Source organism: Anser brachyrhynchus (genome assembly GCF_964034855.1).
Source record: "Anser brachyrhynchus genome assembly, chromosome: 3".
In the NCBI taxonomy this organism is placed as follows: Eukaryota; Metazoa; Chordata; class Aves; order Anseriformes; family Anatidae; genus Anser; species Anser brachyrhynchus.
This window is the reverse complement of record NC_137696.1, coordinates 41,249,325-41,393,503: the sequence shown is the minus strand read 5'-3', so window position 1 is coordinate 41,393,503 and position 144,179 is coordinate 41,249,325. Positions and strand designations below refer to the sequence as shown.

The window sequence follows — 144,179 nt, the reverse complement described above, 5'->3', positions numbered from 1 at the left end:
ATTTAAAGTGTTTTAACAGGTGAGGGAGGGTAAGATTGTCATAGAGATATGATAGTATCTTCAGTCCATCTTGTCAGAATGTGTACAGTTAATCAGGGCAGTGTTTAATCTCTTCGTTAATATATTCATGAGATCTTTCTGCTTTTGGCTGTGACCCAAAAAATGCAAACAAGCGTTTTCTGGAGGTAGGAATTTGTTGTTTGGAGTTATTACTATTACTGTAACAGTAGTCCTACTGTAGCATTGTCTTAACTTAGTTTTTATTAAAGTTATGGAAGAAAAAGAGAGTTTCTGTTATAGTTAGCTTGCTTTGGTATTCTAATGCTGAATACTCCTTTTCTCTCTTCATAAGCCTTAAGGGCAAGATCTGGCTTTGAGCTTCTCATAATGGTTAATGTCTCGTAATTTTATTGGCAATTTAGGCTAACTGTCTACTCTTTCATTAGCAGATCATGTCAATGGTAGGTGAATTCACAAACTACATAGTATTCCTCTCAGCTCTCTCTGAAATTTCAGATCAGAAAAATCCATTTCTATTTGTATTGCAAATATGAATACAGAAATAAAACTAATCCAGTTGCATTTTTAATATGTAAACTAACTTTCAATTCCAAAAAGTAAATTGTTATGCAGTATGCTGTGTAAAATACCATAATTGGATTTTTAATTTACCGTTAACTAAAGGAGCTAGTTACCCACTTAAAAGAATTTAATTTAAAATGTATTAAATTAGTATAATTTCAGTTCTTTTAAAGCAAATACAGAGATCTTGTGCGATAGATACACCAGCATCAAAATACAGGGTTTTTTTAATTGTTAAGTGCATGTGTCTGTACTTCAGGCCTCCATAATGTGCAGCCATATAAAATATGCTTTAGAAGGAATGTAGCTGTTCAGAAAGACACTTAAATACATATTTTGCTTGAAGCATGGGAGTAAGTCTGTTTCTCTTCAGGAGGGCACAGTATCATGTGCTTAGCCTGCAAGAATGTGTGTAAACACTGTGTTAAATCAGGAGTCAGCTTTTCAGACTACTTGAGACTAACAAAGCTTTCATTCTGCCTGGAGCATAAGTACTTCCCGATATGGGAGCACGTTTTAAAGCATTAGCTTCCAATGTTATCAAATGATAATATATTCTCTCTCTCCTCTGCTGGTGCTTTAAATCATTTAAAAACACTGGAACTGTTTTCCTGTTGCGCGTAGGTACTGAAACTTGTCCTGGCATTGGACCAAAGAAAGAAGATAAACAGCTGAGCTCTCGTCCTCCAGGTGAAAACAAAACTGAGAGACAGACCGAGACAGCAAGCCTTTCGGTAGCAGCAGGAAAGGACCACATGGAGGAGCAGCACTGCAGTGCTGAATCAACATTGGAGCCACACACCCAGTCCACAGGGACAGTGGGCAGGCCTTCTTCGGGCTGTTTATCATCAGGGGATGCCGGTAAAGATAACAGTTTGCAGCTGAGAGAAAGGCAGCTCTCTAAGGATGCAGAAAAAATAAAAGAGACAGCTGGGGAGCCTGGAGTGAAAATCTCTCCTGGGCCAATGGTAGATGCTGTGGTTTTAACAGATGCTGATTATATGCCTACTGATTCGGTTTCTACTGATAAAGATGTACAAGCTGATAAAAATCTTCTCAGATCAAAACATGTTGCTAGCTCTTCAGAAATTGCTAGTGGCCAGCTCGGAAATAGTGATTTAAACCAGCAACAGAAACAGCCCGATGATGATGACGAAAAATCTCCCCAGGACAGAACTGCATCGAACGTGTGCTCTGGAAGTCATAAAGTGTCTGAGCATGAGAGTACTGCCCTTTCACGAGTATGCAAGGAAATGCAGAGAGCAGCAGGACAGGAGGAGAAGGTAAAAAATGAAGAACAAGAAGATTTTCTTCTTAGACTTTTAAATGGTAACATAATAGACACTGAAGAATCGTTTGCAAGCTTAGCAAACCAAGAGGATTTTGAAACTGTTCCAGATATTTCACCTGAACGAGCATCCTACAACTCACTGGAAGCTTTATCACTAGATGACAGCTTTTCTTCTCTTGATGAACTTGCAAGAAGGATAGAGATTGCAGAGGTAAATACTGTGAATCCTATAAAAGCTTCCATGTTACCTTAGTTAAAATATTTTAGTCATTGCCAACTTCAAAGTGTGTTAAATACTTGTCTTTTTTTTTTAATCTGAAAAGAAATCTACATTTATTTACTTGTTTTAATTCAGAAAAAAGTTCCCTTTTATCTCTTTGTGTCCTTCTTGCAAAGTGCTGCTCTGTGCCTCTAAAAACTATATTGATTTTTACATATTAGTGTGAACTCACTTTTTTTTTTCTACGTAGGCTGACAATTCCTGTAAAATTATGATTTTATTGAAGAGATCTACATAATGCCAATGATGTATCATATGGTTTGTTTCTATTCACAGAATGAAATTTGATTTTCTTTCCTACTCCTTATATGTGAGAAGAACTTCATACATAGTAAACTCTGTATATGCATGTATGGGCTTCTAATTTTGCCAAGCATAGGAAGTTTTGTCATTGAACCAAAAGTAAGAAAAAACTTCGAAGCCTCAACCGTCCTTTCTTTTGCGCTTCTGATAGGTCACAACAAGGATGAGTGCTACCTAAGCTAAAATGCTCTTCAGAAATACAGAAGTTTTATTGCTTCAGGACTTGTTCACAAAGTGTATGATTACTTGTTTGCTTCATTTGTCTACTGGTTTTGGTGCATTTGCACCTGTGGGACCTTAAAAGCTTTTCCTTTAAATGTAAAAATGTGATTATTGTGAAGTGATGTGATTTCAGATGCTGGAAGGGGTGGACTTGTAAGATGGTATCGTGTTAGTTTGTCTCTATTTTTAATGCATTTAACAGTACAGCATCTCTTAGCAAGAAAGTAACAGTACTTCTCTATAGATCAGAAGCTAATGCATGGAGACCAAGAACCCGCGATTGCTCAGGGACTGCAGCCAAGCAGGAAACTAAATACCAGAGATCCATTATGATGTTGTTACATCTTTGGCAAAATCTCCATGCTGGAAACAGAGACCTAAACAGCTTTGTCTCCCTTCCAGCATCAGGCATCCCGATCACCCCTAAAACACCTTTTCTTTCTGTGGGATGTCAGGAAGCATACCACATCCTGTGACTGAGGGCCATGTATACACAAAGCTGGTTTTACTTCAGCTTTTTTGGATCCAGCGGTGGCTGTAAATGAACTCTTCACGACACGTGACGTGTACATGTGGGAACCCACATACAAGTTCATTATATGTTATCCAACTCTTGCACTAAATCCATTGGTTTATGTTCACTAGTTAGAAAAAAGATTATTTTATTGACAGTCTGTGCTAAGACCATGTGGATGTATAACAAAAGAATAATTTAAATACCATCCCTCAGGATGAGATTTCTTTTGAGCCCAATGGAAGTTCAGCATTTTAAGCCACAGAAGAGAACTGTTCTGTTTCATGTAGAAAAATCCTAAATTAACTCTATAGCAGCTATTTTTAAATTGGTATGTTGTGCCATTTGCCTTTTAGAGGATTGGATAGGAAGCAGCATATTGATACTGCTAGAAAAGTTATGCTTGTATTGATTGGCCCAGCAATTGATGACAGTGATGCTTTACAGAGAATCTAGTGTCATTTCTAGTTTGCTGTCCTGCTGCTAGGACTGCCAGTACTCTGATAGCAGAGAGGAGTCTCTGGAGAGGTAAAAAGTACCTTGAGCCTTTGCGTAGCTTTTTTCCCTGCCGTATAAGGCATAATGTTGGCTGGCACTGCTGGGAGTCTTCTCCAGTCTTTCTTAGCAAGAGGCCTGATTTGTGTGTGAGGCAGGGGGGATAAATCGGGGAGAAGCAAAGAAGGGTTCATTTCAACACTGATTAAAAGTCATGATACGCAGCCTCTGAGGTGTTTTACAATACCTGAAACCACTAGGTGCAGCAGGGTGAGTTACAATACAGGCACAGCAGCCTGTGTTGTTTGATTATACATTTATATTTTGTTACTCCAGTTAATCTTATCACCTGTCATTACCTTAGGGGTTGCATTTCAGAAGTGGTGAGCACCTACAGCTTCTCTGAAAGGCACCAGAGGGTTTGGGACCTTTGAGAAATTACCAGCATTTGCTTTAAGTGGCTTTGTTTTATTGTCAAAGTAAGATTCCACTGATGACAAGCAGACTGATCTTTGCATCCACCCATAACATTTCTTTGTTGTCTTCCTTTTCCACCTTTGAATTTCTGTTGTTCAGGCTGTGGCCATCTAATAGATTACAATGTTTTCGTACAACAGTTATGAAAGAAATACCTAAAAAATCCATTGGTAGCCACATGTGTAACATCAACAAATCCTTACATGAAACGTACCACAGTGACAATTAAAAAATTAACTTGGCTGTGATAAAAACCTTTCCTGGAGCAAGTATTTACAAAATTAAAACAAATAAGTTAGAAGAGGGTAGAAGTGACAACTGTTTTGAAATAACCTAGGCACAAAAATCATATGATAGAGCAATGTAGGTGTAATATTAATTTATTGCAAATGGGGAATGGTAAGTGTTGTGTATGTATTTACAGGTAGGAAGGGATTTTTGGCCCCATATTGAGCAGTCACCTCACATAGTTCTCTAATTTAGATATTTCATGCCATTTGCTTTTCAGCTACCATTTACAATAATTAAAGAATGAAAATCTCCTACATTCTGACTCTGGCATTAAATTGCTACAAAAACTGGAAGAGTATTTTACATATCGGACTTACACTGCATATTTCTTCACTAGGACAAACCATACACAGCAATGTGCAAATGACGGAAAATCACTGTCATTATATAGAAACTACATTCTTACAGCTAGCAAAGAGCTTTGGAGCACAGTCAGCAGCTGGGAGCAACAGATTTCACAAGTGTATAACGTCGTCTTAGATCTCTTTGCTGTCATTTCTGTGTGAATGAAATGACGTACCAGCAGTCAGATTGTAACTTCAGTAATGTAAGGTGCATTTTGCCATATGAAATACAGCTTTTTCTGCAAGATGATTAGGGAAATGAATAAAATCTTGATGCTTCTCTTAATGGCAAATTACCATTTGAAATTTCTTTCAGAAATGAAAAGTAGTGAGATTCCTTACCACAGCATAAAGTAGTAGTTTTTGGATGGCATTTTTTGTATGCTAAGACTTCAAAAAAAACTACTGAGTACATACTGACTAGCAGCTGATTTGATTGCAGAAATGAAGTCTCCAGAAATGAAGTATGGAGACAGTGCCTTGCTGAGATTCCCTGTCCTCTTTTACAGCTTGGGTCCTGTAGGTTTGAGTTTGTGAGAATTACATTTCTGCATGAAAAGCTTACGTGGTGTCTGAGGAGCAGGAGGTATTTAGTTCTGTGTAATGGAGCCCCAACGCTTGGCGGTAAGCACATTAACAGAAAAATGGTTAGAGCTTAGTTGTGGTATGAACACTGAATCTGATTAGTTAGCTCCTTTTCAAAGTCAAATTATTTATATATCTTATGTATCATTATATTCCTGCACCTAATGTATTTTATTAGCAAGGGGTTTGGTCTGCTTCTTATAGTTTAGGCCAGGGCTGTTTTGCCTTTTGTCAGTTTGTCATACGGCTATGCATGACTGCTTTAAGAGCCTGGTATTGCTAGAAATAAAATGTAGGCTTCTGCCAAGTCACTGAATAAGGAGTAAATCCCACAGAAGAATATACAAACAAAACTCCTCCTTGGGTAGCTCTTAGCATTTAGACCAAAATACTTCATAGAGTGAACTTTACTTCCTAGATCCCAAGTTTGCCGTGCCTCCAGTTTTGGGGGGTTTATTTACTTCTGCATGCTGTGACTGATTGCAAGAGGCAAGTGTAATCTCTTTTCTGTAAGAGTTCAAAGTGCAGGGCCTTACTTGTATAGTTTAGTGTGTCATATTTATAGAAGTATGTGTATCATAGTTGGAGAAGATAAGCATAATGTAGGAAGCTTTTTGAATAGTTTACCAGCAAATGCTGTTTTAAACAAGGAGAAGAGGCAGGGAGTTTAATTAGAGATTTATTTATTTATTTACTAGCTTATTTTATTAATATTGCTTATTATATTAAGCCTTATGCAAAAAAAAAGTTTAAAACTTTTCTGTGTGAAGCAGAATCACTTTCTGTTCTACTGGTAAAAAGAGAAGAGCTAAAATATTTGTCAGACTTTGAGTAAATCAGTAGTCACTGCTGCTTTCCTTGCTGACTGCTGGTCGAAGTGCCACTATACACCTGCATTTCATTTGCAGTTTCTGGGCGGTTGTTACCAAAGGCCAGCAGAGCCGAGTAAGTTCAGTTACACAGAAAGTCCAACAGCATCTTTTGTTAATTATTTAGCTTAGAATTGAGAAAAGGTCCCGTGTTTCAGTAGTGTCCTTTATGTAGCTCTTTTATGTAACACAGAGCTGTTGGCTGTGCAGCCTGCTGCAGGCCTATGTTTTCCTCTTGTGGTTCAAGTCAAGCAAAGGCTTGACTTGTGGTTAGCTGTATTAACCACAGTTCCCTAGTTAGACTCCAATTTAAATAATGTTTTCTGCCTTGTTAAATTCCTCCTGCCTCAAACACTGGGATGGAATACTTCTAGTCTTGCATGGCCGTTAAGTCCCTGTCCTACCACTTTCCATGGCTATTTAATTAATGGGAGATGGATCTAATGTAATCCGCTTGTATATTGCTTTGAAAGCTTTCTAAAAGAAAGGTGCAGAAAAAATATTGTGTTTACAGTTGTTTAAATTGAATGAGATTTTGTCTGTAGTGAGAGGGACACTATTCTTACATGAACATCTTAAGTTCAGTAATAACATACTAATGACTGAAAATAAAAATAAAATGTTGTGATGTGTGTTAGATAATTTTCAGCTGCAGTTGAGAACATGGTAGGAAAAAAGGTGTAAAAGTTGCTTTATGCAGAATTCCATATGCTTGTATTTGCGTTTGCATTTTAATAATAAACTGTACCCTGAGTAGGCTGCATAGTTCTGTAGGTGCTTTGCAGAGCAAAAGGAAAACCTTGATTCCAAGTCTTGTCACAGGCAGATGAAATATTCCGGGTATGGGTGCATGTCATGCAAAGAAGATATTCTGGTCAGGGAGCCTTAAAAATATGATCTATTGGCATTTTCTCTGCCAGGAGAATAACGTTAGCCATGCTGATTATATTGCAAAATCAAAAGACCTTGCTCACCCCTTTTAAGCAAAAGAAGGTGTTTAGAGTAGAGAAACTCGTGCTGCCTCAGTTAGGTCTTTTGCGTTTAGAAGTAATCCTGCAACAGTCGTGTATGCTGACAGCGAAAGTAAGCGAACCTCATTGTAGCATTGTAGACTTCCCTGCGCACGCCTTTTACATAACTGTAATCATTGAAACACATTTCCAGGTAATCCTGTCAGGCATAGCCCTCAGCTTTTAAGCTTGGAGGAGACGGAGCTTGTGACACAGTCATTCAGATGGCAGGAGCCAACATCTCCCTCCCAGGAAGGTCTGCCACGTGCTGCTGTTAGGACAGGCTAACAGGGCCCTGCCTGCCCCAGGTGATGTTCCTGACACGCAGTCCCAGCCGCTTGAGCAGGCGTAGCCAGCAACAGCTCGCCTGCTGCGTGGGTGGCTCGGGACGATCCATTGATCCTCTTTACAAAAGCGATGCCGTACGTAGAAGCTTAAAATAATCCACTCTTTAAAAGGACATAATGTCATCTCGCCCTCCCAAATAAATGAGTCAAATTAATACACGCCTACACAATCCCCCTCCCTTGTCACAACATGGAAGCATAAGTATTTATTTTCTGGCTGGCCTGATAAATTTTCGTGGCAGCTCTGCAAGGCTAATTTAACATCACTAGTAGACACTTAACCCTGGTGCACTTGTCTGATGTGATGAGAAGTTTGCAGGCTGTTGTTGCCACTTGTTTTGTGCCTCCACATACCGACTTAAACAATTTCTTCCCACCACCTCCACACTTTCACTGCTTTATAAGTAATTCCTTGCCTTGTTTCGTTAAATAAACCATTCAAGCTCTTAAGTAGATAATCAAAAGGGAAAGTGAATATCAAAAGGGGAGTATGTCAATCTTATCCTCTCAGCTGTGTTTTGGGGAAAATTTTGTTATGGTGTCGACATATATCCACAATGGCCAGCCCTGTGAGTTGCTGAGGGTAAAAACTGAGGGGTATAAAATACTGCCAGAGCGGAGACATGCAAATTTAATTGCCACATTTACCGGTTGAAATGTTGCAAATGCCAAATGACATAGTTGGTGCCGTGCCTATTGGATTGTGCTCTCCATTGTCTGTGTGCAGTGCGCCATCTCTGATTATAGCATGCATTGATGCATTACATAAGCTTGTAGTATGAGCAAGTTTAGGACCGTAAGTTACAATGTCACTTGTTTTCTGGTTTTCTACAGCTCTTACAATTGCAATATAAATGAGCTTTTATGCGTGGTCTTCCAATTTAGTTAGGTCATGGGGTGGTTGACAGGCACTTGTCTGCAACTATGTTGTCTGGAAAGTAGTCTGTTTTTTCACTTAGTTTTTGTGAAAATTATAGGTATTTTCGGTCACGTCTCAGGTGAGCTGCAAAACCAGTTGCAAATGTGATGTTTTCTCATCTGTAGCACAAATTTATACAGATTATCTTTCAGTTTAACAAAGGTTATTGCTGATCTACAAGACAGGTTTTAGAAGGGGCTACTCAAATCTATGAAGAAATGGCTAAGACTTTTTCAGGTAAAGATGATCTCAAGATTAAAAAAAAAAAAACAGCATGGTGACTACAGAACTAAGGAACAGGATTTGCTTGTGTTTGTGTTTCTTAGATAATACTTGTGTCAAACCTTAGTATCATCCATAGATTTTCTTCATTGCTTAAGCTGTTGTATTTGTAACAACTTCAAACAGCTAGAGTTCTTGTTAAAGTAATGAAAGAAAAATGCTAGCTGCTTTAAAGAGAAGAGAATTTAAAAGCTCACAAGCGGTGAGTCTTACACTTAGTTTCACTGTATGCTACCGTTAGCATGTAGATCGTTACACCTGTGAAATACCAGCATGTTCCTGAACCCCATGAGTTTGCTAAAGCACAGTCTGTCAGTGGGTTATCATATTTGGCATATGATCCTGGAAGCCAGGTGCAGGGTTTAATCAGGTGACTCTTCCTATCTACAGCTGCTTCACATATATACTGCTGCTCTGGCAATTTTAGCTTTGTTTTTGGTATAATACATCCAAGTAACGTATCCTACAAATACAGTCACATCCACTTCCAGTGTGTATAAATGAAGATGTACAATGTTCCTGCATCCTTCTCACCCAAGCACCACTTCATTGAAGATCTTTTCTTTTGTGTAATTGCATCTATGTTTGGCAGAAATTGAAGGTAAATGGTATAGTCGAATGTAATGTGTAAGGTGCTGGCACCTGTTCTGGGTACCTTTGTTTGTATTAATGTTGTCCCCTACTTTACTCTTTCAACTTCGAGTGTTTTCTCTCCTCTTTTCTGTGACTTCAGAAAACTGGTTGGTGCTTTTGAATGGTAGGATCTAAGTGCATGGTAAATTTGCCATAACAAACAAAAACGTTTTCTGATATGTAATTAGGAAAAATTGTTTTCTTGATGGAGATAATTTTACAAAGGTGGGTGTTCTGTGTTTTTTAACTGATGAAAATTTTGCTGGGGAAAATTGAAACTGTTGTGATCTGTTTAGGTAGTCAAACACCTATGCTAATTAGTCCCCATCCATTTGGCACAGCACCGTCTCATGACAGCATTCTCACTTTTCCATTATGCATTCTGCTTCTCATATTTCTCCTACTTTCTTTTCTGTAGTCACTAGGAAATTACAAACTGCTGCTTGGTCTAACATCCTAACGTGGCTTTGTAGGAAGAAAAGTCTATACTATTGCAGTGAAGTCAAACGATACAGGAAAGGAAAGGAAAGTGACTTGTTGAACGTATCACTGTGCAAGTTGTTTGGGTGACCAACTTGTAGGGAAGGGTTTTTGAACTTCCACTTTATCCTGAGAGCTTATTACGGTGTGGAGCTGTCATCTATCCAGAAGCAAGAAGATTTCTTTTTCCCCTGGTGTTTTCTCTTTTTTTGTCCCCGCTCTAGCTTGTCGTCTCCCCTAGGCAACCAATCACAACACTGAAAAATTAATCTCGCAGTAAGTATTTTTATAGTCTTTGCAGGATTATGTCTTTGGAGAGGCAGCAGCAGTGTCACTGACCTCTTACTGTCCTTGATGATAGTGTTTTTGACTAGAACCCTTCTCACCACTGCCCCAACCCATGTGACTTAGTAATATGAGTTTAGAAAGGAGCTGATGCAGTGAATACTTAGTGTGATCCAAACTATGCATGTTAACTTTGATAGCGATTAAAGACACAAATTGTCATCTTACTCAGCTACTACACAGCAGAACGATGCTGAAGCTATCCTGCATGTTAAGAAATGGATGCATTCAATAAGGGGTTTTTGCAAGTGCTGTAATGTTTAAGAAATGTGGTGTGGAAACCATTTATCTCTTTATCTTATTTACTCCTTAAAGCTTTTGTTACATAGATCCCATGCTTGGATTTCTCACATTGTACCAATCACTGTCAAATAATTTTGATAATCTTTCCTGATAGATTGCCCCAGCAGAAGGATTGGTGTCCATACTGAAGAAAAGAGATGACAGGGAAGGAAAAGCAATTGCTCAAGTCCAGCAAAGGCAAACAAAGAGAAGAGTCCGATTCCAAGAAATGGATGACACTTTTGATCAAGGTATTTTAACGCTGTTAATTCACGGCATGCATGTGATGTTGATCTTTTTGTTCACAAGAGCAAAGTGGACATTGATTTTATGTAGTACCTTGGCTTTTTAAAACTTAGTCAAGTGAAAGTTGAAGGTGATTGATCAAAGCTTATTTTATAGCGGGTTTGGTTATCAAGAATACGGAAGAAAGGGTACAACAGATACATTTCTGTTTTAAACTCATTTGGAACAAAGTCACAGTTTTTTTCCTCTAGCTGAATGATTCGTGAGGGACATGTAATGTCCCTTCAGGAATGCTTAGTGCTTAGGGGTGGTAGGTGTAGGTTTTCTCCCTGAACCTAATCCATGTAGGTAAAGAGGAATGCAAAAAGAACAGGTCTTCTGTGTTTTGTCCACAGATAGCTTTCCAGCCTTTTCTATTAGACCATGGGATCGAAGAGCATTAGATTTTAATCCTGCTTTATAATTAAACATCTGGATGAATTTGCTAGCTAAATTTGCTAGAATTTGGCTAAATGCCTTGTCTTTTTGATGGGCTAACTAGCCTAACAAGAAATACAGTATATTATGTTGGTATCCTTTTCTTTAGCATAGTTTATTGTTGTTACTACAGAAGCCTTGAAATATCAGCTTCTGTAGAAATTCTGTCTTTAAACAGAACAGGCAGGTGAATGTCTGTGTTGTGTTTTTGGTTTGTTTTTTTTTTCACATAGTCCAAAAACTCACTTTTCTTACTTTGAAGGAATTACAGCATCTCATCATTTTGTCCTTTGAGACTAGATATAACTTCTATTTGCCAAGATCATTTAAACCAACAAAAGAAACTCTAATGAATGTATAGTAGTGAAGCAGCAATTTAACATTTTTTCTCCCCTTTGAAGTGGTAATTGTTGGGTAATGGTTATTGCTAGTGGCACAGGTAGACAGACTTGGCTCTTCTCGCTGTGACTACAGATTTCAGGAGAGGAAGTTTGTCTCTGTTTTCACCAGCCAGTACTGACTGTTCCTAGTATACCTCCCACTCTGAAACTAAGAGTAGTTAGGCATGCCCTGGAGGGGAGAGATTGAAAGTTATTCTGGAGTACTGAGGGTGAATATTGGTAATGCAGAATTTCCAAACATCCTAAGCCAGTGTAAGTTGTGTTTGAGGTGAAGGCTGTTTCTTTGGTTGGTAGAAGCCTTTCTTAGGCCTTTTGGTTCTGCTAAAATTAAATGGAGTGCAGATGCTTGATCAGTAATGGGAGGTTTCTTCTTTGGTATATTCAGACTTGCTTGGTAGGATGGTTGAGAACAAGAGTAGAAAAAGATCCGTCTTAGGCCTGATGTTTTCCAGAAATTGAAAACTGGCCACTAGATGTAATGGAAAGGTGTTTGATTTCACACACAAAACATTGTCTGCTTTTTGTGAAGTAAAATGGAACAAATAACTCCAAAGGAAAAAGACCCATGTATCAATATGTCTGTTTTTTTCTCTCTCCCACAAGACCTAGAGAAGAGTCTAAAAACTAAGAATGTGGGGACTCAAGAAATAGAGGTTTTCGTAAGCCTTTGGTTTCTATTGTTCCTCCAAATTAAGATTTATTAATTCTCCTCTCTGAGAGTTGTAATGGTCAGCCTCTCCTCTTAATGATTATCTGAAGTGAAAGCATATTGAGAACTGGGGGAAGGAGAGGGAAAAATAACACTAACTGCAGAATTAAACTGGTATGAATTACTACTAAAAAGTTATCCAGCAATATTGTCTTGTAGGTATTGCTATATAGAGAAAAAATACAAAAAGGAAAAAAAAATCAGGTAACATTGCTTAGCAGAAATCAACCAAGCAAGCAGTTAGAATCTTAAAATAACGTATCAAGTGAGTCCGTTAGTTGCTTAGTTGCCTCTTTTGCAGTGAACATCATGTTTTCTGTGTGGAAGGAGATTGCTAGGTAATTCGCACTATAATATATTGTGGGAATTTATGAGCTTGTTATTTTGGCATCCCCAGAATCTTTTAACATGCAAGAGTAAGATTTGTAGAAGGAAAAAGAATCAAAGCTTTATTAGTGGGCTGTGCTAATGCTTTGTGTTGTGATCAGCGTTGTCTCATTGCCTTCCCTTTTTTGGGTCTGTCTGTTGCCTTGTCTAATTCTTGCATCTAAACTACTTGGAATAAGGACTAGCATTCTGATTTTAACTAATGCATTACTTATTCAGTGAGCTGCTTGCCCATGAGCAGAGTTTGTAGATGCCATAGTAATACTAGTTCAATTTTTAGCAATGCAGTTAACACTTGAAACAACTTCTGAGGACAATTCTCTGTCAATTCAAATATGTAAATCAAGATGAGCTGCAGCTATTTTTCATGTATTTACATGTAACATACATATATATATAAGCAGATACTCATTGCATTAGTTATGTTTGTCAATACCAGAAGTTGTAGCTTAATTCTTGAACCAAACACTCTTTTTTCCCCGTTATGTGACTCGTGTTGTACAGAAGGTCAGAGCAGGTAGCTGAAACAATCTGATTTGACCCATAAACATTGCCAATGTATGCGACTTCTTTTCTTGGGTGTAGCACGGTTGGTGCCCATACTGTGATTAAATTGTATGAAATGAATATTTATCATTCCTGGTTCACCAATGAACTTTTAAATTGTTGAAATATTAATTTTTTGTTTGTTATCTCTAACTCCAGGAATTCTCCTCTATTCACTGAACTCGGTTATTCAGTAAATATTGCACTGTCACTGTTGCCAATTCCTACAGCATTTTACTGAAATGCTATAATTTTAAATTTCAAAAATTATAAATACATACCTCTGTGCCTATAATATATGTATGTATATGTATGCTTATACATACATACACTTACACACACACACACCTTCAGGAATCTCATGAGTTTATATCATTGTAATCCTTTCTTACCTTTCTGCCAGTCTCTACCTCTTTTATTATTCTCAATATACTCATAAATTAGTGATATTTTAGTCCTAAAGTTTGATCAAGTGCCAAATAATTTTAAAGGTATCAAGATATTGAACATTTAGTATTGTTAATGTGGTGATCAGTTCCACAGAAGTATTTTGCAATCAGAGCTCTCTGAGATGACCCAAATGCTCTTTGCAGCCCTAAAAAAGTTGGAGTGAGAAAAGGCTATCTGGTGTAAGTGGTCTCTAATAGCTGAGGCACTCTAGTGCTCTTGAGTCATTTCAGACAGCACTCATGTTTTTCCTTTCTTTAATTTTTTGTGAAATGTTCCATACTCTGAGAGCCTGTAATACTTTACTGTTTTGCCATCATTTTAAGTAAAGCCATATTCTGTTCTGCAATACTGGCATAGTTTCATAATACTTCAGTACAGTCTGCTGGAGAAACTGAGCAGAATTTTAACGCTTCATGATGTTTCCCACATGCTGAAAAGAAAATCAATTTACTGCCCAAAAAGGAGCTTATTGCATCTTTTTCTTTAAATTATTTAGAAACGATTTATCTTTTAAATAAAATTCCAGTATTTTCTGTTTGTTTGGTTGCGTGTTTTTTTTCCCAGGACTTAATGATTCATAAGGAAACTTGATTTTTATTACTATTACTTTAAATCAGATTAAAAAAAAAAAAAAACTTGAATTTTTCCTGTTTCTCCTCCCAGATGTAGGGTGAAAGGAATTCAGAAATGTTCTTAGAGCCCTTCAGTCTGACAGAAAATGCAGACGTTGTTCGTGTGAACAACTTACCAAGGATAAGTGAGGTTGTGAGGGTGTAGCAGCACATCTGTAGCCTCTTTATTGGAATAAACAGTCATGCAAAGAGTTACCACAGAATAATGGAGATGTAACTAACCCTTGACGATAGCCTACCCTGAAGTTTTTGTCTCTATCCTTATGGTCAAAATGTGAGAGTAAACACAAGCAGTTCACCATATCACAGTCAGTGGCAGTACAAATGAAGGAAGAATGTTTACATTTGTTCTGTTTTCAAAGCTGTAATTTAATTTCACATATTTCTGTGAAGGAACGCTTTGGTTCTGTGACATTTAAGTCTGTTATACTTCCATGTGGACTGACTCCACAAGTGATACTATCAAGGACAGGGACCCAGGTTGCAGGAAAGGCACTGTATAATTATTTATGGTTTCCAAAAAGAATCTTAGGTTTTCTCACACATGTTCCTATTGCTTCGTATGGTTCTTTATACAACTTTTCTGCTCTTCTATTTGCAGATGAAGTAGCTGGTGGCTCCTGTATTTTGCTGATCCTGCTGTGCATAGCAACTGTTTTCCTTAGCATTGGAGGAACTGCACTGTACTGCAGCTTTGGTGACATGGAATCCCCGGTGTGTACAGATTTTGCAACCAACATGGATTTCTATTATACCCAGATATTGCAGCGTGTGGAAGAACTTAAACGCTGGATAGCCTTCTCCTAGTTGAAATGAGCAGAGACGGCACATTGAGAGCTTACCACTGATCATTGGTAGAAAAAAAACTGTGATTTCAAGTTCTTGGTAACACTTGCCACCTGCAGGTGTATGTGATGATGTACTTACACTTTTACTTAGAAATTGAGCAAAATCCTAGTTTAGCATTCAGGTGGCAAAATGTTCACATCTTAAGCTGTAGCAGCGTGGTGTGGGAGAATAAAAAGTCATTCTCTTCACCCTTTTAAGATTACACAAGCAGCTTTTCAATAACTTGAGCAAGTGAAGAAGAAAGAAGAAAATTAACTGTCTTCTTGTACTCTCTCATTGCCACACCTTGTGTAAGCAATCTCTGGAAGCTTAGTTAAAGGGCAGCTTTGATTTACAGCTGTTTGTGCAAAGGTGTTGCCTCCAGCTATCATGCAATAAGTCTGTGTTTTATGAAAACATTATTTTTCTTCTACGTCTTACTATTTTTCTCCATTTTAATTCTCCTGGTGAGCCACGTAATAATTTGGGTGGAGTGAGAAGAGTGCAGCAGCATTCACAGAGCCCTCATTTGGTGAAAACAGGCTGACCCTGTATATTATAGCTTATGGTGAATATCATGAGTGGGATAAATCTGCTGGCAGATTTCACAAAACTTCCTGGAACTTTACTCCCGGTGTTGTGTGGGCTGTTCTAGAAGTAGAAGGATAAAAAAGAAATCATCGGTCTCACTAAACGCAGAAACAGGAGCAAGATGTTTAGTAAATTATTCATGTTACTGTAGAGTGGCTTTGGCCAGTTTTAAAGGACGTGGTAGTAGGTGTTGGGCTAACTGGGTTTTCTGTCCAGCTATGTCACTGACTTACGGTAATCACTTTGTGCCTCAGTTTCTCCTCCGTAAATGGGGAATAATGATCCTTGCCTTTGTCTGTGAATATTTATTGCAATTAGGGCTCGTGTCTGATTCTCCTGCAGCCCGGCGGAGCACACAGGATCACTGAACTGTGTGGCTGCAGCCTCTCTCACTGAGTGAGCACTTATGTACAGTGCGACTGATCCAACAGAAGAAATTCAGAGGCTAGCTTGAGATCCGCAGTATGTTGGTAGTCCAGGGCACTCATTCCAGCAGAGAAAGCACATTTGCATCTATTTGCCCTCCAGATCTGAGACTCATATTGTAAAATCTGCTTTCTTTTTCTACCAGATTTAAATCAGTAAAAGAGTCGTTTTAAATGGGTATTTCTATCACCTGGTGCTCAGCCCTTTCTGTGTGGTATGTGAGAGAAACACTGACGTGACGGCAAAGGTCAGGATTAGTGACACAGGCCTTTGGCCCACGCTATGGTCAAAATGTGGCAGCTGTTTTCGCGCAGAGCACGATGCTGATGGTGGTGTGTGAAATGAGTCCTTCACACCTCAGGAAACAGCAGTTTTGAGGGGTCTGCTTCGCTCCGCTCCGCTCCCATCTCCAGCTTATTAATGTTGTATGATGCAGTTCCTTCAGGTTTAGGATGTTATTTTGTAAACTACTACAAAGTGAAATCTTCAAGATATCGCTCAGAGTTATAACATTAAACCATCATGCTTTCTGCCATTTGCAAGCCGATGTCCCTCTAGTGAGCTTGATTGTTCCTAACGCACTGTTATACTTAACAGGTTTTTAAAGTGAAAGTTAAAATCATGTTTTTTCTAGAAAAAACTGCATGTATGATTTCTTTTTCGGTTTTCACTGCTGAGGCTTGATTTATCTATAGCTTAGGAAGCCTCATGTGCAGCTCTATATTAAAGTAGCAAATTTAAAATACCCAAATTAAGGAAAACTTTTGCTTTCACAATGAAACTTATGAATGGTAGTTTGGCATATTTTTTGTTGGTTGTTCTCAGAGCATTATAAAGCTGGACTAATCTAAGGGAGAAAGGGAGAGATGCTTTTGTATTTTAAAGTGTTACTGGCTGGTTCAGTGTATTATTTTAATTTCCGGTTTATGTATTTATTTAGTTTTTATTTTAAAGAAAAACTTAATTTTCTTCTTTTTTTGGTAATTTACTCAGAGTAATTAAAAAGCATGCATTTGGTTAAAATATGTATTTATAGTGATTGTGTAGTTAAAATATATTTTGCATTTCTGTAACTTTGCATTGAGTGTTTCAGGATATTAAGTTTGTTCCTAAAAGACAACTGTTGATTTCAGCTTAAAAATCTGTTTAAGTTTTTGTGCACTTCATCACCAAAAAGATCAAGAGGTATATATAGAACTATTTATTCAAAAATATGAGATATGAAGATCGAAGATCTTCTACGTTTGTTTAATTAGAACTATTTTAAAATAATTATTTTATTTAAAACTGTAAATCTATTTAAAGTCAAAGCATTTTTTAATAAGCGGTTCAATTTAAAATCCACGGTCCAAATCCTGGTATGGCAGCTTTGTGTTATATTCCCAGTGCAAAGATTCGCTAACATCAGCAGAACTGCCTACAAGAAGACCATGAAGGGGTAGCACGCCACTTTACAACATGCATCTGAGAAAAAATGAGTTCCCAGATGTTCTGTGTAGCTCAGCTACCTTACACTGGTGCTGTAACGTGGAGCATCTCTCCCGCCTTCCTGGCCTATGCCGAGGTACCGCTCCTGCAAGGTGTCTTGGGATTTGAGGGAGCGGAAGGAGAACATTCGCACAGGCTGCCCAGCTCCTCGTCTGAGCTCTTCACTCCTCAGTTGCAGTTGAGGACTTGAGTCTGGATCTAATTTCCGTTGGCATTCCTTTATAAGAAACGGATAGTACTAACTCTTGCTTCGCCTGACAATTCTGCTGGTACACGCAGTTTGGATGGTCTGTACTACGTTATCAGACTTGCAGCTACCGACGTAAAAGATGTGCTTTGTTTGAACACCAAAGAGTGTGTGGGTTGGCTTCGCGTTGGCATTCCCATGTGTTCTGTTCCCTCTTGATTGCTAGTGACATTGCTTCCACCTGGATGGCCTGAGGGGTGAGGATCTTAGGGAAATCCGAGCTGAAAGTCGATCTGAACGGTTATCCTCACCTGAGGATTTTGTGGTAAAATAGTGCTGAACAGCAGCTAAGAGTGAAGTAGGAAGCAAGGAGAGGGAAGAGGCTTTTTCTCCCCTCTGTGCATCTGTAAAGCCCTTTGTGTGTAAGTTTTCATTTACTCTCTTGCCTTCCCTGCCACTGTCTGTACAGTTGTTCTGCTTGGCAGTAGAAGAAACATTGTGCCAGTGTAAAAACGTTTGTAGCCAGTAGGAAGATTCAGGGAATGGTTCGGTAAGTACCGAACAGTAGTTAAAACTAATTTCTTGAAGGATGACTGGGATGTCAGGGTGGTAGTTCACCTTCAAAGATGGAAGTTGTGAGCACTTAATCACCTGCCACACTCTACCAGAAACCCCCCCTTCCAGTTTATTCAGTGAGTGTCATTATTTTTAGAAAGGTTCTCGCAATAGAGCAAAACCAAGAAGACTCTTTGTGCCCGTTCAGCATAAGCTGCCAAAAAGAGCTTTCTGATGACATAATGAGCACCCTCACCCCAAATAACATGAAGCACACCAAGAAAAGCACTATGCCGCAGCATAGCCGTGCTGTACCACAGGCTCGTTTTCAAGCAGTGTCAGTAAGGAAGCGTTTTCACAGCCCAGATGTGCCAGGAGAAGCTTGTAATCTAGACACAGCCCGTGTTTTAAGATTTGTCCAGTATCTTTGCTCTCATGCTTGGAAAATGCATAGCACTGGTCTCACACAGCGGGAAGTAGCCTAACCAAAGGGAAGACTCTTGTTAGAGTTCTCTGGGAGGAAAGGGCAAGCTTGAAATATCAAATGAGCAGAGTAGATTGGAAGTCCAAGTTCTTGTGTGATTGGGCACTATTCCACTCAATAACCAAAGGGGATGCTACCCTCCCAGGAAAATATCTTTGCCTACTTTGTACCATAATGTAAAACCAAGACCATCTGAAAGGACTAATAACCATTTGTAACAAATTTAACTTTAGCTACTTTTAGCAAAAGGAGTAAATAATTGTTTGAAACCATCACCCAAGCTTGTAATTTAAATACTGTAGCAAAAAAAAATAAAAAATATCCCAAAGAAAATATATGAACCTTTTTGGGTACTGTTATTTTTAAATATATGAAAACACTGAGATTATGTTATGTAAAATTCAAGTAGTATCACCAGCAGTATCACCAAGGAGAATTTTATGATCAAACCCAAACCAGAAGGGTAAATGAGGATAAAATGCATAAGGTTTGGTTTGGGTTTGGGTGAAATGTAGGTTTTGTGGGTTTGTTGGTTGGTTTGTCTTTGTTTTAATAGCTAAATGAAAACCCAGCCTCTTCACAGAGCATGGTTTCTCTAGACAGCTGCGTTTAAAGTACTGAATTGTTACCTTACTTCTTTGCTCCAAAAGAAAGTATTGGATGGTAAGTTTCAGAAATCCTAGGGTGGGTGACTTGCTAAGAGATCACAGGGCAGTCCGCTCTTTGAGTTCAATTGAACAAAACCAAATCAATTCCAACTCTGCCCAGCCCAACCCAGCTGCCTCCGATTTGAACAGGAGTGTGCCAACGCTGCGTTTAGCAGCATCCCCCTTCCTTGGCTCTTCCCCCATGAGCCGCCAAATGAGGCCACCCAGGATCTTAGACTGGCTGAAAAACTAGTGAAATCCTATGAGGAAATGAGTTGGTTTTGTTAATCTTGTTCTGTTTTTCTCATCTTTCTGTTTTATATTTTGTAACTGTTCTTCACAGCCAGAAAAGAGGAAAAGTATAATAATGTAAATGGAGAAGGAAAAAAAAAAGATTTGCGTATAATTTCATTGGAACTTGAGATAACATCTCATATAGCTACCTAAGGAAGCTTAAAGTATTTCATGTCTCTAAAGAGACACTTAACTCGAACTCTAAAGATCTAATGATCTTTAGGCATTGCTTCTTTGAAGCTCTTTTTACTATTTGTGGATTTTATTATTTTGGATTAAATGGCATGGTAATTCTTCTCTGGCTTAATAAGAGCCTAGGGTTCATTGTATCCAACATTGTACAAAAATTGTGTTTGTCTCATGAAGGAAGTGATGATGGGGAGTAGAAGCCTGCTTTGTTTTAAAGAGTAGCTCTGTGATGGCTAAGCTGTTACAGAATCAATATGGAATTTCAGCCAAAGGTCTGATTCTGCCCTTAGGCATCTTGAGCTTGCTGTTAATGACAAACAGGCTAAAATTAAAAATAAACATGAAAAAATAGGGAGTACTGAAGCACACCCAAAGTTTCAAAGGCACAGCTAATATCAGACCTAAGTCCTCTGTTAATCTAAAATTGTTGAGCTGCACTTTCTTGAAAACAAGCTTGAATCCAGCTTCACATGACAGTAGGTCAGTCAGCTCTCCCCTTTTTCTTTCAGCCAAGAAACTGTCTGGCAGTATCATCTTTGACCCAAAATAGGCCCCGATGTAGGACTCATTTGCTAGGCTGTTGGGGAAGTTTTCCAGTAACGCTTTTGTCAAGTTACAGTTAATGGTTGTGTCCTATTTCATCGCACAGCACTGAAACTGAACTTAAGCCCCACAGTTGTGCTTTCATAGACTAATCATCTTTAAAGCCGTTATCAAAAACAACTTTCAGAGTGAGAACTATAGATTTGGTTTTTTTCTTCAGAAAGTGCCATGTGCCTAGTACTGCAATGAGAAAATGTCACTGTTTTTCGCAGTTTTGCCGCAACACTGCTGGATTTCACAATTGCTGTTGGTAATCCGTGGAAGCAGAGGCAATGCAGCGTTTCCTACAGCGCATCCCTGCAGCTGGTCGGTGCTCGTTCAGCTGTCCTCAGCATGGCTTTCATGAGAAAGTCTTTGTTACATCGCAAGTGGCGGTGAAAGCAGGTCTGTGCTGGAAGTTGAGCAACATGAGCTCTGTGAGGCTACAGGATTAGCAAGGATATTTTGATATGACTTTTCTGTGCTAGCTGAATTCAGTGCACTGTGGAAAGAGCAGAGAAAAGAGAGCAAAAGGTTTGAATCATTAAAGATCCATGAATTTCAGTAAGACAAAATGTCAGCATCTACCATCATAGAAGTTAGCAAAGTTGCTCCAAAATGTCCCACTACAAGTAGTAGGTAAATGTAGATTTGAAAAAGGTACAAAGAAAATAAAAAAATAATAATAAAAAAAAACTATACGCTGAGGATTCCTGATGGCATTCCTAATTCAAAGATCTGAGTCTTTTAGGTACAAGTTGGTAAGTAACGGGGGGAACTTCTCAAGACTGTCCAAATGTTATAGGCAAAGGGCTGCAGAAAACTTAATAAAGACCTTTGAAAGAGGATCAAAAAATGTATTGGTAAAAGATCAAAAATATTTTGGATAATGACATCTACCAGTGGTGGTGTTTTTTCCAACCAGATTTTATAGAAACAACAACAAAAAAAAGGCACAGTAGTTTAATGAAGATAGGAAAGGACTAATGGTTAAAATATCACTGGCTTCTTTGCAGGACTCCCTAGGAGGAATTTAAGTGGTCTGTACAGGGTCACGTAGCAGACAGAAAGAACACAGGATCAGAGCTTATAAATCCTGCCTTCTGATCTCTTGCCTGGTCCTGGTGCCCACTAGGACAACGTGGATTAGGGAAGATAGATGAGTACCCTGTTATTCACATTATGCTTAACTTCACACAGCTTTGAGGACTTTGTTTCAAGTTATTTTTTTTATATTCTCGTAAGTTTTGTTATGATTGTAAAGAATAAAATTGATGCAGGAGATGAATTTCCTTTCTGGTATGTAGCATTACGTCCAAATGCTGTTCCAGTGTATTTCTGGTGCTTGATATCATCATACCCGTGGTAGCGGGTTGCTGTTTACATGTATTAAAACAAATTCTATCAACAGACCACCTGGGAACACATAATTTCAACTGCAACAATCACAAAATGAGGCTCAAGCTGTCTGTAGTCCTTTTGTCTTTTGTTATCTGACCCTTGCTACTCATGTGCTGGTAACTGCAGGGAAGTAACAATGCTCAGCAGAGCAGGCCCAGTTGAGAAATCTATTTTAAAAAAATCAAGCCACAATCTCAGTTCTGTTCGGCTTCATACAATACCTATCGCTGTGCCAAGAGGGAAAATCATTACTGAAGAAACAGAGCAATGGGGAAAGAAGCAGTGGTCACCAGATGCTGCCTCCCAGCAGAAATGAAGTTCTTGTGAGGTGGCACGGAAATGTTTTGCCCATAAAGTGGATGTTGTCATCACTGTCTGCAAATGTGAAAGATGGAAATAATTTCAAATGTTCTTGGCATCCCTCAAAATGCCTTTAATAGCCTTCTTTTCTTTTCAATTTTTGTATTATTAAAGCTCTTCCCTAGTTGAAGGCAAAGAGGAAAATTTAGCGATGGTAAACCTTTTTTTTAAAATTCGAAATGTACTGTCTCTTAGATTTTTCTATAAATAGGGCATTGTCTTCCTGAGCTAATTCACTGCTGCCCACGATTTACCTACAATGGCAAAACAGATGGCCATTAGCAGTAAGTGACTCAAGTATTATGAGAGAGCTCCATCCGAAAGAACCATCCGTATCGGCTCATGCAGTAGGATGTTGAAGCAATATTTTCAGAGAACTGGCAGACTTTTGTGCTGCAGAACAAGCCTTGCACAGCCCACCCACACCGCCAGCCCAGCCTGTTACTTGGTTCATCTTTGTGCTGGTGCTTTTCTCAGCTGCGATGTCCCAGCGGAGAGCAGCCAGGGAGGCAAGTCGTCTTTCCTTTGCTCCTTTCCCTTGGAGAAGCCCAGCGGCTGCAGGTCTCCCAGAAGCAAACACAACAGCCACGCGTTGGCCGTAAAGACCTGCAGGGTTTCAGCCGGAAGCTCCACAACAGCCTGTCTTTGCTGCACTCCCCACAACCCGTGATCAGGTAGGTGGTAGGTCTCAGCAACAAGTAATCTGTGCAGGCCAGAGGAGGTGCTCTGCCACCTAACTCCCTCTGTGGCAGCGTAGCAGCCGTGACTGTGAGTAAAATGACCTGCCAGCAGGAGAGCAAGCAGTGTCCTTCAGGACTGAGCCCGAGCTTGTGTTTGTCCAGCACAGAGGAGAGTGCACAGTCTGTCCCATGGTCTTTTCTGAAGTATTTGAAAGTAATTGCTGTCCTCAGCACTCCCAAAAATATTTTAAGAACCCAAACTTGCTGATCTCCTTTACGGAGAAATACATAGTGTGAGGGACTGAAGGCTTGAGGATCCTGCAACAAAGGCATGAGGAAGCCACAAAAAAAAACACTTGCAAAAAGATTTCAATGGAGGCAGTGTTGCCAAGAGTCCCTCAGGATTTCGAGATCATTCAAATGTGAGTAAGAAGGGCAGACTTGAAATAGCTTTTAAAGAAACAAGGCTATGTTCTGTGGCACTTCTTGTCACAGAGCACTTAGCATCACAGTCGCGAGTCCAAATACAGTTCAGTGGGTTACAGCAGGACAGTGACAGGGTGAGTTCAAAATTCTTTTTTTTTTCCTGGCTGTCGTCCTGATCTGTAGGGTTGCATGGCAGACCAGTTTGGTTTTCAGCAACCAGCAGTTGCTTTTCAGTTCTTTCTTTACGTTATTATTTCATTTTCCTCAAACATTCATTCCTGCCTCTAAGTGACATTCCCGTTAACCATTTGGCTCAGTGCTTTTTTGATACAGACAGGAAAAAATTGTGGCTGAAAAAGGCTGGGGCCGTTTTCACAGTATATCCGCAAATGCTGCTGTGAGGAAAGCAACTTAGCATTCACTTCAGGAAGCTACTGGTGTTTGAAAAGCTACATGCCGCCTTATGTGTTACTGTGTGTATTTTCTTGCATGTTGTTTTCCTGACTAGCACCTTGTCCTTCTACGTGAAGTATTTTCCTTTAGGTTCCTTCCAGGTATCAGTGTCGTTCTGTGTGAAGACCCATCTGAACATCTCAACCCAGGGGAAATTAAGAGCGTTCCCCACCTGACACAACTGGACATCACTAACTCCAGCAACTGAGTTGCCACTCTTTTTTTCAGTATTAGCGAAGGTGATGAGATGCTGACTTCACTAAAAGGGAGGTATACGGTATGTGTCTGTGAGTACTTGCTATTTATAAAGCACATTTACATCTTACCCACAGTGTCCTGTTTAAGTCCTCTAACCTGCAAAATTAGGGAGAATGCTACAAATGAACAATTAGAGCACAACTGAGATGGAAGTGGTCAAAGTGGTGAAAGATTTGTGAGCTGGAATACAACAAAGGATTTTAGGAGATCTGGAGAAACAATTTTACAGCAACAACATATACATCAGAAAAATATACTTTCTGATGTGCTGTGACAGTTTCCTGTAGCTCAGAGAAAGAGATGATTAAGTGATAAAACCAAAACTGGAACTTGGGACTTTGCTTTAATTGCCTGCTATCCCACAGATTTCTTACACGGTCTTAAGCACATCAGTTAATCCTCCTGTGTTTCAGTACTCCCCTAAGTAATGGAGAGAAATATTTTCTGATGCTCTCTGTGGAAATGCAGCAGTGAGCGGAATCATGGTAAGCGTGTAAGTAAAATGTTTTAAGCAATATCAGCAACTTGATTGTCATACTTCTGTCTGAAGTGTTACTTGTGACAATGCAAGGTAAATTTGCAAAGAACCCTGCATCTGAGAGGAAAAGAACAAAAAAAAGGAAGAAACAAAGAAAGAAACCCATTCTTGTTTCTCTCTTTCTTTTTCAAGTTTTCTATGAATACAATTGCTGCTTCAAGGAAAAAAAGTATTAAAAAATGCAAAGATACACTTTAGTATCCCTGCCATTTTTTTGTCCTGTGCTGTCAGATGTAGAAATTGTGTCTGTTTTTATTTTTCTGATTTTTTTTTAGCATTGTAATGACTATAATGTGAGATTTTACAGCTATTTTAAGCTACCTGAGAGGAAGAGTATAGAACTATAAAATGCTTTTGCCAATTAACATTTTCCTGTGGGAGTGAGGGGTAAAAGCATTTGCTTGATGGATTTCAATAGCTGGTGTCTGCAGTACCCAGACCTGTCAGTCCTTCACACTTGCCTCCATCTGCCATGGGGCAAAGCTTTCAACAGTCTCAATATTACCAGTGATTTTCTGAAAAATAAGCAGCCTGTGGACAATGTGACCAGGTCATTTTTGAAAGTGTTCATACTAGAGCCTTTGAGAGAGAATCTGAAAAAGTCTGTTCCCAATGCTATTAGCATTTATATGGGTTAGGCTTTTTGCTGCTGTGTTAGTGACAGTATTAGTGGGGATTTAGTCATTTAGGTATATTTAGTGATTTAAATTCTCAGGGTCATCATAAGCTATTCGCTGGAAACACTGAAGGGGACATAGAGCAGCTAACATAAAGGAAAAGGCAAGACCAACTAAGGTGTGGCTTCTGGACCAAACACAGAAAAATTTACTATTCCTCTGAAGTCCATGGCAAATTTCTTTGTAATATTTACTTATCTCTGTTTTCACAATTTACATAACTGTTAAATATTCAAAATCTATTCGTATATGCTACAGTTATTCAAAATCTCTTAGCATACACTACAGCACCTTTGGTAATAGTTAGCTGTTGAGGGTTAAGTCACTGTAGGCCAGATTGCTTAACTAGATTTCTACACCTTCTTCCTTTAGTGTTTGTCCATTGGTGTACTTGATGTTTTGGGGTTGGAAGACTTCGAAACCAAGTTTTGAGCAGTTAGGCGTAAATTATGCAAATAAGCAGCTTCGGTATTATTTCAGTCAGCATATTTTCAAATTGGAACAGGTAAGAAATCAGTTACTGAAACAACTTGTTTTACTAAAGTCTCATCTATTATGCAAACTGTTCTGCAAAACCTCATGACATAATTTTTGTAATTGGTTGAATATATTTCCAGAAGTGTTGGGGGTTTTTTATTATTATTTCTTGTTTTAGTGTTGCTTATTATGATATTGCTTGAAGGTTGCAGCTTTGCTGTATATAGTGCCCTACAAGCACTAATGTCAGCTGGGTCTTTCTTCAGAGAACAAGCAGTGAGTTTCTCCTCTCCAGCACAGCCACCTCCATCAGCACCCGTCTGTCATAGATGTGAAACTGCCCTTAGCTGCAGAAAGACTTGGGCATCTTGCCTGCGGTTTCTGTGTATTACCCCATTTCTAAGCGACTTCCTTGTGTTTTATTTTTTCAGGAGGCTGAGGTTATAGATTTTGTCCATTTCCTTCTAAATATGTACCGGGGTGGTGGCGGAGAAGAGCAGTGCCATCAGAGTCTTTTACCAAAACAGAGAAAGAATATGGTCACAGGATGTAGATAAGGCACTTGTGTGCTCGTGTTTCGGACCCAGGCATGTCCTACTCTTTTTGGTTGATGTTGAGACTACTATATACAGAGAAGCCAGCATTTAAATGCTGCCCATCCATATGGACCTTGGCAAGCCAGAAATGATCACGGTAGGTGAATAATCCTGTCAGTCCCAGTTGCATATTAAAATTCACTGTCATCTTTATGAGCTGAGGTACTTATCTGAGCACACCTCACTGAGGTGCTGCTTTTCAGCACTTGCTATGATTTCCAAGACCTGGGTAAGTAAATGGTTTAAAAAAAACAACCACCTTCATTAGAGGAAGAGGAGAGGATGAGTAGGTCATGTAATTAGATGAAAGTAGGTCGTGTGACTGGGATTTTCCTTGTGAGGGAATACTCACAATTGCTGCCGATTTATTCAAAATGTGATGAGGGGAGAGGGAGAGGAGGCAGGGATGTAACTATTGTCTTTTCTTCAGGCTATTTCTTGTTTCTCATTGCCTCTTTACCTCAACTATCTCCTTGGTTCAAAAAGAAAAAGAAAAATCACAGGCTCCTGATGCTTCTGTTACTGTGAGAAGCATTCTTTTTTTTAAGGAAAATTACTGATAGCCTAGCCTTGCCTTTTGATGTCACCAGGATATTATCACTAAGGAGGTTATTTGCTTCCTTTTGAGTTTTCCTCCTCAGTAAGAGTTTGATTTAGGTATAATGCAAATTTCCATTGTTTGAGAAGGAAAAGTTTAGAGTCATCTCCAAACCAACAAATTAATGGTCTATACGTGATACCTGTATTTTTCCAAACCTGCACTAGTTTAATGTGCATTATAGAGCAGCCTTCTCTCAAAATATTATGCAAACTCATTGGCAGAGATCAAGAATTCTATTCTTTGTATCCTTTTCAAGGTAATACCTCAATTAGTTACAAGAAGGTCTTCAAACACTGCAGTAAGACGAGTGCTAATGAATCACTTCGAGTGAATAGTTTCATAAGCAGACCCTGGTGGGGAGGAGGTACTCTGAGACCTGGAGGCAGGCATTGAGTAGGGAAGGTGAAAAGAACACTGAATAGCTTCCCACTGACTGCGTGAACAGGAATCCTTAGAGACAACAGAATATGCTAATGTGATCAAAGAAAATATCATAATACATAGGAACCAAAAGCCCAAATCACAAAGTACAAGCAGGGTAATTTTTGGGATTTGAGTCACTGACTTTACAACCTTATTAAATAGTGCTTTTCAGAGAAGCTGCAGCAGAGTTGCATTGCTTTAAAATATGCAGTTCGAGCCAAAACATAACACTTGGAGCATTAAGCTATTTTATCCCAAAATAAAATCACAGCAAAGAGGGAAAAAGCCTTTTGACACTGTCACAACATCATTTCTAGCTAGAGCAGAGACAGATTTTGCTATTCTCACAACTGTTCCTGTACAGGAAGTCTCATGTGGATTTGTTATTGATGATCTTCTAATCTTGGAGGTATGAATTTTATTACTATTATAATTAGTGCTTAAAGCACATGAGGTGTCTGACATACAGCTTGGCAGATAATGAGGCTTCTGTACATGATACCATGGGGCTTCTGTATGTGTTTCAGTCCCTGTATATGTCTACATCTCTGTAAAGCAGAGGACACAGACAGACCTTGCTTGCCCTTCTCCCACCTCTCAGGTACATTGCACTTACCTACAGGGAATAACAATGCAAGAGCAGCCGTGCTCCTCGAGCTCTGCATTTCTGATCCATACTTGAATGGGACATGCTGGGGCACAAGGGTGTTTCATTTCACTACCACCACTGCAGTGCGTTCCTACAGAGGAATTTGTTTTCCAATGGATTTGACACCTACCTATGACCAGTAAAATGTTTGACACACTCTTGACTTAAAAAAAAAAAAAAAGCTAAGATAGAGAAAAAGATCTTATTGCTATGATTTGATACCTACATGAATTAATTTCAAGCAATCTCACATGTTTTCAGTAAAAGACTTACTGAAAGAATTCCATACCCTGCTGCTTTAACTTTCCTGTTGTTTCTCTATCTTACTATCCTGGAGAGTAAACTTTCTCCCTTTGATTATTATAACACTGTAGTTCAGAAACTAGAAAGCAGCATGACATTTCCTAATTCCATTTCATGATACTGACATCCTGATATTACTGGTTTTGTTTGTTTGTTTGTTTTGTTTGTTTTGTTTTGTTTTGCTTGTTTGTTTTGTTTTTTTGCTTTGAGGTGGGTTAGCAAGAGAGGCTGGAAATCTATTTTAATAGCATCTTTTAATTTTGGTGCAATTCATCTTTTTCATGCTGGCTGGGTAATTTAATTTGTTGTTGACCTAGTTACAGTTGTAAAAGATTAGACTATTCATTATCACAGAAGTTTTATCCTTTGGCCCTTAAATAATTAAACTTTTTGAAAATGTGTTATAGATTATTAATAAATGTTGTATTTTACTTACTGAGTTCCTTGTTTCATATGAAAATATTTTGTCAGCACACAGCCTTGATGATGATTCCTTTTTAATTGTAAGGCATAATCACCGCTAGGAAGGGTGACACTGAAATTCAGCAGTGAACTAGTTTTTGATCAGCATGGCACATGATGTTGTTGTCACAGATACCGCGGCTTCATTGCATGAATCTTTCCCTCCAGCAATACCGAGGCAAAAGCATCCACTGTAATTAGGGATTTGAAACCTATGTTGTGTAATTGGTTCTGCTACACCGAGCAGAATGAATGTCCCTTTTAAAAAGTGGAAGACAGAAAAACAGGTTATCTGAGTTATCTGAGTGATCCTTCCTAGTCCCCTGCCCACCCTGTAGGTGACTGATGGTTGCTTGCTCACACTTTGGCAGTCCTGGGAAGTGCAATCAGTTTTCTCAAAGCTTCTCCCAGAGCAATTTGTCTGACCTCTAGCAGGTTTCTGGGGAGGACCTGGATCCAGCCTACCTTGAATAAGAGGTTGCAGCTGTGAGTGAGATGGCTATGACTTTTTTGGTTCCACCTATAATGGGAATTTGCCCTGGCTCCATCAATGAGTGACTAATCTCCTGGACAGGTGGGTCAGCATAAACCTCTGCTGTAGGTAAGGAAAACTAAATCATTACTAGTTACAGATTCCAGTGGACTTAAGGTAATTTCAGCTGTCCTTAACTATACCTTAGATTTCGATGCAGGTTCAAGGTGCTGCTGGTTGGCCAGAAGTTTGGAGGAGTCCTGGACAAATTCCCAAAGTGCCTCTGGTAGGTTTCTAGGGTGGCAAAATCAGCAGAGCAGCATTCCGGGAGCTGCTCGGTGATTAAGGATGAGGTCTGTAATAACATGTTCGCTACAAACATTTCTGTTGTTTTCCCTCCGGAGTGTGTGTTGCAAAAGAGCCCGTGGAGACCTTTGTGCCGTCCCCAGCCAGCGGGGCCCTGGGCTGTCCTGCCTGGCTGCCCTCAGGAGCTGCGGGGACATGGGGAGAGGCAGCCGAGCTTACTGGGGAAGCCAGCTCGGCCTGGGAGAAAGCAAAAGGGCCCAGGGGAGTGGGAGGGAATAGAACGGAAAAGCGCAGCTACCACTTTTGGATTCGAATGAGAGAGCAGCTCTTTGTGGGCATTATTGGGAGGGGCCATTGAGGGATATCCTTTTGCCATCCAGAATCCTTATCTGCTGCTAAGCAATTACACAATGTTAGCTGAGATTTCAGGTGCTGAAGCAATCAGGTGCTTCTTGGAAACATGATCAGAGCTGAAAGCCTCCTGTGAGCGTTTTTTTTTGCAATCCTTCTTGTTTTATCCCAGGTCCAACAGTATTTTTGATGTCTGATGGCACCTAGGAACTGGCGAGAGGCAGAGTGAAGAGCTAGGGACAAGCTTGTTTAAGCAAGAGGCCAGCTATAATAGCAGTGCCTTCTCATTGTGTTTGGTCTTGTTGCATGTACATTCTTCTTCAGTCTTATTTTTGGCAGAAATTATTTTCACGTTCATTCATTACCTCTTCTCTGCTGTACTTTCAAGAGAGAGAAAATGGGGCACAAGTGCGGGCTGCTGCTTTGAGAGGGATGACTACTGAGAACTCCTACAAAAAGAAGCCAACTGTTGTCTCAGAGATGGCATCCGGATCTTTTATTTAGAAACAGACGATGACCTCTGTCCGGTACGTTTTTCCCAGACTGCTGCTTCAAAAATAGAACCTCTTGCTCACTTTGCGCTTTGGATTTTTCCTATCCCCTCCCAGCTTACACCAAAAGAGATGACAACAGCTCCGTGGTCCCGACCCTGGTGCTGGACACCAGCCCTAACCAGGACCGAGCACCTTCTCGCACCCAAGCCCAGATGAGCAGGGGCCCACAACTGTGCAGTGCTGCCTGCCGGTGCCATGGGCTGCTCAGGCACTGCCGGGGATGCAGCGCAGGCTGGTGGCTGCTGCTGCGGCACAGCTGCACCCGGGCACAGCCCGCGGTTCCCCCTGCACGTGTCCTGATGGGGCATGTACGGATATGGGAAAGGACGCGAATGTTGATGATAACCCCAAGCCCACGTTGTGCAGATGCGGTAGCTGATAACAGCACGAGTCCGTTCCTCGGGTCTAAGCGATGCTGAGCGATTTCTCTGCTCCAGGTTTTCAGTGCAGAACCATGTGCTCACCAACTCAGCTCATTAATGCTTGAGATTAAATTTCGGGTTATCTGTAATACTCTGAACCAGACATGCAAGTTTAGCATCTGTTTTTGACTGGTAACTGTGATATGTAGAGAGCATCTACGGCCTGTTTTCAGAGGTGACCTCATGTGCCTAAATCCTAATGAGTTATTTTTAAGCTAAAATGTCCTAGTTTCAGCTTCAGCTTCACCTACGGGATCTTATTATCTGTTCCTATACAGATTAGCTATTTATCATTAAAAAATAAAAATAAAAAAATCATGTTGTACATTACACAAAAAAAAAGGGGGGGGGGAGAGGGTTGGGCAAAAAGGACAATCGGAGCTCTTTGTCTTTGCCAAGGCCATGGAACTGTTATAAGACATAAGTGAGTGATCATTAAAAATAACCTTTCTTCTGCTGGGAGGTATTGCTGTTAGGCATATAATGAAATGTAACAACACTCTGTCTCCTGGTCCGTTACAGAGCCTTTGGTGGTGCTACTTGCTTTGTTTCTGCTCTCTAACAAGGCCTTGACATGCTGCTGTTAACTTGGTTTTATGCCTCTTTTATGTTTTCATAGCCCCATGCAGAATGGTTTCAGCACGATGTGCTTCTTCTGGTACAGAATCTGAGCACCGTGCTCCAAGTTACTGGCTGAGGAGGTGAAGAGGCTGTGCAGTTGTTCCCCTATCCCAGCTCTTGGTTCATCCTCTCCACCTGAGATCTTTTGTAAAAACAAAGGAACAATCCTTCTGCTGGTGAGCCAATGATGAGTGTGATGTAATGGGCAGGGAAATATTGCTGCTCTGTAATGTTAAATGCAAAGCTCCAGCTCTTCATTCTCCTCCTCATTTGGGCACGTTAAATTCCCCTACAGCTTGCACTCTCCCCTGGCAGCTGGGCTAACAGCCTCTCACCCTGCTCTGAACAACTGCATGGCTGCTGTCATGCCCCCTCCTAAATTTGTACCTGGATTTGAGAAGTCAGGAAAGAGAGCAGACAGAGCAGTGTGAAGACGGGAGCTGTGAGGGAATTACTGCTCTGCTGTAGCCAGAAGGGGATAGGGCTACAGAAGGTTGTTAGTGGCATTTATCTTGGAGGTAGGGATTTATTTGGTGGCAGAGAAAGAGGACGAATATATGAACAGAAGTTAATTTGTGGTTGTGGCTCAACAGTACACAAAAACACGGTCCCATAAGCGTAGCAGAACTGATAACAAGCCAAAGAACAGCAACATCAGGAAACAACAATGCTGATGCCCACAGCTTGCTGTAGCAGTAGTGCCTGCAGGACAGGTTAAACTGAGATGAGGGCTCCCATATGCTAGACTCTGCACCACGTCAGTGACAGGCAAAGTAAACAGTGAACAACCCCATGGCAAAACAGCAGGAGAGCTGGAGGACACGCTTATACTGAGCACTAGATAGTTCAGCCTTATTTTGGTTGAAGCATTCCTTTTTTCCCACCGTTGTGGAGAAAAATACAGGTAGGTGTGGGGGTTATGCAGGAGCTGAGGCAACAGTTCACAGCCTCTGTAGCTGAAGCTCGTTGCATACAAAAAAGTTCCTTTCCATCCCTGATTCCAGGAGTAAATAATTAAACTGGCAGGCAGAGAAATGCCATCAGGATTAACGTACGTATCTCAAGACATATTTTCAATGAGACAGAGAGACTTTTTTTGTAAAATGTTTTAGTTTTAAAGCCTTTTTTGTTTGTTTTAAAAATGGAATGATTTAAACATTTTTTTTTAAGCTTGGAAAGAGGATGTGATTGGGGAAGGACCCCGGATCCTGACACTTAAATGAGTTGTGCTCTCTCCTTTTTAGGCTTGCAGTGGCCATGTCTCAGAGCTCATGCATCATGTAGAAAATTGGGCAGGCTGATTTTTTTTAAAAGTTAGTGATTCATCCATTTGTTTATTCTATAAGATACCAAGGGAACCGATTTATATGCCAGCCTTGTTTATGATGGTTGTTTTCAGATTCATGATGGCAAAAGCCCTCTTCTACTCCCCTTTCTAAAAATGCTACTTCAGAAGATATTTCTGTTACCTAAAGTAGAAAGTTATACAAGCTTGCTGTTTTTGTTTTGCAAGAGCTTTGGAAACAGTCTAGTTTCAACTTGTCTCTAATGCCATTCAATCTGTATTTGTTCTGTTTTACTTTTCTGCCAACTTCTGAAAAGAGAAACTTAGCTTTGTGAGGTAGAATTGATATAAACTGTACCGGACAGGTACAAAGACCCTTTGTCTGTTTATTTGTTTTAAAACTCTTTGGGTTTCAATTGAGCTATTCGATCCATGGGCGTATAGAAGCCGGTAGTGATCCGTGAGTGTGGAAGACCAGCACAAGTCGCTAGAGGGAGCTCAGACATAGCTTCTGAGCACAGGCAGGAGCTGCTCTACCCGGGTCTGCTACGTGCGTGCTGTCGGTAAATCTTTCCTGTTGAGATAGTTTCTGTGTGGGCAACTACAGACTCTGCATCATGAAAAGCAAACTGAGCTTTAAGACATAGTTGATTTGTAAATCAAGTCTGAATTGGGGCAGGGAGGTCTCAAACTTTAATTCGAGTCTCAGCATCAGTAGATACTACTGGAATACGTTTTCCCAGACCAAAAAGATGGGTCAGAAGCAGTGTGTTGCCATCCCTGCCTGCCTCCCCCCCACCTCCTCGTGTGTTCCTTCCCCTTCGTTAGATCCTCAGATGGGTATACTGCTGCATGCCCCACTCCCACAAACCGTACACCCACCTCAGACCCCCTACTTTCCTGTCTGTGTAATTCACCTCACCAAGATCCCAACCTTTTGCCTCTGCCCACCTACCGCCTGCCCCCAACCTCATCCACTCACCCACCTAAAGCACATCAGGTTTCACCAATGCCCTTTGCTTTATTTTAACCTCTCCCCGTATCTTTTCTTGCTCCACCATCCTGAGCTGCAAGCGCAGGTTCAGGCACCACCTAGGCAGGCAGTTTGTGAGGAGCAGTTGAACGCACCGTGTGTAGTAGCAGTGAGGTTCTGTTGACTGGCTGTAATTACTGTTGTGAAAGTGTTTACCTAATGTTCAGGAAGCGATTAATGAGTAAAGACCTTTATAAACATGCTTCTCTGGTGGCCAGGTAGTTATCAGCCATCAGGCAGTCACTGTCCTCCCCTCACGCAGTAGCTGTTCACGTGGAGGTATTTCTTCTCCTTCAGATAAGAGTTGGCACACTGCAGGCTTTCAATCTGCTACTGGAGCCACAAAAGGTATGTGGTGTTTGGTTTTTTCCTTTAAAAAACACTTGTAAAAATGGTTTGTGTGCCACACTTTGAGAGCCTCTTTGCCAGAGAGCACTACAACACTAGTATGAGTTAGACAAATCACCTAAACCACCTTGGGCAGTCTTTGGCAACTATGCATTACAGAAAGAGGCCAGATAATATCAGACTGGGGCCTCTTGCCTTTTCCCACCCTGCACATGTTCAGCTGCATAGAGAAAATGAATATGGTCAGCTCATCATTTTGTATGAGTCGAGCAAGCTTTAGTAGGTGACAGGTAAGATAGCATTGCTGAAGTAAAGCCTTAAATAAACCGATTCTCAGTCCGGTATGACACCTCGATGCTATCCCAGAAATTCAGGGAAGGGGGAGAGGATTGTCTCTGTGTTGGTAAGTGAGGCTCTGCTGTGACACAAACCAGTACTGCTCCACTCAGGCTTTGCAGTCACCTGGGGGTGCTGGAGGTATGTCAAGAATATGGCAAAACGTGCTGCACTGCAGATATTCCCTGCACTGTAGGCCCACTTGGTTCTTTACTGTTTCTCAAAGTTCAGTCGCTGGCCCTGCATGCTGCTGCGCAGGCCAGCTCCATAAATGAGGGGAATTTGCTGGCTCTGCATTACATGCTGTTGTTGTTCTTTCCGTCCTCTCAGTAAATGCTACGTGTGATGACTACTAACTCTGAACTCAGTCCTGTGGCAAGACAGTGGTCTGAAAGCTAACCTGCTTTCTACCGAACGAACAAAAGGATATCGGTTATCATTCTTGTGGCAATTCTTAGAAAACCTCCTTGTGTTTCTGAGCTGCAGATTTTGGAAAACGTGCCCCATTCTAACATTACAGGCACCAGAAACTCATTAGGATCTTTTCTATGAGGACGATGAAAGACATCTTGCCTTCGTCCACGTTACAGGCATCTACAGGACATTGGAGCTCTCCTGTGAGAAGTTTGGTCAGGGGCCGTTTAACAGCAGTTTCACGGAAGACACAGAAGAATGTACTCAGTTTTGAAGTGCTGCTTCCCACCCCTGTTTCAGCACAGAAATATCTCTGCAGGGTATGGTGGCCAAGACCACAGGACATTTGCCATTCTGCTCTCACCCCCAAAACTCTGCAGCAATTCTCCCGCACAGAACATCAGAGCAGAGCAAGAGTAGTAGCTGCATGAAACTAAATGCTGTGCTCTCTTCTGTGGGAGCAAGAGGGAGAAAACTTCCACTACTGCAATACTTCTTCTCCCCTTACCAGGAATTCCCTTCTCTTCAGTCTTTGACGGCTGATGAGGAGGTAGCATTAGTGAGAGGGGCTGGCTTCAAGGGAAGCTATGATGGGGCAAAAGCATAAAAACTGCTATAGGGTTAAAAAGAATAGCTGTGTGCTCTGCTTGAAAAATGTGAGAAAGCCTGTGTGCGTTATACTGAGCAGCTGTAGCTTCTGGGATGAAGATGAGAGTTTTGTGGAGGGCTGACTATCGTAACCCTTCGTGTAAAGGAAATGGGTGCAGAAGACAGGTGGCCTCATGCAGGAGCCGTTCGAGCTAATACTGGGAAAAAGCAAAGTCTATGGAGGTCAAATTCTGGAGGAATATGATATAAATTCAAAGAGAGCTACAAGGCTCTTGAGAACAGTAACACCTGTTTGGCTGAGCTGTGATTTATAAACGTGGTAAAAATGAGGGGCTGTGTTTCTGTCAGTCTGTAAAACTGGACAATCTTGCTGTGAGGAATGAGTTGTGCTGGTCACTCTGTAAGCCATGTCTACTCGGGTGCACAGCTCTTTTGTACTCCAAGTCCTTCACCCCGCCCCTAGAATTTACATCCTCAGATATTTGCAAAGTGTTATCTTGCCTCTGTAGCTATTTTTAGTTTAATAGTATACATTCGGTGCTTTTGATTTTTCCTAGTCGGTGTCTCCGTCTTACTCCTGGATAATTCATTATTTTCTGAATTATTTTCTTGGAACCGTCTGCTATTTGTCGGTCTTTTCATTATAGTGAGGTAGCTGAACCGGATTCAGTGTTTTAAATGAGACTTTCAAATGATGACAGCTTTCTATTTCCTTCTCTGCGATCTCATGCTTCTACATAGCTAATATCTCCCACATTTGCCATTCATCTGGCAAAGCTTTCATCCCTTTGTCTCTTTCAGCATAACTGCCTTCCAGGTTTTAACCTTCCACTGAATGTCTGAAACGCAGCTCGATTCTCCACTATGGATTAGTTTGCATTTTCTGAATCTTTTCACTTTCTAATTTCTTAGCTGCCTATGAATTATTTCTGTGCATCTGGGGGAGAAATTTTAAGTGCTTACCTTATGGCCACTTTTCAAATGTTCAATTGTTGTCATCAAAATGACTGGTGAGATGTCACATAGTGCACAGCCCTGCACGACCCATCAAGAGCACTCTGTCTTTTAACTCTTTATCTCCAATTTACTGCGTGGCCATTTTTATGGCGGAGTATTCTGATGCAAGATTGGTTATTATTTAGCGTCATGAGAAAACAGCGTCCTTCTCCCACACTTCCTTGTTTGGTCTCCATCAAAGAAAGCTGGAGTGTCACTGAAATACTGTGGGTTTATCAATCTTTTCACACCTATAAATGTTTCCAGTTCAGTCTGAGAACTGAGAACTGCAGGATGTACTGAACAAAGGTATTGAACTCCAGTGGTAATCAAAACCTTTGACTTCTGCTCTACCTCTGTGGGTCAAGAGTGCCTTATTGCTTCTTTTAAAAGATTGCTTAGAGTTGTGTTTGAATGGGAATGTATATACAGCTTACAAACAAGAAAAAGAGGAGCGGATTTACAGGTGCCATAAGCTACCATCTGCTCTTTTTTAGTCTCCAGAATTAGAAATAAGCAAAGTAGGCAGAAATGACTTTGTTCAGTTATTATTGTTTGGTTGAATATATATATTATATATATGTATTATATATACTAATTTTACAAAGTGTGAAACATTTTACAGTACTTGGCTTTCCTTCATATTTTTGAATTTCAGTATTTGCATCCATTCTACTTTGTGCTCTTCATTTTATTTTTTCGTTAATTCCATAAAATGTGCTTTTCTGTAAATAAAATATTACCAAGCTGTTGCACATAGAAAGCAACTCCTTGTTGAACTGAATTTAGGAAATGCAGATTTTAATTTTAAGCTTTTCTTTTTTTGTCCCAGTCTAAATTCTAAAGTTCTGTATGGTGTGGCTTTTTGGGGCCTATTGCATCTTGATTATAAAGTCATGTTCTGCATAAATTAAGGATAAGATATACTGCAGCACTGAGAACTGCAGGCTTTGTTCCAGGAACATTTGTTCTCACAGTCTTACAGTGCTGAGTAACTGTAGCTGGTACCTAGATGCCTGCCTTTCTTTTTTTATTCCTTTTATACTCACCCACGGAATGTTTTCAAACTCTGCAGTGAATTTTCCATGCGTTATTAGCTAGCCTTATTTCCCAGCTCCTCAGCCTAATCTTACGCTCTGTTTTTCTTGTGTCCTGTAGTAACTCTTGCAATGACGCAACTCAGAGATCTTAGTTTATTCTTTGGGGTACAAGACAATTATCATGATGTATTTTTTAAAAAATCATCTTTATACAGCGTTGTGCAATAGTTAGCATATTGCATTCTTTCTGCTACCTTATTATTATTTTAATTAAAAAGTAGTCATGGAACGACATCTTCATTTTTCACTCTGATAAACAAAGAGTACCCTAAAGTTATAACAGTATTAAAAAAAAAATTACCTCAAATATTGTTGTCCAAGGAGTATATAAATACTGACAGGAAGGACTTCCTCAGGACGCCAGCAGTACCAAACGAAGGGACAGACAAGTGCTGTCATAAATGCCCGTGCAGATTCGTCAGATCCTGCCGGAGGTTCTAGGTGGAAAAAGAGAAGGGACAAGCCCCTTTTTACTTAAAGAATCTGAAAAGATATGGTTTGTGTGCGTTGTGCGTGTATGCTTCATGGTCCCAAAGAAATTGGCAGGGCCTTTTATCAATCAAAGTTATTTTAGACTGAGGCAGTCTGGTTAAAAGAGGCTTTAAATAAAGTACTGAAATCTTTAAATATCTGTGTGCAGATGTCTATTAAAGAAAGAAGCACCTTCAAATCTGAAAACACGAGATTTTAAGAGAAATAGAATGTCTTTTTTGTGAGCTTCTGAATCTGATCCAGGTGGGAACCTCCCTTGGAGAGCTGCAGCTGGCAGCAGATCTGGCATTTCTTGACGTCTTATTGGACAAGGGAAAACTGTAAGTCATCCTACGGCTTTCCCACAGAATAATTTTTGTAGTCCTGCGTTGGCGACACTAACTAGGGAGACAGGTTAACCTTAACCTTTAGTCAAGACTGCTGTAAGCCTTCCGTCTAAAATCAGAACCTTGACATTCCTCCCTTGATGTTTGCTGTTTTGAAACCTACCTGTCTAGTTTTCGGTTCCAGGGGCAGGATTGTAAACTGGATTAGAGACTTTGGGTATTTTATTTTTTTTACCCATGCGAGCTGGAGCGAAATTGGAGATGACTACAAACAGAGGAATCTTCCACTTGCCAACTGCACATCCATCTCAAGAAAAAATGAGTTCGAGCTGTCATAATGATATTTTATGTAAGAAAAAAAAAAAGCCTTGTGTTTTGTTGTCTCGTTGGTTTTCAGGTGTCCCTCTACAGCTCCAAAAGTCTGATTTCTTGCTTGTGTAAGCTGCAATTTACATTATTTATTTTGCTCCAGTAGACGTGTTTTAAAGAAATATAGCTGACATGAAATAAGAGATGAAATCTTGAGAGTTGCAGCTTGTTAAGCAAGGTAAGTCTGCCCGATTTGGTGTAAAATTTCAGTCCCTAAGAGGAGACAGGATTCTCAGCACTGCATACAAGCCTGCGCTTGCCAAGCCGTTGCCTAACAATGCAATGCAGGCCTTATCAAATACATACAGCCTGCGAAGCTTCTGCTGTCCTGATCCCTCACAAATGGTCAAGTCCGAGTAGTAGTTTTTAAATTGCTTTGCTTTCTGGAAGTGACGGGGGATGAGATATGAAAAAGGGATGATGGAGAGGGATGAGGGAGAAGAGGCAAGAGAGCAGTAAAGGCAAGCTTCCAGAGCAAAGGGCTGAAGAAAGCACACGGAAGATCCCAGCCAGCCCTGTAAACTATGTCAGAACCCCCCTGCAGCGTGCACGCTCCTTAGGGTTCGACAGTATTATGAGCACAGCTGGAAACTATCCCAGTGCGTAGGAAGGATGAGATGGTAGTAAGAGACCAGCTTGCCTAATGGGATGTTCAGTGACCTCAAACACAAGAAACTGGTTTTGCAGGGTTGCTCTGTAAATCAGATCAACAAAATGATCCGAATTAAAAAAGAACAAAACCTGTCTTTGTCCTTCCCTCCCCCACTCTTTGTTTTTTGTTACTGAGTTGTTTCACTGACACAGCTGATAGTGTAGGCCTACAAATAACTGCATCAGCACAACTCGAGGAGTTGAGCTAGGAGGTGAGGATCTCGTGTGCCTCGGGAGATGGTACATTTGAAACGTGTTCAGGAAGGACATCAGTCTTCCCATCTGAGATGGGAAAAGATGGGCTTGGCGGCAGTGATCTGAAAGAGCCTGTAAGGTAGTACAGATCATGAGCTGAATGTGCATCAGCAGTGGGACACTTCCACAAAAAAGACAGATGTTTGGGCGTGTAGAGACAGAGATCAATTCTGGCACATCCCATAACCTTTTCAATCGATTTAGCACTGGTAAAGTGAAATTTCAAGAACATTTCAATTTCCAAATTTCAAGAAAAATGTAAACCAGCTAGGGGGGATTCAGACAACAACAGGAAAGATGGATGTGTGAAATGACCTGTGAGGAACAGGTTTGGGAAGGCGGAAGAGATACAAGAAAATTTCCAGCTTTGCAGTGTTGGTGGTGGTGGTTTTTTTTGTTTGTTTGTTTTCCCTATATATTCCGTGGGAATCAAATCTTTTGTCAATGTACTCTAGGAAGAGGAGGAAGAGTACAGGGCTGAACCTGCATCATGTGGAGATCTAGCCTTGTGTCTCCAGCGGTAAGGATGACAGTGCTGGAGGATATTGCCTGAGGACAGTTGTGAAAGCTGCTGTCACTAGAGGTTTAAAAACAGGCTCGACAGGCATCTGTCAGTGGTGGTTCAGGTACGGCAGATCTGCCTGTGAGCCTCTGGGATCCAGGCGAGCAGCCTGGCCGTGGGAAGCACCAAATATATGGCTGTGCTTCATTGTGCTGGGCTGTCACGAGCGTTGCCTGTCACCACGTTTTTGCAGGGTCACCGCTGCCGCTACCACAACAGTAACGTCCCATTTTGGGTTGTTCTGCTTTCGTTGCTGAGCAGAACCTAACCACTTGCTGGGGAGGAAACTGCGCATTTTATTTTACTGGTGGGGAGTTAAGGTTTTCTTTTCGGCTAGTAGCAGCCCTTTGTTCATCCTCACGACTTGAACTGAAATGTATTGATCATTCATAGCGGTGCCATGTTGGTAAGGAGAGTCTCTGCTGTGAGGCCTCTGAAAAGGGCCTCTCCGCAACCGTCTCTGCTTAACCCCCTGCTCCTCAAGTCTCTTCAGCCGTACCCCGGTGCGCTTTCACCCGCCCAAGCCCCCGAGGGGGCGACCCCCGCCCCGCTCCGCGCTGCAGCTGCGGTAAGGGCACCGAGCGCCCCCCGCCCCCTCACAGCGCTGCGGTTGGGTAACGGCCGTAACGGCCGCCCAGCGGGCGGGGCGGGGGCGGTGCCAGGCGGTGCCGGCCGCTGCCAGGCGCGGAGGGGCCCCGCAGAGCGGCGGCTGGGGCTCGGGCTCTGCCCTCGACATGGCGGCGGGCGGCGGCGGCGCGGGGGAGCAGCGGCCGTACGAGCTGGTGGTGTTCGGGGCCAGCGGCTTCACCGGGCAGTTCGTGGTGGAGGAGGTGGCGCGGGCGGCCAGCGGCGGGGAGCTGCGCGGCGCCCTGCGCTGGGCCGTGGCCGGGCGGAGCCGCACCAAGCTGCAGGAGGTGCTGGAGCAGGCGGCCGAGAGGCTGGGTACGCACCGCGGCCGGGGGCCGGGCGGGCGGCGGGGCACCGGCACCGGCCGCTCCGCTGGGAGCGGCTCCCGGGCGGGGGCCGAGGGGCTCGGGAAGGGCCCCGGGGCCGTGATCCCGGCGGTGACGGCCGTCTCCGGTGCGCAGGGAAGGCGGCGCTGGGGCCGGAGGTCGGCGTGCTGCTGTGCGATGTGGGCGACCCGGGCTCGCTGGCCGCCATGGCGAGGCAGACCCGGCTGGTGCTCAACTGCGTGGGCCCGGTGAGTGCTCCCCCGCCGCGTCTCTTCGCCCTTTTTGTAACGATAAGGTTTGGAAGAGAAGCCCGCGGACCTCTGTTTGGAGGCCTTGGGACGCTACAGAGCTCGAAGCGACGATGCTTCCAGCTCGTTCAGAGCAGATCAAAGTACGAGAGCTGGCAGTTAGATAATGGCAAGGTCTGTGAAGCTAGTTAGGCAGAGAATATGCAGATCATGCAAAAGGCATAAATTGAGATAAGAGATACTAAATCAGCTTTGGTGACCTTATCTTTTGAGAGAGATACGGTGGTTTGTGCAGCAATCTCCTTTATCAGTGATGAAGTTTGCTCTGCTGCTCCGGCCCTAACCTCCCCCCAGAAGACAAGACTATTACATTTGCCCCACTTAGAAAAATCAATAGCTATTAAGCGCTTCCTTCTCTGGTAGGTGTACGCTAGATGAAGCAGATGGGGTGAGTTATGTGGGGGGGTTATTTTGTTACGTGTGCTGTTTTTTTCCTTCTTCAGTATAGATTTTTTGGAGAGCCTGTCGTGAAAGCTTGTGTTGAAAACGGTGCGAGCTGCATTGACATCAGTGGAGAACCCCAGGTAAGTGACATCTGAAAAATGCTACCTTACGTTAGGGCTCTCTTAAAGTACTTGGTTAGTATGTTTTATGTTTCTGCTAGCATTTTTGAACATGCAGACAAGTTCTGCCTCCTGATGCGCAATTTTAAGATAGGTTAACTTTAGGATGTATGAATGTGTATTATTTGTATAGTTTTCTCACTTTTAGCCAAGAGTCCCTCAGGTTCTTTCTGGAAGTCCAACATTTTTAAATTATGTTTAAGCCTCAGTTGTGATTCCAGGTAGGAATTTTGGATAGATCACTTTTTTTTCCCACTGCTGAGACATTTTCATACCATAAAAGACAAATGATATGCATCTGTCTTAAAGATGTATATAAATAATTTATATAATATAAATATAATGTATATAATAATATAAATGTAACTAATTTGAAGTATGTAGGCTGCTATGATTTGAGATTAAAGCACTGATGGTTATTACTGGATATTGTCAAATATGGGATCTGCTTAAAGTATCTGTTCTGATTGTGTTTTAGTTTCTGGAAGGAATGTACCTGAAATACAATGAAAAAGCTGCTGAGAAGGGAGTGTATGTCATTGGAAGCTGTGGCTTTGACTCTATACCGGCTGATATGGGAGTACTGTACACCAGAGACAAGTTGAAAGGTGACTTTCTTAACATGACTTTATGCTGAAAAAGACACACAGGTTATGCTTTTCATCTGGTTTCCTAAAAAAATGCTTGTAGCAAACCTCCTTCAGTTTGTGTTTTTGCCTGCCTTTACCAGGTAACTAATTTCAGCCAAATCTGGTAGACAGATATAAAAGAAAATCTAAATCACGTTCCCATTAGATTCAAGCAAATTGGTGGTTAGGTAGAGATGGGATTCAAGGTGATACTGCTCACTGAGAGAACAGAAGGTTTGTTTGTTGGAAGTGGACTGCTCAGCCAGTGTGTGGGCATCTGTGGGCAAGCCACAGCATACTTCTTCTTGTGCAGTGAGAATACTGTAAGGAAGAGACAGTGGGGACAGGATGGCTGTAGGGAAGGGATTGCGAATCAGTGGATGATCAGGTTTCATAGGTTTTGTTTCTCTGCCTCCAGTACTGAGCAGCTGTTGTACAGACCTAAGTAGGTAGTGCCTTACAGTGCCTTTTATGTCAAAAGCAGCTGGACAGTAACTCAGAGAATAAATATATTTGAGAAAAGATGTAAGATGATTTAATTCTCTGCAAAGAGTTCTTTATCCTAATCCCAAACAAGGATACTTTGTTCATCAATTCTGACTTTGTAACTGGAAGGGCCAGTAAGAGAATCCAAATGTTTTGCCTCTAATATTCTATTAAAATTGCTATTACATGCTTGATATTGGAGCATGTCATCAACTTTCAGTTTAATAAAACTAAATCTATAAAAGGATCTGATTAGAGGGAGAGAAGGAGAGGCATGAAAATGAGTATCTGGTTGTTCATGAGCTTATAATTTGATGTCTAATACCTGTTTTGAATAAAGATGTCTTTTATCTCTTCCTATTTTGACCTTCTGGTATTATCACCTGTCTATCCAGTTGCTTGTTATGTTTAGATCTGCCCTTACAGGAACAGTTTGTAAGCTCAGAAGGAACTGAGCAAAGTGAAACAAAGCAGAATTTGGAGTTGTTTTGTTTTGCTGTTCGCTACAACTAAGCAACCTTTGTTTTATGATATGTTGAGTGTTTTTTGCTTTTTTTTTTCTTTTTTTGTAATAAAAGCTACTGAGCTCTCCTAATTCATCTATGTTTCACAGCCGATGTTGTCCTTTATCGCAAAACTTTGGGGAAATCTAAATATGGCTTTTAATATTCTTTTCCTCTTTTGATTTATTATTTACATGATCTTATTAACTAGATAAAACAACTGTAGCATTTAATGACTCAAGATAAGTTTAATGACTGTTACTGAAATACTGTATGTATGAAATTATTATTTGCTAACAAAAAAAGCTCCAGATCTTAATCTTAGTTTACTTTCCTTTGAGATAAAGGTGTGTCTCTGCCCTGTCCACTAGCAATGTCAGGAGGCTGCCAGAGTGTCCTCTGGCTGTGTGAACTAACCTGAGCGTATATCCCAAGTAATTACCCTTTATGTTTTCTCCTCTTTTCAAGGTACCTTAACTTCTGTCGAAAGTTTCCTGACAGTGAAATCTGGACCTGAGGTTAGTTGGTTTATACCATCATGGGAACTTGTGATGACATCAGCATAGCCTATTTGAATAACTGTTGTTGCATTAATGCAGACCAAGGAACAAGCTGTGCCAGTTCCTTCATGAGTTTTTATTCTTTAGAAGCTAATATATATTATATATCTATATGATACTTTATTCTTTAGACGCTAATAAAAAAGTATCCCAAGGAAGTGCCCTTTTGTAAGGTTTGTTTGCATGGGCTGACATAAAATTTGTTGTATTAAGCAGTTTCAAGAAATATTTAGGTTTTGCAGTTGATTTGCACAGAGACGTGGTAAGGACTCGTACACAAACCGTAGTGGATATGTAAGTGTGTTGCCAGTAATCCTAATGCTTTGGCTGTTTTTTTGTTGCTATTTGTTGGGGTTGTTTTGATATACTTGATAGTGCATGTAATCAGAATACATTTGTGTAATAATTTTGTAATGCTATGTAATAATTCCAAAGTCATCATTAAAATAATATTTAAAACCTTATTAACTGCATTAATTATTGTTTCATGGTATTTTACCAGGGTGCTTGTATACATGATGGGACTTGGAAGTCTGCTGTTTATGGCCTCGCAGATCAAGACAACCTGAAGAAGCTTCGAAAAAAGATAGGATATGCCCCTGTTCCAGTAGTTGGTGCAAAACTTAAAAGAAGGTATAAAAAGCTTAAAATGTGAAACAAGCTGTTTTCTAACAGTTCCAGGATTTATTATATAGAATGTTAGCATATTATTAAATGCTAAAAATATGCATTTAAGACTTTAGGAAAATCTACACATACACACACTTGTCTGGTAGAATTGAAGATATGTTCATATTTCACTGAAAAATAACATGGTAGCATTTACCATGTCTCACAGTTAGCGTGTTCTAAAAGACTTAGTGGCATGGCAAACTTTTATTTCAGAAGCGATGAATGTAGAATGGAAAAAACAAATATGAGAATATTATTTTGATTATCATATTTATCCTAGCTATAGTTCATGGAATCTCAAGTTGAGCCAAGGATAAATTTGAATCATTGAATTGTTTTACTTTCAGTGAAAAGAGATAATGTCATAAAAATGCTTGAGAGAAAGCCAGTGTTGATAGCACTGCTATGATCAATTTCTTTGTTTGCATGAAGTTTTGAATGTTTTTTGTGAATGTTTTTTTCCATTTGCAGAGGACTTGCGTTCTACAGTCAGGAATTCAAACAGTACGCTATTCCATTCATGGGATCTGATGTTTCTGTCGTGAAACGGTCTCAGCGCTATTTGCACACACAGTTGCAGGAAACACCAGTAAGTTACTGCTACTAGTGTAGTATGTCTTTTATTTTAATTTTCAGCAAATCCCTCCTATATGTAATAATAGTTCTTTGTGTAGATCGGTGTACCAGGGTTTCTGCAGTTAAATAAATAATAATGAGCTTTTGCTTGTGTAGAGAAAAAGGCTTGTTCTCTTGATTATCTTTTGGAAGCTGCTTGACCTGATGTGGTCCAGGTTCTTCTGCATGCCCGGGCCTGTTTCATACTGTGTGATATCCTGCCTGATGAGCTTGCTTTCTGCTGCTAGAAAAATAATTCTAAGAGTCTTTTGTAGGGTTTTTATGCTGTCTGATTTCTGGGTATGTATTTGTAAGGAATGGAAGCTTTGGGTTACAGAAGTGTTTGAAGAGTGGGCTTCATGCTTTTAGGAAACTGTAAAGGTATTTAGTTCTGTACCTGTGCAGAGGCTTTTTTGTTATATCAATGAAGATTTTAAAGGCATCATAAGGGTAGTCTATGTAACAATAGACAGGTTGGTATCATGTACTAAATTTTGTCATAGATAAATTATATGCTGCTCATTTGTATTTGGAAACTTCTTTTATGCTTGAGTCTCTGGTGTGCAGAGTGAAGGCAACATGGAGTGTGTTGGTGGTGAGAAGGATGTATAGTTCTTGTTTTCCATGGTTCCCTGAGAGGAGACCAGCACTGACAGTTCATGTAACAGCTGTGCATAATCGCTGGCATCAGTTAGGGTTGAAGGTGTCAGTGCTCTAAAAATATACTTGGAAATATTAATGAGAAAGTTTTGTTGTTGCTATTCCAGAATTGTAATGCAAGGCCTTGGTTTCTCTTAAATTAAAACACAGAGAGAAGGAAAGGAATATCTTGGGAAAGAAGCCTGAAATCAGATACAGAAGACAACTCTAAGTTTTCCACTGTTGTTTACCATACTCTCTCCATCTCCATTCTGTAGTTACATTGCTTTCTCATAATGAATTATAAAGTCAAGTGTTATTCAAGGAGTTGTTTAGAACTCAGCTGTTTAAAAGTCTTCTGCAAATGGCTCTATGTTGTATTAAAAACTTGCATCCTGCATTTTTAAAAATGAATCTATGAAAAAATTTTGATGTAAATTCTATCACTGAAAATGTTTTTGCCTTAGGTACAGTATGGTGCTTATGTGAATATAGGTGGTCTTGGCTCTGTTGTGAAGCTGATGATTGCTGGCATTTTATTTCTTCTTCTTGTGAAATTTAGCTTTGGAAGAAAACTTCTCACAAAAGTAAGTGTACAAAGCACAAAAGAATTAAGTGCTTGGAGGCTTTTTTTCTTTAGGTTAACGTGAGGTTTTTTGTTGTTTTCCTTTTCCCTCTCATTATATAGTATCCAGAATTTTTCTCTGCTGGACGTTTCACAAAGAAAGGACCAACCCAGAAACAGGTAACTGACTGCTTTCCATCCTAGTTATTGAAGAAGTTCATTATGGTAATGGTAGAATAGTAAGCTGTGGTCTACCACTTAGTCTCCAAGAAATAAATCCTTTTTAAATGCACACTGTGTATGCCTATGAATATTTAAGTCATCATGCCTTCTGTTATTAGGTATGTGGAACTGATACAAGAAAAAGTGGATCAAATTTCTAGGTCTGATGTATTCACATGAATGGCTCACAACATACAAACTGTCAAAGGTGATGACAGATTGAGTAGCAAAAACTCAAGCCTGAAAGCAATGAGAGAATAAATGGACTTTAGGGCTGTAACTGTTCCAGTAAAGTGAAAGCGATTATCTAACTGTGATCATACCTTTTAAGCAATGACTCAAAATATAACTGCTTTCGTGTTTAGATGTATCACGGCATTTGGCATAATACTTACATTTACTACTCCTGTTTGCCTGATAGAAGTGAGTTACTGTTTTGGTGACCACGCTTCATGTCTTGTTCCCTACAGATGGATGAAACCTCCTTCACAATGACGTTTTTTGGCGAGGGTTACAGTGAGGGGCAGAATCCACAGAACGGCAAACCAAATGTAAAGATTTGCACTCAAGTGAAAGGACCGGGTATGTATGTTAGCAGCTAACTGCATCACATTTCCTACCCTGATACACGGTTATGGTTCCACTACCATCTACTAAGTCAGCAGGCTTTAGAGAGTACTGTCTTTATACTAGTATGCATTGTAACCTGCTTTTTGAACAGTTGTGGAGACAACAAGAATGTACATTCAGAAGGGAGTTAATGAACCATTGCTACTTTAAATAACAGTTTATGTAGCCAGATGTAAGCAGGGTCACATCAAAAAGTCTTTTAAGCACAGACGTGCAAAGCTCTTGCTGTAGTGAAGAGCTTGCTGTCACTTTGCAGTGATAACTCACGGTTGTGGTTGTGTGGTTATAGGCTTATATTTGAGGCAGATCTCTGTTCACATTAGTTCTTAAGGACTTCTTTAGCTATTTAGGATGATAGCCAGGTTAAAAAAAAAAAGCAAGCTAATCTTAAATGGAGATAGCATGCCATAAAAAAAGATTAAAATTTGAAATGTGAATTTTGTGTTTAAACACATTGTATGTTTGGTTTTCATCAGAACCAGGCTATGTTGCAACTCCAATTGCAATGGTTCAAGCAGCCTTAGCTCTTCTGGAAGATGCAACTTGTCTGCCTAAACAGTGAGTACTTTCCTATGTAGAACACATTGATTTCCATTACAGCTACTGTGTGCATGTTTCTCTTTGAAAATACAGATTCTCTGTAACCCTGTGGATTGCTTTCTTACCTCACTCAAATGGCAGTGCTATTAAACATGATCCTTGCTGTGCAAGGGAGATAGTTCACCATGATAAAGTCACTTACTCTTCATCTGCCTTTCAACTTGAAAGGATGTAATTACAGTTTTTAGTTATGTTTTTGCAGCATCCACTGCACCAGTGTCTATATTTTCAGCTATGGAAAAATTTCTATTGAGTTTGCTAGATGCAGAAATGAGCCTCTAAAGGTAACTAGCTTGCTCACATGCTCTGTCTGGCACAAAGTGGCTTTTCCTTTCCTAGACAGGGAAACATATTTTTGACTTCAGATAAAGGTAGCATTTGGTCACTGTACCACTAATGTTTTTCTCTTTTGATTTTTGTTAACAGAGGTGGAGTATATTCTCCAGGAGCTGCCTTCTCTAAAACAAAACTGATTGATCGCCTCAACAGCCGTGGTGTTGAATTCTCTGTTATTAGCCAGCCTGAAGTCTGACATCAAGGCATAACTGTATGAACTAACATCTTACCTGTGTCTAATTCCAATAAAGTTCATTTGGCTGTAGAAGCGTAATCATAAAATAGTTGCATTGTGCTGTTGTTTACAGCAGAAAAAATAAGCTAAAAAGTATAATAACGTATGCTATAATGGAAAAAAAACCTTAAAAGATACTGAGTTTTAATTCATGAACGTAATAAATCAGTGATTTATTGGGTACTAGTTCTAGAACGTTGTTAATCTCTTTCACCTTAAGTTGCGGAACAGCAGCCTAAGTTTTAAGTTACTACATAAATCAGTCTGCAATTAACCACAACCTTCTCACCGCAACTATTTGAAGCAGGCAGGCCCTGGATACCAAGTGCCTTAGCAGATGAAACTACTAGTTATTCCTCATGCCTGTTTGGGATAGGCACGGTTACCTTTTGGTGTTCTTACTTTTAAAGGCTTAGTACCCATAGTCAAGTCAAAGCAGTTGTTTTTTTCTTAAGGTTTAAGGAGTAGTTTTGTCTTTTTGGTGGGTTATTATGAAGATCAGCTGGCTGTACTTGTCTTAAGTAGACAAGTACTGTTGACTTTCAGTCCTACCAGCTTGCCTGTAGCAAGGCATACTAAAAAAGAGAAAACCCATGTTGTAATATAGAGCTAGCTGAAGACCAGTTGCCATTTCATCCTTTCAACTGAGAACAAGTCATTCTAGCATAATAAGTGCAGTATGCAAAGCAGTGTCAAAAACAATGCATTTACAAAGTGACTAAGTAGCAGCCTTGTCAGTATAGTAACTGTAGGAAGTTACACTACTTCTAAACTGTTGAAACAAATTCCATATTTGTTTGTAAATATTAAGTTACCTTTCAGGAGTCTTTGTGGTTGGATGATAATACATCTAGCAAACTATTTTTTTCTAGTACATCTGCATTTCATAATATAACAGCTTTTTTCCCACTTACAGCTTGCTGAGATCAGAGCATTGCTACAGATGAACTTAATATTTCTGAAAAACTTCATTTCTTGTCTTAGCGTGAAACAGATTTGTAACGAGTGATTTTTAGAGGCTGATACCATAAACAAAAAAAAGCTGAGGGAGTGGGTATAACATTTGCTTTAAACTATGGTGTATATAAAATGCTCGTGATAAAACTTAAAGACAAACTGAAAACTCACTTTGCACTTCGATGTCTTCCTTGGAGGGAATCCTCAAGATTTGCTATGTGCTGTGTATTCCCGCTTCTTCTTAACTATAAGAGCAACATCACTTTTCAGCTTGTAAATGGTTGACTCAAGTTGTTTCCCAAAATCACTTATCATCTGTGATTGTCTCTCTGTAAAAAGACGCAGTACCTGCAAATTATCTTCCTGCTAAAACATAATAAAATAAATGAGTTGGGCTGAACAACCATGTCATTTTTTTTACTTAAACAGCAAAGAATACCTGAAGGTCTCAGGGGTTTAACTAAGGCAGTGACTGAATAAAAGGGAGGCAACTGCTAGAATAAACCACAGCCTCAAAAACTAAAATTAGGATTATAATTGCATGTTCTTTTGCCAAGGAGAATAGCATGCATCACAACAGGAAGGATGTGCTTAGGAAGGTAGCTCTGCTCTTTCTCCAGGCCAGATGAATTGCACCACTCGCTCTTTTGCAGCAACAGCTGAGGGAGTAAGACTGGGCACAAGCCAGAGCTTACTTCAGAGCTAACTTTAACTAAGTGGCAATTAATTTTTCATGTATGCACAAAAGAGATCTTGTGCCTTTACAGTATCTTTTGTCCTTGAGATAACCACCCATCATCCTGCTACTAGATAACCAGAAATTAAGCACTGGGTTTTAGAAATGTATAGCCTGTAAGCATCTAATACCTTGTTGATACACAGTTTAGTTCTTCAATTGCAGAAAACCAATACCAAGATCAGGAGAAATGCACATTTGCTTTATAATTAATGTCTCTTATTCTGAGAAGAAAAACTTGGATCTGCATCCCCACAATGGTTATACTAAAAATGCAGTGTGGTTCTCTAGGCTAAGGATTAGGCCAGCATAAGAAGAAACAGTGAACAGCTAACAACTTCCCTCTGCACAGAAAACATAATACACAGTTCTTTAATACAGTTGGGACTGAAGTAGTTGTTGGACTAAAATTCAGATCATGCTACTCTTAACCCAGATGCTAGAACTGCTACACTTACTTACAACATCAAATACAGGATGCTGTTAGAGTTTGTTTTTTCCCTGCTCCCAACCACACAAAGAGCAACCTTTTCTTCAGCTGAGATAGTGGAACGGAATTACATTAGGTTATTGATGCCTTCCTCCCTGATTTCTCCCTGGCCTAGGTAGTAACAGTTCACGACAGTCTTAAGGCCTAGAAGGGCTTTATAAATGCTTCCTAAAGAAAAAAATGCTTCCTAAAGAAACAAAAAAAAGCCTGCTTTTATGTATGCAGATTTACAGTACTCAATACAGGCTGTTTCAAATGACTGCTGGAGGTTGGGGAAGGCACTCCAGCTCTGAGCTGCGTTTTAGGCCAAATACATAAGAAGCCAAAACAAACTGATGTTTACATGTTTCTAACTTGTTCCCTGCAGAAAAACCGTAAACAGTGTAAACAGGAAAATGATAAACCAGTTGAGGAGACTTTCTTACTCTGTATAACCAAACGTTATGTAGAGACAAAAAAAATCAAAGCAGTTCAGTGTTGCTGGCAAGAAACTGGGCTATTGAGCAGTAACAGGAAGAGCTAAAGCCCTCATGAAAAGGTCGCACCATGAAAGCCTACATATGCCATAAAGTCTCCTTGCCAGCTTCAGTAAAAAATGGCTTCATTGCCAAGCAATCTAGAAGACTTCCTGAATACCAAGCCAACCAAGTCTAAAAGCCCATTTGCATCACACCCCTGACAAATCTGACCTGTGTTCTGGAGGGTAGTTTTGTGCTGAAGAGTTACTGCTTACTTAAAGTTGTCAGAGCCTGAAGTAAATGCTTATGTAAATTAAAAAAGACAAAAAGAACCATCCTGAAGAAACCGTATAAAGAAGATGATGACAAGCTAACTCCCATGAAGCACTACGTAGACATACAGCTAAATACCTAACAGGCCTGGTTAACGTATGGCTTCTCTGATAAGCAGGCACTTCTGCAGCAACATGCCCACTTCAGTGTGAGGCTGTTCAACTCTCTAGTGTTCAAACCTGCATGTCGGACTGCACACAGTCTGCAGGTCTTGGCAGTACCTCTGGTCCTGTGCAAAACGCCTGGAAAACTCCAGGATAAGAAACCAATTGTAGCCCAACCATACCCATCCTGTGATTCTGTGAACTTCCAGTTCTGAAACCTCCAGTTTCAGATTCCTAAAGCTAGGACAAAATTCCTTAGAAAAGTGGCCTCTGATGCTTAAACTTGCAAAAACTTTGTAAAAAATTGTAAAAACTTCACCTACCGGTGGCCTGGAGTGCTTCAGCTGAAGGAATTGCTGTCTGACTACATTCATGTTTTGATAGAAGATCTTAAGGGCCTTGGCAAATTCTGCATCACAGCTGGTCCGATGGCTGCACATCTCTTCAGTTTCTCCCAAAGGCTGTTTCATCATCTTAATTGTCTTGGTAGGTGACTCAGATTTCTTCTCTAAAATGCAAGAGACATTTTTTTTATTAATAAACTAAAATAATTTTAAAAATATATATCGATCTTGAAATTATTGTCATTGGAAATGGCAGGCTAATTCCCTTTGTCTGAGGAGAAAAATTCAGGGGGATATAAATTAACTTTCTGTAGAGCCTGTGTCCTAGGGCAGTACTGGTAAGGGAGAACTGTAGCAGAAGCATGAGTTACTGAGACAGTTTGTGATGAGCACTGACTTTCGTGGTGTCCTGTGTCCCATTTCTTTAGTTTGTCTTGAAGAAGGACATTTTCTTCTCTTAAAGCTCTGTTGACCTCTCTCAGCAGCTCTGTCTCTTGTTCCATCTGCAGCAGCTTCCGGTACAGTTCAGTCACCTTGTTACCTGTATCCTGGATTTTTTAGAAAACTGCAGTTCAGATAATTATCACCAAATCCTTACTGATTCCTGTCTATGAAAAGCACTTCTAAACAGATAAATGGATATTCCCAATGGGGTAATGGAACTGTTACATTCTTCATGATATTGAATTTTGAAAACAAACTTTTCTATAGCTTCAGATGGATATTTTTTCCTTCCTTACAGTTTTATTAGCCCTTTAAACAAACATTCATTATTTCCCCAGCTGCCAAGCCAATGTTCACCGGCCTGTTGTCATGGTATTTCATTAGCAAAAGCAGTAAGAGAATTTCTGCAAGTATCAGGGGCAGTGCTTTAGCTTTACTATCTCTTTCTGTATGTGTGTATATGCATGCATACATATAGCTGTATTTATACACAGAGAAATATATACATACATATATATATCTAAAACAATTGTATTGAAACATACGTGTGAGCACACATGCACCTGTAGAAATCGCTTAACTGCTTTCATTTCTTTTACAGTCTTTTACTCTCTAATGTAATTAAATAAGCTGGCAAGGTCAAGAAACATTTACAATGGAAGCACCTCACTGCGGTGCTCCAGCAAATGCGTACAGAGCTGCTCAGCACTTGCATCCTGCAGCTGCGTTACACCCCCGCCAGGGTCTGTCATCCATTACAGTGCTTCAGAGCAGTACACAGGGAGTGCTTCAGGCTCAGACACAGCACTGTGCTTAATTAGACGTTTCCCTGCAGCCTTTGCTCATTTCATATTCCCATGAAAATCAAGTGGGTTTGTCGAAACGTAGTATCAGTAATCCACGTACACTTACCAGACCAGCACTGCTTGCAGTCAAAGCTTTGGGATTATCAACCACAACAGTGCCCTCACTTGTGAGCAAAAGACCATCCAGGGAGTAGTCCATCTCCACGCAACCTTCTGCAGCAAAGTAAAGACAAAGCATGGTCAGGACTTGGCCATCACTTGCTCTTTGCTACTGGTGCCCTTATTGTACGCTGTGTGCAACACCTAAGGTATACACAGTGTACAGCCTCTTTTCAAACTCTGAATTCAAGGCAGAAATAGCCTTTTCCTTAGCACTTCATCCAAGCTGTGAGCCAACATGATCATTTTAAAATTATACCAGGAAACCACTAACTGCTTTTCACATTCTGAATGTTTTTGTATCCGTAATGATGGACAATACAGTTTGAACCATCACTGAAGGAGAACATAAAATATGTAATATAAGACTTTCAAAAGCAAAAATTTCAGGAAGAAATACCTTGAAGTCCCCACAAATCAACAATTAAAGCATTTTTCTGTAAATAATTCAAAAATTCATAGGACGCATTTAGAGCTGAGAAATGGACTGTTTCTTCTATCTTCGGATTCACATTTTTCCAGATAGGTTTTGTGTATAAAGAGCGTGGAAGATCATAAACTGTATACCTAAAGACAAAAAATGCAAGCATAAAAAAAACAATTAAAAACCAATTCAGTCTCTGCAAATGTCACTATTTAAACAGACACAAAAGTTGAGCAGAAACAAATACTGCAGCATTTCAAGGTCAGCTGTTCTTTCCTACTCAATAAAGTGCCTTATGCAGTCATTCAGCACCCGCAGGACATGTGAAAATATTACTGTACTTTATTAATTTTTAGTACTTATTCTGTTGACAGCAGCAGTGTGGCATGCTGTCAAAAATGCACAAAAAGCTTTAAAGTATTCATAACTCCATTTTTTATTCTGAGACTTCTAGCTTTCTGCCTATTCAGTAATCCATGGGGCATTTTTCCAGCTCCACCCATATCTTTGAGGATAACAAATGAAGTCATGTAAATCCTTGCTCAACACAGACCTTTTAAAAATGGGAGGGATATTTTTAGGCCAACACTGCATATCTCTCTGCAGTTTCAGAGATTCAAGGTTAAATTCTTGCTGCAGCTTAAAGACCCAAGCAAAAGAGATAATGGTTTCTGCAGGCTCATGACTTCCACGGGAGCAAGGCTAAACCTGCTCTCAGTTTCACCAGAAGCACAAAACAGGCTTGTTCTGAGGAAGCAAGGAGTTGGTGCAACACAATACCCTATCTGAATGCCTCTTCCCACAGCATCCCGCAACCATTTGACTCCAAGGCATTCTGCAACGTGAATCTGGAAATCAACCCTTCGCCCCAGCAGCTCCAGCGGATCAACGACCATATCGTCCTCCCCAAAGAGTCTGCAAAGAGAAAGAACAGCACTGCAAATCTGACCCTGGTCCTCAATCAACATCAACACAGGGTGATAACTGAAATGAGGAGGACACTGGGATCAGAGAAAAGATCTGCTATTTATGTGACATGAACATTTTGATAACTAATAATTAGTGGCAAATGAAATGTCAGTTTTATGTGACAGCTAGTGTGCTGGTTTTGTTTTTTTCTTCCTCTGCACATCCCCAAGTTAGGACAGAGGCTATGTGCACTTCATTATCATATGTTGCTATACAGAAAACAGCTATCCTGGAAAGAGAAAAAAAAAGAGTCAGAAAGACAATATGGACACAGAACCGTTCAAAACAGAGAAGGACTAACCTGAATCTATTTTGCAGTATAATTATTATCTCCATCAGATGAAGAAGCTTCTATGTTCACAGCAACATTACTCAGCTAAAAGAAACTTAGCTGTGATATTTCCAGCCTGCAAAGATCTCCAGGTATAAAGAAAGGGCCTGAGGAACAAGAGCGGGAACTTCTGGCCTATCTAGCCCCTTGCAGATACTGCAGGAGGAAGACTGCTCAGCTCTGGCCGTCCCTCCCCTGTGAGTTGCCAGCTCCAGCTGGGGACAGCGACAGAGCTGTCAGTCAGCAGGGCTGAGAGTGTGAAAGACACAGTTCCTGGGGCCCTCCCTTCAGAGGACTTCAGCACAGGCAGAAGTGGGGACTGACTGCCCCTTGGTGTTGTCTAATGGGTCTGGAGCTGATCCCCGCTCCCAGTTACAGCAGTAAGATCTCTGAATGTCTCCCTCTTTCACATTTTGCTCAGCACTGCCAGCCTTCATTCCCAGTCACACATTTCAACAGGTGAAGCTCCCCAGTTCCTTTAACAAGGAATGACCGACAGCTCTCCAGTACGGAGGCAGCGGATATTTACCTCCCATCGCTGGAGCACGGAGACAGGTTGATCAGCACGACAGCTTCCTCCAGCCCTTCAGAGTTCAGCAGCTCAGCCTGCTCCTCCAGCTTCATGCGGTACGCCAGTGCCTGCAGCCAAACGTGAGCGGATCCCACATGGACAACCTCCACTGGGTCCCAGAATGGATCGCTGTCCTGGTTCACGTCCGTGTTCTCCCCTTCCAGAAAACGCTGGTAAAGTTCCTCCATTAGGAACTTCCTATTAATGAACTTGGCCTTTGACCATACCCACACCTACGGAGGAGGCACAGGAGAAGTGATGAACTTGGGCAGTCATGGACAAGGAGAACAGTAAAGCACCTCTCCACCTTGAGATCAAATAAACTTGGAGTCACCTCTGACATCTGTGTGTTCAAGCCGCTCCTGAAAAAACTAGCCTGTGCTGCACAACCTGCTGAAGACATATACTTTAATTTTAATTTCCTTTTCGATAAAGACTGTTAGCTTATTTCTTAAGGGGCTATGGAGGATCGCTGATCATCATTCTCTTTACAACAGCCCTGTATGTGCAGGCCGATGTGGTCACCTCTTCTCTAGAACAAATGAAATTCAGTTCTTTCAGCCTTTCATATTGACTGAAGTAATTTGCAGCTCTTAGAATTTCATATTTAAAATATACGATAAACTGTTCTGACTAAGCTATCTCAAAGTTTATACAAACACAATAGAAAGAGATTTGTGTTACAGGCTGGTGTTTGGAGCATTCACCTGTAATAAAGAAGCGTGAGGCTTAAGACTCTGCTCCAAGGAAAGATCATTTATATGGCAGAATGGGGATTCGAGGGATTTATTAGAACACAACTACCTTTCACCTTCATTCCTTCATTTCATCCCAGCCCAATATTGCTTGTTAATTTGCTTCTTCTGCATTAAGATAGTCTTCCTTTGATCTTATTTTCCGTTGTTTCCAGCTTTAATATAATTTGTTATTACAACCAGCAGCCGAGAAAATACCACTAAATCTAAAGAAATCACTCTGTTTGGTTCCTGAGGTTCCTTCTCCTGGTTCCATCACTGTTTTTAAAGAGCACATAAGGGCCTCATTATCTACAGCCTAAGCTTTGCACATGCCAGATTTATACAAGAACAAATGGAAATGCTTTCACAAAAAAATACAATGGCATCGTACGTTGCAGCTGCAGTGGTTTCAAAGACTAATGGACATCAATGATGGCAAAATGAGGACAGACCAAAATGAGGATAAATTACATCATAAAGTGCTCCTGTAAACCAACAGTTTACAAATTAGAGTGTGTCTAAACGGGACTATTAAATATATGAAGTGAAAATGTAAAATTGTTTTTCTTTGTCCAACAGTAGCACTCTCAAATATTTCAAATAAAATGGTAACAAGCAGTTGTAAAAAAATCTCTTGTTTCAGAAAGGAGAGCTAAAGATCTCTCCTCCATTATTTAAAAGGTGAAGCTTTGTTGCTAAGCAGCCAGAGATCAGCTGCAAGGGAGCAGCAGCACCGAAGGAGGTGTCAGTGACAGAGCCACCAGACGCTGCTGAAGCTGACCTGGTGCTGCAGGGCCTGCGGGGACGTCGCAGTGAGGTCTCGGCAGCGAGGGCCCTCAGCGGGAGGTTCTCTGGCAGCCTCCCCCTGCACTTACTGACATCAAACACGCCTGCTTTACTTCACCAGGAGCATCCCTGCCGTGATGTTCAGTGACAGAAAATGTCTGAAGGTAGCTAACTGCACCCAAATGCTAAGGCAGACACAGTCCTCGGGAGGGCAGAAATAATATACCTCGAGGACCTCCTGCAGGTGCCAGAAGCTACCCAGGAGCATGGCTATCCTGTGAAAAAGCAGTACATGGGTTCCTTTTGAAAAGCGAACAGATCCATGGGCTAAGGAGGAGTGCATTTCATGTATGGAGGTACACAAAAAGGGCATCAAAGAGTGGAAGAGTAAAAGAAGAGCGTGGGTCTGTTAGGACACAGCAGAGACAGCCATTGCAAGGATTCAACATGTTTGGCTTGAGAATGAGCACACAGCCTGCATCTTTCTTACCTTCTCTTAATGCCTGCTCTTAACGCATGAGGCCTTCTTACCTGATTTGTCGTTGCATGTGTCACTTTTACTGTTATTTCCTTTTGTAGGTCATGGCCTCTGGAGTCCGATAAGGCTAGGTTTTTCACCTTCAGTTCAAATTTGAGCTCCTATTAATTAATAAAGTTTCTTCAGCACATTCAAATCCAAGACACCTTTTGCTACATAATTTGGCAATATTTTCATCTAAGAGGAAAAATTCCATATATGCGTGTATATATATATATATGAACCTGCTTATAGAATAAATTCTCATAACAATATTTCTGCTGTGTCTAGGACTTGACAATCCCAATATTTCAAATTTTGGAAATCCACCTAGAATGAGGCTTCCTTTACGTACCTCACTGTCACCACACTAGCATCGTATTCTCCCATCAGGGTGCACAGAGAAAGGAGAATCATTGTCCTAACCAGTTTATTTCCATTTTTCCTTCAGAAAACTTCTCCAGAAGTTAGTTAGTTAGTTAGTTAAAATGCTGGGAAATTGTTACAGTCCATCTAGATTTCCCTTTGGATCAATCTCATTATTCCTAAAAAAAGACTGAGGAGGAATTCTCCCTTCTTGGACTTTTCATCCCCTTGAAAACACCATGGCAGCCACTGTTCGTGTATTTATACAGTACAACTACCCTGATACTCCGTTTGCGGCCTGCACTCCCAAATTCATGTTCCCCCCATCTCCTCTTCTCTCTACCTGCCAGGTGGTGAGGGAGACTGGGGAAAGCAAAAGGAGTGGGGCAATAGAAAGAGCAAGAGCAATGGCAAATGCTCTTACAGTTATTTCTATCCACACTCAGAAACGTACCAAACGAGTGTAACCCGCAGAAGCTGGGAGAAGCCTCACTCACCTTCTTCAGCTCCTGGCTCATCTGATTCGCCTCCGCCACCAGCGGCATCAGCTTGATGTAATCGTGGAACGCCGCCAGGACGCTGGGGTCTGCTCTGCCCTCCCCGCTGCCCGCAGCGCCTTCCCGAAGCGGTGCGTCAGGGGGCAAACAGAAGGGGTAAACAGGCTGCCACCCGACCCGTGGGCAGCTTTAGGGGGGTGCTCATCGACTGCCAAAATATGATTTAATGCTTCTGGCCCATGCCACTCTCCTGCTCTGAGCTGGATGGTTGGCACGCAACCTGCTCTTATCCCATGGTGAGAGGGCAGCACAGGAGGAACAGCAGCAGAAACACATGCTTTGCTCACAGCAGCCTACTTCGCCTTTCTTTCCAAATCGGACTGACAAATTGATCAGATTAGAAAGTGGATGTCAAGCAGGGAGCTTCTGTCCTGCCTCATGTCCTGCCTGTGAAGGATTTCCCCCAAACTGTTGGGGGAATGACAACTCTGATGTCAGAGTCCACTTTGGCACTCCTGAGAACAGAGTTTCACTGTTCAGTCATTAATTCTGTGCTGTCTGGGGGTAGGGACTGCTTTTTCTTAGGAATTTAGGTTTTGCAGACCAATCCAGGATGAAAAATGTGGATATAACATCTGGATTTGAAGCAGACAAAAGTAGGCATATTTGGATAACTGGCTCAGCCTGTTCTGAACACCTACAGATTTTGGTGATGCAACTGAACGTCAGCTGAATAATTTTATTTATTTATTATTATTTTTTTAAAGACAGAGAATGTGTGCTTGGGTACCAGAACAGCTCATTACACACAAGTGCTGAGGTGCATATTCGCTGCATCCCTCCCCACAGGAGTGAGGCAACGCTACGGAGTTTCAGGCCTCTAGGCCTAGTCCTCTGGGTGCCCTCAGCACTCCCGGAGATGCTCATCGCAGGTGATCAGCTGGAGCTCAGCCAAATGCCTGAAGGCAGCGGTGTGATTACAGTAACAGCTCTCCCGTTCTGTCAATTACTGAACATTTCTAGAGGGATGGAGTAATTCAAAAGATGAAATGTCAGGGCCATTTAGGAACTCAAAATGGCCTGGCGGATTTGCACACAATTAAAAAATAATGCACAAACCCCCAAGTTCTTTAAGAATAATAAATGTCTGAAAGCAAAAGATCTACATGACATATTCCCAGGACCTTGGGACTGTCTATTTTATATTTACCAACTAAACATTTTGCTCACTGGACTGAACACGTTAAAAGAGCTGTCAGGAAAGTGAACTACAAAAAAAAATAATTTTAAGAAAAGTACTGGAGGGTAGCATTTCCCCAATGTACAAAGAGAAAAATATAAGTAGATGAAAAAATGGGAGGAAAAAAAAGGAGCAAATTTTAGAGGAGCAAAGGGAGTGTTTTGGATGACAGCAAAAGAATATGTAACGTTATATTTTGTACCACTATTACCTAATGTGATCACATACCCAACAAAAAATCCAGCATAGAGAGCTTATGGAGGAATGTTAAAAACAAAGGGAAAGACTATTTCAGTGTACATCTGGTGATCCTGCCTGCAAGAGCCTTCTCAGGGAGAAGCTACTCAGACAATAAAACGGGCTGTGGAAGGCAGCACTGACTGCGTGTGCTGTGCAGCGTGCAGTCCTGAGCGGCCTTCTCATCTGGAGTGCTCCTGCATTATTAAAAGTAACCTGATCTCATGTAATCCCATCAGTACTGTTCACCTTTTTTTTTTTTTGGTAATATAAGAAGCAGTTCTAGCACTAAAGAAAAAAAAAAAAAGAGAAACTATGGTAAGAATTGGATCTGTGCGTAATAAAAGCCAAAATAATTATCCAGACCCTCAGCTGTCAGTCTGCTCATTCTGAGACACAGAGCAAATGCACGTTTTACTGTTTGTCAACATGACAGTATAAGTAAGCTCACATATGTAACAGCTAATAGACATGCCTTTGGTTTCTTGAAATAGCACATGAACTCATAAAGTAATTTCAAAAAATTAAAAAGCATTTCTCTTTCTATAGTATTAGATAGATATGAAGCAATTTTTCTGACTCATGGCTGCTTCCTCATAAGGAACTGCACAGCCTCCAGCCCCCAGCAAGAACAACATGAGAACTGCAAAATGATAAGGCAGATTTTGAAGGTGTGTGCGCATGATCCAGGGTGTGACAAAACACCAGTCCCCACAGAAGAGCATCACCCAGTGCCCAAGCAGTGGTGCTTACCAAGTTTATCCACACTGAAACCTTCTGCAGCTGCCAACTCAGACTGAAAGAAGTCATAGTCGTATCTGCTCAGGTCCTCCTCTGTTCGTTCTGCAGGTGGCCCGACATACAGGTAAGCACTGTTTGATCCCAAAATAACACGATCCTGAAAGGTTAGACACAGGATGCTGCTGAAGTCATGGGTACAGCATGGCAAGTGTCACCAAAGGGTGAAGTGTTTGCAAACTCTACACAAGCTGGCAAGACTGTAAAGAGAAGTGCTGGAGAGGAGAGGACCTGTGTGCTCCCATGGGCAAGGAGGGGGTCGACAAAAGGTGATCCAAACCCACCACAGCAGCTGCAGCTGAGAGACCTGAAAATCACAGCTGCCATCAGCACAGCAGCCAGCGTGAAGTGAAGCTGATCACCAGATCAGTTTTGCCCCATCTATCAGGAAGAGAAACCTGCTCAATACCGGAATATAAAAGCAGAAATACTGGCTCAGAAAAAAGACCCATCCATCCCAGCATCCCATCTGCAGTGCTGTCCCTCAGGGACAGATTTCCAAGGAGAAGTACTCATTCCAGGCAAACCGCAGAGCTGCTGCTTTTCTGGGAAGTGATCCCTCTACATTGTGCCCCTTAATGGATTTCTTCTTCATGAAAGAAGAAAAGTCTACAAACTCTCTGAAGCAAAGTAATGCAGTTATCATTTCCCCAATGTCTTCTGGCAAGAAGTACTGATTAACTACACCTTTGTTTGGATGAACATGGACCTTGCTAAGACTCCTTTGGTGTCCTTTAATTCTGGCCCATTATATTCCCAGTATAAACTCGCACACATTATTTTGGGCTAACTGGATAAAACCAGAATCAATTGCTTAACATTTCAGTAAGAAAGGCACACACGTTATCCACATCTATACTAAAAATCATTCTGAGGATGAACAAAGATTTTGAGGCCAGCTGTGGAATCAAAATCTGGGGCAGGAGCTCGCTCCTTTAGATGGATGGATTTTTTTATTATTATTAATTACATGATTTTTATATCAAATTTGCCTTCCCTTAGACCTAAGATTCTGCCTGAGGACACAGCGAGCAGGACTCATTCTGAATCTCCAGTTTGCACTCATGTTTTTTTTCTTTCAGGGTTTTGTTTTATGCTCGAAGAAGATACTCACCAAGTGCTGCAGCTTTGTTTTCCCTGTGATGGGCACACCATTCACAACGACCTTACACATATCTCGTGGTGTTAGGGTAACTTTGCCATCAGCATTCGTAAACGTAGCGTGTTTGTCCAAAATGCTGAAAGATGTTCAATTTTCTTGTGATTCACTTTTTGTTTTTAATTTGAGAACCATCATAGGATGTTAAATCAAATTTCAAAGACAAGTTTAAGCTGCCATTCATTAAGTTTAGGCTGCCATTCAAGAGGCAGTTTCCACAGTTTGACCTCACGTTTTTGCCACTACAAGAATGGCAGTTTCTAGAAACATAAAAGCTTATCAGTTATACTTTTTAACCTTTCCTTTAACAGCCACCATAAAAAGTTAAAAATAATCATAACCCATGTTTATGCAGTTTATGCAATTCCTTTAGTTAAAAACTAGTTAAACAACTCCAAACAACATGAAGATCAAAAAAGCAGACATCTTGTTTTCTATAAATTAATGTACTTACCCCAGACCTCTTAGGATTATAGCATTTGAGGTTGATTGACCAACATCACAAGTACCTTAAAAAAATAAATAAAAAGGCATTTTCCAGTATAAATTATATGTGCTTTACACACCAACAGGTATACAGTGCTGAAGTTTTTGCATTACTTTTTACCTTTTCTCCTTTGAATCACTATGAAGAGCTCTGCTCAGCACAAGCCTTTCATACTAGTGCTGCCACTTGAAAATGACAATATGGTCAGTTACTTTCTCTTTAGAAAGTCAAGACTCTGGATCCCGAGAAACAAAAAGGATTTACTCCATGTGGCCTCTGGGATTGCACACATTAATAATTAGAACTGTATCTGGGAGACCCCAGAAAGTCCTGGGATCCATTACCAGCAAGTAGGTGGCAGAGAAAAACATCCAGAGTAAATAACCTGTGTGCAGCAGGGTACCAGATCTACAACTCTATTCCCATTTCTGTTAATTGCAGCACTAAGTCAGTCAGCGGTGGAAAACCAGCAAAGCACAACCTACAGAGGAGGGGTGAGATGCTCAGGCAGTAAGGAGGAATGTGGATAGTGTGAGATCATCAGCTTGCAAAATGAGAGTTCACGTTTTCAAACCAACGATTTTCAGGGAAGAAGTGGCTGACAGAAGACCTGGGTATTTCTTATGCCTTCTTTTTCTATTGCATGCGGCTTATTATTCCATCGTATCTTAGCATTTTTTGCAATAGAAACAATTCTCACAGTATAATTCTTCAGCCCGCTCTGATCTCAAACAAGAGGAGCACGTTTCAAAGTGGTAAAAGTAGGTAAGTGCTTAAGGAAAAAGAGAAGATCATCGTGACTCACATGGCTGAGCAACCTAGTGCAACAGCAGTTCTGTTATGTCAGTGTTAAATCACAGAAAGCACTATTTATATGTTGTCTTCGGGACTTTAAAATATATTTACCATCCTGAATGAAATGCTTGAGAACCCATGAGAGCTGTGGATCTTCATTGATATTCAGGAGATAAGGGAACGTTTCCATCATCCGCCTCTCCTGAGCAAGAATTGAGAAATATGTCATTTCAGTGGGATGCCTGAAATAACAGCTAATATTATACATAGAAGGTGGGTTTTTTTTTGTGCGTGTGTGTATGTACGAGAAAGATCATGACCATACAGCAGTTTGCATAAGAACATCCTAAAAAAAAAAATCTTAATGCCAAATGCTCAACAGGAGATTGCATTCTGAAACACATTCACAGTCTCCAATTCCTGAAACGCATTCTGGTTTATCAGAAATGCATGGGAACTCTGCAGATGATTTGAAAAAAAAAAAAATGTGATGAAAAAAGGTTTGGTTTAATGTTTCAGTTACAATTTCAAATCACGCATCTCAGGATGATGTTAACCTCCACATCACCTTCAGCGAGATTAATACAGGGAACTGCATTCAATTTTGTGCATGAAGCTCATAACTCATGTCTTAGTAAAACTCAGCTCTATTCCATGCAACAAAATACTAAGAAAGAACTATTCGTTTGGAATTATCCCCAGAGCTGCTTTCTGCAAAATGACCAGCTTATGCTATTATAGGTATTATTTGGTACACCAAAAAATCATCAACCTTGTCAGCACTGGGGTCTCAAAGACCGAGGCATGGTCTGAGCACTCAGAGACTTTACTCCACGTGGCTAGAAGCAGTCTGTGACAAAGACTGGGAACCAACAGTAGGGAATGGGGTGGGATTGACTGGAGAAAATGGGAAACAATTCCCCAAATGCCTTTACTTATGTGTGCTATCTACACACACAGGTGAATGCTTTTGAATACGTACGTGCACTGCTAGCGTAAAACAAGCATGATAGCTGTAATCTGGGCACCCCCTTGCTGTTATCGGGTGGCAGCTACCAGCAAGGAGTGCAGGAATGGCTCGTGAAGAGCAGCTGGGAGGAGAGCTGCCTTCAGCCTTTCTGCAAAGGTACGTGCTGAACGAGTTATTAATCACGGCACCACCAGGCCCTTCTCTCCCGCAGCAGCCCCTCTCTGACTCCCTGGCTCTTACACACCACAGCCTCCTACTGAAAGGCTTCCGTCTGGCTACAGAATTCGTGTCAGCGTGGGTTGCTTTCAGAAACATGCCCAAAACAGAAAAGGAAAAAAAAAATATCAGAGAACACATTTGCCCCAGGTTTTAGGGTGTTTACCTCATGACTGGTTTTATAGGGAAAATCTTTGGTTCTCTTTGCCAAGGGCTTTGAAATGACACAAGTCTGAGCTGCCTTGACAATCCTTGGTGCATTCACTGGCACGTTTTATTTCAGTAATAATTTCTTATAGCCACAAAATAAATCCAAGAAACTATAATATACATTGATGGTGGAAGCAGACAGAATATTCTGCTACCTAAACTCAAGTGAAAATCAGTATGATATTGTGGACCCTTAACAAAGGACTACATTATCACCAGTTTACCCAGACTTAAAAGCCCTGCGAGTGTTGTGTCGGGGAACTGCTGTCAGAGATGTGTGCGAGCAACAAATCGTAAAGATGGCAAGAAAGGGAAAACATCAGACTCAAAGAGCAGAGATTAAGGCATCTGGATTCAGCCACGATGCCCACTGCTGGGAGACTGGCCTGGGTGACGGCAGCGTACTGCTTCTCCCACTCCTGCCGGGCTTCCTCCAGGCGAGCCTCCCACGCCGCCTGCGTGCTCCGCATCTGCCCCTCGCTCTCGGCCAGCAGTCGCAGCTCTGCTGAAGAGAGACAGCTTTAACCAAGGTATACACCTGTGAGACAGCAAGCCCCAGAGAGATGAGGACCGGCAGCACTGTGGCAGCACACTGGGAGGTGGCCTGGCCTCTTGCAGAGCAAGCCCTTACTCCCTAAACCTTGTAAGGTAGCATGGGGTTTGCTATCCCCATCCTGAACTGGAAATGAAGCTGTAGTTTTCCTTCTCCTCTTCTAACCAACAGGTGATCACTAAAATACTCTGTGCCCAGAATGTGCACAAGAATTGACTCAGGTGAATCCTCTTCAAAGGAATATGCAAATATACTAGCTAATTGCACGTTTCTACCTCTGCCTTCAGCTCTGATGTTTGTCCACACTCATCTTGTGATAATATTCCTTAAAGTGTAAATATTTTTTCACTCCTGCCTGCTGTGTCCTTAGACTTGTTTTGGTCTTTTACCTTGAGCAAACCGTCAACACTTGATAAGGGGTCTGACTTTGAGCAAGCAGATGTGCCCACACCAGTGCTGCAAATGAATAAATGAAATGAAAACTGTTTCTCAAAGAGCCTTTTTTTTACTTTTTTTTTTTTAAAAAAAAAGTTTTTAAAAGCAGCATCTGTTTTGATAATATCTGGGGGGGGAAAAAAATTTGAAAAAAATCCCAATTCACAACTATCAACTACTACACACACATCAAAAGACAGAAACACAGCAACACTGTTAAGTGCCTAAATAAAGCAGAGGGTGAGCTGGCAATGAGGGAAGAACATCCACCTTGTGGGGCTGCCCACCTGGGACAAGGTACCCAGTAGTCTCAGTTCTTGCATTCCTCATCTCAGGGGCAGATGGAGTCGTAATCCAGACAGGGGCGGGTGGCACCGCCACACACGTGCTCCTGTCAGGGCTGGGCAGGGTTAATGCAGGTCTCCAACACTCCACGTCCTCTCTCCCTCCCACAAGAGCTTGTGATTTTGAAATACTTGGGACTGGCGTACCAGGGTCAGTATTTTATACAATGCATTGATCACCCCTGCCATCCACTTTGTAAGAAATTCACCTGTGGACATACATCAAGCTGCATTCCCATCATACTGCTTCAATGTCACAGACTACCAAAAAGGCCTCCTGATAATGTTTTGGAAACTCAAAATCTACTTGTTATTCATTTATGCTGAAATACATACGTGTTTCATCAGCTATTGATCTCCCTGTGCTCCCGAGCCCAGCCAGTCTGGACAATAGCTTGTTATTTTCAGCTTTCAGTTCTCTTATAAGCTTCTCAGCAGGACTTGCATTTACCACTGCTTTGTTCCTGATCTTTTTTGTCCTTTTAAATATGAAAACACATAAAAGCAAAAAAAAGCTATAACACCATCTCAGCAAAGGACAAGATTTTCTGTCAAACATGACTACTTTTTTTTCCCTCTTTTGTTCTTTTCCCTGTTGAGAAATACCCCATGCGGCTCTGAAACTTCAGAAGTTAAAAAAAAAATCCTGCGGAAACTTTGCCCCCGGGCTGAAAGCGTTTGATGTCCTCTCTTGTACTGCTACAGCAATCACAGCCCGGTTTGATTTTGCCCTGCCATCCCCTCCCTGCCTGACAACTCTTGTCCGTCTTACCCTAACCTGCACCCACTGCCACAGCTGCAGTGCCTCCAGCGTGTGGGGCAAGGAGGGACAGGGTGCCCCGAAGAGGGACTCCTTTCCCAGTAAACACGGGTACCGCAGGTCTGCTGGCAAATATACAGGTGGACTCCAGCTGTTCCCGCAAGCAGCTGGCTCAGGTGCACGGCGCTCATCGGCACACGAAAGCAATTCAGCTACTTGCAGAACCGAACCGGTGCTGAGAACACTAAATCCCTTGCTCTTGACACCTGCCGGCAGCCAGGAGGCTGCAGATGCGATGTCCCTGAGCCACGGTCTGCTTCGGGATAAGGGACGTGTAACTGCCTGACCTTTTCTTGTGGGAGCTGGAGTACGAAGGAATTGATACTGGGATTAACAGTGAAAGGACTTCCCCGGTGAAAGGACTACAAAGTGAGAGATTATCTCTCCTGAGCCTGAGAAAGGCAAGAGGGAGAGCAGGAGCCTTCAGCTCCAGAAAAGAGACCCAGGGAAAAATAGTTACTTTGTCAAACAATTCAGTTTTTAAAAAATATAAGCCATTCACGAATAAGAATAAAGAATAAACTCTTACTATGTTGCTCTTGCCTATTCACAGATTAACTTTTCCTTCATCCTGAGCTGCTGATCACTTAGAATAGGTATTTTTTCTCATTTTGCCCAGCATCTGCCTGCAATTTGCACCTAGACCAGAAAGGAAAAAATTATAGAAGTGTACCTTTCAGCATACCGTAATGTTGACAAAGTTTCTTCATAACAGATGTCTGCTGGACTGACAGCTGCAATCTGCAAACACACAAAAAATATTTACTGATATTAGATTTTGAATAAGATTTTTTTTAAAGTAGTCTTAAACACTTCCCCAGATCAGAAAAAGATTAACATGGGAAAATATACCATTAAGTCTTTAAACACAAAAGAAGAACCCTAGTGTCCTAGAAATCTGGCTGCGAATGTACACTTTTTAACACTACTATAAGAAATGAGAAAGAAAGATGAGCAGATACAGGTAGTATTAGTAATACTAATGCTTACCCTAGCATCAATCAAAAAAAAAATAAATTGATGGTTCTTCAACAAGTAACAGTTGTAAAATATGTCCTGAACTTTGTTCACATCATTATCGATGAATTAAGAAAGTTAGTATTTGAAGAAACTCAGGTAAACTGTTTTAAGACTATAAGCATTTAAAGCCATTTTCACAATTGCACATTTGCTACTCATATTTTCCCATCTTTAATTTAACGGTACTTTAAAAAAAAATCATCAAAGATGCTGGAACACAGAATTCACCTGAGACAAAGAAAAGAGCCTACGGGAGATTCTTCCTACTTAGGAAGGCAATACCTGATCCACAGCACAATGATCTCAGAAATCAGGAAAAAAATCATTATACAGCCTATTTTTATGTAAAGAACGCGGCTTTTATATTGAACAGGTGCCTATGAGTTTTACAGCTACATTTATCTATATATTTTTTATATTTAAAAAAAAAATGTTTTTTGCATGTGTCTGCATTAGGTTTTATACATTTTGTGCCAGCCACATTTGTATTTGATAACCCACTAGTGCTGTCCATTTGAATAATACATATGTTCTGGCAGTAGTAGCAGAAGTGCTTTCACCTTTATGGTAGGTAGAAAGCAATCTCAACACAAAATTACACCCATTTTCACCAATGTTAGAGCCACACAATTCTGTCTCAATGGGTAAACTGAGGAGATATAAATTCAAGAATCAATTTACCATGATTGTCTTGCTGTTCCCCCCCAGAGCAGATTGCAGGAGCTTAGTCAGCACGGAGTCCCTGTATGGGATATGCAGCACTTTCTTCCCTGTAGCTGCCTCAGCCAGAGCACTGTGGGAAAACAAAGGGTTTAGTGAAAAGAGGAGAACAACATAAGTACAAATATGAAAAGCAAGCTTAGGGGATGAAAAAAAAAAAAAAAAGATTAGATACTTCAATATATTCCTTATGGGAACACAAAAAGTCCTCCTTCATGCACCACCTAAACAATTTGCTGTCAAGATTTTCAAACTGAAAGGAAAGTTTTGAATGGCTCAGTTCAAGAGCTTCAGAAAGACCTGGATGTCTGATGCACTGAGCAACAGCCCTGTGAAGCTGCCTCACCCCTGCTGCACAGCCTGCCACTGCTTTGAAAGATGAGCAGGCAGTCCAAGCACTCACAGCATATGGAGCCAGGAAAAATTAATTAATATTTTTTGTTTCCATGTGCTTACATATATCTCAGGAACACAGTGAGACTTCATTCAATTAGTATTTTTACTAAACCACACTGCAAGGAAGGAAGACTTGAATTAAGAGGTTGTTTTTCATAGGTAGAAATTTGTTTTCTACTTCACAGGTATTTAAAAAAAAAAAAGTAATAATTACCTAATGACATTTCCTAGCGTGGTTAGGCTTAGATTTACACGTGTTCCTTCCTTCAATCTATCTTTTTCAGATCCTGATGATTTTTGCCTTTCACTTCCTGCCAAGTCCACCAGATTTATAACTGATTGTTTAGTGATTGCTTCATCTAGAAAAATCTGTGAAAGTATGGTATCAATATAAGGAAAGGTTACCAAATCAATGGTTCAGGTACTGTTAAGATACAGAAAATGGAACCCTGTGCAGAAACTCAGAGTAAATATTTTGTGATATTTACCAATAGCGGAACATTTTATATATTAAAAATTACTTGACATGTCAGAGCTGCAAAGGTGTGCCTGAAACAAAAAGACCTGCTGTCTCCCAGAATTAAGCAGCAGGCAATACCACTCATCCCTTGCATCCACGGAAAAGTGGGGTGGAAACCCCAGGTTATTTCTAGACATCAGCCAGGTGCTTTCAAAGACCGCTTGTGGTATTTGGGAAACGCATTTAAGATGTAGAGAACCTTAAATAGTGAGCCTATCTGCAAACAGGCCATGGTTTAGGGTATCTCTGCCTTCAGTGATCTCTGCCCCAAGAGCAGCGGTGTGACAGTGTGTGAGTGCCAAAACCTGGCGAGGCTGGCCCTGCAGTCTGGGGGTAAGGAAACCGGGTGTGTTCCCACCTGCTCGCTCTGACCCGGAGGTGGTAAGAAACACAGAGGAAACAGTGTCTGCACACTGCACCTGTTTGAATTGGATTGTGACGACCATGTGGGATCGACTGCTGCTGGCATTCATGGTGGTTGTAGCTGTCGTTCTCATCTTATTCCCTTGATCCATTAACCTCTCAATCTGTGCATAATTATCACAAGGCACCAACTTCAAACCATCCACATAAAAACCTTGGTGCTGATCTTCTCTAATCTTGAGCCCACCGGGCTTCCTGGTCTTAGACAGTAAGTCTATCACCTGTGGAGATAGATTTGTAGTTAAAATATGTTACTAAAATAAGAAGAAAAAAAACCAAAACACTATTCTTAATAAGGACAGAATAATAAAAAAGAGACTACAGCTGATCATGTGGTAGCTATTCTGACTTTACTGTGTTTAGAAACTCATTCCCAGAGAGTTCCACTTTCCAGTTAAATTTAATCTACATTGAAAGTTTGTATCTGTAGACTTAAGATGCTGGCAAAATTATGTCATTATTAGTTTTAAAAGGTTTATTGAGCTGCTAAAGCTAATAATGTTTGTTTTCCTGTGCATTCATTTTTCCACTCTCCTTCCTGTCCGCTACATCAAATTTGACTGAAATTGGCCACGTGGCTCAAAACTAATGAAGAGGAAGGGAAATAATTCACTGAGACTTATACCATCTTCAGAAGTCCCTCCCAGTTTAAGAGAAACAGCTTAGCCACTTGCAATTAGTAATGCCTCCTGTGTCTGCCAGGACATGGAGATAACATCAACAGCGAAAGGAAAACAAAGTAAAAATCTTATCTTCTTAATCACTCTTTTCTCCAAAAAGCCACTTAAAGCAGAAGAGCACTACAGAGGATGAAACAGCTCAGCCACCGGCGTGCAGAGCAGCTGGCTGTGCTGCTGGCAGGTGTCTGCAGTGGTCAGCTGAGGAGTCCTCCTGCCCAAACCACTCCTGGGGCTTGGGGCACAGGTCCCTCTTGACCTGCCACTGCAAAGGGAGACATGGGCCCTCAGTATGACAGCTCTTGTCAAAGACAGCACTCTTTCAAGAGCTTAGTTTTAGTCTGAGATTTTCCCAGTATAACTCTCCCTGTCCCATTCTGGTAGCTGCATAACAACGCAGTTTATGAACCTGAGCAGACTTCTGCTACCAGACTCTCATTCAGTTCAAGAAGCAAAAAGATGCTGTTGGGGCCAGATATTGCCTGTGCTTGTCAGCCAACACACCCAGGAGAATCATCCTGGGAGAACAAAAAGACTTATTTTCAAATTACAGCATGCAGAAAATCAAGAAATGTACATAGAAAACTAAGATTTGCTAATACTGAAACAAAACGAGATCATTACCTGTTCGTTATAGATTTCCAGCATACTGAAAGTAATCTGTAAAAACAAGAAGTAACGAGAAGAAAAAATGCATTTGGAAAAAAATCCTTGCAATAGAGAGTCATCCCATTGTAAAAATAACAGAGATTACACAGATCAAATCTTTACTCCATCACAACCCATTACGTAAGTTCAATTGAAGCAATTATTTATCAGATCCATACTGCTTTATCATGACTCTGTTTCCTCTCCAACATTTCCTTAACCTATCCTTGTATGCATAGTCTTCGTTGCTGTCTATAGAGGCTACGTCTTAAGGTGTGTTTCGAGAAAACATTTTACTTACATATTATTAAGCAACTAGACAGCATTGTAGAAAAGTCAAGAAGAACAAATACTAATTTTTAACAGCACTACTAGCTAGCAGGATGATTCAACCAGTATTTCTTTTCAAGACTATTTTAACAAAGAAAAACCCTATTTTTCTATTGCTGATTTCTGAGTGAACAGCAGTGACCGTATATAAATCACCTGTGTAAGGGCATGCGTGGCATGAGAGCACCCGCTACATCACGGTGATCAGATCAAGGACCTTTTCCTTTTACAGGCAGCAGCAAGCACCAGGGAAGCAGTAAGCAGAGCAGGCAGAGGCACCAGGCTGCCAAGCCCCAATAAGCAGTAACAGAGACGACAGCAAAGACCCAAACTCTTCAGAGACTGATTGAGGGGCCATTAAGAAACTGCAAGCATAGCTCTGAGGAGGGCCAGCCTGGATTTTGCAGTTGGTAAGAAGAGGGAAGCAAGGTGCACGTGAGTATTTTGCATCCTTGAGGGAGGCTAGGGGACCTAAGGAACTTTTAAGGAAGAGATCAAGTGGGGGGAAACAAGGGGACGAGTGGATGAGGGAGGAACAGTCAGAGGGAAGGATGAAAGGGGCTGGTTGTGTACAAAGAGCTGCTTGTTAGCCTGTTTGCCTGAGCCCTGCGTCTGATCACTGCGGCCTGTCCTATCTTATTAAACCCTTCCTTAACCACCTAGCTGTGCAAATTCCCTCGCTGCCCCACGCACTGAGTGCTGCAAGGTCTAAGTGCCAGCGACTGGAGTCAGACCTCGGCTGACAGTGACCCCGGTACCTGAGGCACCAGCAACTGGAGCGGGCAATGGCTCCAGTATGGGGACCTGGTGGGACCATGGCTCAGTGGGCCTGGGTGCCCTTGGGGCTGGCAACTGAGCAAGCTGAGCATCAGCAACCAAAATCGGGCACGGGTGACAGAGGCCCACGTGCCTGTGGCGGCAGCAGGCAGAGCAGTGAGGGCCTACGTGCCTGCAGCTGGACCAGGGAGCATGGGTCCAGGGCCTATGGGGGTGGAGGGGGACGGACAGCAACCAGAGGGGACAGGGTGCTTGTGTGCCCTAACCATACGTGTGTGGGCGTGCACGTGTAATTTGCAAGCCAGCTCCATGGTGGGCTAACCAGGGAGGTGGAGGAAAACTCTCCAGAAAGACTCAGAGTGCAGGAGCCCCAGCTCCAGGCACAACCCGTTAGCTGGACTTGGGGCTGTGCTGATCTCTGGGGGAGCTGCAAATGTGGGTGTGCATGTGAGTCTATGACAACATCTGTGTGTTGCCACCAGTGAGCATCAGTTGTGACTAGTGTAGGAGAAAGAAGAGGACTCTGCACTTATATTTTCTGTGAGTTGCCGTGGTGTTAGGTAGGGAATGCTAAAGGCACAGCCCTGGCTCTGGCACCCTGTATTTCTGTCATGAGCGGGTGTGATGAACACTCAGCCTTCTTAGAGGCTGAACCTGCAAATGGGAAAGCCACGTCCTTGGGTCTGGGACAGAGACCCCCAGGTCTCAGGGGTGCTGGGCTGGGCTCCAGGAGCTCAGACTCCTGGGAGCTGCCAGGAGCAGCAGCTTTGCTGTCACTAATAGTAGTAACAACTCCAAATAGGATTTGCCATCCTTCTCATCTCACTAGATCAACACGGAAATGCATTTTCACTTTTTTTTTTTTTTTTCTTATCACAGAGGTACACAATGGATGATGACTTCGCAGGACGTTTACAAAAAGCAGCCCTACGGCATGGAGTTGGGGAGACTGGCTAGGGAATAGAAAGTGCTTATTTCTTAAGGGAAGTAACACAGGACTGAGTCACAAGCAGCCCTTGGTCATCAGGCTGGCGTTTTTGTAGACAGAAGGCACCACTGCATGCAAGGGAAGCTTAGTGCCTACAGCAGTGCTGGAATTTGCAAAGTGTTGCTGCATGAAAGTTACTTGGACTACAGGTGGAAAAGGATGCAGATGAAGTGGGAGCACCCAGCAGCTACAGAGGCTGTAGTACAAGGCTAAAAACATTTTTCCTATTGTAAAGAAGAGATACAACACTATAAAACTCTTTAACAGGTATACAGAAGAAAACACTGATTTTCTTTACTAAGGTGTGGGAAAGATTTTCCCACAAGCACCCACAAGGTTAGGAAGCATAACTAAAATCAGCTTACCTTTAGTTAAACCTGTGACAGAAATCCTTATTTTTAGGGATCATCTGTAAATCTAGCTGTATTACATCAACTTTTTATTCAACACTTACAAGACCTACTATGGTTTGTACAGTAATTTGCTCCATATATTCACAGTTTCAAATTTTGCTAATTTGAATTAAATAAAGTCTTCAGAGTACAATCTGGAAAGATCTTGGGAATAAATGACAGTTTGTGCTAATCCCACCTGGTACTGCTTGTTCTTTTCCTGACTCTGGATTGCTTTGAAGAGCTCTTCACACACACTGGGAACCAGTCCTCTGTTTGCACCGTACCCGATCATGGAATAGCTCTTCCCCGAGCCGGTCTGACCATACGCTAGGAGAGTAGCGTTATAACCTTGCCATGCGCTCTCCAGCACTCCTTGACCGAGATCACGAAATACCTCTCTCTAAAAAGTGATGAAATAAATCATCTTGAAAGATGAACAGGCAAATACATACAGAAGCACTACTGCCACGTTGGAGCGCCCTCAGTAGCAGTTTAAATGAAGAATCAGGATTTGCAAACTCACTTAGAAAGACTAAGTTCCAGGACCAAAGAAACATAGACAAAATATAGATGATGCTTCAAACCAGTGAACAAGATGCCACCAGTGAGTTGCATTCCACTGACTTGAGTGTTAATAACAAAAAAATGAACTGACTAGTCTACAACTGTGTATTAGTTACAACTGCTGTTACTTACCTGGCCGGCGTAACTGTTGGATCCCGCTGAGATGAACGTGCCGTTCTCATCCTTTAGAAAGCCACTGTGAGACCAATATGCCAGATCGAAAGTAAAGGTTTTCATGTGTCCTGGATTCCTAGGATCATATATGCTCGTGCTGTTGGAGTTCATTGAAATCACACACCTACTTCCTGCATCTTTCTCTCTCTGTATTGAAATTATAATTGTAGTATCAAAATACAAGCAGTCATCCACTAAAAAAAAAAATCATGTTTTAGTCTGGATTTAAAATAAGTTCAACAGCAATGTACAATGTACCAGTAGTTCTGGTGGAGTAAGTCTGCTCTTGAGCCATGCAACATGACAGGCAGCTGAGGAGTGAGACCTGAATGAGCTGACAGATCGGTAACCCTAGCTTGCATTTTTCCTTCTACCTTACCTACCGATCATCCACATAGCGCAGTACATTGGAAAATGCATTTTGTTTTAGGAACAGCTTTAATTCAAAAGTAACTACAATACATTTTTCTCCAAGCATATCAGAGACTCATTATCTTGATTACTTCCATAAAAAAGCATTTGGTTCTGAAACTGCACAGGAGTACAAATAAAATGAGGAACAAATGCTGTCTTATTACTCGAAAATTCATTATTTCACAGTATTTTCAGATTGACCTAGGCAGTATTTGTAATGTACTAGTCTAACAACTCATGAAAAACTATGGGTTTGCTTCTGCCTGCAGCTTTTCTGCCCACCAGACGAGGGAGCCAGGACTGTAAATCAGCAACTTGAGCTATTTATGATTGGTTATATGTGAACTGATGAAATCACAGCAAACAAATGTATTGCACTGACCAACCCTGAATGGTCTTCCATGAGAGAAATTCCTGATGAGAGATTAAGCTATATAGGTATCTGTGGCTTTATTTGCACACTAGGCATGTAGGAACACTAAATCAAATAAACTAAGTCAAAGTGAATCAGTTAATGTTTAAATGCTAAGTGGCTATCAAAAGTGAAATAGATTTGCTTTATTTCTCCTTTATGTTATAACCTGGAATTAATACTTTCATCACCTTTGGCTTCTAAATACTTAAAGACAACAGTCTTACATTTTTGTCAGTTATCTGAGAACTCAAGGAAACATCTGTACTGAAACATCTTGTCAAATGCCCTTTTGACAATAGCTTGTAGGCTTATTAGTATTCATTTTCCCTTCATGAACACCTCCTACTATGTTTCCTGGAAATAAAATCTGCCCTTATATATATTTTTATTCTATTTTCTGCAAGATGAGAGCCTACTATCCTAAGGCAGCCAGTGTTCCACTAGAACTTTCCTTAAGGTTAAGGCCCCAAAGGTACAGACATGGGATTTGGCTTCAGCTTTTAGCAGTCTGTACCAGAAATCCCAGCAATTCTTTAGAGGGGAGAAAAACAAAGAGAACAACCCTCAAGCAATTCAATTTCCCATGGAAAGACTTCATAATTGCTCTATTTAGTGATAAACTGCACACAGAAGAGTCCCTAAGAAATTTTGATCTTGCTCACAAAAAGGTCTCCTGTGCTGTTTCTCAAATAGAGCTGCTTCTCTATGCCACTACGGCCTTCTGCGTACATCCACGATGGTGCTGCATCACGTCTCTTTCCTTCACAGGCCCCTCATGTCCTTCTCTCGAACCATGGCTGTTACACCTTCCTCTTTAATGCATTATGCATTAAATGTTAATGCATTATGTACTTGCAGAGGCCTGCAGTTGTTCAAGAGGACCCCATCCTGTTCAGCCACTCGCTCCCAAGCCATTTTAACTTCTGATATGTCAGTCTCCTCCCCAATTCATCATCCTTGTTGAAAAGCATTGCCCACGGACTGGATCTTCCTCACCCTTACAGAACTGTTTTTCACCCTTTCCCCCCCGCCCCCCCCCCCCCCCCCCCCCCGATACTGGTAGCAAGCCTGCACCAAATAAACCAAGCACAATCTATTTTCTCCACTTCATTATAAACTCATCCTTCCTTCCATTGCCATCTTTTTTCTTTCTGTTAGACTTGCTTCTGTTCATTTTCTCAGGCTCTAACAAAAACATTCAAAATGCCTGTTTCTGCTTCCCTTTCCTTCTATGTCCTTCACCTTTCTGAAATCCCATTCCTTGTTAATGCATTATGGTTACTCTCCCATTCTTTTTAAACTCCTCGGGGAAACAGGTCAGCATTCAAGAAATGTGCACTGAATGTAAACAACTGAATAAAAATGGAGAAAAACATTTTAACATTTAATAGGATTAAAACTCCTTTAAAATAAAGATTACTGGGATATTACAAAACTTGAAGAAGTTATTAAATCCCATGCCAATTTCCTTGTATTACTATTGCTTTTTTTTTTTAATGCCAGAGCACTGCCAAATGACGGTAATTCAGCTGAGGTTATAAAATGAGAAGCTAAAAATTACTACAATCAATAAAATTAGCTAGTATGTTTTCTTCTATTTTTATACAAAAATATTTTGTGAGTATAAAGGACAGACTCATATTAAAATCCTACTAAACAATCACTAGCATGACAGCTAATTGTTTGATCAAGAATCCAAACACATTACACTTTTGTGCACAAGAAACACAGAACATATTCAGGTTTGAAGTCGTGTTCCCCACCCCCACCCCCCATTTTTGAAGTTTGATCTTCTGCCCCCTTTTCTTAGCTGCTCAATGCATGTCCATACAACGTGCATTAAAAAATATTGCTAGAACCCTCCTGCTCCCAACTCCCCCTTTCCTCTTTAAGGTTATCTATATTGGAACTCAAGTTAAAAAGTATTCAGAGTAAGTAACTACTAACCTGACTGAAAGGTCTCACTCGAACTGCCACTTTCACGCTGTCAACATTTGGCATTTTTTTAAGCTTTCATTCAGTCATGAATACACTCAAGAGGAAAAAGATTAAAGTGCATGCAACTACTTTTCTAGAACGTCCTGTTCTGAGATAGAAAAATCATGGCCCCAAAAGACACTTTTTACAAGCTTAGTCTATTATTAATACATTCATTCATTATGTACAAGGTGTTAGTTAACCAATAAATTATTTCTTAAAGTAACTGTAGTAGTTTTTACTAATCAAAAAGTTTAATGTCAGGTTCCACCATTTGGTAGTCTTCAAAGTTGCATCCATATATAAATTAACATACATAAAAATAATCCATTGTCTAAAAGACCGCACATCAAAATAGTACTTCCATGTTTGCTTTTAAAAGAATAGTCTTTCATCTATTCTTACAAATTGAAATTTTATAGGGACATTTACTCCATAGGCCAAGATTATTAATGAGATAATTATTCAAAAATATGGTTTGTAACTACGATTTCTGTACATTTTGGTACCTTCAGACTTTTAAGTTAGCTTTACCATCAAACTTTCAGTGCTGTGATACGCAGACTTCAAATATTGCAAAATGTTTACAGAGAGTAATTATTTCAATTATATTGTATTCGTATCAATCTTATGAAAATACTTTGAAATTTGAGCCAAAATTATGTGGGCAATATCCCTCTAAATTTGATATGCTATTGCAAGCATCATATTAGTTTTTTGCTGACAACAAATTGTAAAAAATAATGAAACATATGAGATGTGATCTAGTTTTATAAACTGAAGAGCAGCTTTCCCCAAGTTTAAGACAAATACAAAAAAAAAATATTGCACAGCTTAAAATACAATTGTTTACATTCTGACTTCAATACAGTACAACTTAACCGTGAATGTAATTACCAATTTGTATTCATGAGCCCAATCATTTCTGCCAGAAGGTCAAACATCATCTATAAAATTTAAACTAGTACATTTTAAATGTTTGTCATAGTAGTTCTAAGCAACTTTTAAAAACTTTTGGCCTCATTTTTCAGTATCAACAACTCTTGCAAACCAACATTAAAATTTGAGAGATACAGGCCATTCAACCCACTATTCCCTTAAAAAGCTATCAGACAGTAAGCATATTGTGAAGTATACATTTTTATTTAACATTCCTAAAATAAGCTGTATTTACATATTATATAAATGTATGAAGTCTTAATATAAAATAGAAAACTGCATTGACTGAGGAAATCACACTCCATATGGAGTTACTTACTGAGGACCATTTGTTTATGAAATTTTACAATAATTTATATAAATTATCTCTTCCAAATTAGATGATTATTTTTTATTTTTACTAATCCACACAATTTTGATGACTTTACAAACAGTGGTGTACATTACAAACTTAAAAAACAGTTACAGCATCTTCCGGCGCACAACTGGCTTTGGAAAATTAGATAGTCTTTTTTTGTTCTTTCGTAGATTCTTCTCTGTCGCATCCGTGGTTTCTTTCTGCTTGCTTTTCTTTCCATCCATTGGACTTGTAAAAGGAGAAATTAACTGTATTTCTACTGGTGGAGGTGACCAAGAACCTTCCTTTCTTGCGGTTCTGTGAAAGCAGGAAGTGTCAAATTGATTATCAACAATAGTCAGTAGAGGGGAAAGAAAGTGGAATTACAAAATCAATGCCAACAAATTAATTTATGGGCTTCTTTCTAGACAGAATCAAGGCAGAGAACGTACATAAATAAACTTCTTTTTGCTTTCATTTCTTACCAGAATGCACTCCCAGTCATTATTCAGATGAGATTTTAAGGCCCCTGTAAGCGCTAAGAGGCAAATGTCCTCAAATTAACCATTTTCCAGAAAGAACCAGAAAACAGGTCCAGAAACAAGACCTTCTCTTTACTCATTGTCTGGCCCCCTCCTGCCTTGCATAAGGAACCAAAGACCTTAAGGCTGTGGTTTCTTAAGATGGAATAAGATGATATAAGAGCACATCACTATTGAGTAAACACAGGAGTAACCCTTTCACCATTTTCTATCCCCTTCTTCTGCTAGCAATAGAAAACTAAATCACTACATGGGGAAAAATGTGTCTAGCAGACCAGCGAGCTGGACTGCTCTGCCAGAACTACATAGCCAAGTGGGATATTTCAAGTCAGGTGGCTATTAACTGAACGGATACCACAAGAAATGAATGTAAGTATTCAAAAAGAATTTCATACTTGCTTGTTTTGTTCGCTTTTGATTTTGCAGTTCTACCCCTCTTCAATTTTTGTTTTCCCACAGACTCTACGGATTTGGTATCCTCCTCTTCTTTAGTTGGAAGCTCCTATGTTATGGCAAAAAAATGTTAGTCACCTGCACGCATTCTTCCACTTCTACAAAATACAAATAAACGTTTCTTTCAAGAAGTCATCATGATAAAACTATGATTTCCATAGGCACGTCTAAAAAAAAAAAAAAAATCAACCTTCCATCTCAAGTTACTGTATCATCCTAAAAGTTCAAATTTGGAAATTAACAAATAACACACCAGCTAAGTTTAAAGGTAAAGAAAGACACCTGGCCTTTTGTTAAAGGCAAGGCAACACTTACTAGTTCTTAACTTACATATATTCAAAACTGATTTTTGTAGCTAAATTTCTTAAAGCAACAAACTTCTTTAGCTAGCTGATTGATTTAAAAGTCTCTTTCTAGATATACTTCCAAGGAAGAAGACAAGGCATTGAGAAGTATGATTTCAAGAAGAGATACAAAGTAGAAGTCAAAAATATGAGACAACTACAGTTTTTACTTACTGGTTCTTTCACAATTCGGGAAATACTAGAGACATTTTTTCTCCTTGACCTCAAAAGAGGGGGTGAAAAGACAAATTGAGAAGACAAGTCCGGGTCTAAATCCTTAAGCTGCACAGGATGGTCTGCTTTTCCAGCTAAAATGATAATGAATTTTTAACATGAACGTACATTATAAAGGACAGTGATGTTAAATTAGAGCTGAAAATAAAGAGTACAATAGCTTCCTAAAATAAAGGGTCCAATCAAATTTATAAACACTCAGTGTGGAGGTACTTCTCCTTCATAACTGCCTCTTAGGATCCATCATTTTATAGTGAATTGTGAAACAATAAACCAGAGCAGTGATTTTACTTGTACCTACACAGGCAAAGATGTTTTGCTCAAGAGGCATCAAGTGTCCTCACACATTTCCAAAAAAAATTTAATCGTGTTGTCTAATACGAAGAACTCTGCATGCAGTAACTTCACCAGCAAAGCATATGCCAACAAGAAACAATCACATAACTAAACAGCTGTCTAGTGTGTTGCAAGATGCAGCTCATTTTACTTTAAAAACTGAACAAAATTCGGATGTCTCCTTTATTTCTCCAATGTGGGAGAACGGATAGCAATTGTCTGAAAAGACGTCCCCCTAGACTTCTAAATTGATAGAAATTAAGGTCATGACAAAGAAAAAATCAGGTAAAATTTTATTTCAGTCTACTTGGAACGTGTCAGCCTCGTCATTTGCTTCCCCTACAACTGGCCAGCCAAGCATGTGGAGTTCAGACAAAAAGATGAATTTCCTCTTCCCAAATTTTTACTTATGTACAGTTAAATTATTTACAATACTAAAAGCCATATTTTTGGTCATAAAACAGCCTGTTTTATGTCATTTCCAAGATAGCAATATAACCTGTTTTGCATATGAACATGCTGCACCTACCTTTAACTTTCTTTGCCAGCTTTGTGAGAGGAGGAGAGAAAAGGAAGGATTCATTTTCCTCAACAGACAGTTTCTGATGCATGCCAGTTTTACGGGATCTTGTAATACGATCTGTTAAAGTTCTTGATGTTTCATCATATCCTGATGTGTTTATGTCTGTGAGCAGCAAAGGACTGCCATCGGGTCCTTGGGGGAAGGCTTGTTGTTCCCCTGTGCTCTCCTCCAATATGGATGGCAATTGCCTCTTTCTGCCCCGACCCCCTGTCCTTACTGCAGTCCTGGGTGTGGTTGATTGTTCATTTGGCTGCTCAGGTGTTCTCTCAAAAGCATCTGTTTTTTCTGGTTTAGCATGTGTAACTCTTCTTATTCTTCTCCTAGGAGTATCAACGATTTCCACTTTCTCACCTGAAGGTATGTCTTCCTGAGTAGAGGCAGATTCAATGTCTGCTGAGAGATTCCGTGCCTGCTTCCTAACACTTCTTCTAGGAGTCAGAGGAAGTTTGAGTTCTGTTTGAGGAAGTGATGATTTAGACAGATCGAGGTCAGAATTTTCTGAAAGATCTGATGAACTCGGTTTTCTTCTTCTGCCTCTTTTAGTTGGCACAGGTAAAAGAAGTTGGTCACTAGGCTGCACCTCTTGCTCCATGACAGTATTTTCAGTAGGCTGTGAATTACTGCTTTTTAATTTTCTTATACTTCTACTGGGACTGACTGCCATTTTTATCCTATGATCGGTGCCAGTCTGACCAGTTTCTTGATCTCCTGCTGAACTTTTTCCTCCTCTAGTCCTTCTAGAAGTAGTAGAAATAATGCTACCTTCAGCAAGAGAAGTTTCCTCTTTAGCCTCTTCCAAGAGTTCAGATGCAGCTTCCTTTGCTCTCCTTAATCCTCTTCGTGGAGTAGTGGCTATGGACTGTGTACTGCTGGACAATGTTTGTCCATCAGATTGGCTGCTCTCTACTTTTTCTAAATTAGTCTGTTTGGGCTTCCTACCTCTCCTCGGGGTAACAGGGGTTAGAGGTATTTGCTCATCTTGAGTATTTTCTACTGTTAAAAGACTAGGAGTTTCAGGTGCTCCTTTTGTTCGCCTGGTACTTCTCCTAGGAGACAGTCCAAAGAGAACTGGTTTGTCTGTTTTCAGTAGCTGTTGATCATCTGATGATGGAATAACTAGACTTCTATTCAGTTGTCGCCTTGGGCGTGTTCTTGGAGTGACAACATACTCTACTTGACGTATGTTGGTTTCATCTTCCACTCCTTCTGGCACAGTTGTTAAGGAAGATTTTGACCTTTGCAATCTAGTTACCTTTTTACCTATGCTTTCATGAATAGATTGTTCTACAACTTCGGATGTAAATTCTTTACTTCTGGTGTCTTTGATTACATCCAGTAAGTTCTCAGCAATAGCTACCTTAATGGGTTCAGGCACATATGGGAGTGACTCGGCAATATTTTGAGATTCCTGGTCACTAGTTACAGTAGACACTGAGTTTGTAACATGTTCTTCATTTTCAGTATTTCCAAAGCTGTTCACAGGTTTTTCATCTGTTGTGTAAACAACTGGTTTAGAAGCATCTACCAATTCAGGTTCTCCCATCTCTCCTTCACCTTCTTCTCCTTCCAACACTAAAGTAAAATTACTCTGAGATATAAAAAGCTCTCCATCTCCTTCAGCTGCATCACATTCATCATCCTTATTATCAGGAAAATCACATGTGAACTGCTGCTCTATAGTGTCATAGCTGTATTGAAGATTGCCTGATGGATGTAGTTCACTACATGGAGATGTTTCAGGTGGTTCTTCTGAGGCTTGTGCCTTAACTGCATCATCTTCAAGAACCTAAAGTTAAAAAATATATGTTAATGCATTAATGATTACCAGACTAGCTTCAAACTGAGATAGATGAAACTAAGGACAGTAAAAATGCTGCTTTTCCTTTTAGCTCACCGCTGAATGTAAAGTTAAAAACAGATAATGTACTCTCTACTACAGATGAGGTTCATACATTTGAGGAACAGAGAACAGAATATTCAGCGTATGCAGTGACATGCTCCATTTCTGATATTTTGGTTTATAACTAAAGATTTGCCACCACCCATGAACAAGGGGAGCAGTTTTACAATACAAGCTGTACACCCAACTGGCAGTAACCATCACACTATAGTACTTTTTGGGCTGACTACAGATCCACAGTGACTGACTGCATCCAACACAGTAAGATACAATTACACCCCCAAAGTTTAAAATTTGTCATGACATTTGTGCCTGTGACAATTCAACCCTTAGTCAAACTGGATAGGTATCACAACAGGCAAACTCAATACTGCACTTTAAGGAATCACTTGGATCCTGTGAAATAACACATGTGATGTAAATTAACTCTCTCTTATTTTTTGTAGTTCCCTGTACTGGATGGTTATTCTTTCCTTCTAGATCCACGTGAGATACTGGATCTTTTATGTTGAGCACAAAACATAAGAGAATATCCTAAAGGAAATTGACAGTGTATTCCGTACGGCACTTAGAAGACATACACATGTATCCAAATAACAAATCAGCCCCAGTAAGGTGATGAAAACAGGAAAAATCAGGGACAAATATAGAAACCCTAGTTCACGTCAGCAACCTTTTGAAATTTATATTTAACAACATTTTAAGATGTTAAAAAAATGTGCTTTAACAGAAAACATCTTTGAAGTAGCTGTAAATATCTTGAAAATGAAATTAAAACAGAATTCACAGTAATGAACTATGTTAGCAAGAAAAAAATACTAAAGGATATAAGCACCTAAATCATTCTGAAAATGAGTTAGGTTACCCTAACCTAATAATTTTGTCGTTTGGTAAATGTTATGCCGTATTGAAAAACTGCCCTCCCCAGCTTCCCCAACTTTTCATATTTTCTTTAAAAAAAAATATTAGAAGTCAACTAAAAACATTTAAGTTGTAGTAAATCAAATGAATGCATGGTTTAGGGGCATTTTTTATTTTTAATTGCTGCAGATCTCAATGACCCAAATCTTGACAGGTTCTCTTCTGTGTTATAAATACAGAAAATACAAAAGAAAAAAAGGTGTCCACCCTTACATAGTGAGGTTAACTTGTGTTAACAAGCTCAAGAAGCTGAGATGTTCTTGTGTACCTTCTAACTGTAAGACAAGACCGTCCTGAAATTTGCTGTGTTTTGTAGAAAATGGGAGAGTAATTCACTTACATGAATTTCTTCAGTTTTAGGAAGATTATTAGAAACATGCATTTCTTCCTGCACAAAGGGAAGATCTTCAGCTTCGTCTAGGTTACGTTCTTCAGGGAAGTCCACATGCTTTCCTTCAGGGTGATTTTCTGAATGGGTACTGACCACATCCTCGCTGTCAAGGATACTTATCACAGCTGAAAGAGATTTACATCATTTAAACTTAACCATTGAATAAATGGCACAGGTTTAAGCAACAGGAAGTAACAAAGGGAGCAGGAACAAACAATACAGTTCACCATCCTGCCATGTGTATTGGGCTTTCTCCAAAAACTAGCAGGTAGTCTCACAATAAAAAAAAAAAAAGTTAAAAAAAGTAGGAAGGGAAAGTCTGCTGCCAAGTCCATATAGAAAAAGGACAACAGAAGAAAGGTTGGCTGAAAAGGCACTTTGACAGCTAGCTATTCTTCATGGCCTTAATATTGAGGATGCATCATTGTTTAAAAATAGTAATTTGAGTAGCAGATCCCATAGCACACAAAATAAAAAATGGGGTACAACATTAAAAGAAATATGAAGCTTTCCTTCTAATATTTTAAATTTTACCAATTTTCTGAAGATCAAGAACAGGAACATTCACCACACATTCTCTACATGGACTTCCTTTGAGGAATGTATTGTCTCTATGGGTTAACAAAAATTAGCAGTAATATCCTAATAATATTTCAATTAGAGACACATAGTGGTATGACAAAATGCTCATTTAACTTCAGGAGTTTAGCCACCTTAACGCACAAAATCTCCAACATACTATACATACATTCGTTGTCTGCCTCCGGGGATTCAGAAAGCTGTGGATTTACTACAGGCAGTACATCTCTTTCTTCTGATGAAGAGGACATTTTAGGCTCTTGGTGGTTTGTTTCACTTCATAGACAGAGAAAAAAAAAAAAAAGAAATTCACTGTAAAGCTTCAAAAGAGACCTTTAAGAGGTTTACAAAAACATTCCCTCACTGTAAAATCTTCAAGTTTAAAAACTGAATAAATTGAGTAAAACTAAAAATTCCTTACCCAACTTATCTACACCCAGTTTGTGACTCATTTTAGGCAACAAATGATATACTTAACATTCTTCCCAGCTACATAACACTAGTTCCATAAGAATAAAGTTGTACTAAATAATGACATATAACTTGCCTTCTGCAGAAAGAATGCAACTGCTATATTGGAAGCTTAGAACAACCTGAACAAGTTTGTACCAGTATAAGTTACCACATGAAATTAAGGGCTCTTTCATTACTAACATTCCTGTTTCAGATCTGTAAAAAAACAGTTGCAGGTGAGAAAACTGCTTCCTTTTCTATAAAGAAGTAGATGCTAATTAAGCTCTCCTTCTTTGTACTCTGAAGTGTACAAAATACTGCCAGAAAGAATTCAAACCTCAAAATAAACCTGCTAAAGCTACAGGAATCTTAGGTGTAATTTTTTAGCTACACAGTTTTCAGACAAAAGCAGGACAACATGTTCACACTATCTATTTAAACCCTCAAAGTGTAAAAAGATCTATGTGGCCCATTGAACGAAGTCTTTACCACAATACTTTGGGGTCTGCAACCATTTGAGAAGAAAGGATGACAGCTAGTCAATTTGAGTTATATTCATGCCAAACTATTTATATTCATAGAAAGAAAGAAATAGGAAAACCATTATGCATAAGAACATAGGGAATAGCCAATACCAACATCATAGTTTTAAAGCACAGGAAGGTCAGCAGTTACATACTGCACAAACCCAAAGATGCATTTTATAAACTTACCCTTCATTTGCAGTCCAAGAAGCAGCAGCCTCAGCAGCTTTAAACACAAATTTACCATCCTTGGGAAAGGTAGGACATTCAGTAGTTGATTCTTCCAAAAATCCTAGAAAAACAGACAGATGGATGACTTTCCTATTTCACTTAATTACTTTTAAAATGTTTGTATGAATTAAAGGGAGCCTTTTATGCATTTTACCCAGGATAGTGATGTAACAAAATAATGCTACCAGGTCTTCAGATACACAGGCCTGAATTTGTTACAGTAAAACAGGAATAGTCTGCTGCATAATCTCAGTCAAGAAAACAAAAAGGCAAATGGGTATTTTGATTACAAACTGAACTTGATACATTACTGGCCAAATGACATACACACTTGAGAAAACATCTTTTGTTCTTAGAATTAGGAAGTCAATTTTCTTATTTCTCTTTGGATATTCACCTCATTTCAGCAACGCTTGCTCATTTCTTGACTCTACTTCCTCTCTTTTACAAGAATGCATCTAAGGCAATTTCTTGAGTTTTTCTTCTAATAAATGACTGGTGTTGTTTAAACCCAAATGCTTGCTCATGTTTTTACCTTGACAGGCTCAATTTCAGACATCCTCCTTTTCTTATTTCTATTGCCTGCTTCCTCCAGATCCAGCAATCACCTTTGCAGGCTGTATGCGAGACTGGGATAATTCTGCCAGCTCTGGCCAAAAGAGAGCTATGCAAACTGCCCTCTAATGCTTCCAGAGGACTGAAATTGTACAGAACTGTTTCTACCACAGTCCAGCAATTATAAAGTCTCTTTACAGGGTTATTCTTTAATGATTAGTATCTTATTAATATTTTTAATGAAAAGCACCTATGGTTTCTTGTCCATATACAAGACAAAATACGAGAGGACATTTTGACCTATCTTACTAGAAATACTCAGAAGAATCCCTTCTACCTATGTACACACAGTCCTTTTATTCACAAAGAAAAGGAACTCAGGAACTCTGATAGCAGCAATCTCTCTCCAGGATCATGTCAAATTTAGAACTCAATCGGGCTACATACCATGCACCGATACTTGAGTATACGCAATCACTGCTATGAGCCGTTTCAAGAGCTCAGACACAATAGTCTGACACTCAAACAGCAACCTTTTCAGAGTTGAATGGACTGAGCCCTGATTGTCAAATATTGGCTTTAGCTGTGTTTGCACATCATCTTCCTGTTCCCACAAAACTGAAAAATGCTACCACTCTCAGCTCTTCATCCCTGCTTGCCAGCTCGTGTGTTACACTCCTCACCTACCAGCAGGCCTGCCTCATATAAACGCATCCTAAGCAACTTGGACTGGCTTGAAGGAGTTGAACTACAGAAGACCAACTGAAACAGGTCTGGAAAAGGCTATATAAGCTGTTGTGCCAGTAAAATGAGTAAGCACAACTGTAATGAAAAGCAGACACAAGCATATTCATTTCCAAAAGGAAACTGAGGACTAATGAGGTGGTAAATATCTAGTCAACGAACATTTTACACTAGGCTTTCTGTAAAACAAAAACAAAAAACCCTAAGAAATACCTCTACAACACAGCCAGAAGCCTAAATTTTCAACTTATATCCCTCTAAAAACTCCCACAAATCACTACTGCCTCTCAGCTGCAACTGCACAGAAGAAATGCTAGTCAAATCAATAATGCATTCTTAAAGTCCAGGATATCTGGAAAATGACTCAAAATAAAGTGGTAACTTTAAAAGCCTAGGACAAGCAAGTACCTAGGACACTTGTGAACCCTCATCAGTACCAACTCTTGCACTCATCAGTAATTTAACCTTTTGAAGACATTTGAAAAATTAATTCAAAAACTTAAGTTAGCATACGATGGAACACACCAGTTTCTTTTCTTAGTTCTGATGAATCTGTTTTTTCTATCTGGAAAGGTTTATCTTCAACCATTCCATGGTCCTCTCTCTCTGGTTCTTGAAAATCAGCAGTTTCTTCAGTGAAAGAATTAGCTGGTTTAGCAGCTATAAAAATGACATCATCTTCAAAATCGCCAGGTGATTTTGCATCATGATATTCCAACGTAGTTTGGTCTGACCTGGCAGAGACATTACTATTTTCTTTACTGACATCCATTTTCTCCAAACCATCTCCAGGTGTGCTTTCTAAAGACTCTTCCATTTCAGCATGACCATCCTCAGGATTCCTCAGAGTAAACAGAGTTGTTTTATCTCTACATTCAGACCAAGCATCCTCCACCAATCCACGATGATTCTCAGATGAAGCTCCAGACTGTGCTTTATCATCTTCTGTTACCTTAAATAAAAAAAGTACCGGTGTCTGGTTAAGTTTTACAACTGTCACCTTAAGCAAGGTACTGCAAAGTTACTTCTCATTCTAGCACTACCTACCATAGCTTTTAAAGCCAAGTGAACAAATTTACCACGCTTTTGACTGCTTATTCAGTTTCCATGACCTTAGAGAATTAAAACTATGTCTTGTTAGTGCTTGCTTCTAGTGTCATCTCAAGTCCGCTCACAGTTTCAGTACTCTTTTCTCAAAAAGAAGGAACTTTGCATAACTCAAAATCTCAAGATTTCTTTTTACTGCTTGCTGTTTCAACTTGTATGCAGTACTAACATATTTCAGAGTGCAGTATGCCTATAGCATGGAACAAGTAAATTAAACTGGCCACTGTCTGCTATTAGTAAAACTTTATATAGGAAAGAGAACTTGTTACAGCTGAGCATCTCTTCATAACAGTCAATAAAAGGTATAATAAAAGGTAATAAAGTACTGATTACAATGACAAGTTGTACTAATACATGTACGGAAAGTTCATGCATACTAGCACACGTTCCTGACATTGATATGTTACTTCTGAAACAGCATGATGAGCTGGATCAGGGAATCAAACCAACAGAATAAGACTGTGGGAGGAGTAGAACAGGGCAACTTCTCCGACGAAGAAGTTCCATTCGTCAGCTATATGAATGCTATCCCTGGTGCAAACCAAGGAAAAAAAACTAAGAACTTTAGGCCTGAACAACAGACAACAATACAGCTCTTTTCATTAGGAGTCAATTTTTTATCTTTGGTAAACACAATTTCTCAAAAAGGCAGATGGGAAGTAAATGCAGCGCATGGCTTCTGCTGCTTTCAAAGATGTTTAATTCACAAAGCATAAAAAATACCTGTCACTTAAGAACAACCAGCTGAACCTATATTCACTACTTTTCTGCCACATCATTACTCAATGAGATACAGCAGGAAGTTGAATTAGCAATTTGGAACAACCGCAGCTCCTAACAACACCTAAATAAGAACCATCAAGGCCACTGGTATTTATTACAAAATATGTTCCTGAAACGTCACATGCCCGCAGAAAGTCTAACACAACCTTTTTTGAACAAATGCAAATATGCCATTATGATTTGCAATTCCAATTCTCATTATAATAAGTTTTGGCAAACCTTTTAATAAATATAAAATAATAAATTTATTTTAATAATTTAAAAATATTTAATAAATAAATATGAAAATCGAATCAGAGTCTATAAAGCCTTTAACTGTCAAAATCATTAACTGTAGCCCAGCTTAGCTTACCCCAACAGTCCATTTTACATTCGAGTTCTCTTCTCTGAAAGATATTCTAAGCTCCTTTGCTCGTAAAGGAGGAGTAACTGATCGCCCTGGAGATGCAGAGGGAGTTGCTAGGGGCGTGGTGCGAAGGCTGGATCTCAAAATAGACTGAGGAGTAAACCCAGGAAAACCAGGAGCAGCAGCAGATGTCACCAAAACTTTAGCTCTCTATGAAAAGATATAAAAATATTTAATTTAAAACTAGTTATATATCTTTAAAAGAGAAGACTTCACTTGCCGAAAACATTAGTTTCAACTACAAACGCGATTTGTAACAGCATAGAGGACAAAATTTAGCCTTTATGTCCTCTTTTGCCAAAGGTATGAAAACCATGATGATAAACAATGCTTTCTATGCCTCTTATGGCTGCCTTTTTTTCTTTTTGTTTTAAAAATGTAAACAAAATGTTATTTTTCAAATTAATTTCATGAAATTAAGCAACCGTGTCAGCTGTAAAAATACCAATTTATCTAGAGCATTCAGGTCTTCTTATCCAGCTCATAAAAAAGATTTTTCAGAAATTAAAAGGTTTATAAGTTAATGATAACGAAAATAGCTTAACAATATGAACAAAACGTAGTAAAACGTTTATAATTCAGAGTGACAACTATTTTGTTCAGGTAGGCAAAGGAAAAAAGAAACGTCCCAAAAAGATATGTCAAATGTTATTTCCTTACATAATGTACAGTTTGATGGCAGTGAATGAAAATACAGTATGTTACTGTAGAAATTATTAGTTATTGCAACAAACTATATCTGAATTTGACACGGACGTCTGCAGATATCCACAGCTGTTATTCACTTAACACTTAATAAACTGAAGTGTATACTTCAGTATACTGTATTCAGTATACTGTATACTTCAGTGTATGCTTCTATATATACAAGTCAGACAGAGCTATTAAGTGCTTAAATAACGAGATGATTATGCTGCAAACTGCATGTTTAAGTACTTTGAGAAGTCCAATTTTAACTTTGTTCCACTGCAATAAAAACAAGCGCATTTCATGAGTTATTGGACAACATGCATACTACAATTAAATCAGAATTAAATGTCCAATTTTAAATTTCCTTTTCAGGACTTACCAATGTACTGCTTCCAAAAGCACCGTATATATAATAACCACATGCAAATTAAAATTTGAAACCCATGTTGCTTGTGTTAAATACTGCGGTTTCATTTTAAAGTTTAGAGGCTTTTGGTTTAGTTCACTGGTTCTTACTGTTTTCTTAAAATACAAACCTTAACCACAAGAGGAGTCTCTAGTAAACCCAGCTCTGATGCTCTTGCAATTTTTTGTGAGATGGAACCATGTATGCTTGATTTCAATGGGCTGGATGCCATGTATGAAGTAGAAGCTAGGCATGGTGACTGCCAGCTATCACCCTGTGCTGGAGAACATGAAGGAACAGGGAGAACCACCAAATCCAACAATCTGTTAAGATACACAATTTAAAATAAGAAAGTAAGTAAATAAATGGAAACGAAATTACGCTGTGTTCAAAACAGCTGAGATGATACATAACCAAAACATACAATGGACAAAAAACATGGGTATACACTCGCTGCTGGAGTAATGTATCAAGCCCAGGTCCAAGCTACAGGCATTTTCTTTTTTTTTAACTGTTTGTTTACATTTTGTATTTTATTTCCTAAAATGTTGCCTCTGAGGCAAGAGTAATCCAATTTTACATTACATAAGTAGCATAATTCTCATGTCAAAAGAATTAATCTGCTGGGACCAATTCAAATTCTCCACTTAGTTGTGCCCTTAAGGTGATTTTCGGTTTTCTGTCTGCTGAACAATGTGAAAACAGAACACTGAAAACACAAGAATACATGAGAAGCATCTTGTTTCTCAAGATAATTTAAATGTAGTATTACTATCTACATTTAGTACCAACTAGTAATTGTATTAGTATTACTTACTTCCTACTGTATTAAGACAAAACCCACATAAAATAATATTCCCTCCCCACCATCTTTGGAATATTCTCTCCGCGGATCTACTTTACCTGGAACATTTTTGTGAAAATTTTGTAATTGGTGTCCCAATAAACGCCTCAGGCAACTCTGCATCAGGGAGAGGTTGATGTGTTATGACTGGTGGTTCTGTAACTCTAGGACTGGAATTAAAAGGAAAATGTAATTGACTTTCATTCACCTGCAGTCCAAACATATGGTCAAATAAACTTGAATTCTGATATCACCTACAAGAAAATCATTATTGTTAGTATTACTATTAGACCCTTTTTGTTGTTTGCAATTCTACCTATTTCTAAGTTAAAAAGCTGAAACAAAACAGAAACCAGACACAAAGTGGTAAGAGTGGTACTTGATCACAAAATAGCTTCTATCAAAATTTGTACACAACACACTGATGGCAAAGTTTTAGTTTCAGTTATCTTAAATTCTATAAACACATATAACACTGTAAAAATACATATTTGCATACATAAGATTATTAACAGGAAAACTCTCTCAAAAATATTATTTATCTTGTATTTAATAATATATACTGTACTTTGCATATGCAAAGAAGCCAAACAAAGCTTTATTCAAGGTCCACTTTCTCAAACACTAAGAAAACAAAACACAAACGAACTAAAATAATATTTTTTAAACCTCTATCCAAACACCTATCTAAAGACTTAACTTTGTTAAAACGCTTCTTACCTATCGTATTGTGCTAAACTGTTTTTCTGCTCATTTCCTACCCATACTTCTCCAATTTTGGACAATACATTACTGATGAAAGTTGCTCTTGTATGCACACTTTCTGCATTAGCTTTTTTTGCTACTGTTGATAATGGCTTTGGTCTTGATACTGTAAAGTAAGAGGGGAAAAAATATTAGCCTTATGTAATCCAAGTGGTGGTTGGTTGTCCATTACACTTTTCCCCCCCAGATTTACCTTCTCTTAAGACTGAAGAAGGCAAACGGTAAGGCTTGGCTCTCTCTAAAGCCAGCTTCCTTTGAACTCTAGGAAGGATCTTGCCATATTGGTCTAATATAGAATTTCTCGTAACTGCTCTCTCTCTCAAGCGAGGATCACGATCATTCTGATAAATTAAAAGAATAAAGGAAAGAGTTTTTAAAAATTACATAAAGTTCATTGCAATCTGTGCTATTCTAATTAGTGAATATATTTCCTCTAAAGATGCATTAAAATGCATCCACCGCATGTAACAACAGCAAGTTCTACCCAACAGCAAACACCAATTCTGCCTAGTATTTTTAGCAAGTGGATGGAAGACTTCCAAAACAATGAGCCTACAACCTTAAGTTAAAGCAGTTCTGGCACTCAGTACAAACTTAGTCTGCTACACATGTTGTCACCTGCAATTCCCACTCACAAATAGCTTACCAAAGAGTAACAATAGACCTTGGTTTTCTGAAAAACCAAGGGCTGAGATGTCCTTATATACAAGGCAACTGCAAATTATGTTGGACAAAATAATTTTAATATTAGAACAGGTAAGGAAAAGCTACCTATACACATCTTCCAGACAGACAAGTTTTCAAATGCAGGACCTAAAACTTCCAATACCATCTAATAAATTTGATTCATTGCAAAACTAAGGTTCTGGAAAACATCAAATGCATCACAGATTTGTAAAAGAAGTTCACATAAATCAACATTTCACCTGTCTATTTTAAGAAACAGAAGGTAGATAAAAATTGGAATTTTTTCTCATACTGGAGGTAAAATGGAAATTGTGGAATCACAGAGCTCATACAGTAATTTACTAAGTTAAAAAAAAAAGTAAGATTTTACATCTGGATTTGCATCCAGACTGCTCTCAGAAAAACAAAGTTGCATGGAAAATGCAAGAGATGACATACAACATACTCTTCATTCCACAGAAAGGATCAACACAACTTCTAATAACCTATGTTCTTAGGTTAGTATGTATATAACATACATATCTGAACAACTAAGTGGCAAGACTGGCTGATATTTACTGTAGTAGCAACATGCGTACAAAAAACCAGTTCAAACCAGACAAAGACCATGCCCTATAGTACCTCACAGTAATTTGCTCCTATCCTTGAACACTTTACACTGAATTAACATTCTTGCAATCATACAGAATTCATTCATTAGTTTCTGGAGCTGGAGTTCTTCAAGGGGTTAAAATCCCTTGACATTGCATAAACAGTATTTAAGCTTACATATACACTGTGTACGCACTATTTAAGCTTAAGTGTTTTCTATATTCTAGCCTTATTCAGACCATTTACAGTGAAAGACACTTTTCTTTAGCAAAAATAATTTGCTTTAGACTGTTAGGAATTAGGTAAAAATTTATTTTTGTAATGCAGGACTACAGTGAAATTTTGAATTTACAGCTGTATGTTAGAAAAGGTAGATTTCCTCAGATTCAAGCTTTTAAGTGGAGTCAACTGGTCTGTAACACAATTTATAAGTTCACAAAATAGCTCTGGCTAAGTGAAAGATTTTGTTTAACCTTTAGGTTCAGCTGCAACTTAAAGTGTACAAACTTATTCCTAGTATTTCAAAAGAATGGTATAAGAAACACTTATACCATATTTGAACAATATAAAAACCAAGATTTTAATGGAGTACTATCAAAATAGTAATACCTAACAAAAACTTGCACCCCTGGACAGAACATTTATGCTTACCATAAGATTAACTTTCATTGACTGATTCAACTGTAGCGCTGGGATATAGTTGGCACGTTGCAGATGGTGAACTAAAAGAAATTCATGATTCTGAACACCACCATTGGTCTGCAAAAACTTCTCCAAACACTCCTATGAGAAATAACACATTTCAAAAAACTATTATGATTCTGCCTCTTAGCTTTTCCAAGATATAATTAAGATTTCTTTCTTGTCCACACTTACTTGTTCAGTGTCTGTGAAAGGGAGCTTCAATAAATCTTGCATTAGTCCCATCTCCTGACAGATTTCATACATGTGTTTTAACAGCTCTTCTACATTTAACTTAGTGCTATGTTGCTGCAACAGACTCCAAGCCTCCACCATGCACCTGTTATTAATTCATAAGATGTAATGAATATCAATCATATAATCAAAAGATGTCTGAAAACTATTTGTATATTGAACATTTAAAGGAAACTGAAGTGACAGTGGTTTACATTACTAGTTCTCCACCTTTCACCACACTTGAATACTAACGAGGTGGGGTATATTTCTTTACCTGTTGGACAACAACACAGTGAGGAAAAGCTGCACTTCACTACTGCTTGAGACTGATGGCTTCATCATCTGCATGTATCTGAGGGCTCGCCTATGCTCTCCTTGGCACATGAGGGATTGAATAATTCTCATATGTTGCCATGACACAGTTTTGATAGTAGCTGGATGAAACAGAACGGCCAATGAATTCTGTAGAAGTTAGAAATTATGTTTATTAAAATAGATAATAATCACTCATGCAATAAAAGCACTCAAAAGCTTCCAAAGTAACGGTGAATGTGTATTAGATAATTTTAAATGACTAGTACTAATGAAATACTTGATACAGGAAATGTAACTAAAAATGTTTAAGCATTTGCACACAAAAAAAATGTTAGCCATACAGAACTAAGTGTTTTAAAAGGACTTTAACTTGCACATTTCTACGTTGATAAAAAGTATTATTTGTGTACAGAAATTTGGTAACTACATTATTGAAATGTTTTTATCCCAGATTATATTAACATAATGAGAGCCAAAGAACAAACTTCAGCATCAGGAAGAACATGAATAAGGTTCAAAAGTCACCTTTGCAATCTTCTGCCTCAAATCTTACTGTTATGATCAGTTTTACTATTTCAAATACCCAAAACATTGTTTTTGAGAAACTGTTCAACAGCTAAAAATGACTTAAACTAATGGCTTTGAAAATTTAAACAAGCATTATTAATGTTGATTTCTTCTGTAATCAATTTCCCATCAAAGTCATAAAAACCAAATTTCAAAGCATAATTTATTGCTGAAAGCATTGTAACAGTATTACAATAAAGCTTCTGGTCTTTTATTACCTGTTACTAGCTCAGCACCAATTAAAAACAAGCTTTTTAGTTTATAGCTTTGTACTGTAATGTATGCCTAATTAAACTGTAACATACTTACTTCATAATCATTGTGATCCAGAAGCCAAAAACCTTGAATAAGCCTAACGAGACCCCAGGGGATAGCAAAAACAGTTGGGAAGGAGTCAATTGAAGTTTCTGTTTTATTTGGAACGGAATGCATGATATCTAGCAGCAAGTAAATTGTCTGATATCAAGTACCTGATTAAGGCAAATATATTTGTAAGATTAAAAACTTATCGCATTACATTTAAAAAAATTGTAATGCAATGAGAACGTGTTAGAAAGCAGAAAAATAGAAAATGGATTAGTCTTGCCATTTTAAGCTATTATAATCCAAAGAAAGCCAAATACTAAACCACAAAATTGCATTCTGAGTACATAACCAGGAAGAAATACTCCGATTTCTGTAAGGTATTCAAAAAACGTTAACTTTAGATATTTAAATACCTCAGCTTTAAACTCAGATCACTGTTTAGTCAGAAGAGCTACCAGCTGGACATTCAAAACACTGAAACACCCAAGGCTTACAAATTCCCTGGTGTTGGTTTATTTCCTCATTTCCAGAGTATGCAAAACAAGGTAAATCCTTACGAAACATATTAGTTCTCAGTGAAAAAATCTGAATTTAAAACAGCATTATTTTTTAGTAATGCCCTTTTCTCTTTCTAACATGTTTTTAGGAACATACTCCAAGTCAGCTCTGACATACAACAGATTTTAAAACACTTGAACTCTCTAGGCTCCCCTCTCTGTTTGGTTAGGCAAGAAAGCAACTCTGTATATTCCAGCAGCTTAAATATTAAGTTTCTGCACAGTGACTTTTCCCTTCCCTCTGTTTATTATTCTGTGTGCTTGCACTTAGAACAGAACAAAAGCAATCACTGTTAGCTGTGCTGGTGGGAAAAAAAAAAAAGGTACTGATAAGCTTCTGTTACAATTCCTTTTGCTCTGAAGAAGCGCTTTTTGCGCATCATACTAGGAAGTTGTCATTTACTACAGATATGGCTGCTTTAAAAAATGCATTTAAATTTTAAGAAAAGCTATGTTTTTCTTCTCATTATCTTCAAAATTCTTTAGTACACCTGTTTGCTCATACCAGAAAAGACTTTGCAACAAAGCATAAAAAAATCCACAGTACAGAGAAGTAAGACAATGCTTCTGATTAAAAAATAAATTTTTTCACACTTGCATTGTGTTTGAAGTGTAAATTAAAAAGTGCTATCAGGCACCCAAGTAACATTTAAGAACATTTATGTGCACATACTGAAAGCAAAATAGAAATAAATAAAAAGGATACAATTGCATGTTTGTGGTTTTCTTCAATGTTTTCTAACAAATAGAGATCCAGTAGTGCCTGAAACGAGAAATTTAAAGTTTTTAAAGAAAAAAAAAACTCCAATCCTTCATAAGTCATTTGCTTTTGTGTGCTTTTTGTTGTTGTTGATTTGTTTTTTAAAGGAGTATAACACTCACATGTAAACTAACAGGTGGGTATTTCCCAGTTCCTCCTTCATCTCTCCGCCACAGTTTCTCAACTTGTTCTCCTAACTGGGAAACCATTCCATCAATCATCAAGCAGTCAGAATCCCATTTTCCTCTGGAACAAAAAGTAACAAGGATTTGGACAGAGTAAAACACTAATTCTGATGTTTCAATTTAAGAAAAAAAGTAAACCACCAACTCTTCTAAAGCAAAGAAAGCAAACAAACATACAAAGCTGTGAATATCACTTGAAATATACATGCAAATATGTGAGTTGGTTGAGAAATGTTCAGTAAGTTCTATTCAATTATTATAGGAGCTGAAAACAAGAATCTTAAAAGAAGTTTTATTAAGCTAAAAGCTGCAATGACCCTCTAGTTCTGAGGCTGTTTCAGGCTGTGTTACTTGCCATACTAAAGGAACTGTAAACAAAGTGCCAAAAGTAATCCTCCTCATACTATCTAAAAGAAGAAATTTAACAATATCAAAATACCACAACTTCATAACATCTATACAAAACCTCAAATTGAGTGTTCCAATATAGCAACTGATACACAACTTAATGAAAATTTCACATTTTGTTTTCAGTATCTCTCTTTTGTTACTGAAAAATGAGGGTTGGAGTTAGATGATGTTTAAGGTCCCTTCCAACCCAAGCCATTCTACGAAATACTGTTATTTTCAGAAAGCTGGACATACAGGTAAATTTTAGTATCATCATAAGCAGCATGTATGTTTCTACCGACATACCATTACAATTATGTATGTCTGAACTTTTTAAAATTACATTATTCCATAGACCACCGGTCTTCTACTGACTGTTTCTGCCCTTTAATTTCCCCAATGATCAAAAGCAAAAAAAAAAAAAAAAAAAAGTGATTTTTATCCAATAGCCAGTACTATGCTAGGTATGTCAACTACAAGTAATTCTGATTATCTTATTAAAGCACACAAATGTACTTGTGAGTAGGAGACTTAGGCCAATACAATTATTACCATCTATTACCAGTCAATAATACAGATGTTTTTTTTTCATTTATTTTCAAAAACAGGCTTTATTCTATGTCCAAAATAATTGTTTTGTGAGTATTGTGTTTTGCGGTTGACATTTATAAAAAAAATGACAAGAAAATAAACATAACTATTTCCTCATCATTTTCCCTTAAGCTATAAAAAAAACAAGGACTGGCAGTAAGCAGAAGTATACACACACATTTTAGCACAGGAAAGTAACCTCTGTATTCAACAGAACACATGCATCACAGAATTGAGTACTGCTGACAAATGCATTAAGCACAGCAAATACAACTGTTGATATCAAAGCTATTCACTTTCACTTCTGAATTTTCAATGGAAGTGTTCCAGAATTCTCTGGTAAACTTTACCTTGACAAACGCTCAAGTTTCTGTCGATGACCAGCATAGTAGCTCTGAATCAGAGGATAATTGTAGAAAGGTCTAGACAAGTGCATATCATCATCTACAGGCAGTAAAGCAAGAACAAGTTAAAGTAGTATTGTATTAAATTTAAACAGAAGGTCATAAAAGCTAAACATCAAGAAGCATAAGCAAGCCTTCAGCTTTGAAAGAAACTTTGTTTCTGCCTTTACTAGAACAGAAGGCACAGGATAATTCCTTCTTGTCTCCACTGTCACTTGAAGTTTACAGTTGATATAAAATTCAGAACATATACTGTAAGCTAATGACAGTAAAGTCACCTATTAAAAAAATCTCAAAGGGAGCATCTTTTTAAAATATATAGTGCGAGCATTTTAAGACTATTAAGACTGACAAATTTATATTCCATATGAATAAAGAATTATTGCCAATGCTTCCCCTCCCCCCCCCCCCCAAGCAATAAAAAGGTTCAAAACTTGCAGGTAATGCTTTTATTGTTTAAAAAAAAAAAAAAAAGAATTCCAGTATTTGTTGTTTAAAAGTAATTTGCTTAAAATACTAGATATTTCATGTTTTTGACCCAAATTACCTCCTTGAAGTCAAAGGCCTATTGCTATTTTTAAAGAACATGCAGGAAAGAAACTGGTTGCATTATTCTACACTACGCATTTGAAAAAACAGTGAAATCTCTATTTCACCAACAGAACTTCAGCATACACTATCACTGAAACAACACTATTTGTTATTGATGAAACATTTACAAGACCGTGGCTAAAAACATGTTTGCAGGAATCACTGGACAGTTTCCTTGTTACAAATGTATTACAGTTGAAGCTTACCTAAACCCTCTGGTAGGAGACTGGATCGACAGAACCAGATGACTACTTGTGCATACAAAGAAATGAGGCTAGTTACCATCTGCTTATTTGTCAAGTCTGTAACACCTTAAAAAAAAAATTTTTTTTAAACAATTTTTTTTAAACAAACTCCACAATACTAAGTAGAAAGCATCAAAACAATATGGTAGAAATCTCTGTATCACTTTCTTATTTGAGGAAAAAACCACAATCATCACGACAACAAAAAATAACGCTCTGAGAAGCACGAGATTTACTAAAAGGTTAGAATTTAAAAAAATAAATTTAAAATCGAGTCTGAACTACTGAATACACTCATAACACATTTTTTTCCATACAGCAGTGATTTTTAATATGGCAAAATATTTTTTTCAATATGCCACAATTTATAATATAAAAACCTGCAGAAACTTCAGCAACTTTTCTTTTAACAAGTTACTCATCTATGCTTCCTTTATAATTTGTAATGCAGTATTTGTATTCAACTGTGAGTTGCTAGCTAAGAACTGAAGAGGATAATTTTAAGCATTACCATATATATAATTGTTGTAGTTTCAATCTAGTTGCTTACATAGCTTCTTGCTGAATGTAATCTCCCTTACTTGCACAAAACTCCAGAACAAAGCGTTTCCCTGAAGAGATGCATATTAAGCGGTATTCACAATTTCTCACTCAGAGCTCTTCTCCTACCTAAACTTGACTGTCTTCTGAGCACCAAAACCAACAAAAACTCATGTTTCCACAACTACAACCCAAGTGTCATTCCGAATGAGAATCTGAACTTAACAATAGAACATATGAAAGATTTAGTAATACTGTTACAAACCTTTTTCAGTAAGCTCTTGTGCTTCTGCTAGGAAACAGTTTAAGACTGTGCTAAGGTTGCTCAAAACCAACTGGCAGTGCTGAAGAGACTGTATTGTTTGTGGGTCAATGAAGTTGCAGGAGCCATCGAACAGTGGAACACCTTTTCAAGAATAAATATTAAATTATTAGCCTATAGAGTAATTCCAAACAAGAATTTCAAAGTACATTTAAAGAATTTGGTACAATATCATAGAGAGTCAGATTATTTAATATGCTCAATTCAAAAGGGTAATTTTATGATTGCAAAATGACTACAGTAATACTCACAGATTTGGTCAAATTCATCTTTTGTATAAATCACTTTGTTCCACGTCCACTCAAGAACAAACCGTAAACTAGCAGCAGAACTTGGCTGCTCTTTAAAAAACAAAAAGAACAAAAAGGAATGAATGACCGAACAACTTAAAACTCTAAAATATAAAACAAAATCAACGTAAGATGTATTACCTTCAGATGTCCAATGTTTAATGCATCCAGTCAGAAGTTCTAAAGAACTTGTCTGGACAGCAGCTGACAATACAGCTTCTAATTGCTCCTCCTAAATATAACAGGCAAAATAAAATGATTGTCTTATGTACTTGTGATGTCCGAACCATCAATAATAAGTGTTTCTACGTGTAAACTCATATAGACACTAAAAAGTCTTTTAGTGCATACTCAACTAATTCCACATCCCTTTTCTTAATTCTAATCACAGGCTTGTTGGTTTGAGGAACACATTAGCTTTTCCTCTGATATTTCAACTTACTAATTCTAACCTTTATTTGCATGCCTCTGCATTATAGTCTTAATTTACTGAGCTCCAATTAACTATTTTTGGTAACATCCTCTGCTAATATCCATTACGCATTTTGTGCGTGTAAGTTTTCCATCAGGAATGCATTAATATGCAATGTTTGCACTAGAAGCAGTGAAGCTAAGGTCAAGCTGCTTTCTAGACTATGAAGACATGAGACAGTTTCAACATCAGAACATTAAGCCATAATTTTCTAAAATGATAGAAAAGAAGTGAAATGTAAATTTTAATAGATTTAGATTTTATTTTAAGCTGTTCAAAAAATTGCATTATAATGTAGTGGTAATCATTTAGGAGGATAACAGCTATGCACAGAAATAAAATATTAAGGGGTAGTTTATTGCAGCTGGTCCTCTGATACTTCAAGTGAAACAATCCTTCGTATCATTTTACTGAGTTTACTCTTAGTTTGTGTTTGGTTTTTTTTTTTTCTAGAACACATTCAAAACTATGCTTCCCTTCTAGGTAAAATCATTATGATTAAAGCAATCTCTGCACATTAGAATAAACATGGGACATTTCCATCTTTTTTTTTGGAATTGTTTCAGACAAGGTAACACACCAAAGAATACTTACACTGGCAAACAAAACTCTAAAGCAAGCTTCTTGACCATAATCCTGAAATTTGTCTTAACTAACACCCAAAAGAAACCCCTGCTCAAATTACAAGTCTGAGTGATATTTTCACAATTCAACAGTGATTATTAAAAAAAATAATCCCCTAATTACTTCCAACCTGTAGTTGACATCAAAACATGAATTTTGAATTTAAGACTATACATCATGCTTGCAAAATAAACAGTCTAAAGGCCAGGTCAACTTGACGAGAAATTCCCTTCAGCTGCCAGACTGTTTAAAATTGTTTTTTGCCCCAACATACCTCCCCGAATCTGGTGAAGAATGCAAGAGACTAGAAGATGAGGGCAGTAGGAGGACTGCCCTGCCCTGCCTGTTTATCACAACAGTTCCCTTTCTCATGAAACACTTCAGATGACAGAAAGGTTGGTGTACTGCAAATGGAACACCTATGAAAGAGGGGGCTGCAAACACTGTAGTGGGATAAAGCAGATAAAAAGCAGTGGGTGTCAAGTTATCAGGTCTTAGAGTTTCCAAAGCCCTGTCAGACAATATGGATGTACTTCCTCCCACTCCTGATTCCTGATAAGCACTCACCTGACTCAGACTGGATGGCTGGACGTCAACTAGTCTTGGAGACAACAAGCCAGCTATAAGACACCTATTGTAGCTATCACAAATGGCTTCACTTATTGAAGGACCAGATTTCTTTAAAAAATTCAAGGTCTGAAACATCAATCAAAAATTACAGATTACGACATCATTGTTATTTAACCATTAAGGTTCTAAATAATCATTGAAAAAAAATAAGTTTTGACAAACTACCAGCAAGGTTGCATCACTAATATGCTTTAGGTTAGCCATCTGAATAAGTATTACTATGTAGTCTTAAAGATGGAAGCCAAACTAACAGCTACAGTTTATAAAAATCCTGTTCAACACAAATCAGCCCTTAAAATATTTTATCTAGGTATTTTCTAGCTTCTTTATGTTGACCTTTCCTTTTCCTTAATTACTGAAGCAAAATACATCCTATATCAATGAAAACTAACACATTTTTAAATCACATTTTGGAAGATCCTTTCCATGGTTGTTTGTGCTGAAGCTGATCAAGGAGTTCTGTGGGATGGTGTTCTTTAGTTCTTAAGTATTTACCTGTGTGCAATGAGATATGTAACTACTTATGTTGAAAATATTTAGCGAGCTAAAAAAAAATGACTTGTTACAATTTGTGTGGTGGCTCAGAAGTTATTACTTGTCCAAGTTTGGAAGAAAAAAAAGACATTAAATCTTAACTTTTTTTTTTTTTAATAAACTTTCTCTTCTCTCCATCTTCCTGTTTCAAGTTAATCACAGATGAAAACCACCCTGACTGATGTATCAATCAAGAAGCAACAGCTTTGCCTGACTTCTACAAGATTGTTGTTCTTGTTCCTAAGAACAACTTTCTTTTCTTTTCTGGACATTGAATCCTTCATCATGCTCACGAGTAGTCAATGGCAGTTTTCAGTCCCCAAAGTAGATCTAAAACACAACCATTTGCTTAAAACTGGCAGGATGCAGTTGCAATTCTGTGAGCGGGTGGGCAGGATAAACACAAAATGGCCTGATGCTGAAAACAGTGCAATAGAAAAACAGGAAATGCACGCTTCTTGACATTCGCCATGAAGATACAATAAAAGATCACCTCCTTCTGGAAGCCAGTGCAAGTCATGTGAACAACTCCAGAGTTCAGCAAGCACGTACCATCTGCAGAAACAAAGAATGTTTGGTAAAACTCTATACTCTCACCATTTCATTACGGCCAGTTTACATTTTTAACACAGCAATATATCTGGAAATGTGTGAGTACCCCCCCCCTTTTTTTTTTCTTCCTTTTTTTTTTTTTGCCAGGTCACTTACAAACATTTAAAAAATATTATTACTGCACGTATAAATTTTATCTCTAGTTTTACTGTTGTTGGAAGACCTTCAGCTTAAAGTAATTTGATTTTATAACCATCACGAATTCACAGGCTATGTTACATAAGCACGGAAACCCCAAAATGTCTCTGGCGTGTTACACAATATTAAGTACCTTGTTGGTACAGCATAATCATAGGTTGGGTTTATGGTTTTTTTGTTGATTTTTAAAGTGACAAACATTGAAAAAGAGAACCAGTAAATGAGATTTGACCTCAATTCTTAAACTTACCCCTATTAAACACAGTGAAATACCTACCAAAGTTATAGGTACTTGGATTAAAAAACTGCTCAGGCGGTGGATAAGAAGGAGGAACTCCACGACTTAAACTCCGCTCGTGTACCAGAATATCCAAAATGAGGTTTGGAGAAGTCATACTTATTACAGTATCCAATGACCATAAGGCAAAATATGGGCAATTATGAAGGAATTCTTCTGGCCTTTAAGGAAGCAAATATATAATTTCAATACTAACATTCAAATTAAGTTATTTGTAAGGACACTGAAAACAACGTAATAAAAATCTACCTTAGTGAATCGGGCATTTGAGCATGATACCAGCGATTAATGTCAAATACACCCAAATAAGTAGATGGCTTTCCCTGACCATATGTATTCACTTGCCAGCTGAAGATTGATACACTGGTGTCAGGAGATATTACTGTAAAAGACAAGAAATTGTGCCTCAGTAGTAGAAAATATTATTTTTTTGATATTTTTAAAGCATCACTTTCCATTTTAATTCTTTTATATCACTCATGAAAGACAACACCTACTAAAAATTAAAAAATTGGTAGGATAGCATATATCTCTGTGATAGATTAGTCATACTGCCCCTTTTTCTTGTTAAGACTGTATCAGTTCTAATCAAAATCAAATATATAATTGTTAGGCAATTAAGTTTTCCGTGTATTACTAATTGAGATATTTGGCTTGATAAATACTTTACCAAAAATATGCTAGGAACATACATATTGCTACTTTTAGAAACTTTGTTTTTTTTTTTTTAAAGACAAGTTTTTAGAATGAACCCTTCTCAGAAATACATGACAAGTGGAGAAAATCCCAAATGTTTATTAGATTTCAACATACTGTTTATAGTGGATGGCATCACAATTGGAAATGCAAGTTGCCATTTCAGGACTAAATCAAAGATAATAAACAGAAATAGCCTTGCAAGATCATGCAAGTGTTTTCTTTGTAACATCAGACGTAAGTCCAGTAAAAAAAAAAAAAAACAACAGAGGGGGGAAAGGAGAAGTGGACAAGGGAGTAACACAATCAAAACAAAAAGCTTTGAAAATTATCACCGCAACAGTCTCAAAGATATGGACAGCGCATAACTGATTTTGTAAGCCCAGATATGTATCTTTAATTTCTGTAAGATAATAGAAGAAGTGCCAAGAGGGTGTTGTTTTTAATTTATTTTTTTTTTTTAACTGCACATGTGGACACTGAAAGCTATTAGTAAAGAGCTTATAGGTGTAGGAATCCATTAGTTTTAGAGGAAAAAATGAACAGGCAGATGCAGATATAGGTCTGAACAGAAAGAAAAATATCCAAATAACAGTCCTAAGGAATAAAGAAAATGATCTTATTGTTCAAAGCAGCGAGCAGAAACAATATCTGGAGGGATAAAAGACTGAGTAGTATTACACAAATCCTCATGCTATACATTGCCATAGCATGTCAGCAAGCATAAAGCAAAACCTATTTTTTTTCCTAAAGAAGTTCCATTCTATAATCTTGCAGCTGCCAATACCAACGTATTCATCTTTGGGCCTAAAACAGACCAAAGACACTAAAAAGCACTTTTAAAGTAGCCAGAAAAAAATCATTACTGACTAGCATGTCACAAATAATAATTAATTCCTGCAAGCCTGCATCAACCAATTTTAAGTATTTTAACAAACTTAGGAAAAGCAAATTCACTTTTTCATAAAACTTTAACGTTCCCATTATTAAAAGAAAATATTTGTAAACACGTCTTTACTTCTTCACAGAATAAAAGTGAGCCGTAGCATTCAATGCCAAATAATTTTTACCTGATTTGTTTGTCTAAAGCGCATCTTACTCCCTCAAAAAGATTGCCTTCTGCAGACAAATACCTTTTATTTTGTTAGAATAATAAGTATTTTTTTTTCTTCAAGAATTCTGTTTTTTATTTAAACAAATCCATGGCATTAATTCTCATGGCACACTGAAGCTCCCCTTAAAAAAGTTATTTCTTTCTGATTTAATACAACAAGCAGCTTGGCTACTTTCAGGTATTGATACTTAGATAACAAAGATGAATCATGAATTTGACAGCTGAACAGTACTGTAACAGTTTAAATTGAAAACTGGTTGAAGAAATGCAGAAAGAAGGGGATTACTGAACTTTTTTTTTGTTTTTATTTTGCTAACAGCTATGACATCTACTACTTTAAAGTACAAGTAATCTTTTCCTTCCACTGAATTTAAAATTTATCTTACACATTTGAGTCTTCCTTGAACACTGTCAGCAAGTCAAACTTATTAAAGACCAGCACTGTGCTTTAATAAACAATGTCCAAAGTACTTTTTACCTGCAAGTTTTAAAAATGGCTAAGTGTCAAATATTTTTTTTAAAAAAAGAAATGCACAATTTCTGACTTTACTAAATTCACTCAATACCAGATTTCTTCATTGCACTGTCCATTTCCATCTTTAAATGTAACTTAAGCACCCCATTTTTCTTTTTAAATAAGCCGAACAGGCTATTCTATACAGATATTTAACTTTCAGACCATAGGTACAGAACATTCATTGTTCAGATTCCAAAACCATTCCTTTTGGAATAACCAAACATGGACATCACAACAAACCTTCGTTAACGCTATCCTCTCTGTCAACGTGGTTGCGAAATTTCTCTACAGTCTGACAGCTGAGTAATTTAGTATTGCTGCTCTGTCCTCTCAAGGGAAAGGCTCCACCTGTGAGATCTAAACTGTACCTTTCATCACAATATTCAAAGCCCTGGGGAAAAATAAGAGAAGAGAGAAATAAGGTCATTTTGAAATGAAAATATACGTTACACCTAAAACAACTGTACATATCTCTAAATATAATACAGATGTGATGTTGTGTATTTCCCACTAGATTATTTCCAATAGTAAACAGAAATTACATCTGATCTGCAAGCAAATTTAAAAAAAAGTAAAATCATAGTGGGTAAAATTGGTTATAAAGACTTTCCCCATTTTCAAAGCACAGCATTTCTCTAACATTATTCAGTTCTAAAAATGTTTTGCAGAATTTCTTCCAAACTCAAGGGTTTGTTACAGATCTAAATACATATCTACAAAGAGATACCTGAAATAATGCAATACAGATGCAAACAAAGTTCTTTGCTCCATGTCTTGATTACAGAACCCATGAAATTAAAGAAGTTACGGCATCACAGCAGCTAAAGTTCTTTATTTATTATTAATATTAACTATAAGCACACCAGAGATATAGAGATAATAGAGATATTAACTATAAGCACACCACTAGAGTGAACACACATCCCCCTGGAGTAGCTATGAGAAATTTCTTACTGATCAACAATCTTGTATCAAGCCATGTAAGTTCCTACTAGCCCCTCCTCTAATCTTGTCAGACTAATGGATGAAATATCCCTTGGTTCCTTCACCAAGCACAGCCAACAGCAGAAGAGGAAAACAGAGATGAAATGAGGTACACATGAACAACACATCTAGGATCACAAATTGCTTCAGAATGGGCAAACTACTTAGACATATTCAGAGGTTCAACACAGTCCTGCTGCAGTTTCTGATAGCATCATTTTCTAAAGTAAGCATTAACTGAAATACTGTCTTTCCAAATGCAGCATTGGTTCAAACTGTCTGCCGTGAAACACATCAATGTTTGCATTGTGGACAAGCAACAGCTCCACAACTTCAAATCAAACAAAAAAAAACCACCACCACAAATAAATAAGGAATGCCAAAACACAGAAACAACCCTAAAACCCAAACAAACAAACCAATCCCAAAATCAATTCTACCAGATTCTACCCAAGTTTCCTAAGCTTTTAGAACTCTGAAATGAGCTGGAACAAAACAATACAGTCTCACACGGCACATCTAATTCATCTAGCCTCAGAAGAGGCCAACTTTCTCTTTGAAGAAATACTACAAATAAATATCAAAACTGTCTTTAAAAAAAAAAAGTCTTTAATTACTAAAAAGAAAAATGCTAAAGTTTACCTTGAAGTACGCACAGTCCATTCTATCAAGTAACTTCAGAAATAATACACACACAGACAGATGAGAAAATATAAAAGGTCTCCCTGAAAAACTAGCACAAAACCTAATTAAATCTCACTTCTATTATGGAGGGAAACTATCCAAACAATTTTTAATAAAACGTTTCCCTGAAAAAAAAGTCCACCATTCCTGAAGTTTGTTTCATCAAATAAACTACTAAAACTAAATAAACCTGCTAGAGATGAATTTTAACTGCTGGACAATTCTGCTGTTAGATCACAGAATCACAGCATGGCTCAGGTTGGAAGGGCCCTCTGGAGGTCATCTGGTCCAAATCCCTGACCAAGCAGGGCCATCTGGAGGTGACTGGAGGACAGAACTGTGAGTGGTTACCAGAAAGATCTGCTAAATTAATCCAACTGATTTTCAGAAAATCTAAAATATGCTCATAACAGCAATTATCATTGTGCTTAGGCCCAAGTCCTTTTCATACCTTTCTGTGCATGCATCTGGATGTTTTAAAGGAAACTGCTAATCAAAATCATCGGGACTTCTCGAATATAACCTTTCTACTTTATTTAAGAATCAAACATCTATGCAGCCAGGTTAAAGGGTACTATTCCCTTTGACTTAAGATTCCAGATCTTGAAGCGTTAAGGAAAAGGATTGAAAGGTCAAAGGATCTTTTAGTTTATGAAATGACAATTATTTTAACTCAGCACAGAGAAGTATCACTGAATACGTGGATACCTGTACTACTTGACATTTTGAGTAACTTCCTAAAGGCTAGTTCCTCACAAACTTGGGGGGGGGGGTTGGAAGTCAAACAATTCCTGCCCAAGAAAACTTCTGCAGCATTACAGCGCATGCTAATTTTTCCATTGAGGAAAGCAAATCTATGTTAAGGAATATAGGAAACTAATATAGGAAAGAAATCTTTCATGCTCCTATAAACTCAACTCGATGACCAAAGGCCAACAGCATTTTTCTGTTTACTCAAACTTCACCTGGCAAATGGGAACAATTTTTATACCTTCTGTCCCTGAAGACGAACAGGAAACTTGACTCGGACAGCTGTGTAGGCATATCTAAGTATTAAGACCTTCAGAAACTCACTGAGAGCTGTAGCACTGGCTAAAGTGACACTACATTGGTCCCTTGTGTCAACTGCAGAGCACACCCCCTTGTCCTGACATGTCTCAGTCTTTTTTAATTTGTTGACAGTAGGTGTTATCACATCTTGGTATGAAGCTGTATGTTTACGTGGTTCATATGGAAGCTAGCTGAAGAAGTCAGCTATCTTTTCTCCCCAGCACGCCCAGCTGCTTCATTCTCTCTTCAACCACCTTGTAAGATTGGTCCCAGTTTCGCATTTCCAGAACACTTACTGGGAAGCAGAAACAGCATAGGGGTAGAATATCGCAAATCCAGAGAATGGTACCTGATACCTCTTAGAAGAATATGAATGAATTACTTGTTGCAAGGTCTGCAGAAGGTTAAGTGTCTTAAATTAACTACACCACAGTTCTCTCCGGTCACAAGCACGTTATTTTATCGCTCTGCTTATTTTTATTTTTTTTAAAGAGCATCAACTGGAATTGCTACTGAATCCAGTTTTAAAATCTGCTGAACCATTTTGATCCTCTGAGCTAAAAACTGACACATGTCATGTCTTGTTCAGACAAGTAAGGTGACCAAGACAAAAAACTGCTGAAGAGTAAAAGGACCCATGTTCTAACATTAAAGCGTTGAGATAGAACAAAGTAGCCACAAGAGGAACGAACATAGACAATTTTTTTCCAAAGAAGCACACACGACATGGTACCACCTCTGCCACTGCCAAGACTGAAGCTAAAAATAACATTTAAAAGAGCATAAAAAACAAAGAAGTACAAAAAATGGAAACAGAGAAAGATTAAAGAAGTTTTCTCCTATCAACCTGCCACACCGCTTAGAGCACTGCAAGAAATACAGAAGTGAACTGTAGCGAAAGCCCTTTTAAAAACTAAAAACCCAGTAAGGGTGTGCTCTGTTCCTCTAAAGCAAGGTATATTAATATCATAACAACAAAAATCACACAAAAAAATAAGAGATGGTATCTGTATTTAAAACCTACTGAATCACTTGGAGATATTTATATCTTACCAGCGTGATAGGTAATGCTTTTTAAAGAAACACCACCTTTCCCAATCACCTATACTTAACCTACTCAAAATCAACATTTACAAATGAGGAAGGAGCTTTGCTGTACATAAGGAAAAAGGTCAGAATTTATACTCAATTTTTGCCTTTGTTCTAAACAATCAAAGGGCACAACCCCTATAAAAACAGAGTACCATGACACAAGAATCATAACTACTGAGGATACTCAATTTAAAAAAAACTATCAAAATAGGAGGAAAGAATTGCTCCAAGTAAGATGACTTGACTTAAAGGGATTTTGAAAGAGATTCAAGCATACAGAATTACGTTTTGCTAGAGACAGTCATTAAACAGATTAATCTTATTTATATCTGTTAGATTTAACCAGCATCGGTATCCAATACCTCACCTATATTTTAAACACATTATTTTTGGAGCCAGTTTTAACAATTTATATAGACTCTTTTGACCAAATCATATTACTGCTTACTGTATTCACATATTCTGCTGGCTTTAAGAATAGATTTAACAGGAAATCCAATCAAGATGTATAAAGAAGGATCTTTATAGCTACTATGCTTCAGGATCAACACTGAAGACACTATAGGTGCATTCCCTTTACAGTCCGGCTGATGAAATACAAAAGAAAAACAACAATATAAAACAAAAGATCAGGAAAAGAAAAAAAGATACACAACTGTATTTTTAAAAAGGGTTACAGACAGAAAAGCTTATTCAAGTCTGCAGTTCGGCTAAACAAACAAAGCTACTCAAAGCCCTTCTTCTCTCACTACACGCCATTAATTTAATGTTTTGGTTAAGGATAATTTTATTTGTAAAACCTGTTTCCTCTTTGGAAATTGAGTTTATAGGAGCTCTTAGCAAATGAATCTAGTTTGAACACATGACATCTGAGTTTAAAATCATATGACTTGTTTTCAAAATGCCTGGACAAAGGTCATGACCAAGAGGAATCAGCTAAAGATGGTTGTTTTACTCAGCTCTGAATTTTGATAGTATTACCCTGCCAACTTAATTGATACTCCCTTAGAGAAAATTACTGTTGTCATATTTTCACATACACACACGTCTTACCTCATACATGACTTGTCCTGATGCCAAGCGTTTTCTGTCACCAAATGCTAACTGCAGCAGATGTAAACTCAAAACATCACCTTCACTGAAAAAGGTACAAATTATGAAATTTGATTAGAAAGCTGCTTTATAGTCCTCGTTATCATTTTTATCAGACCTAGACCAAAGTTTTCTTAATAGTGTGCTCTGGCAAAGAAGAAAAACACCACTTCCCTAAACATGACAATAGGTCACATTTAGCTCCTAAAACATAAAGGAGGAAATCTTGACACTAATAGCTCCACAGCAGCAAATGCTAACCATATAATTTGAAAGCTTCAATATGTTGTATATACTAAAAAATGTTGGAAATAGTTCTTCACAGTGAAGAGTTCTCAATCCAAACTGCTTTCAATTTAAACTTTAAAAGATTGCAACTCTGTGAACAGCTGAGTTGACAAAATAGCTTGCTAATGGTGAAAGAGGGATATCTCTCCTTTCCCCTATCACAAAATTTCAGTCCCTCTCCTGCATATACTGCACCCTTCCACATACTGGTTTGCTTCATTAGCCCAGCAGGAAACCATTTACTTTTCTGCTGAACAGGGATGGTATTCTGCCAGATGAGCTGAACTAAACTCATGGAGGTTCCAAAGACTGCTAAAACTGGCAGACGGTCATCAGCAATACTGTGACTCTCCTCCTTTAGGACAGCAGGCTGTTGTATCGGCACATTTAGTGTTCTAGATTTGCAGCCTAAACCGCTTTTAATACCACACTGTGAGTATCAAACAAATCATGAAGCAGTCATCAAGGAACAAAGGAAATAATTATGCATGCAAGCACAAAAATATAGCCACTACTGTTTCACCTTCTTTCTGAAACTCTGAGCAAAGTAGGAACTGCATGAACCCAAGGCTTCCAGAGAACTCTCTAAAAATACAGACACACATTTCTACAACAGCAATTTCAATAAATGCAGGAAACGTCAACAGTCAAAACTAAGATAAAGTATGTAAAGAAAATGACAGATTTACTAGTGCTCAAATACAGTGGCATTACACACCTAGTTAAATCCCAAACTCAAGAAAAAGACAAAGACTACAACATGATAGTCAATGTTTATTCATTCTCATGGACTGACTTCTCGGAAGTTTCAAACTACAAATGAAAGAAGAAATTTATTCTATAATAAATGGATTTCTGAGGTCATCGTTATTTTAACTAGTAGTTATTTGTTAAAAACTGTAAAAATGGCGTTGTAAGCTTAAAACCTTCTGTACTGGAGAAAACACCCTGGATATTTAAACAAAGTAAACATACATATTTTAACTTAATTCAATGAAATATAGGATATATACTCTAATTTACCTTTCTTGCGTAGATTGAACAGCCCACAAGTAGCAACAATTGCGAGGATCATTTTCAGGTTCTTGGAAAGTAACAGCATATACAGGAATCCTTCCTCCTTCAAGTTGAGAGTGGTACCTACAGGTTTAAATAAGAAAAATAAGAAAGGTAAGTCTATCAGCCAAGTTTGCAGAAGAGTAGAAGCATCTTCTCAGAAGAGTACCTACATGCTTACTCTCATACTTGCATCTTGAACAAGTGATTCAAGGAAGTGACCACTTTTCAAGGACTAGTCAAGAGGTGAAAAGATTATTGTCTATCAAATGCAATAACCTGTGTTTACTACCTTTGCATAAGATAATTCAAACTAGCTTCTCCTAAACAATTACTTCAATTGCTGGGCAAGAGATGATTCCTACTTTTGTATCTTACTTAAATATAGAACTGAAAGTTCTTCTTAAAAATTTAAAACAGTGCCAAACAGAAGTAGCTTCTTGTTTCTTTACTTGGGCTATGCAGAAAAACATTCTTCTTCCAGACTTCTGAATTTTATTTGTAACTTCACAATCTATTCTTTCCAACTAGTTATTTCACCGTCTATTTACATATCCAATAATTTCTGGTTAGTCACTGCAGATTTGCTTACGTGAATCCCTTTCTAAATCTGGTCAAGTATTTCAAGAGAGATTCTTCTTTGAAATCATCCCTTAACTTTTCTATCACCCATAAATTTATGGGTCCCTTTTTCTAGTCTCCAAGCATTCTAAGCAAACTTTCATTTGCATGCATCCTTTCCTTGGTACAGACCGATCTCCTGTATCAGAGAAGGCTGAAACATAGGAAAAAATAAATTTTCAGGCACAGGTCAGCTACCGATTTTTCATGTCTCAATAGTTTCACCCTGGACACTTTAGAGAATATTGAACAAAAAAATATATTATTAACATATTTCAGCCTTGCAATTTATGCCCTACTCACAGTAAATAGTTCTGAAAAATGCACTGTCTTACAAAAATCAGCTCTGTCACATCTTAATTGCCAATAACCCAAACACAAATGCTTTCCACAATTCTTCAATCCAGAGGCACAATAAGGAAAATAAACATAGGCCACTGGGGAGAAAGTGGTCAACTTAATCCATGTATGAATTCATAGTTAGTTCCGAAGAGATTTTCTAAGCATTCCAGGATTATTCTAAAGAATTTCAGTCCCTGACAAAATTTTCTTTAATTTAACATATTTCCTTAAGTTAAGAATTGAGTTCTCTGCACCTCTCTGCAAGCATACAAGCCTACTTACTCCCTCTTCAAAGTTTTCATATTCCATAGTGACAGGTAGCCATCTGAAAAACCCACAGCAAGCAGATTGCTTCTGCTTATGTAGCACAGGGTTGATATTGCTGTTCCTGACGGATTTTGTACTTGAAAACAGAGATGTCGCCCCTCTCTGGTCACAGCTTCTCTTCTTTGTGGAACTTCAGCAGGAATTCCAGTGACAACTTCTAGGTCTACACACAAAAAAAAAAAATCACTTGATAAAAGAATGTGTTATTCCACTTAGTATGCATGTTAAATACTGACATGACAACACTGATAATCTAATTTTACCATCCCAGGCCAAATATCCATGTATGTAACAGTAATTTGCTATTATCATTTCATATGTATTCAAACAACTCTCTGACTCGATTGAAATTCTCACTTGTATTTCAAAACCAGGTAGAAGTGTAAACAGAAAGAATTTTTTCTTGAACTCTGTACATCAGGAGCGTGGGTCTCACGATGAAGCTATTTGAAGTGATATCAACTCCTGAAGCTACTGTTGTAATAACAGAACAGCATATGAAAACTGAATAGGTAAATCAGGTATTTCATTCATCCAAATGCATGACTTTTGATAAGTTGGATTTATTTTTTAAAATATGCCTACAATTTGCCCCCATGTTAGTTAATAGAACGAAAATACTATTCCCAATAAAAAGAGCACCTCTGACAACTTCCCATCAGACAGCTGCAGTGGCTCAGATAGTAAAATTCCTATACATCACTGGCAAGAATTGGTGACATAGTGATCTTGGTGGAAGACGGCTAGCATTTTTAACTTTAGAAAGAGCATTAAGCCACTCCCATCTTTAACCAGTTCAGGACGTCATGATACCAAACTGCCATCTGCAATCAGTAGTCTGTATGCTAGTATATTCAAAATTGGATCTATATTGTTTACTTAAAAGACATAAGCTTTCTTACATTTAAAATGAGTGTTTCAAGTTGAAAAAAATGCAAGCTTACCGGATGCTTCTATTTCATTCTGACTACAAGATAAATCATCCAAACAAAGGTCAACCAGAAGTATATGTCCAACATCTGTAACCACTGCTGCCACTCCAAAGAGCCATCGCAGACTCTGGTGTAGGTGCTGAGTGCTCACACTGGCTCCTCCATGATTAATTATGGGTTCTATAGCAGTTACCTACAGAAAAACTCTAAGTTAATATTTAACCTGTTTGACGAGCTAAATAGAAATCATTCAACAGGGAAGCCAAAATTAATGCATAAGAAACATGCACTATGATGTAAATGCACAATCATAATACTTGAAAGCAAAGCATTGTTTTCAATTATTTCAATAAAAAAAAATCAGTCCTGTACAAAAATCTGCTACTGCCTCTCATTTACTGTATTTCCTACAGCTATTTAATTGAATTAATTCCAATTTAAATGGTACACTCTGTTATTACAGCTTACCAACTTCCCTTTCCTACTTAGAAATAACTAAGAAAAATTTTAAAATTAATTACAAGAGAAACTTTACTGCATTTAACAGCCTTATGTAAGACAAAATAAAATCTAGTTCTCCCAGTGCTCACAGCCTATCAGCACTGTGATATAGTCTATGCCTCCTTTATGAAGTAGCTAATCCTGGAAATCATTTTCCAGGCACGTTAATGACAAGAAAACCATCAGAAGTCAACATGGACTGGCCAAAGAGAATCAACATGATAAAGTTCTGTGATGAAATGACTAGACTGGTTAACAAGGGGAGAGCAGTGGATATTGTCCGCCAGGACTTCAGTAAGGCCTTTGACACTGTTTGCTGTCAGATCCTCACAGACAAACTGTTGATATATGGGCTGGGTGAGCAGACAGTGATGCAGATCAAAAACCAGCTGAAGGGCAGAGCCCAGAGGGTGGTGATCAGTGGCACAACATCAAGTTGGAGGCCAGTACCAAGCGGTGTACCTCAGAGGTCAACAGTGGGCCCAGCCCTGTTAAACATCTTCAGTGATCTGAATGATGGGGCAGAGTGTACCCTCTGCAAGTTTGGACATGCTAAAAACTGGGAGGAGAGGCTGATACACCAGAGGGTTGTGCTGCCATCCAGAGGGACCTCAGCAAGTCAAAGAAATGGGCCGAGAGGAACTTCTTGCACTTCTCATTGTTGACCTGCAAAAAGTCCTGCACCTGATCAGGAACAACCCCAGGCACCAGAACATGCCGGGGACCAGCCAGCTGGAAAGCAGCCTTGCAGAAAAGGCCTTGGGGGTCCTTGATGGACAGCAGGTTGGCCACAAGTCAGCAACAGGCCCTTGTCACAGAGAAGAGCGATGGTGTCCTGGGCTGCGTGAGGAGGAGAGCTGCCAGCGGGCTGAGGGAGGGGACCCTTCCTCTCTAGTCTGCACTGGTGGGGCCACGCCGGGGCTACTGTGTCCGCGTCTGGGCTGCCCAGTACAAGAGGGACACGGACGTGCTGGAGGGAGGCCAGTGAAAGGCCACAAACACGGTGAGGGGACTGGAGCATCCCTCCTTTGGGGGAAAACAGAGAGCTGGGGCTGTTCAGCCTGGAGAAGAAGAGGCTCGGGAGGGATCTCACAATGAACACACATCCCTGAAGGGAGGGTGCAAAGAGGTCAGAGCCACGCTCTTTTCTGTGGTGCCCAGGGACAGGACAAGAGGCAACTGGAACACAGGAGGCTCTGCCTGAACATCAGGAATTTTTTTCGCTGCTCAGGTGACAGAGTGCTGGCACAGGCTGCCCAGAGAGGTCATAGTCTCCTTCCTTGGAGATCTTCAAAAGCCATCTGGCTGCTGTAAAGTAGTCTGCACGCTGCTGTATTTTAAACTGAAGACCCTTTAGCACCTGCAGCACCTTCTGGGACAACACTCACTGCTATGCCAGAAACACAAACACCTGAACACTCCTGCAGCAAAGCTGTATGAGGAAAGAACATAGGCTGTCATTTAGTCTTCTTGCAAAATACAACAGAATGAAAACAGGAAGCTTTATGTCAACAACAACTTTACATCGAACCGAAACAAGTAAGTGTCCATCACAGGGTAGTCTCTTCCTATATATTTTTTCTCTTCCTATATATTTTTCTTTCCAGTGTTGGAAAAAATAACTAAACCCTGAAGACCCCAAAGTCTCCCTCTTTGTTATGACTACACTGCCCAACAATCCACTACAGAATTTGCCTTTCAGCTGTCACAACACTTCTAATCATAGACGTATCTGCAGTTATTTAGATACCTGCATTTTGTTTCATTTTTCCTATGAATCAAATTGAATCTCCAATCTTCTCTGCTACTCAAAGCAGTATGAAAAGCATTTTGAGTATTCAAATTTTTTGCTGCACATCTTGATGACTGTTACGAGGAGAGCACGAGTACAGTACACACCTCACTGCAGCACTACCCATCGGTCAACTGTTACTTCTGATTTTTCTTTTACCATTTTTTTCATTGTACTACTGGCTCCAAATGAATCTTTTAAATTTCTGCAAAAATGTTTCTGGGTTCTAACACTTCAATTTTCTATGTAAAAGCTCCTGAAACAGCACATTTTTCCACTGTTCTCTGCACTGGCTTTTCATATCCTCCTAGACCACTGCCAGCTCATTCTGGGAATGAACAAAGACAACTCTTCTCAGCTCACTGAATCTGAATGCTACTCTTCTGCCTCACACAAACCGGGAAAATTTGTGAAAATACTGTTCAATAGTTCTGAAACATACAAGCACTGTAAAATTTAATTAATGTTTTAGTTCAAATTTGCTTTTACTGGAACCTAATTCAAATAGGATTGCAGTAACATTTTTAATTTTCCGCTGCATTTTGCATAGATGTCCAGAGGCAATTAGAGATGATCCCACAAAACAAAAAGCCATTTTTTTTCCTAAGTTTGCAAGTTTTTTGAATCCTTTCCTTTCTGAATGACTAATCTACTCTTGCACTAAAAGTCAGTTATACAGTCACTATAACTACACTGTATGGATACATTAATGGTTCAACATCTCGGACCAGAGTTACTATAAGCTAGTTAACCTGTACACCTAGCTACAGAAGATATACCCACAGTAAAAACAGTCCATAAATGAAGGTTCTCATTAAAACCTTAAAAAAGCAACAACTCAAACTGCAGAAAGCGATACTAAGAAAAGATTTGCATTTTACTTTTAAAAATAATCAGTGTGGAAGAATCAGAAACATTTAGGCAGATTAAATCAGGTTATACATTATATACGTGCTGGTATGAATTACAGAATAATGAAATCCAAAACAAATGGACAGTAGTCAAGTGCAAGTTTCATCTACTTGTTTTTGCTTACCTTTGCTCCTACACACAACTTAAGAACTTTATGCTCCAATTAGTAATACCTGTGCCCTGTCTATGTTGATGTAATTAATCTAATAGCAAAAAGATAGGAACCAAAACGAAAGCAACAGACCAAACATGCTTGTAATCAAAAACATTTAGGGCAGAACAGCAAAAATTCAGATAAGCTTTGGCTTTATCCCAAAATTCATAACCCTTATCGCAAAACAGCCAACTTCCCCCTGCAAGATTCCTCACATTTTCTCCTGAACAGTTTGCTGCGCCACAGCAAAACTCCCTCATACAACTGATAGCTGTAACTATATTCAAATGACTTCCATACACACCGATTAAATATGTGACAATGATCCTTCTTAACCTACTTTCATTTTCCTATTCCCAGCTCATTCTATTTAGATTTAAGATATAAAACTTCAACTTGAAATGCATGTGACTGTGCCTAAGTCACTCACTGCACAACAGCTATGGAAGTCTGAGATACTTTAAAGACAGTACTTCTGACAGAAATTAACCACTTAGGAAACATGTACTACAGACACTTCAAAGCACTTTTTTCTTTTTCAATCTGACCAGGAAAAAAAAAAAATCAATACCTTTTTTGAACTTGGAGAATTAGATAAACTGAGAAAACCCGTTTTACTATCAGTGTAACTCTAAAGACAATGGTATTGTTAGGCCCCTCCTTTTACATCAAGACTCTCTTGCCTGGATGCTCTGAAGTTACAGTATGTTAATACAGCACAGAAAAAAATACCTCCTACAAAGAGATGCTCCAAAGCTTTTCCCAAAACAGCACATAGTAAGATAAAAGCTTTGCTTCGCTGATTAACAAGTACATACCCTTCCTGGAAGAACAACTGCTTTAACCACTCTTGATATTCCAAGGTCGTACAGACAGAGAACGCTTCCCTCTGCTTCTTCCAATCCCACCAATAGCCCAGCTCTCTTCTGCCAGGAGAACTCCTTTACCACTCGAACAGTGGGAGGCTGTTCATTCACTCCACTGAAACGATATGCAGAGATCCTCTCTCCCGTCACAGAGTTCACTACCTCAAGTTGAGGACCACATGCCAACCATGCCTGGCCATTTCTCCCTGTAAGAGAAAAGAAAGCTGACTCAAGAAAATTGCCAGCAGAGGACTGAAAACAACTTCAAAGTCATCGTCCCCTTCCCTCAATAAAAGTAGCTAGCAGAGGAAGACTAACTTATGTAATTTTGGTCAACTCTTTAAAATCACCCATTGAAATCCTCAAGCAGCACACCTTAAAATTTACAACCTTATTACTTGGCATTCGCACTTGTCATCCCTGCAGCGAATGATTTTGATTTTTGGGGATAAGGATTACAATATACTGATCCAGTCTTTATGCCATATTTGGCTTGGTTTTGCTAAAAATCATCTGAATACATAAGGATATTCAAGTCTTCAAGCATATTTCAACTGTAACATTCATTCTAGTTTATTAATTTTACTTGACATAACCCTGCTTTGGGTATGGATTTGGAATTTGAGAAGAAATTATCATAAAGTGACCGTAAATGCATTAGTAAATTACAAATTTTACCTGTGCTGATTACCAAAGGATTTAGAGTTTTTGTGTCACAGAACTACCTCAAACTCAAAGAAGTATTAACTCAATTACTACGTTTACGGTCAGGTAGGTGGATTCTACCTGGTCTTAACAGAAGCCTAGAAATCCAGATAGGCACCTAGCTCTACTTTCTGATCACACAGAAAGAAAAACTATCTAATCTGCTTAGCCACTTCAGAAACTCTCACTGGATATTCACCTGCATCCCATTCAAGAGTTTGGAAATAATGGCTGCAGTGCCTAACATTCTTAGCCTCTTCTTTCTGTTTTACTCAGTTTGGAAAATATTTTTTTTCTTCTTTTTTTTGTCTCTAACATTGTAAAACTATTTCCACGTGGTATCATGATGGTCATATAGCTTGTGCTGGTGCAAATAAATATAGCCCAAGACAACACTATTACTTGAAAAATTGTTCTTTAGTTAATTAAAAATTGAGGAAAGCTCACTGATTCAGCATGTTTAAGTAAATGACTTTAATAGCACAAGATTATCTCGGCCTTCAATGCAGATTGTTACGATTTTGAAAGTTCATTCTAATATTAGCATTTTAAATAATCAAGACATTCCTTTTATCTTCTCTAAGCCTGATGCATCTCAATAGAACCAATCTAAAGCAGTTGATTGTATGACCCTATGTTTCAGGTAACCTCCAGAAAATAATGACTTTATACAACAATAACATTTTAAAGGATAAGGCTCACCTCCAGAAAACTTCCCACGGAGCACAGAATCTAGGGTTATCTCATCTTCCCCAAGTGCTTGAATAGTCACCTCAGGAAACTGCAGCAGACTGCTTGTTACCTGAGCCGTTAGGTCTTGCATTCTTCACTGTAAAGAAAGAAATAAATGCAAAAATAGACTCGTGTCAGACAAAAATTTCTGGGATTCACAGAATTTTCATCAATATACAGCAAATAATCTCTTTTACATCACGTGTAGCTCTTCTCGTAAGTAAGGGGGGGAAAAAAAGGCATTCAGAAAAAAAAGCATTGAGTTTTTGACCTTACAACAGAGCAAAGTGACAATCATTTGCTTTTCTAATGCCTATGAGACATTTCAATAAAAAAGCAATGCATAGGTATTGACAGATAAATAGCAGCAAAACAATACACTCAGCTCAAGTCTACTCGCATACTGGATAGTAAGATAGGATTTTAGAAAAATAACTTGTTTCTCTTACAGCATAAGTCACAGCTAATTTTGAAGACTAGGCTCTGGGAATAACACACTTATTAAAGGGGAAATGACTATATAAACAAACATAATTTGTATGAATTGTCCTTCTGTGGAGGATTATCCTCCAAGACCTGGGCATTGGAATAGACTCTATCTAAAGTCACAAGCCTCATGCATTTGAGAATGTGCTGCTGTATCTTCTGTCCGTATTCAGAGCCTCCACGTGAAGAATAAAGTAACATCTTGAAAAAAACAGTTTCTGGCAAAGCCAGTATTGCAGGACACTGCTGCAGCCGGCCAGCTTGACCACTCTGCCAGCATTCACAACTAGCACAGATAAATTCCAAGTGGGACAACTTATTCACAGTAGGTTAGCTGAATTTGCTTTTTAGTAATTACATAATCACAGAATGGTTTGGGTTGGAAGGGACCTTAAAGACCACCTGGTTCCACCCCCCTGCCATGGGCGGGGACACCTCCCACCAGACCAGGCTGCCCAAAGCCCCATCCAGCCTGGCCTTGAGCACCTCCAGGGATGGGGCATCCACAGCTTCTCTGGGCAGCCTGTGCCAGGGCCTCACCACCATCAGAGTAAAGAAATTCTTCCTTATAACTAATCTAAACCTACCCTCTTTTAGTTTAAAACCCTTTCTCCTGTCACTGCAACCACTGATAAGAAGTCCCTCCCCATCTTTCCTGTGAGCCCCCTTTACATAATTATCATCATTTAGCAATGCCAGCAGGATGAACTTTTGCACTGCATACAGGTGCTCCAGACAGTAAAATGCTCTGTATGTCAACCAGCAGTCTGGCTTAGTTTACTCATAATGAGTGATTGAACATGTTGCATGAGTAACCCATAATGCCAAATACTAATAGAGACATTCTGGGCTTGTGAATAGCGTCTTTTTAATTTCCATCAATGTCCAACTGCTTTCATAGGCTCCTTTGCAACTCTGTGATGCTGAACAAGGAGGAATGACCAGAGAATATAAGCAGGAGAAGAAATTTCAAGAGAGGAACAACAGGACAGCCAGCTGATACATCTGAAAGAGCAGAAAAAGAAGGCAACCAAGCAGAAAAATCATATTCAAGACAAATACAGGATAAAGTAATGGGGATATACTGTGTAATGAACAAAGAAAGACTACTCAGCAGAGCACATGCAGAAGGAGATAAACAGAACAGATGGAAACAGGAGATAAAACAGATACCAAAAGTAGACTATGTCATTAACTTTAAAAAAAATAAGAAAACCCACCCAAAATGCTTCTCATGTAATAGGATATAATGTGTTCTTATTACTTGGGTTCTTTTTCTGTCAGCAATTGTTATCCATTTTAGAAGACACGTAAGACAAGGAGATAAAGGAAAGAAAAAGGATCCGAAACATGTAGTCTCTGTCCAGGGTCCCAGCGACTTCTACCAGACATGCTGTTCTACTCGGAATCCGGTAAGATTCTGCATTCTGACTAGGCCAAAAAAGACCCACCACCACCAGAAATAACTTCTTTGGTATTTTGCACATGGCAATTGCTTCACAGTCTGATTTACTGTTTTGTTAAAAGTAAGCTGCTGGCTTGAGGAAAGAGTTGTTTGCTGAAGGTACTCTCGTCATCCAGATCATTAATAAAAGCACTGCATTTTTTTTTAAATACTACTTCAAAAACCCTGAAGTAGCCTACTTTAAAACGTTCACCCAGTTGATGCTCCTCTAAGGGAGAACACTGATTCTGACAGCACGTATGAAGGAAGTGTAGAAAACAGCATGCAATTCAGAAAAGAACACGATCGTAGTGAATAAAACCATAAATCTTTTCTATAAATAAGCACTAACGCTTCTGAAAACCGAGTTTGTGTGACAAGCACTTCATGATTACTAAGATGGTATTTCGCAATAGTCGCACGATAGTTCTGTGGAAAAGACCCAACACACATCCCAGTAGGATAGGTGGCACTCCCAACCGCACGCCCTCAGCCCTCCTGCCTTTGCCACTGCCCCCCTGGAGAGGCCAAGAGCACAGAGGAAAGGCCTGAGCTTTGTGTGGCCACACTGGAAATCATATTTTAAGATAATCCAGTGGGGAGATTTGATTTCAAAGAACAAACAAGCCCCACAGTCACCACCCTGAACCAAAGCCAAATGGACTCCTCTTCTCCGGTGGGAAGCTCCCGGCTTGACACAGCGCCGTCCTGCCCGCAGTCCCCTCACGTGCATCCATCCAGTGCCACCCCCCAGAAACACCAAACAGGCAACACTCCAACACCTGCATCATTCTTGTAACCTTACATTTAATCACGCTGCAGCTACTTTAAATGCATATAGAAGCATGAAAAAATGCTACAGCACCAGGCATGCCTATGTTTCCTCTAGCAAGCCAACAAGAATTTATGACTTTTGATTTTTCCTAGACATCTGGCCAGGCAATATGGAACTGGGAAGATAAACTCCATGATAAACTATGAACAATACATATAGTGATCGGGTTATTAGTATGGTTTACTTGCATCATTCTGCTAAGTTAAACCAAGGACTGCTGGGAATCAGAGCAGTGGAAAAACATTTGCTCACAAGAATCCTGTGACTAGGTCAGATAGAGAGAGGCTAAAGGCACGAAGCCTCTCCTGTTCAGAAATACATCCAAAACTGACTGTATTTCAGCCCTCTCTGAAGACAATGACTGCGATCACATTTGTATTCCTCCTGTCTGTTGGAAACCAGATTAGTGTAAAATACCACAGGCTTACTCCATGTTCAGGAGTAAAATCAGCATCCAACCTTTCAGCTGCATCCCACACCAAAGTCTGTGTACACACTGCCAATTCCTCTTTCACCCTAGGTGCTTAAAACTTCACATATTGTGAATTATTCCCAAAGACATGAACGTGTCAAAAAACCCTGAATGATGGCACGATTTTGGATTTGGGCGGGCAGAGGCAGGTGTTAGCAGCCACAGCACAGAACACACACAAGCCTCCTAACAGACGGCCGGTAGTTAACCAGGCATTTCCAGCATCCTGGCATGCCACCATAAAACGTGTACTTCCCAGCACTTTCACAGGGAGCAACACGACAAGCTGAACGGCAAAAACACGTAAAACACAGATGGACAGGCCCAGGCTTTCGGTGACTGTCCTCCCCGTTTGAGCGTTCCGTTCTCTGCACAAGCAGAACAGCACCACACCAGCAACCGCTTGTCACCATTCTTCTTCTAAAACTGCATCTGACAGCTTACTAGGTAGAAGGCACGAAATTAATAGGAGCCTGATTAAGTTCATCTCACTGCGTTAAAAAAGCAATCCCCGAGCAAATGAATGCAGCAAAACGAGTCGATGCAGTAGGCGCACGAGGAGCTGTCCTCAGCAGAGCAGGACACGGCGCCGTGTGCCCCAACACGTGACAGCCACCCGCCGGGACCGCCACAAACACCCACAGCGACGGGGTGAATAGGGCACCTGAACGACCACGTTGCACTACGGACAGGGCTCGGGATTCCTCACCAAGCCCCTAGATTTCAGAATATTTTACAAACCACCGTGAGGAAGTTGAAAGCCGAAAGCCAGCCGCCACGCTTCTCCCTACCGGCAGCACCTCCGGACCGGGCTTATTGAAGAAAGCGAGTATTTATGGTTAAGTCAGCAACTTGCAAGGGCGATGCACGCTTCGCGCAGAAATTCAGAGCGGCAGCAACACGCTCGGCAGCACGCCGGGGAAAGCGGCGCTGGGGTGGAGAGAAGGAAGGCGGGCAGGTCCCGGCACCCCGGCAGATCCCCGTACCCCCGGCAGGTCCCTGCACCCCCAGCGGGTCCCCGGGGGTCCCCGCACCCCCGGCGGGGCAGGACGCGGCCCGACCCCGTCGGACGGCCAACACCCCGGCGAACCGCGCCGCGAGGGATCAGCGGGGACGGAAAAAAAGGGAAAAAAAAAAGGAAAAAAAGGAGAAGGAAGGAACGCAAGGCGGGGGCAGGGAGCGGCGGGGCGGGCTCGGGGGCTGCGGGGAAGCCGCCCCCCGGCAGCAGCCGCCCCCCCCCCCCCCGGCCCGTGTCCGCCCCCGGTGGCGCTGCCCAGGCCTCACCCCGGGCCACGTGCGGCGGCTCGGAACGGGCCGGGCCGGGACGCGGCGCCGCCGCCCGCGGGCCCTTACGTAAGGGGCGAGGGGCCGGGCCCGCCGCCGGCCTGCAGCCGCCGGGGGAGCGCCCGGTACGCGGCCGGCCGCCGCCCACCCTCCCCGCTCTCCGCTTCCCGCTCCCTCCCCTCTGCTTCCCTCCCCCGCCCCCCCGCCGCCCCGGTACGTGCCGGTGAGGCCGGCGGCATCTCCCGCAGCGGTTACAGCCGCCTCCGCCCGCCCGCCCGCACCGGGCCCGGCCGCGCCGCGCCACGATCGGGGCCTGCGCAGCCGCGCGCGCCCCGCTCCGCCCCTCCCGGCCCCGCCGCCGCCGCCCCCCCCTCCCGCGCGCGGCACCCACCTCGCTCGCTCACCCGCCGGGCGGGGGGCGGAGGTCTCGCGAGAGTTGCCGCTGCCGCTGCGGCTGCTGCTGGTGCCGCTGGTGCTGCCGCCGCGGGAATTTTCAAATTCGCGGGATTGTGCCTCGGGCGGACTACGTGTCCCAGAGTGCCGCGCGGCACGCCGCTTCCGCTCCGCGCCTCCGTGCCCTTCCGCCGCGGGGCACGCTGGGAAGTGTAGTTTCTGGAGGAGCGGCGCCCGGCCTCGAATGGCGCGGGGAGAGGCACCATCTTGCCTCGGGGCCCGGCGGCCACCCCTATGGCCCGGGGTCGGCAGGAGGGGCGATGCCAGCGCCCACCCCGGCGGCACCACCCGCCCCGCTGAGCCCCGCAGCACCGCACGCCCCGCTGCGCCCGCTATGGGCCGGCAGCAGCTCGCCCTGAGGGGCCAGACCTGTCCCACCACCCACCCAACGCGCCATGGCGGCAAGATGGAGCCGGGCAGCTGGGGCCAGACCGCCCTGTGCGTGCCCATATGGCCGCCCACGGGCTCCTGTCCTCCTGCCCGAAGCGGGCTGCAGGGGAGCTGGGCCCTCCGCAGCCACCAGCCCACGCTCATGGCAAGCTTAGCCCCAAAACCAGACTCCTCGCTACGAGTTTGTGGCGTTGGTTTTGGCACCTCAGTGGGGGCTTCTGCCGTACAGCTGTACCAGCTTGGTGGCAGTGTGCGAGGTGTCTGTAACGCTGCTCGCTTTATGTTAAAATCCAAGCTAGGGCTATCTGAATGGGATTTCGCCAGGAGCAGCTGTCTGTAATATACACGAAGTGTCAATGAGGAGATGACTTTGTATATTTTATAAATAAAGAGCTTTCCAGGCATACTTGATTCTTGGTTTCTAGTTTATTACATTAATTATTTCTACTTGACTGCAGAGATCTACACAGCAAGGAAGCAGAAGCATAGCTAGACTTTAATGAAATAATACTGGCGATTAAAAGTATTTTAACATGTATTCGTTCTAGACGTTACATTAAAATTTTAGTCTAAAAAAATACCCAAGTGTCAATACAAATTAACATTTCTCTACAGATAGAACATGACTGTCCCACACATTCACCACTGGAGTGAGGGCAGCAGGAGGTGCTTACATAAAACTATTCTTTACAACCACAACAATGATAGTTCTTTGCATTGACTTGTCAAACTGATTTATGACCTTTTTCCCATCTACTTCACAATGCAAGCTATATGTCACCATCACCTTGGCAAGATACTTACTCTTTCAGGTTTTGCCTTTTGGAGGTAGAACATCAGCAACATTAGAAGAGAAAAGTATCTGTATTTATAAATTACTGTTCAGTGAATCCTAGTTCATAGCTCCTGATGTTCTGGATGTTGTTTCACTTAGGATGAGAAGGTGATAATAAATTGAGGTATCTCTTGTGCAACACTTCCTGTACAAAGACTGAGCAAGCTCCCACTTTCTTGTACTGAGTAAGAATTAGATGACTGAAGATATTTTCAACCCCTTCCCACCTAGTAATTGCTTCCACACTCCCCCTTTTTTTTCAAAGTTGTCAATATGTTTTGTTCTCTTTTCCATGTGTATTCAAATCTCTGTCAACATATAGAAGACGGTTTTTAATCAATCTGTGCATGCCCGTTCAATATATGGTACTACTTTTATTTCAGCTACTAAAAGAGGTCAATTTATCCTATATTCATGCTAAATAAAAGAAATCCATTAGCCCTCCCAGCTTCAACAGAGCCTAATGCAGTCACTAACACTTAAATAACAACCAGCTAATTTCTTTTATTCAAGTGTTTTGCTGTTGTGAGAATTTAAGTGAAGCTTACTGAACTCACAGGAGTGCCTGTAGCATCATTTCATCGCTCAGTTTAAACTACTGGACTAAGTCTTCTGTTTTCAACTATAAAAACAGAAAGATGGAATTTTGATCTTTGGCATTTTAACAGATTTTTCACTTTCAAGCTATTTTTGCTCCAGCCCACATAGTAACCTTCACAAAGAGATTCATTGCACATTGCATTCAAGATCATTTCCATTACATTCTACAAATTGTCCAGAAAATACCAGAGCTATTAAGTGTCACTCTGGCAGTTTAATACCCACCTTTTCTCTCATACTCCTACGTGCACGTCCTAAAATACCCTAAAAACAATTAGAGTGAAAATCAGGATACGAGTCAGTTCTTGCATTCCAGACCTCTTTAGCACATCCACAATGGATTTTGAAGCAAAGCAGCAGAACTTTGAGATGAATGTTTAAACAGAACAATACACACTCAGAAAGGTTAACTGACAAAAAACAACCAGGTAACTAACACTGAATAATCCTACCTGAGATTCCAATGTCTTCTTTCAGAAGAATAGCTTCCTGTAAGGACTAATCTGTTTCCCATCACAGCAAGGACTCCTCGTTAGAGTTTCTTTAAGGACAACACCAAATTCAGCAGAAAAAACCCTCCCTGTAAAATGCTTCCACCAAACACTCTCAAAGATGTCTTTGCAACCACCCCAGGCGTGTGATTCAAAGAAGACTTGCAGACACCCACCTCTTTCTTCACCTCCTCTTTTCCAGGAGAGGAAGCACCTGCCAGTTTCCTAAATTGGTCTGTTTACTGCCTCCTCACCCTCAGTCCGTCTGGGCTTTAAAGAAGTAGGCTATTTAGCTGCACTTTTCCTCTTATTTTTAATATGAAAACATATGCTAAAAAACAAGATGGTCAACATAAAATTAAGGTTACACTTATTCACTGAAAGGATGGAAAGCAAGTAAGAAGGAAAAAGAGCAAGTCTAATGCTATCCTTTGGAGTGTAGGTATTCTGTCATGGTCAAAACACTTTTCTTTTAAAACAGATATTTTCAGGTATTAATAACCAAATCTGCAGTGCTACCAAGGAACGGCAGGATCACCAAAGGAGTGTCAAATACACTCAGTTTCTCCCAGCTTCCCACACTATTAACAGCATCCATTATCCCTAAATTACAGCCGTGCCTCTTAAGGTTAAGACTCAGTTTTTTATATTGTCATGCAAATGACAATCATGACTCAGTGGCTGCTGATGCCATTTTAGATATATTAATTTGTGACACGTAAGAGCATGGATTGTGGACAAGGACCTCCCTGTGCCAGTCACTGAAGTAGCATGAAGTAGCTCCTGACGCAGCACAGGAGCTTGTGTGATGGACAATATGAGGAACCTGCAGGATGGTGTGTGCCAGCACAAAAGCGTGACCCTTGTCAAGTGTTTTTGTGGGCAGTGAGGAAAAGGAGAATTTGTAGATGCAGTGTTTTTGCAGATGCATGCAGATAGCTTGTCCCAAACATGCTGGACATCGTGAAGGCTGTACAGCAGTGTATGAGAGCATACCAAGGTGGTTGTATCACAGGCTGATGGGTGATGTCGGGACTTGCTCTTTGTTGTGCATGAGAGGCTATGCGTGAGACAGGCAGAGCTGGGATGGACTATGAAGGGCCTTGGAAGTGAGAAGAAGCAGCTCTTACTTCATTAGGGAGAAACGCAAAGAAAGGTCTGGCAGCACCCAGAAGGGAGACAAGTGTTCTTTGTAGAAGCGTGATGATGTGCAGGACAAAACTGCATTTGTTCAGGGAAGGAAAAGCACTTTTGCACTAAGCACAGTTCGAAGTGGTAACAGCTTGGATGAGATTCTTAGCTCTATGGATGGAGACAGAAAGGCTTCCTGTCAGAAGTCTTTGCAGAGAACAACCTTGCAAGGCCAAGATATGGGCCTGAATAAGGTCACAGGGAGAGGTCTGGACCAAAGATGCCCCCAGCTATAGGCATGTAAAGCTGTTGGCCTGCATGGCTGAGGAGCAACATGATGAAGTGGTCTGTTGTAGCTGAGCTTGGGTTTCGGCTGATGGCAGGGCTCACCTGGACAAGCACCAGAGAGGCTGTGTTAAAGAAGGCCTGGGAGTCTTCTTGCCCATCAGCATCAGAGCTTCTGCCTTTTTAGGTAGGGGAGGGAAACAGGATTTTCCTGTGTGCCATGCATCTGACCTGCTTTACGTGCCTCCAACAGGGTAAGGTGGTGATCACTTAGCTGTGAAAGGAGTCTGCATGGTTTTTGCAGACACCAGCACTCTGCCCTTTTGTTTTTGGTGAGATTAATCTCACCTTGAGAGACTGGCCTGAACAGAGCTCTGGATCTTTAAGTTGTTCAGCAGTCAAATTTATGTTTGTGGTTGAGATTACCTGGAGATAAAGCGTAGAAGAAGAGGACAAGTCCAGAGCTGTATACAACCCACTGTGGCCTAGCTGATGGGATATGCTGATGGAGAGGAGACCGAAGGGGAAGGGAGGGCAGAGCCACGACAGACAGACAGACAGAATTATGTATCGGGGAGGGAAGCATGGTCGCCATGTGGGGAGCACCTGGCAAGAGAAGGGAGGCTCAGGGCAGAGCTGGAGCTGGTGGAGAGGTCACTCAAGGTCCAGCACCAGCAACATTAACTGAGTGTGGGGCAGAGGCCGGGTGAGAGGGAACGAGCTTCATGAGGACTCCGGGATCCTCTGGCAAACAGGCTTTCTGTCAGCCTGCAGCGTGAGGAGAAGAGAGATGCATGGTGGTGGAAAGAAGATGTGTGAAGATTTGTGGTCGGGGTTGGGGGGGAGGCGTTTGTAAGCAATAAAGAGGATTAACACATACATTCATTGAATTGCTGAGGAGCTGGAGAGGGGTGAGAGATTAAAGAGAGAAAATGAGAGGGAGGCAATTCAGGAGGTGAGAGAGGGTGGAACCAGGAGCAAGCAGGGGAGGTAAGGACAAAAACAGCCAAGAGAGCTCAGCATCTGTGGCAGGAGCAAAGAACTGCAGGGGAAAAATGGGAGTGGATGTGAGATGGTGGCGGGGGGCGGGGGTCCAAAATCAAAACACTGGAAGAAAGCAGCAGGATCCTGCGCAAATGAAGAAGGAAGATGTAGGGAAGAGGGGGAGAAGCAGCAGCTGGAACTGTACGCAGACTGACATTGTTCGGCCAAGCTGGAAAATGCAGGCTGCATGGCCAGCAAGGTATCATCAGGTTGCGTGCAGTTAAAATTGTTTAAAGCCTATTGGACAAGCTATATTTCAAAGGTGATCTTATTTAGCTAGGTCAATTTAGCCAGGCCAAATATAATTGCCAGGGTTGTGTAGGGAACAAGCAGGCCACTCCAGCATCAGCACAGCAGCTCCTGAACAGGGCCCCAACACATGGAATGAGGCCCTAACACATGAAATGGGGCCCCAACACCCAGGATGGGGCCCCAACACATGGAGTGGGGCCCCACAGTGCACTGAGGCCAGCAGAGCTGGGAAGGAGCAGGCAGGCAAATGGCAAGAGCCAGCCATGGGGCTCGGGCTCCCCAAAAGCAGTGGGGGCCGCATGGCCTTCCCTCCACACCAACCGCGGGTGAGGCGGACGCCCACGCTCTGCTGCCTCATGCCCCTCGTCCTCTGTGTTAAAACCCTCTTTGGACTGTAAGCATACATCAGGGACTTAAAGGTGAAACAAAAAAGAAAATGCTCTGGAGATGTAGCAATTATTTCCAAACCCAGGATTATTTGTAAACACAGGATGCTCAGAGAGGTGGTTATACTTATCCAAGCATGTAATTACAAGGATACTAGTTTAAAAACAAGAATTAAATACAGTTTAAATCTGCCCTCCAGTAATTACATAGGAGGATACTATTTGTAAAACATATCCTGTCTTTAAGGCCAAATATTAAAATACCTCAGTGGTATTGTGTTGACAGTACGCAGGATTTTTTTTTTATTTTTTTTTTGAGACGTTTCATTGTGAACTGAGAATTTCATTGTTTCAGCTGAGACTGTCTTGATTTAGTCTGCTTTAGGGTTTTTAAAAGAGTAATCTGCATTTAACTTCCTGGATTCAGATTGCCTGGTTGTGAGATAATAGCAATTAGTTCTGTGCAATTTTTACTCTTATATAATTTATAGAGCTTCTCAACCTTTAATTCTACTGTATGTTTCATTGGGAATAAATATTTTATATTTTTCCTTGAAAATGGTATTAATTCAATTGTAGTGCATTGCTACCATTACACATTAAAAACATTAATTAGTGCTTTTGAATATCAAACCCAAAGTGATTAGAAACTTAATGAACCAAAAATAGTATAACAGCATCTCTTCTGTTCTCCACTGGAGCAGCAGTAATTTAATATAATGAGAGGCACTCCAGAATTTCCGAGGGAAAGGGAAAATTAAACAGGGCTGGAACTGCAGTTGTAAAGCACTGTGTAGCCAGTAAAAAAGAGAGAGTGAGAGAAGTGTCTGCATTTGAGTTCAAGCAGAAAAGCAGACCTTAGGAGACCTTGAAGATTGCTTCCCTCAGCAGCACACCCTGCACGGGTCGCACTTCAGTTTCTTCTGTAAAAAATGTTGCCTCCTGATGGCCAGAGGTATTCCCGGCTGCCTCTGTCTGGAGCACATAATGGAATCAGGATTCCCCTCGGGTTTGCTCTGTGTTGCCCTTGGTACGGGCAGGCTCCCCGCAGCACGTCACACAGTCTGTGCTGGGGTCTCAGCCTGCCCTTCCCCTCCACCCAGCATGTGCAGGATGCGGCACACCGTGCTTGCCCTGGCAGCGAGGTGGCTTCCAGCCCCTGTGATGCTCCCAGGGCAGGGCATGGCCCGAAAGGGCTTTGATTTTATTTTTTTCCATTGGGGGTATTTGTTAGAAGCCCAGTGATACAATTGCTTGAAGCACAGATATCTTCCTCTTGCTGCTTTAAATATGGGTTTTCTGCCCTCAAGTCCAGCCAGGAGAGCAAGGTGCTGTCTGGGCCTGATCCTGTCTTTCTCTGTGTGCGTGGTCATGGGGAAAGGACTGCAGTGAGCCAGTCGTATGCGAGCAGTGGTGCTGAGCAGACGCATCTTCACTCTGCAGCTTGGTGTGCCTCACATGCCATGGCTGAGCAGCAGCGAGGGACCAGTGCTATGAGCTCTGGCTCCAGCCTCTGAGCAATGCCGGTAGCTTGACTAGTTTTCTTTTCATAACATCTGGACACCATGTCACTTATTTAAAACTTACGAAAAGGAGTCACTTGGAAGTAAGAATGAGGGATTTCAGATATTTTACATTGCCCACACAAACAGTTTTTTCACCTCAAGTACATGTATTTCTGCACAGGGCAATAAATAACCTTCATGTTAAGCCAAAATGCATACAGCTCTGTCAATAGTAAGGCCAAGAAGGAATGCAAATCTACCTGTGAGGGAGATGATTACCCCTAGAAGCAACCTGGTCATTATGACAGGATTTATCTCATCCACCTTTAGCCGTGTGAAGGATGAGGAACTAGGTTAAGCGTGCCCAAAAGCCTGTTTTTCTCCAGCTGTGCTGACTGATCCATAAGGCAGACTCCCCTTCCTTACAGCCCTGGGCCTTATGACACGCCAGCTCCAAGAAATGCCAGAAGTCACCTGGGCTCCCAGTAGCCGAAGGCTGGAGCACATACTTTGAGAGGATTCGTGGATCCCACAGCACCCGTGTGGGTCAGCAGGAATGGCTCTCTGGGGTGCCTGGGTCTCTCCTCTGGCGTTAGAGGGAACCTAGGCAAAGTGCAGGGAAGGGGCTTCGCTTGTAGACAGCCACCAGAGGCTGGGAGGCAGGCGGTTGCTTAAACTGTGTCTAAAATGACTAACAGATCAAAACAAGCTACGCGTAAGATGTGCCAACGTGGCTGCACCTTACCCCAGATAATTCCCAGCACGTGTTTCTTTCTTTGCGGCTTGCAGTCGGTTGACTGCACAAGAAGTTCCCGAGTTCTCCACCAGCCTTTCACTTGCCCACCCCTTTTGCTCAATGATGTCCCTTTTTATGTGGCGCGAAGGTCACACAATGGAAGGACCCACCTCTCTGCAAAGTGTTCACATTCCGGCAGCAGCACTTGGTCTGCATTGCACAGCTTGACAGCTTGAAAAAAGTAGGGTTTGTACTTTGCGATGTAAACAATAGATGCTCTTATGCACAGGAAAGGAATAGAAGATCCTGCATAGCACGTGTGCAGTCTGGCTGAATTAATCGTACTGTTCAAGTGTAAGGGGTTTTATGCCCATGGTTTTGCTGGGAAATCCCAATGGTCATTAGTTCCTAAATCAAGTTCTTCCCGACAAGAGAATTTGTTCAGGTTTGAGATTGCATTTCTGGTCTCTCTTGCAGCTCTGTCAAACCCTCATCATCATTCGCATTGAAACAAAGCAAGAATGGGCTTGTGCGGAAAAAGAAAAAAAATCCTGAAAATCTAACTCTGAAATACAGTTTCCCTGTGATTTCTTGTGCAGAGGGATTTTTTAATTCCGTTTATGCAGCGCAATATCAACACGCAGTGCACTGAAACTGAGAAGGGGGCTTCTGTGCTGAGGTGCTGCAAACTAGCCTGCAGATGTTTTCTGAGATCTAAAATAAAAACACTGCAATAATTAAGAGGGGGTTTTGTTTTCTCATTGGCACTAAAGTCACTCTGCTGTCTACAGTTCATTATCACAGTGCAAATACGGTATGTGTAAGGTTGTTTATACAGTGTTCAAATTTGGAATGCCCTGATTTACCACAACTTGAGCTGGGAAGAAATCAATTTGAGATGGTTGATATTAGGCATTTTCTTTGGTGGTTGCCATCTACATGTGCAGCTTTAAGCCAAAATACCAGAAGGTGTAAATTAGAAAAGTTGCAAGCAATCAAATCCAAACTTTTGTAGCAAAAATATGAATGCTGGAAAATACAAGCTGAAAAAGGAAAATAAATCATACTGGCTGCTTTTCATAGGGAACACGGACATATGTTGAAATGACTGTCAAGTAGAGATTTTTTTAAAAAGCGTGCAATATCCAGCAGTTCCTCCCTCAGCAGACAAAGCAAATAATAGAAGTTCCTCATAGCAGCACGCAGGGGAGCACAGGATATCCGTGTTTCCTCAAACCATCTGCAACAGACTGCTTCCTGAAAATGTCTGAGAGTACAAGTGATTTCCCTGTACAGGTGAGCTTTAATGTCAATGTGCTCAGCTGTGTGAGCAGCACTGCTGAATGTGAGTGATGAATACGTTTGCCAGCACAGCAGCTACAGTGTCTAATTTATTGCTGTGTGGGCTGTCTGGGCAGCTCAGCCCTGCAGCCTTTTATTCTGCCAGATGCTGATCGCCTCCCAAGAGGTACTCAGACACCTCATTTGTCAATGGGTGCTTGGCGCCGTGCAGAAAGTGATCAGCACCTTGTTGGATATGACACACGTGCTGAAAAATGAAGGTTATCCATCCTCTTGCAAACACAGACGGTGAACACAAAGCCAGTGCCCTTGAGAGAGCCACTGTGACCTCTGGTGTGAGCAATTTGGAGGAGGAGACATCACTCAGTGTGCTGAATCTGCCCATTAGCTGCTGGAACAAAGATTTACTGTGAATAAATAGTCCTTTCAGCTGCTCTCGCTCCACCATTTCAAAGATAGAAAGTGTGTTTCTGGAAGTGGCGTCATGGAAATTATCTGGGTGCCACCAGGTCGGGAGTCTCCCCAGGTAGCCCTCAGACATGGGGCAATGCCCAGCCGGGCTCCAAGGGAGGCTGTGGAGGCCAGCCCCCATGTTTTGCCCTCCTGCTCACATGTGTGGGGTGCTTTGTGCTGTGACCATGCCCCTGGCATGGCCGGGGCAGCTCCCCGCGCTGGCAGGGACGGCAGTGCTGCACTGGGTGTTGCTTCTTTGTCTAGGGGTCCCGGGGGCTGCCTGAGGAGGGGACTTGTGTGTAGCACCTGGTCTGTGAAGAAAAAACCTGCCCCCAGGTTTCTGTGCAGTCTCCCTGTCCCTTCAGCATGCCCCTGCCTCTGCGGGACAGACTGCTAAGCTCCTCTTCCTTTTGCATGTACCCACATAAAAAAATTCAGGGTCAACAAGTTTGGCCTAGATGTGCTGGCTGAGAACAGAGTCCTGTTTTGTGAGGCTTCACACAATGATAGGATTATACTTAGCCTGTCTCACAGAGTGCTTGCAACTTGACAAACTGGAAGGCAAACAGCTGTAATAAGAAACACTGTGCTAAAATTCACCCAGCAGATCAAGCGCTGAGCCAGAAGCGTTGGCCAGGTACCCCCGTCCCTGCCATCACTGGTTCGAGTAGACTTGTGCAAAAGTAGGTGGCAAGTGGGTCTGTGTGTGTTTGTTCATTGCAGTGGCTGCTGCCTCTTAAGAAATGTGCTCAAAAAAATAGTCTGCTAGATTAAATATATGTTGGAGGAATTGCTAGCCTGCAGCTGACTAGCACTCTATCCAAGGAACAGCTCCAACAGCAGCTGCTCTTTCTGGATGATCAACATCACCTTCCTTTAATTTTGCAAAGCTAACGATGTACAAGGATCTATCTAAGGGCCAGATGGCACCATTGACTTCTAGTCCAAATTTGCCATTGATTGCAGTGGAGAATTATACCTAAAAATAAGCACTGTGACTTGGTCTTGGCTTTGAAAAATAAAGTTGCATAGATTTTCAAACTCTAAGAGACAAATTCAGTATTCTAATCCCCCTTCCTGCATGAGAACAAAACTCTGGATTTTACCTAGTCATATCCACATCAAGATCATGACTTCTGGTGGAAAGACAAATGACACTGCTACAGTATGCATGCTAGTAGAGCTCCTCTCACTTCAGCTGGAATTAAATCATAGGAGTGGGAGTCCTCCTCACAAGCCCCCCACCTTTCTGAGTGAATGTGATCTGTCCCAAAGTAGCACAAAGTGTTTTATTTCTTTGTGTATGTGATAGATCCTAGCTGCTTTGCAGCTTCCCCTTTATGAAATGAAATCAGATCCCCGTGAAGGAGGATTAGGTCTAGAATTTGCTTTTGACTGTCTTGTCTGTTTTGTCTGCCAGAAGAAAATACTACTGTAATCAAGAAACATAACCCTGGAGATTGATAAACCTGATCCCTCTGAATGTACTTAGGAGTATCTACTTAGGATTTCTGTTGTGGTTAACCTTCTGCATTATTAATAAGGGAATTCAAAGCCCTTTATCGTAGTTAATCTCTTTTAAGACTATTTTGCAATGAGCTGATCCAAATTGTTTCACCACAGCCTGCAGCATTTTAGGGCAGGGCCAAGATACAATGCAAAGTACCAGCGAGACAAACCCAGGGACAAAGGTGAGATCCTCAGAAGAAAAAGGAGAGAAACAAGGAACCAAACAGCGGGGTTTACATACATTGTTAAAATCTCATGGTCAGCTGAGGGAAGTTGGAGATAGTGCTGAAGAAGGCAACTGAGAAGCTTGGCTGCAAAAAATGAAGAAAAATTGGAGCCGGGGGGTTCCCTGTACTGAGAAGGTAAATTTTTCCTGTGATAGATAGTGACAGGGACAGGGAGTTTGCTCAGCAAAGATTTGGCTGCCCTGTGGGGCTAGCACTGTAGGTGCTGCTGGGTGCTGTCCTATCCAGGCTGCCTTGACAGAGCTTCCAGTGAGAAGACTGCGCTTGTGGCCATGACATTGAACAATTATAAGAAAAAGCTGTGCTAACTACCAAAATCATGTGTTTTCATCTACTTCTTCAGCTCAGTTGAGGAGATGCTGTAATTCTGAAACAGGCTGAGGTTGCAAGTGTCTGCCACCACCAGCCACGCGCAGGACAACCCTACCATGCTGTTTAGCTGCCACAGGGTGGGCATTTTCTCGAATCTAAATGTAGAACAAATAAGTAAAGTTTCTATCAAGAAAGTGACTTGCAGCCAAAGGGGAAAAGAAGTGCAGTTGTTGATACAGTAACGGAAACAATCTTGTAGGAAATCTGAAGCAGCATCCTGCAGGGTTCATTTCGTTTGTTTTTGCCCTTCCTTCTAAATTTGTGAGATGTCTTCGAGTGGCTAGATTGCTCTTTTTCTTATTTGGGTATTCCAAGCTTGTGAACTAAGTTCGATTCATTGCAGTTTTCACCATTTTTTATTTTCTTCTTTGGTCTTTAATAAAAAATCTGTATGGAATGAGCATTAATAAGGCAAAAATTACACTTGCCAGAGGCAACAGCTGTTATACTTGTGCTTGAAAAGGAGGAAAGAAAATCTTTTTGTAATGACTGCCAAAAACTTCTTCATGCTTTTTGGAAAGAGTGAAACAACAGCTGGTAGAGACACGTGTTCCTCTCTCTCTCTCTCTCTCTCTCTCCCCCTCATCTTGCCTTATTAGCAACTGTTGGTGCAAGTCAAAATAACAGTCATTTACTGAAAATAAGTAAATTTATCTGGAAATAGTTAATTCCCTACATGTGTGCACACATTCTCAAATTGAAAGACACAATTTATTCATGGTAACTTCAAGGAAGAAAATGTTGTTTGTTTTTTTTTTGTTAGGTTTTTTTTTTTTGCCTAAAACATGTACAGCATTTAATGTTTGTGGTTATAGCAATAAAACAATCATGATATTTTCAACAGATCATTTGAGTGAGAGGTTAGAAGCTTGTAATGCTCAATATGAGAAACTCATGACAACACTTTATGTTAAGCAATTGCAGAATTGCAGTTGGTAGGAAATGAGACTGTCAACATCTCCTCAGGCTGAGGGACAAAAACATCACCAAACACACTTTGCTGTGATTGAGAAATCCTCCCAGTGAAGGAAAATAGAAGAAAATACCAAAGGGATTCAAACCCGGCATCAAGAGCTGGTAACATGTAGCCCTTTATCCAGCTTGGCTGTCCCATTCAGAAAACATGCTCTTGATGAGATGTTCCTCAGGCTGGCTGCCTTAGTCTGCTCCTCAGAGAGGAACAGGCCCCAAACAACTTTCCTTTTCCCTTTTCCACTCAGGATAAAGTATCATGTTTTCTGTTACCACCCTCAGCTCAAGGAAGAGGGGGAAAACATCTGTGTCCTATCTCAGGTGCCTATACTGGGTGCAGGAAGGAGTCTTTGAGCTTTTCTGGATATGTTTCTGAGGACTTTCTGCATTTCCTCTGGTAGCAGCTGGGTGGCATGTTTTCATACAGAAGGACTGTCTCCAGAAGGACGAGGAGGACATTTCGCTTGCCTCAGGAGGGGAAGGGTGCACCTGCTTCTCACAACCGCTTCCCTACAACAGCTCTGGCTGGAGGATGGTATCGAGACCTACTTCTTGTGAGGATAAATTGCTAAAGCTGAGCAGTTCTCCAGGCTGTGTGAAACCTCCACAACTCCTCAGTCCCACCTTGAGCAGGTGTCATGGGTGGCCACTGCTGCGTCCTTGCTCATTATATATCTCCCCTGGCGTGTAGCTGGGGGCTGTGCATCGCTAGCTGTGCCCACCAGTTCACACCCCTTCTCCTGGCCTCTAACTCACCATCCCGCTCACCCCTGCACCACCAGATCTCCACAGCTGGGGCTGAAATTTGATTTTTTCAGGAAAAACGGGGGCGCATTAATCAATCACAGCCCTATGATGAGTCCCCAGTGCAATATAGACATGAAACAAGACATAAATAGTTGTAGGATATGTCAGGCTGGGCATTTTCAGCAGGCTCTGGTGCCATCGCATAAAGGCAGAGGTCAAGCCCTCTTCTGCAATCCTGTGAAGAAGCCTGAACACTCACACTAAGGGATGATTAAGTCCAATTGAAAAAGGTGAACATGTAGGGCTTGTTTGGCAGGGAAAGTGCTGAAAGATGCCAAGAAGAAGTCACTAAATCTTTTTTTGCAGTTGCAAGTGAGGAGGGCTTCCTGGGAAACTCTCCAGCTCCAGCGCTGCCTGAGTCGGCCGCGCGGGGCCTGTGAGCCAGCTCCACCTCTGAGTTGTCGCCAGGCCTCCAGCACGGCCGTGAGTCATCCCTCCTTGGCTGTTTTTCCTCTCAGAGTTTCAGCATGGCAGAAAACCCCAAACAAAAGTGTGTTGGGTAGGGAAGTGTGCTGCCCTTGTCAGAAACATTCATGTAAAAACTGCCGTCCTGTGTTAGTCAGCCCTGGCAGACCCACTGCTGCTCTTAACATCCGTCTCCCTATATAACACACTAATTACCCAGGGCATCTGGCATAAGCAAAACCGTTCTTTTGTTTTACTCAAATTCCCATTTACTTAGTTCCCAATCCCTGCTTTGCCCAGGGGAGTGGGAATGGCTAGAGAAGGCTCATCATGTTCTCTGAGCAACAGCAGTGACACAGTGTCAGTAGACCTCAGATAAGATGGGCTCAGAGCAAGAAAATCCAAGAAAACATGGTGCTATAGTACCAGCTGCACTGTGAAGCCAGGGTTTGGCCAGAAGGTGTGGGTTGGATTCACTTGATATCAGTTACAAATTAATGACTGATTAGATAACCAGAATATGCTTAGATTGCAAGAACAATCTTTCAGGGAGATGACCCTTTTGCCCCACAACAAGGGGTACAAGGAAGTTGTCCCGTCCTTGTGTTCGCCTCCTCCATGACCTGCTGGTGGAGAGATATGTGGAGAGACTAAGACACAGGGAGAGAAGAAATTCTGAAAATACCTGTGAAATGGCATCTCAGTCAGAAGCAATGGAAAAGAGAAATACTACTTTATGAAAAGAAAGCTTGCCTGAGTTGCTGTGGCTAACGCATGGCTGGATGCTGGATAGGAACAGTGTTGAAAACCACTGGATACAGGCCACTAATATATTTGAAGAGAGAAAATGTGGCTGAAACCAAAGCCTTGCTGAAATCAGGGAGGATTTTGCCATTTGATGTATTGTGAAGCACCAGTTGCCAAGCCTGACTTCAGTCCAATGCCATTACCACAGCTCCAGGGCATCTATTTCAGTTGTGGGATAGTCACCACATTTTGCTGTTTATGGCTTTGTCTGTGATATGCTAATAACCACTGGGGCTCTGGCTTGTAGCTTGCTGGCTGTGAAGCCAAAGTTGTATCACACGTAAGAGGGCTGTCTGCCTGACATAGCTCAGTTAACACCCTCAGAAACATTTCTTACTGTGTGAGGCTGCCAGGACGCGTGACGATAAAGTTTCACCCCGCTGCACAGAAGGCAGGATTAGTACGTTCAGTGCTGAAATGCGCGCTTCCTACCTCCTACCAAAGGGCTAGCTCTGAATTCCCAGCCGAGGAAGCAGAGGGTTTAGATTAGGAGGCTCCATTGATGCAAATGTGTTTTCAAGCAGCTTTTTTATCATGGGTGGTGGTTGCTGGTATTTTAAAATTGTCTGTTCCATAGGGCTGACAGAGCCAGCTTCCCACATCTCTAGAAATCTACTGTGAATGCTTTCTTGGTTTCCTCTACATAAACACTTTCCAAGTCTGTGACTGCTGAAAGGACAGGCTTTCTGTTCCTGCAGAGGTCTGAAACACGTTTTTTCTGGTCAAATAGCAGTGATGCTGTTTTGGCCCAGGCAGGTTCCCAAATCATCTGCAAGCTGCTCTCTCACTGGGGGGACTGGCCTTGTTTCTGGAATTTCCATCAGAGGAAACAAATGTTCTTGGGGCTGCTCGCAGGTATCCAGCCACGCTAGGTGAGAGGAAGAAGAGGGGGCTTTTCTCTGGTGTAGCATCCAGAGCTGTGGCTGGGATGTGACTAGGGAGGTTGAGGATGAAGACTCCACAGGGGACACCAGAGAGGTGAATTCCCCTTCACAGGTGAGAAACCAAGCGCTCCCTGGGCAGGGGGAGTCTTGCTCCTGAGGGCTGGTGGGCTTGGCATGAGGATGCAGGGGGCTCGTGGAGCTGCTCCTTCTCTCAACACCTGAGGTAGGGCAAGGCCCCTCCTCCCAAATTTGGCTCAGTCCTGATTGAGGTTGCTGTGAACCCGCTAAAATTAACCCCTCTGCAAGATGTCCAACTTTCACCATGCACCATGTAATGTGTCCCCATATCATGATGTGCCTACTGCTGGTCCTCTCCCAGCCCCAGGCAACCAGAGGCAACCAGGTAAGTGCTTGAAAACAGTAAGATATTGAAACCTTAGTAAACCATCACAGCATTGTTTTTTCTATGCTGCATATGAATTGTGGAAGGTACAACGCAATACCTGTCTCTCCATTCGCTTCGTGTGTGTGTGACCTCACGTGGAAAATTTGGGAAAATTAGGCAAGTAAACTGGAAAGCAGCCTGGCAGGTGCCTGTGGTACTGGAGGGGATGTGAGAAGTGTTCAGATGGGATAACCCTGGTTCTGGGAATGATACTGCAGGTCACACTGCCAAAACGCAGCTGTCTCCCATTTGGCCATAAATGAGGAACATGTCATTAATGAATGGAGGCAGGCTCACTGCGGGTACTTCTAGCATCCCTGCCTCCTTAGTGGGATTGCAGGCTTCCCGCTAGGGCGCTGTGACTCACAGTCTGAAGGAGCTGAAGTCTGCACTGCCTCTGCGGGAGGCCGCTGGCACCCAGCGGAAAGGCCTGGTGGTGGAGTTGTTCCAAACACTGCATCAGTTAAGCTCTGAGTCTGTTCTCTTCTGAATATGCAAAGGAACTCATCTAATGTGGCTTTGAAATCTGTGTCCTTTTCTTTTACTTTTCAAACGTACAGCTCTGAAAGACAGGGTTGTATCTATACTTCAGGCCTTCACAGCACCCCGGCATTGAACAGGCACTTGTAACTTGTGGTAGCATAAACCAGAACCAGGCCTGAGTGTCTTCCTTTACTCTTTCAGGTGTTACCGTTAGGCATTTCTTGCTGCCTGACTTTGGTACCACAGAGCCCAAACCTGCCACCTCTGTAGAAAATAACCACATGAGCAGCTCAGTGGCCATCAATGCCTTTATTCACAGAGTATGGTACAGCTCATGAGGAACGTATCTGGCAGGCTCTGGCCCTGAATTAATATCAGATGTTTGTGTTTCCTAGATCACATTACTCCTGCAGGGACAGCAGCGTTTGGGTTTGAGAGGAGAAGTCCCTAGAAAGCCAGCTCTGAGACATGAGGCCTATTCAGGAGGACCCCAGAGGTGGCAGAGGAGAGGATACGAGGCTTCCAGGACTACGCTCAGATTTAAATGAGACCCTATGGTGATTTGCATTAAAAAACATTTTTTTAATTAGACAACTGATTCAAATGCAAGCAGGCAATCTCTCTGCTGTCAGCAGATGATCCTGAGGTTCAATGGGTGATGTGTTAGCCTTTTTCCTTATTAGAATATCTCAAGATAGATCTCAGTGCACCAGTTGGACATCTTATATATCTTCAGAATATTTTGCAATACTGTACTGTGTCCCAAGAATATGCAGCAGGCTGTATCTTATTTGTGCTACATTGGTATCTAATGGCCTCAACTGAGTTTGGGCCTATTTTGCCAAGTACTATAAAACACATAAAATAGGAATTAATCCTGGCCCTCAAGACCATTTCCAGGGACAAGCAATAAAACAAACCAAAAAGTGGTGAATAACTTGCTGAAGTTCCTCAGTGGATCAGTGACACCGTCGAGTACAAACAGATATCTTGAGTCCAAGCCATTAGAGCACTCTACCTATCTGTGCGGGTCCCTTGGTATTTGTGATTCCAGGACACACCACGGCTTGATATTTCTGCAGAAACATGCAGAACTTCTGGCCAAGCCTAAGAGGCTTCGTGTTCCAGGAGAGTAATGGGAGCAGAAGTGCAGCTCCCAGATGAGTACTTTTCTTAAAGACAGTCGTTCAAGGGCCAAAACTGGGGGCTTTGCCTTTTGAGTAAATGTGTTATGTAAAATACGCACTTTAAAACAATAGCAACAAAAGCTCTGTGTTGCCTGGAGCCAGTTTTCTATTGTCTTTGGTGACCTCTCGTCTGAAGCGTGGACAGAAGCCAGGCAAAGGCTGGAGTGTGTGTGGCACAGGGAGATGGGAATAAGACATGGCAAGTGCCATTGTTCTCCTCTTTGCCTCCCCGTGAACAACGTTTCGCTCTGTTTTCAGTTGTCAGAAGACATTAGATATCTAAATTACGGTATCAATAAGTGGTCTGTCTGATCACTTGGGTGCATAAAATGTGTTTCACAGAGGAAACTGTCAGATATGTGGGGAAGCCACTTGTGTATTACCAGAGCGGTATCGTGCATGTTTACAGAAAGTCAGATTCTGAAGACAGCATTTGAACAATACTAAAATAATTAAATTAACAAGAGTCCTAGGGACAAAGGATTAGTTTTCCCAGCAGTCTGCCAGCATGGACAAAGGCTGGGCGATCGGCTCCACATACAACAGGTCTGCTCTGCAACACTCGAGAGCTGTCCTTGGGAAGGCCCTCTCCAGGGGAGCTGCACTGAAACGGAGTTGTTCCTCAAAGAGAAATGAAAACTTACATATGAATGATGGGAGGAAACCAAACAGAAAAATATTATTGCAAAAGGGGGAGGAAAGGAATGAGCTATTATTGTAAATGCTTACCAGCGGAGGACACTTGTGTTAGCTTTTGGCAGAACAAAAGGGCATTGCAAAGAAAGTCAGAAAAGTGCTGGTTTTCAAAACACTTTACAGTCAACTCTGTAATCATAATATGTGCACATAACTTCCAGAGGCTTGA

At 40.4% G+C, this 144,179-nt stretch overlaps 4 protein-coding genes across 8 annotated transcripts in view; 2 read left to right on the top strand and 2 right to left on the bottom strand.

The window, feature by feature from the left end:
• Positions 1-19,293, top strand: part of CNST (consortin, connexin sorting protein) — a 55,040-nt gene extending 35,747 nt beyond the window's left edge. For 2 of the 3 annotated variants that reach the window (XM_080586725.1, XM_080586726.1), the window contains 3 exons: positions 1,207-2,084; positions 10,667-10,802; positions 15,001-19,293. In XM_080586725.1, the coding sequence (XP_080442851.1) occupies positions 1,207-2,084; positions 10,667-10,802; positions 15,001-15,206 (1,220 nt within the window). In that variant the 3' untranslated portion in view covers positions 15,207-19,293. Of the gene's footprint in view, positions 1-1,206; positions 2,085-2,429; positions 8,767-10,666; positions 10,803-15,000 lie in introns of those variants that run through there. The other variant, XR_013949129.1, reaches the window with a different exon arrangement.
• A 21,823-nt stretch (positions 19,294-41,116) lies between these two features.
• SCCPDH (saccharopine dehydrogenase (putative)) lies at positions 41,117-50,349 on the top strand. The gene is made up of 12 exons (XM_080586730.1): positions 41,117-41,418; positions 41,565-41,677; positions 42,181-42,261; positions 42,779-42,908; positions 44,387-44,436; positions 44,981-45,111; positions 45,622-45,739; positions 46,872-46,991; positions 47,093-47,149; positions 47,662-47,773; positions 48,298-48,379; positions 48,848-50,349. The coding sequence occupies exons 1-12, from the start codon at positions 41,211-41,213 to the stop codon at positions 48,951-48,953; spliced, it is 1,308 nt and encodes a 435-aa protein (XP_080442856.1). The 5' UTR covers positions 41,117-41,210; the 3' UTR covers positions 48,954-50,349.
• LOC308192801 (kinesin-like protein KIF28) lies at positions 50,209-77,801 on the bottom strand. Its single transcript, XM_080586723.1, has 22 exons — positions 77,694-77,801; positions 74,876-75,064; positions 74,376-74,579; positions 71,666-71,701; positions 70,361-70,585; positions 69,636-69,790; positions 68,987-69,098; positions 67,959-68,026; positions 66,802-66,944; positions 65,520-65,638; positions 63,849-63,939; positions 62,910-62,964; positions 62,411-62,534; positions 61,252-61,396; positions 59,022-59,140; positions 58,173-58,280; positions 56,077-56,351; positions 55,028-55,162; positions 54,224-54,390; positions 53,771-53,877; positions 52,812-52,962; positions 50,209-52,578 (listed from the first exon to the last, which is right to left on the bottom strand). The coding sequence occupies exons 1-22, from the start codon at positions 77,745-77,747 to the stop codon at positions 52,133-52,135; spliced, it is 3,228 nt and encodes a 1,075-aa protein (XP_080442849.1). The 5' UTR covers positions 77,748-77,801; the 3' UTR covers positions 50,209-52,132.
• Positions 77,802-77,955: 154 nt separating this feature from the next.
• On the bottom strand, positions 77,956-125,890 carry AHCTF1 (AT-hook containing transcription factor 1). 3 transcript variants are annotated; one of them, XM_080586711.1, is made up of 36 exons: positions 125,727-125,890; positions 120,785-120,911; positions 119,330-119,583; positions 115,165-115,345; positions 114,176-114,383; positions 112,898-113,014; positions 111,548-111,632; positions 106,925-107,075; positions 104,607-104,739; positions 104,337-104,518; positions 103,803-103,864; positions 102,713-102,841; positions 101,191-101,281; positions 101,011-101,100; positions 100,703-100,843; positions 99,859-99,963; positions 99,008-99,101; positions 97,614-97,737; positions 97,438-97,494; positions 96,178-96,324; positions 95,261-95,448; positions 94,945-95,089; positions 94,720-94,851; positions 92,984-93,131; positions 92,746-92,896; positions 92,085-92,195; positions 91,312-91,504; positions 90,032-90,235; positions 88,315-88,741; positions 86,449-86,551; positions 85,452-85,558; positions 84,653-84,828; positions 81,438-83,277; positions 80,513-80,646; positions 79,937-80,043; positions 77,956-79,317 (listed from the first exon to the last, which is right to left on the bottom strand). In XM_080586711.1, the coding sequence occupies exons 2-36, from the start codon at positions 120,903-120,905 to the stop codon at positions 79,125-79,127; spliced, it is 6,831 nt and encodes a 2,276-aa protein (XP_080442837.1). In that variant the 5' UTR covers positions 120,906-120,911; positions 125,727-125,890; the 3' UTR covers positions 77,956-79,124. The 3 variants fall into 3 exon arrangements, with proteins under 3 accessions (XP_080442837.1, XP_080442836.1, XP_080442838.1); XM_080586710.1 differs by lacking the exon at positions 125,727-125,890 and adding an exon at positions 125,557-125,690; XM_080586712.1 differs by lacking the exon at positions 125,727-125,890 and adding an exon at positions 122,521-124,768.
• Between the last annotated feature and the right edge of the window lie 18,289 nt (positions 125,891-144,179).

Excerpts from the sequence above, each read along its gene's own strand:
- SCCPDH (XM_080586730.1), top strand. The coding sequence starts at position 41,211 with ATGGCGGCGGGCGGCGGCGGCGCGGGGGAGCAGCGGCCGTACGAGCTG. Across the intron at positions 42,262-42,778 it reads ACATCAGTGGAGAACCCCAG|TTTCTGGAAGGAATGTACCT; the intron begins GTAAGTGACATC and ends ATTGTGTTTTAG. Across the intron at positions 47,774-48,297 it reads CACTCAAGTGAAAGGACCGG|AACCAGGCTATGTTGCAACT; the intron begins GTATGTATGTTA and ends GGTTTTCATCAG.
- LOC308192801 (XM_080586723.1), bottom strand. The coding sequence starts at position 77,747 with ATGCCAAATGTTGACAGCGTGAAAGTGGCAGTTCGAGTGAGACCTTTC. Across the intron at positions 71,702-74,375 it reads AAAAGAACAAGCAGTACCAG|ATTACTTTCAGTATGCTGGA; the intron begins GTGGGATTAGCA and ends TTGTTTTTACAG. Across the intron at positions 52,579-52,811 it reads GGACACAGGACACCACGAAA|AGAAGAAATCTGAGTCACCT; the intron begins GTCAGTGCTCAT and ends CTTGCATTTTAG.
- AHCTF1 (XM_080586711.1), bottom strand. The coding sequence starts at position 120,905 with ATGCAAGACCTAACGGCTCAGGTAACAAGCAGTCTGCTGCAGTTTCCT. Across the intron at positions 119,584-120,784 it reads CCGTGGGAAGTTTTCTGGAG|GGAGAAATGGCCAGGCATGG; the intron begins GTGAGCCTTATC and ends TTTCTCTTACAG. Across the intron at positions 92,897-92,983 it reads TTCTTCAGTCTTAAGAGAAG|TATCAAGACCAAAGCCATTA; the intron begins GTAAATCTGGGG and ends CTTACTTTACAG.